This window comes from Dipteris shenzhenensis, chromosome 29 (assembly GCF_047967505.1).
Source record: "Dipteris shenzhenensis isolate YYH24624 ecotype China chromosome 29, Dip_SZ_1.0, whole genome shotgun sequence".
Lineage (NCBI taxonomy): Eukaryota > Viridiplantae > Streptophyta > Polypodiopsida > Gleicheniales > Dipteridaceae > Dipteris > Dipteris shenzhenensis.
Genome location: NC_141624.1, coordinates 43,358,837 through 43,503,015, shown reverse-complemented (window position 1 = coordinate 43,503,015; position 144,179 = coordinate 43,358,837). Strand labels below are relative to the sequence as shown.

The following is a 144,179-nucleotide window of genomic DNA, read 5'->3' as shown; positions in this document are numbered from 1 at the left end:
TCTTCAGGAAGTATATCCATATCCTTCTACTATAGTCATCGATCAGCGTCATGAAGTAGAAGGAACCACCCAAAGCTTCCATCTCCATCTTTCCACAGAGGTTCATGTGAATGAGCTCTAGAGGAGCCTTTGCTCTACTGGCCTCTTTAGGAAAGGGCTGCGCATGCTGCTTGCCCATCATGCAAGCTTCACATACATTGGGCAGATTTGAAATTTCTGGTAGGTCTGTAATCATTCCACTTTTATACATCTCCTTCAAAGAACTAAGGTTTAGATGACCAAACCTCTCATGCCACAGCTTAGTGTTTTTCACATCCACTCAAGCACTGAAAGCTAAGATTTCATAAATGTTGTTGCACTGTGTACCTTTACCAATGACCTTTCCTTGAAGATCCAAGATTTATGCACCATTCTTATCGAATTGAACTTTGAGGTCCTGATCCGTGATCGCAGAAAGGGACATAAAGGACATCGGACAACTGTTTTACAACTCCATCTGACTTGAGAGCAATCATACCTTTTCCTTTTGCTGGACATTTTACATCATTGCTGAGTGCTACCATGATGTCATTCCCTACTGGTCATGTGGCACGATGCACCACTGTCAATGATCCAAGGTTCATCCATAGGTACATGAACTGCCTCCGTGCAAATCTCCTCAATTGCGACGAACAGCTCTATTGGTATTGTCTGCGTGTTATTGTTAGACTCTTTCTTCACTATTTTCTTCTCATCTGCAATCTTCTTTTAGCACTCATTCTGCTTGTGCCCTGCCTTGTTGCAATAGAAGCAGAAGAAGATGGGTTACCAGAGTCCTTACCCTTACCTTTCTTTGATCTGGTCCAGAAAGCCGAATCTTCTCTAGTCCTCATCTTTTGACGCATCTCCTCCTCCGGAAGCATCGCGCTGAAATCCTCAAAGTTGAGGGGTGGATTTTTGTTCTATGTATTTAGCACCGTAACAAGAACATTGTACTTTGGTGGGAGAATCCGTATGCACCTTTATGCTAGATTCTCGTTGGTGATGGTGATGCCAATCGCAGTCATCTGCTCACACAGATTCTTCACCCTGGTGATGAACTTCTCTACCGCTTCAGACTCAGACAACTTTTAATTCGCAAGTTGAGTCTCCAGATTCTGAATCTGCGTCTGATTCATGGTCTCGAACTGATTTTTCAAGACCATCCATGTCTCCTCTGTTGTGGTGACATGTTGAATTAACGCCATGACAGAATCACTAACACTACAGACAATAGAACACAGTGCATCTGCATTTCTTCTTGTCCATGCGAGAATCTCATCCGCAGTTGGTACTATCTGTTGTCCTACATTGGTTGGATCCGGCCTCATGTCCACCCCAGTAGCAGTGTCCCAAAGCTCATATGCGCTTAGGATGGTCTTCATCTTGAACTTCCAGAGAGGATAATGAGAGCCATCCAACTTTTCACTTTCACCGAATAGTGGGATTCGCAGTCTTGCGGGCTGGGACATCTCTCACAATCTGCTCGCAAATAGAAACACACTACCAAATCTTTTTGCTAGAGTCCAGGCTCTGATACCATGTAAGAAAATAATACAACGTCTGTGCTCAACAGATAACAGGATCTCGTACACAAGAGAGAAAACAAGATAGTATGGAGAATCAAAAATTTGATTACTGTAGAACTAATACAATAGATGGCGCTGCCTCCCAGCCGTGCGCTCCTGTGAAAGAAGCTTTGATGGTGTGCTAGAAACAGTAGAAGACGGAGGCTGAATGCTAAGGAATCAAGGTTGCTGTAGCCAGTGATGAAATGGGCTTCACGAGCTTGCTGTTATATAGCCACCAGTCATAGTTGATTAGGCTCAATTGGGTGGCCGACCCAGTTCACCCAAAATGGTCGACTGAGGGTCAGTCTCGAAATAGGCCACCAACCATACGATAGAACCAATGCGCAAAATAGAGCGACTAACCCACGGTCTTCATTCGGCCCACAGCCATCCGGGATCATTTGAGGCTCCAAACGGCGGGTCCCGCAACTCGAGAGTGGGCTACCTTGGGAAATGCTCTATCTACCCTCAGTGCGGTCAATCAAGGGATGCCTTCCCGCACTTGCATGTAGCCTAGTTGGCAGTGTGCCAACTCTATCTGAAGCCGTCCAGCCATCAGGCCACACATGGCCCCCATCTGGTGTCCAAACTAGGACCTACTGGATCACCGAGCTACTCAAATGCCTTGTCCTCATATGGGGGGCTTATAAGTAGAGTTAGTTGGTTCTCGTGTAGTTACACGAGAGTGGAGCATTGATATCTAACATGTAATGCCAGCTAGCTGTGCAATAGCTATAATACTATGAAGCAGACCAGATCGTGTATCTGAGAACAAAAATAAACCTACACTACACCTAATCAGAATAGCACGATCGGCAGTAGGATGGATGGGCCTCATCTTCACCATCCGACTGAGGACCCTGAACTTCATGATGTTTATCTTTCCATCTGGTGATAATTGTCAATGGAACACCAAAATGTGTTGAGCCACTCTATTGATGTAGTGGCCGATCGATGCCATCCCCCCACTAGAAGACCCTTTGGTTCCACCCTTGTGTCCGGCATACTCATCAACCCATAAAATATCCTGCAACCAACATATTACATCAAAATCTAAAGATTATATGAATTAATAAAATATCAATTTTCAAGAATTAATAATAATAAGGGTTTTTTTCCAAGTAAAAATCATATTTTTAAGAAATCTTATTTGGGAGGCCACTGGGACCCTAGCAACCATGCCCATAAATTTTATGCCCAAAAAACCCTTGCAAGCACAAAATCCAACATCATGCGACCAAAGCCCAGTTTTTGCATTTGGGCATAAAATTTATGGGCATGGTTGTTGCTAGGGTCCCAGTGGCCTTCCAAAAAATATTTCTTAAAGATATGATTTAATATGTGAAAAAACCATAAAATTGTTTACACAAATGGTATGGGAGGCGCAAGTGGCAGGGGCATGTGTAAGGGGCAAGTGGCAGGGCAAGTATGACAGTGGCAGGATGTCCTAGGTTCAAAATCATAACATTTGGTTGGGTTTTGTAACCTAAACCCTCAATCTTATTTTTCATTCCCTAAATCAAATTTGGGAGGCCTCTGACACCCTAGAAACCATGTCCATCATTTTCAAGTCAAAACCCCAATTGTAAACCCTAAATCTGACATCATGCAACCAAAGCCCTGTTTCTACTACTCTGGCCACATGATGTTGGATTTAGAGTTTACAGCTAGGGTTTTGGCTTGAAAATGATGGACATGGTTTCTAGGGTGTGAGAGGCCTCCCAAATTTGATTTAGGGAATGAAAAATAAGATGTGGATGTCGGGTTTAAAAGTCATAAAATTTTCTTGGGTTTTCTACTTTAAACCCTAAACCCTATTTTTTATTCCCTACCGGTTGAAGAAAAAGCAATGATTTTTGTTCCTAAAATGGAACCTAGAATTATACTGATGATTTTGAATCACATGATGAAGCTGGCAAAGCTACATACCTTTTCTGCCTCATCGCGGAGTGCGTTAGCTACAGTGTCCAACTAGAATCCCTTTTGTGGTTGATCTTGAACTTCATGTTGGCCTGAGGTGCCAGCTTCTTCATCTCTATCCCCGAACAACTATCTCCGAACAATTCCCTCTTCAAATTCATGAACTACTCATCGGACATGTCGTACTTTGGTGTGGCATCCTCGATTGCCTTTTGTGTTAGTTGGATTGCCTCTAGATCAGTGAGGCTCGAGTCATCAAAGCGTGCAATCTCATCGATTGCTGGATTCACTAGAGCATCAAAGACAATGACATCATCAAAAGTGTCATTCGAGAGCCGATAGAGCACCTCGTCCCCTCGGAGACCAGTTTCTTCCATCACTTCCAATAGGGTAAGGTATTCCTCACCCTCAATCCTGATTGGATCCAATCGAAGCAAGGTGTGGCTTGCTTGTTGCCTCATCTAGATTATAGGTAGAGGATGGATATGCACGAGTCGGATATGAAGATAAGATGACCTCGCTTTCAACTTGCTCCTCAGCTAGGCTAATAGTATGCTCCTCAGGCTCCAAGACTAGGTTTAGCTCATCTCCTCCACCACTTATTGATGGACCTGCTCCACCACTTGTGGATGCAAGACCCTCAGGCTATTTGCCAACATCCTCATCAAACTTGCTAGTCGCAAGGAGAACAGTAAGGTCTACATCTCTCTCGATCAAATGAATTGGGGAAAATGAATCATCCCCAATGGGAATAGTGTACTCATGGAGAGAGAGGGATATTATCCATGGCCCTACTTAGTGTCTTCTTGAAGTTAGCACTCTAGTCAAAAGAGCTCAAAATATCCAATGAAAGCCATTGGTGAGGGGAGTTAGCAATCGCGACAAATTGCCCATGGATAACTTATCAAAAAATTGAAGAGAGGGATTATTAGCAGGAAGGAGAGCTCTCAAGTGTGACTCAAGATGGAATGCTTTGCAGAAGATAGGATAAACGTGATCTGCAGAGGCATGGGAATCAGTGGATGAAATCCACTAGTCAAAAGCCTCTCTAGGGGAAGCCATGACTGTAGGAGGATGCTCGGGAAGATGAAAGAGGAGGCTATGGAATGCAAGGCTACTCAAGAGTGGGAAACTGAAAATGTGAAAATGACCTTAGAAGTGTACTTTATAAATGGACATTATAAATGGACATTGGCCTTAAAATGCTCTTAATTACAATATTTTTATATTTATTGTTTTTTCTTTGGAAAATCTCTCTCTCTCTCTCTCTCTCTCTCTCTCTCTCTCTCTCTCTCTCTCTCTCTCTCTCTCTCTCTCTCTCTCCCCTTAGCTATCTCCCTCTCCTCTCTCTCACTCTCTCCCTCTCTCTCTCTCTCTCTCTCTCTCTCTCTCTCTCTCTCTCTCTCATAGACCCACAAGGTCTTCCGAGGATGTTAATATATCTTTCTTTCTTTCCCTTCCTTTATGTCCTTCATTGCTCTCTCTCTCTCTCTCTCTCTCTCTCTCTCTTTCTCTCTCTCTCTCTCTCCCCCCTCCTCTCCCTTGCTCTCTCTCTGTCTCTCTATCTCTTTTCCTACCTTTGTGTCCCTATTTGCTCTCTCTCTCTCTCTCTCTCTCTCTCTCTCTCTCTCTCTCTCTCTCTCTCTCTCTCTCTGAGACACCTGATGATGATCTTGTTGCCATGTTGCCCTAAGCTATCTATGTCATGGACATTGATTTTACATATACACTTTTTGGCTCCACCCTTTGGATCAGTTGTATATGGGTTTTTTTTCAATCTCATAGTCTCTCAAAGACCTTAATTAGCTTTGTTATTTTTCTCTTTCTTAACTTAGAGGTGCAAATGGATAGATGCAATCTTAACTCTCTCTCTCTCTCTTCCCATTCTCTACCTCTCTCTCTCTATCCCACTCTCCATCTCTCTCTTTCTGTCCTCGTCTCCATTGTCATGGACATTAATTTCATGTATACACTTTTTGTATTTTGTTAGCGGATCCACCCTTTGGATCAGTTGTATCTGGGGTTTTTTTTTTCAATCTCTTAGTCTCTCAAAGACCTTAATTAACTTCATATTTTTCTCTTTCTCAACTTAGAGGTGCAAATGAATAAATGCAATCTTAACTCTCTCTGTCTCCCTTTGTATCCCTCCCCCTCCCTCTATCTCTAAGAGGCCCTTTGTGTCCTTGAATGCTCTCTCTCTCCCTCTCTCTATTCATACATCTAACTCTGTCTCATGGCCAGGTGCATTATTTGTGTCGCTTATTGTACTCTCAACTTCTCTCTCTCTCTCTCTCTCTCTCTCTCTCTCTCTCTCTCTCTCTCTCAATCTCTCTTGCACACTCTATTTGCTATCTATCTTGAGATCACACACTCTCTGTCTTGCATAATACAGATAGTTACTTTAATGTAAAATTACAAATATTTATCGCTTTATCATCCATAGACCATAGAGAGCCATCAATCTTGAGGTACATACTTAATTTAAAAAATCTTAACAATAAATGAAACAACACTTTGTATCATATATGATTTCTGTTCATACATGTAACAATGCCTCATTGCTAAATGCATTGTTAAAGCACTAAGGATCCAAGAAATTGGATATCATATGAAATACTTGCCATCATGTCTCTATTATCTCTAGAGTATGGGGGGGCAACAATTCTTAAAAAGGATACTTGTCTCGTCCCTATATCTAACTTTGCGATTATCAAGTCTAAAATAATAGTCTTGGGGAGGGCTTGCTATTGTTAACTGCAATTCTTCCCTGATAATCGCATGGTCCACTCCTCTTCCAATTCCAACATTAGATCAGGATGTCCTTGCTGATGAATTGATACCTTGACGATAGGACTGTGAGTCCCATCGCGCAGATCATTATCCATTGCTTCCCATTGAAGGTTTCTTCATTTAAACCTTCTATATGTGAAAGTCATGCAGATATTTTGCCTTCCAATGAAATACCTGCAAAATTTGGAATCTATTAATACATAGTATCCTGATCATTTTTTATACAAACAAGAATTGTAAGATTTGCTAACCAAAATGTCACATCTGAGTGTTCAATCGACATTGTACTAAATCTTCCACGTGATATGCTCTTGTTGTCCATCCATTGTCAAATAGCTCAGATAGCCAGTCCATTTCTAAGCTCTTGCAAGTGTAAGTAATCTTTGTTTTCCTTAATTGCCTACAACTTGGAAAGACATCAACAAAGCATGGAAATGGAAGAAACCAACTCAACCTAGCATTTCTTCCACCAATAGTTGGCTTCATAGCATTTCTCACATCATTAAACATTCTATTTCTATATGATTCACTCATGTCCATGCTTGGAAGCGGCCATTCTAGACTATCAAAAGAGGGCAAGGGAAGAGATTCTAATCTATCTACCATACTGTCCTTCTTCATCTGGCACAATGAAAATTGAGTCATAGAAGAAGATCCCATCCTTTTTAAATTCTGATGGTGTGCGACCTTCATACTAAAGACTCCCGATCTCAACATGGAGGACATGCAACACCCCTGTTATGCTTGCTGCAGGCTCCCACTCTTTGTAAGTAGATGGATATAAGTCTGTAAAACAAATACAAGGCATAAGATAGTAGTGTCAACGTCCCCAAATAAATGCAAATACTCTAAAAAGCAAATGAAGTACTAGTACACTTTGAAAAACTCACAATTGTGCTTACGATATGGAAGTTCTTTATTCGGATGCACATATATGTTTGCATGGGTAAAGACATGCTGAATTTATGCTTGTGTCACTGTGTTACTTCCAGGAGAAATTTCAAAATCTAAGATCCTTCCCTTCCAATGTTTGGAGATGTCCATTGCATCCTTCTAACCCACTTTGTAGCACCCACGATTAGTGCGTTGCATTGTGATCCAAGAATATTTCCTATAGAGCTGAGGAATCCATTCCCCATGCTCATCCTTAACATTCTTCAATACAACAGACTGTAAACTACTTCTGTATCTCTCATTTTCTACTTTCATAGTTTCTGTCCTTGTACCATATGATTAAAATTAGCCCTTTCTACTTCCAAAGACCCTCCAAATTTATGTCTTCTATTCTGTATTTGGACTTTTTTAATGGTTGTATAGTAGTTAAGATAGCCTATAGTTAATTGGTCTTAAGAGATGCTACCATACGTGCTTCGCCCTTCCTTTAAAAAAATGGTACCATACATGTTTTGACCTTCCTTTTAAAATCTTTGATGAGGTTTCTAGGTATAAGTACTCACAAGAATTTATCAAAAAATGTAAGCATTACAAATAATACCAGTGACTTTATAATATGGCTGAAATTTAATTTTCACAAATAATGACCTGCCTTCTCTTTGCAATTATTGGAGGTATTTATGCAAAGAGTCATAAAAGCGTGTATTAATCAAAATGGATATCATTCACGAAATTCTTCACGAGTGAAGTTCCTTATTGAAAATATGATTTTCTAAGATTTAAGGAATAAAAAAGATTTCAACAACTTGATGGATACATCTTGATGGAAGGAATTTAATTCTCATGAAGGTCTCCCCCATCTCCGGTCTTTAGATGTCCTAAACCAACTGATCAATTATGAGAGTCCTACCATCTACCATTAATTTTATGTTAAGGTTTCAATCATGACATATCCCATAGTCAAATATTTAGCAATCATGGGTTGGTTTACAGTATGTAGAAAGTACATGGTGATTTTGAACCGTAGACTTGTGATTGTTGAAAGTACAGATATGACATGTTTAGTCATTTTGGGCATTACAAAAATTTTGGACTCAAAAAGGGGCCCTTTGGAGAATTACTAAAATATTAGAGGCTTGGATAAGGAAATATGGTATCCATGAAGGAGATTATGCCATGTGGACTTCTCTGTAACAGAGACTCCCCAAATCTAGGGGAAATTTCAGATTTTTTTCAAAATACCCCAAAAAACATCATTGGTAGTTCACAATAAAAAATTATCTTTGTCAAGCCTCCTTGTTTTCCTCCTAGGGCAAACTATCCCCTAGCTAAAGCTATGCTAACATTTTCCATTTGGTTCAACCATTTGGCCCAAACTTTGACTTCCTAACCAGCTCTCCCCCTATTCTCTCTCTTCCAAAATGTTTCAAACATTCATTCCCGCCACTTCCTAGCAACTAGTTTCAAAATATCTTCTTTCCACTCTTGCTTAGTCATTCTCTCTCCTCTTTGCTCACGTTTTTCTTCCACATTCAAAAATCTCTCAGAGAAACTTATGTCAAAGCTCTGTTCATCCCTCTTCTCTTCTATTCATTCTCTACTTATTTTACTCTCTCTTAGAAACCAAAGTTGCGACCTAAATGTTAAAGAGCCAACATGTGATCGCCACTAAGCCTAGTGCACACAAGATTAGAGGAAGAACCAAGGAGGCTCAAAGCACACTAAATAAGACATGAGAGGGAAATCGCAAATCTATATCTCTTGCAATGTGCTTGTGTTCTCAACAATACACGATAGGCCTCTTATAGAGAGAGCCGTTTGAATAGTCAACACATGTGGGATCCTTTCATCCACATCTCTCCTTGTGAATATCCTCAATCCACATCTCCACATCATGTAGTCCACATCCTAGGGTGGCTACTTTAATTCTTTCCTATACCATACCTTAGCCCTTTAATCTATGTGCTCATGGCACCATATCTCTCAACACCTCCCCTTGGTGCCATGATCCTTTGGCTATTGCAAGGTGGTCAGATGTGAGTTACATTCCATCACCTCCCCTTAGTGCTTGCATTGCTACTTAAGGTGGTCAAGTGAGGTTTTTACATGTCAATACCTCCGCTGGGTGCTTTCATAGCTACTCTCAGCAGGTGGTCAGGCTTGATTTACAAAATATAGGCAAGGTTGGCAAGGTTTTTGCTTTTCAATACATGTTGTCGATGTCGTTGTCTTCATCACTTGATGTAGCTTGATGCATGATGCTTTGTTCTTCCATGTGCCTTAATGCTTTCTGTGTGGATTCCATGCTTTTTGCTATGGTCATCTCATGCTTGTGCTTTTGGCATGCTTTTTGCATTCATGCGTTGCTTTTCCATTTGTTGCAAAGGTCTTACCAATTCATTTCATTGGCAGTGTCTAATTGCATACAATGATTCTTATCTGACAAGCGTGTAGAGCTTGAAAAGACGATCACTTTTCCTTTTTGGAGTGTGTCCAAATTCTTCTTGGATTGGAAGTTACAGCTTGTCAAAGTTCTATGAAGAAGAGGGGCCTTTGATGATGTGTCACATGCTGTTCACATGCAGCTTACAAATCGTGCTTGGCAAAGGTTTACTATGCTAAGGTAGCCCTATGCCACATGGCATACTTTTAACTAAATTGAATTAACCTAGAGTTCAAACAAACCTAACTATGTTCCAAGTAACTGAACCTAACCCCATTAACTGAACCACCCCTAGCTGTGGTTGAGTTTTATCTTTGCCATGTGTCAATTGTGGAGACCTTAGGACTTTGTAAAGAGATAATTCAGTAGAGATCTCGTCTACAATGTAATGAGGATGGCGTCGCGGCCGGTGAGATCGATTGGATTAGCTCGTTGATATGGAACTACCGCTATGGTCATCGAAAGCTTGATCGCAGAGGTTCGTCGAGGAGGCGCTCATTGGTTGGAGAGGTTTGTGGCAACCCGTGAGATTTTCGTTCATGGAGCAGGAGCTATATGCTGGCCCGTGAGCTATAAGAGCTGTGAATGGGTGCTAGGTGCCTACAGTTTAGGCTGGTTGCTTCATTGCTGTGGAGGAGGTTGGACGTTGATGGTAGCTGAGCATTGTTGGGCCTCAGGAGATGCGGTGTGCAGGAGCTGTTGGAGGTTGTTGGGTTGAAGAGTTGCTTTGTTTCAGAGCTCTGCTATTTTGTGCTTCTTCACTCTAGATCATCTGAGGCCAGTAGCTCTTGTATAGTTTCTGCATCACCTACAGCAAGCAAGCCAGCCAGAAGGATCAAACAAAAAACTAAGTCGGATTTGAGCGGCCATGCCCAATTTTGTTGCCTCTCTCTTCTAACTCACAAACCTCCCAGAATGCCGACTTAAAAGCCATCGAGGTGGGGCACTGAAGCTAAGGACTGTTGTAGCATGGGAGCCTATTTGCCTTGGTGTTGCTGAAAAACGTGGGCACTTAGAGATGGCAACAGCTTTAGTCGGCGGCTGACGTCGATGGAAGGCCTTAGAGCCTTAGTTTTGCTTTTGCTCTTTGTATAGGCTCTCACATAGAGTCTCATTTACTTCTCCTAAGCCCTCCATTAATTCTCTCCCTCAAAACTCACGAGTCCTCAGAGAAATGCTCTCTTTCTTTCTTTCTCAAATATAGAACTCATATCTCTCTCTCAGCTAATTGAGTGAACACTCAAAAGAACCTCAATATCTCAAAGCTCTTAATGAACACTCAAGAATCCACCATGAACTGAAACTACCTCATGGACATAATCTCACAAACTCTCCCTAACATCAAGATAAGAGTGTGCCACTCACTCTAAACTACCTAGGCTTGTGGGCAACCTATGCTCTGATATAATGTTAAAGAGCCAACATGTGATTGCCACTAAGCCTAGTGCACACAAGATCAGCGGAAGAACTAAGGAGGCTCAAAGCACACTAAATAAGACATGAGGGGGAAATAGCAAATCTATATCTCTTGCAATGTGCTTGTGTTCTCAACAATACATGATAGGCCTCTTATAGAGAGAGCCCTTTGAATAGTCAACACATGTAGGATCCTTTCATCCACATCTCTCCTTGTGGATATCCTCAATCCACATCTCCACATCATGTAGTCCACATCCTAGGGTGGCTACTTTAATTCTTTCCTATACCATACCTTAGCCCTTTAATCTATGTGCTCATGGCACCATATCTCTCAACACTAAATCTGCTTGGAACGAGAGAAAAATGGGTGTTCTCTCATTTTTGTTTCTTTCCTCACCTTTTTGGAGTATAGAGAGTTACCTCCTAAAGTTATGACCTAAATCTGCTTGGAAGGAGTAAGAAAAGCGAGTGTTCTATCATTTTCGTCTCTTTCTCTACCTTTTTGGAGTATATAGAGTCAACTCCAAAAGAAGAAACACATATATTTTCGGGTAATGAAGTGATTTCATCTTGAAAGTTTTGTTTGTATTAAGTAGATATGTTTTTGTATCACACTTTGTCTATATGTTTGTTACAAGAGACAGGGAAGAGGGAGAGATTGAGGTAGATGATATATAAAACTATAAGACGATTTTTGATATTTTTTTCTTCACTGGTATAGGAGGGATAGATAGAGGAAGGGAAAGAGAGAGAGAGAGAGAGAGAGAGAGAGAGAGAGATTATTTTGAACTGCTATGTTGTTTTCTATTTGAGGGGATGAGTGAGGGAGAGAGAGACATAAAATAGTCATTTTTTTCTTCAGTGGTATAGGAGGGATAGATATAGGAAGGGAAAGAGAGAGAGAGAGAGAGAGAGAGAGAGATTATCTTTAAAACTACTGTGTTTTTTTATCTGTTTGAGGGGATGAGTGAGGGAGAGAGATAGAAAATAGTCGTTTTCTTCTTTGCTAGTATAGGAGGGGTAGATAGAGGAAGGGAAAAGAGAGACAAAGATTATATTTTGAATTGCAATGTTTTCTTTTGTTAAGGGGATGATTGAGGGAGAGAGACAGAGATTCTATTTCAAACTGTTAGGTTTCAAAAGTATTTGAGAAAGAAGGAAGAAAAAGAGATTCTAATCAAAGAGTTTTGGAAGGCAAAGAGAGAATGATATGATATTGATAATGTAAGGCTTATCAAAATCTGGTAAAACTAACACAAGGCTAGTCATTAAAGCAACCTTCAAATTCTCAAAGACACTCGAATGTCTATCACTCCAGCGATACATTGATTGCTTCTTAAGTAAATCAATAAGTGGTGATGCAATCTTAGAGAAATTCAAAATGAATCTCCTATAATAGCTACATAAACCAAGAAAGATCTTAGCTCATGTACATTCGTAGGGACAGGCCATTCTTTTATAGCTTTCACCTTGGTTGGATCAACTTGAATCCCATGTTCGTTGATGACATGGCCTAAATATTCTCTTAAAGAACTCACTCTTTTTAATATTTAGAAAGAGTTGGTTCTCTCGAAGTAATTCCATCACTTGTGCAAGATGTTGCTTGTGTTCTTCTTCATTTTGGCTAAAAATTAGAATATCATCAAATAACACAACTACAAAGTTGCCTATGTATGGTCGAAGAACTCTTCTCATTAGCCTACAAAAGGTAGCAGGCGCATTAGTCGACCCAAAGGACATAACTACAAATTCATAATGTCCTATTTGTGTCCTAAATGCATTCTTATACACATCTTCTTCCCTCATCCTAACTTGATGATATCCCGACTTTAAATCCAATTTGCTAAATACCGTGGCACCTTTCAAGGAGTCTAACAAGTCATCAACTCTAGGTGTAGGAAACCTATTCTTAATTGTCAACTTGTTAAGGGCTCTATAATCAATACACATCCTAAAGGTTCCATCCTTCTTTTTCACTAGAAGGACTAGAGCCCCAAATGGCGAACTACTTGGCCTAATTAGACCTTTTTCTAGCAAGTCTGCAACTTGGTTTTCCACCTCCTCTAGCTCTACCTTATTCATTAGATAGAGAGCTCTACATGGAGGAGAGGACCCTGGGATCAACTCAATAGTATGATCTTCAGGTCTAGAGATAGGCAACTCATGCTGATTATCACTGGCAAATCGATCATCAAATTGCTTAAGTAACTCTAAATGTTGACGTTCTTGATTACTATGTTCGGGCTTTACTTCCTTAACATATATCACATTGCAACTCACTCCCTTACGTAATTCTCCTTTAGCTCTAGTATGAGATATGAGTGGAATATGGAAAATATCTCGCTCACCTTTTAAAGTAGTCCTCATACCTTGGTGCTCAAAGGTACAAGTATGTTTCCTTACATCCATAGATGGTTATCATGTCAGATGATGTTGGGTCTAAGACTCGAGAGATACTTATATAATTTATCCTATTCCATCTCCATTGTGAACTCTAGAGATAAACGCCAAAATTTTGTAGTGTATTTGCTCATTGTCTCCCTATCAAATCCTCGTAGTTTCTCCCATTTAAACATTTGGTCCTCCTTATACTTAAGCGGGAGAAACGTCTTTATTTCTTCCAAGAATTTAGACCACTCCTTGATTGGATTACTTTCTGATTGGCATACGGACCACCAAAGTAACACATCCTTCTCCAAATGTAGAGTAGCTAGTGCTAACTTCTCGTCTTCCGTATGATCAAATTGTACAAAGTACAATTGAAAATGTCTAATCTAATCGAGGAGTTTCTCTGGATTCCTAGCCCCATCATACTTTGGAAATCAAGCCGCTCCTTATGATCAAACCTTCTTTTCTTAGTCTTTTCTAAAGGGTCTGCCTGATCCTCAAATAATTTCCTTTTTAAGGGCATTTCCCTTTGAATTGTGTCACTTATGATTGCGAACAATCCTTGAAGGAATTCTTGGATTGCATTGTCTGAGTAGTGTGGTGGTGATGGTGTCCTTGGTGGAGGTTTGATAGGTGGCTAAGGGTTATCGGATGATGGATCAAATAAATTTTGGTAGATAGGGGTATAAGGTGTTGTTCCCATGAGGTTTAATGTGAGTTCAAGAACGTTGTCAGGTGTGAATTCTTGATTATCTTCCATATTTGGAAATACAAAGTGGAATTAATCAAGTTTTCAACTAAGCTTCGTGATGAGCTAAGAGTGTGTGAAATGAATTTTCCTGTTCGATGAAGCGCCCACTCTACGATCTTGCCACGACTCTTCGGTGCCTCTACGACCCTCGAAATGTACAAGGGTCCCTTCCCTTTCTCTTTCTCTTATTATTATTTTTTTGTTAAATGATAAATTTAAGAATGACCATGTAAGGGGGAAAAAGGGTGACAAAGGGTGGGATGAGAGTAAAAATAAAGAGGGAAATTTCAGCAATACTAGAGGAGGGAGTGTTGCAAGGGGGGGGGGTAGTTTCGAATTGCAAGGGGAGGGGGGGGTTTCTTTTCGAAATGTAAGGGGGAAATAATTACAAAATGTAATAATGAGGGAGGGTTTAATTAAGTAATGATGAAGGGGGGTTTTAATGCGGACTACAGCAAGGGGGGGCAAAGGCGGCTAGCAGCAGAGGCTGCACCGTGGTGGAGGCAGTGGCGGTGGGTCGTCACGTGGTAGCGGGGCAACGGGTCAGAGGCGACAACTGAATGAGGTACAAAGGGTCGAGGGGTGATTTCCAAGGATGCTACCATGCAGCAGAGCAGTGCACCATGTAGCTAAGGCTGCCAAGGCTACAAGGCAGCTCCGAGCATGGGCCAAGGTGGAGATTGTGGTGCCGCACGCCACGCGGGCACTTGGCCGAGCCTTACACAAGGCACACAAGGCCTTACATAAGAGTCCTTGAGTCGAGGACTACGCCATGATGGGGGGGGTAATTAATGAGGTGTGCAGGCTCCTTAAAAGCCTGAGATTGGTGGTGTGGGGCCCGTCGCCCCTTTTCTTCCAATAGACTGATCGTCTCGTCTCGTGCAGAAAGAAGGTAAGGATTTAATTTTAACCGAATTTCAGAGGGGAAAAAGAAAATGAAGCCCCTTGGTAATTTCTTCAATGATGACTTCATGCCGATGTCAGTGACTATTGCAACTTCCACATGGCAAGCTATCACAGTCAGAGGATCTTTGCTCTGATACCACTTGTCACATTCTTCAATGCAAAAATGCACATGTGTAGATGATGCATAAATTGAGAAGTATTGGCCCTCCAAATTGGGTGGAAGGAGTGCCCACGTGAGTATTTTTGCTAGACTCTTCTCTACATGCTCCACACAAGCCACTAACCATATGCCCATACACACACACCATGAATGACACGAGAGGGTACAACCCTCATGCCTCTTGGAATCACATCCCTTGGGCATACCCCATTATTCTACCCTTAGCCTATGACTCTTTGTGCCTACCATTGATTAATTCAATACCCATGCACAATGCTACCCTTTCCTAACCATACTAGGACCTAATGCATACGTGCATATTTTATTATATTTAATTGGCCAATTTACAATGTTACAACCATAGGGTAATCACCAGATTCCCTAGAATGATCCACAAGGATCTAATACAAATAAACATATTGTGGCAAAGGGTGGTGGAGGAGTGTTGTCAGTGCCCCAACACAATGGGCTCGATCTTCAAAGGCACCTTGGCAAGCGCTTTCTCTCTTGACCATTTCTCCACCATCCTTTATACTTTAGGTTTGTTTCCTTTAATTTCTTGCCTTATCCGCTTTTATATTCGGAGCTTGGTTCACCACCATTCTTTTTCCTCTCCTTCTCTCTTTTGGGTTGCCTTGTTTTTTGCTATTGTTGGCACACACTCTACTGCCTCCTTCACTTTTGTCCTGGTCATCCTTTCTCTGTTTTATCTTTTTGAGGTCCTAGGGTTGGTTCAGAAGTTGCAACAATTCCTCAATGTGCCCTTGGAGTTGGTCTCACTACATCTGAATCCTCTCAAAACCTTTTTACCCATGCCATATTATCTTTGCCTTCATCATGGCCATTTGTTGTGACTTTGACCTTGTCCTTAGCTAGGGAAACTCTTGCTTCCAATATTTGAATTGGATTCTCAATTTTATATTTTCTCTATCTACCCATTCCTTTTACTTAGTGTTTTGGGCTTTGGATTTGAAACTTTAATCTCTTGATCTTGTCATGACACATCAATTATGCATTATTGGCTTTGTTGGTCTCATTGTAGGCCTTCACTTTTTGTTTCCGAGCCCTCTTTGTTTAGTCTAGTTGGTTAGCCTTGAATGACAAATCGTTTTCTTCTTTCAATTTTTGAGAGTTGTATAAAATTGGCAAACTTTGTGGGGATGAAATTTTGCCTATGTAATACAGCATGGTGGTAGTAGCATGCTGCACCCTCTAGATGACCTCCTCTTTATGTAATAGTGGTTCATTCAAGATACGATTCGCTTTGTCTAAATGTGGTGGGGCAAACATTGGCACATCAAATGGGAATTGTATAAAAGAAGCTAAATAAGAAATGAAAAGTAAATAGATGCAAGAAAGGGCAAGGAGGATTAAATGTAGAGCATTACAATGGTAATAGTGCAAAATAATGGCTCATTTGTTTAGTGGTGATGTTGTTGACTCTAGGGACTCAATAGCTTCCTATTGAATGCTAAATGGGCCTCTCTCCCTTTTGCTAAAAATGCTCTGAAAATGTATCCCCGTGTGTCTTGAGATTGAGCAAACTTCATCTTGAAACTACCATTGATTCTACAAGTTTGATGAGAGAGATGAGCCTTCATTGAGAGAGCAACCTTCATGGAGACTAACAGTGCAAATCAATGAATCTCCCAATCTACCACATGAAATTCATGGATGTTGGGCTAGAGGTGCAATGCTAGCTTTGAATGCTCTACTTAGCCCTTGCCCTGCATGGGGCAATCTATAAGAAAATTAATTGATTAGTGATAAAAGCTTAAGCATGTTCATGTCCTTTGGACTGAATTTTCAAAAGTAACACTCATGTATCTCATATTTGAAAATTCAATTCTTTGGCTTGAATTTTCAAAAGTAACACTCATGTGTCTTATATTTTAAAACACAATAGCACATCTAATATTGGTATAGGCAAGAGTTGGATAGGTTATAGGGGGGCTTAGGCCTTTCTCAGTATCTAGGTACCATTCCCTTTTCTAGATTTTACAAAGAGTGGTGTATCATAGCATTATAGGCCACCTGAGTGGCTCTTTAACTAGCATAATATACAAGGGATCACTCCATAGAACAACTTGTCGAGGGAAATCTCCTCTCTCCTACTGAGCTCCTACCTTTGTCCCCATTCTAGGGGAGTTGGTTTTTAGCTTGGTATCTTTGTAGCAATATGCTATTTTCATTAAAGAGACACCAATATACGTGGTTCATCTAATGTGGGCTACGTCCGTCAAGAAACAACCAACAGTCCTATGTCTTTCTTATCCAGTAAGTGAAAAGATACAAGTAGTATAGCCACTACTTTTCTACTATGTGTAGATATAAGCAGTATATCCACTGCTTTTCTGCTATGTGAGCCACACCCTTTTATTATAATTTTGACCACACAACTCATAAACAAACTCATGCACCAATTTTCATGTATTTTTGGCTTCGGGGGTGCTGCCCCTGAATCCTCACCAAGGGGGGCCTAATGCATGTTGTCAACCCCACTTGGAACCCCCTGGCAATGTCCTAGGGGGTTTCATTGCTCCCCTACCCCTCCTTCATAGAATGGGTATAAGTACACTTGGGTCCAAAGCACGGCCAAAAACAATCCGTGAAAAAAGATCAAGCTCCACATACAACAATCTCCCACTTGGAGACCGATCATAGTAACTCCACTATTACTACATTCACTGAAACTCTTTGGATTTGGCTGTCCCTCATATCGTTCCTCATTCTTGAAGACCAATTGAAATTGTACAAGAGCTCAACTTCTTCCAGGTTACCACCTTAGTCACCATGTTGCAAAATTCTGGCTAGTGTGTATCTTTTCCAACTTCAACTGTCCATCCTCCAAAACGGATTGGATGAAATGATATCTGAGCTATATATGTTTGGTTCTTGAATGGAAATCTGAATTCTTTACAAGATGAATAGCACTCTGGCTATCACGATACAAGCTACAATTTTTTGCTTCTTTTCAAGCTCCTCCATAAACCTCTGTAACCAAATCATCTTCTACTAGTCTCTGTAACTGCAACATATTCTGCTTCTGTTATTCTGCTTCTGTTGTAGAAAGTGCGACAACCTTTAGGAGCTTTGAAACCTAGCTTATTGTTGTTCCACCTATAGTGAAAACATACACGGTGGTGATTCTTCTTCCATCTTTATCACCTGCCATATCTGAATCAACATATCCTTATTCCAGTAATGTTTGAACTTTTAAAGTATAATGCATGAGCAGTCGTATCTCTCAAATATCTGAGAATCCACCTTAAAATCATCCAATGTTCTTTACCTGGATTATTCATAAATCTTCTCACAACTCCCACTGCATGTGCAATATTTGGCCTTGTGCATACCATTGCATACATCAAGCTACCAATTGTTGATGCATATGGGACCCTTGACAATGGACATATACTCAATCTCCTCCTGTGTCTTGGGACACATATCCTTGCATAATCTAAAATGATTAGCCAAAGGTGTGTAAACATGTTTTTTATTTTGCATTTCAAACCTGTTTGGGCCGATACCTTTTCAATGTACTCACTCTGAGACAATGCCAACTTGCGAATTTTTCTATCTCTCGTTATTCTCATGCCAAGGATTTCCTTTGCATCATCCAAATTCTTCATTGCAAAAGTATTTTCCAACTTCCTCTTGAGCACATTTATATCCTACATGTTAGATCCTGCAATCAGCATGTCATCAACATATAATAACAAGATCACATATATGCCATTGTCTAGTTTTTGAGAATAAACACAGTGGCCTGAATGACATCTACTAAAGCCCTATTTTTCCATAAACCTGTCAAAGTTCAAATACCACTACCTTGGAGACTTATAATAGTTCTAATTGAAGTCATTTTAACAATAGGAGAGAATATTTAATCAAAATCTATACCTTTCTTTTATGCAAACCGCTTTACAACAATCCTTACCTTGTACATCTTCTTCCTTTAGCTTGTAAACCCATTTATTTCGCAATGTTGTTTTTCCCATATGCAAGCAGGCCAAATCCCAAGTTTGTTTTTGTAATAGAGAGTCCATTCCTTCTTCCATACCTTGCTCCCACTCCTTTTTGGATTCTACCTGTATTGCTTCTTCATTTGTTTCTAGTTCACCTGAATCAGTCACAACAAAACATAATTGAAAGAAGGAGAAAATAGCTCAGCTGGTCTACTTACCCTCGTAGCGCTTGGAGAAATTTGAGGTTCTTACTGCTGTCTATTGCACATTCTCATTTTTTGCAACCTTTGGAATGTCATCTCTTGTGATTTCATCAAGAGTTGTGTATTCTGTGTCTACATTTTCATTCTTCCTTTTCTACAAGTGATATTTATATATAGTAGTCTCATTGAATCCGAGTTTTTTTTTTAACATTTTTTTTCAAAAAATTCTTTTAAATTGTATTTAAATCCATAAATCCCAAATGAATTCTTTAAAAACGTTATTTCTTATCAGGTCAAAGAAAACCTGAAAACCTACTACCTTCCACAAGGGACTTTACAAATCCCTCATGGGATATGACCTAATCATGTAAGGGACCTCTAAACTCCTCTATGGGACTTCAAATCCCTTGTAGGACATGGATCAAATCTCATAAGGGACCCAAAAACTCCTATGTGGGAATTCAAATCACATGAGGGACCTGGAGCTCCTATATGTGACGTTAAATCCCTTGTAGGACATGGATCAAACCTTATAAGAGACTTTGAAATTCCTATGTGGGACTTGAAATCTTGTAAGGGACCCAAAATCTCCTATGTGGGACTTCAAATTCCATAAGGAACCTCCAAACTCCTATACAGGACTTTAAATATCCCATTTGGAAATTCGAATATTCTGTGTGGGATATTGATTCGCTCCCAAAGTGGACTTTTAAACTTGTATGTGGGACTTTAAATATGATGTTTAAGACTTCAAACATTCCATGTGGGATATTGATCCACTCTTACATGGGAGTACTAAACTCATATATGGGACATCAAATGTCATGTTCAACAAGATTTCAAATAACTTTAAATATCCCTTTTGAAAAATCAAATATTCCATGTACGATATTGATTCGCTCAGGGGGCTTGTTTGTATTATCCCCCCACTCCTCCCTCTTATTCCCCCACCTTATCCCCATCACCCTCTTCCCTCGTGCCACCCCCCCTACTGCCTCTTCCCTATTGAGTCCCAACATTTCTTTTTACTATTGTTTAATCCAAGTTATGGATGTGAATGCGACCATATCTTTAGAGGCTCAATTGGTGACATTTTATAGGTCTAGTCATGGTGGTGCCTTTGAGATAGTTGTGTCGAGTATTTTGAGTAGTAGATTATTGCTTTTCACGGCTTCACCATCCAAGTGAGATGAGGCCAATTTTGTGTCACATGTGAGCATCTCGACTAGCAATAGCATAGATTGGTGTGCATATATCATGGCTTTTGGCTCGACCGAATGCCTACAAACTCTTGGGAACATGTCCTACTCAACTTTTGAGATTTTGTAGATGTGGAGAAAAACATTTGGGGGGAAAATGAATTTTTGTTTGATCTTCTTCATGGATCTCAAGTTTCCCCCTTCTTCCATGATCCTTTACACCTTCTTGGGAGCTTTCATGGCAAACTTCCTCCCCCTTGATCTCCTCCCCTCCCTCCCCTACTCCTTTGTGCTTGTCCTCCATCTCTTTTTAGAAACCCCCCTCCTAGGATATTTGGATATCCCAAGCATGGATCAGGGATGATATCAAGCTCATGCTATGATGACTTTGGAGATGTCTACATGTGCAAGGACATGGTTGGGCCTCATAAACAAACAAATACCCAAAGTTGAGCAACTGTCCAGCAGAGCTAAAGCTCGTAAGTAGAACTTTGTGAGATCCCAAGAGTCACCTCCTGAAGGCACTTCTGCATACGCATTTACCCAAACTTGTCTCCAATTTTTGACATTGTTTCATTCGATTTAAGAGGCATTTCGTTCTCATTTTTATTCTCTTTGCTTGTTCTTCCATGTTTGCTTTGTTCAGGTTTCTTTCCCACCTTTCCTGACTTGCTTTTTTTCTTCCTGCTACAAGATGACTCAGCTCAGGAAACAACGAGGTTGGTGAACATAGCCCTACTCCACCACACATTTCCACTCACTACACACTGCGCACAAGCCACTCCTATCCTTCCATGTCAAGAAGGAGCTTTCCTTTTTCCATGCATCCACCAAAACCATGATCAAGACTGAACCAACTACATCAACAACAAAAAAATTAAATTTTATCATATCCGAAAAGGTGTCACTAGGCCCCGACATGTGACCTCTTGCTTTTGCCTTTGAATCATTTAATGATTTATACCCATGGAGTATTACATTCAAATAGCTAAGGAAACCATTTTGACAAGGGAGGTGTACTATATAAACCAACATACACTAGATCCAAGACATCTTTAGCCTTAGGAGCCTTCGTATCCTCCTAGGGGATGTAATCATTCTAGTTAGTACTCATTCTTTGGAAATTGGATTGCACCATGACTAGATTGGTTATTCTTATCTTACCACTAGTTAATCTTAGGGATGCATAGTGCGACTTAGTAGGTACCCCTGATGATGTTATTAATTGGTGCTATTTATTAATTGGCGTGAGCATAGGTTATGAAAAAAATTATGTGTGTTTCCAGAAGCTTCGTGGGTCGGGAAACTCCCATCCCAAGCAACTATATAGAAGGAAAGGGAGAGATCAAGGAGAGAAAAGCAGAGAGGAGTGAGAGGAGTAGGGAGAGCAAAGCAAGAGAGGGGATGTCTCAGCAGTGGTATTGAGTGGGATGAGAGGCAAGGTAGAGGAATGGAGGAGGGAGCGTGGGAGGAGAGGCGAGGGAGATAAATAATTAGGTACATAAGCCTAGTTTAATTGGGCTTCCTACTTCAACTATTTGAACTTGTCTCGCCTTGCTCTCCCACCCAAATCGTTCAATCACCCTACCTCTTGATCATCCAGGAATTTTGTAAACACAATTAGGAATAGGATGCAAGTGATTCCATACGAGAATCCTTGTCACAATAGGAATTAGGAATTTTATGCAAAGTTCACATTCAATAAGGTTGACAGCGGATGGCAAAAGGACTCTGCCATGCTATAATGTTTAGTCACCTTGGGCATTCATGGCTCTTCCCTCTCTGATACAACCGTTAGTTCATGGCCTTGGCTTTAACCTTGTGGCATCTCCTCCATATAGCCATTCTTTCAGCAGCAAGCTGATGGCACCTCATCTGTGAGCCTGTGCTTGTTGCATGCTACTGCCTCTCCCTCATTCGACTCAGGATTCTCATCTCTCCACCATTCAACCTTTCACATGCTCAAAGAAGTTGTCGAAGTGCATGACCATCCTCAAGTCTTTGTATCCAGGTGCTTGCCTTTACTTCATGAATGTATTATCTGGTTCCCTTTGATAGACGTGTTTTCTTCATGGCTCTTTTCCTGGCTTGTAGGGGAGCTTCATCATTTACTACGTGTCTTGCATGCTGAAGCATTTGGGATAAAAGGTGCTACGCCAATGTTCTACGCAAACCTTCAGGTGAGTTCAATCCTCTCCTCGATTTATCGGTTGGTTTACTAAGCAAGTAGATGTGTGATGGTTGGGTGCTGTGGAGATACAAAAGAGTTGTGCCGAATGCACTTCTCTCTACCTTGTGCTGAGAGACTTTATGCTACTGCTTTGAGTCTTTTGTCTCATCAGACGAATGGAGAGACTTTACATTGCTGCTTTGAGTCTTTTCTAATCACGCCTTGATTTCTTGAATCACTGCATCTAACTTTCATCTGCTATAGCACCTTCATATGCTAGCACTTTTAAGACCAAGAACATTGATGAAGCAAGTTCGGGTAGCGTATGAAGGATTTTTCACTCTACTAGCTTCGAGTTGTTCCCCCTTCTTCCCTTCGTCTGCGGTGGAGCTTGGCTATGAATGTCCTGGGCTTTTCCAGCTGCAAGAACTCTCTGGACAATTGGCGAAGGCTTTGCAGATGGCTCTTCACACAATAGCTCCTCGCACTTAACTAGATCACACTCTTCATAGGACGACTCCTCGCACTCTAATTCACATGACTTAGCTCGATAACACTCTAATTCACACACTATCACTATGTCCCTCCTCCCTAGCCATTCTTTCCCCTTGTCTGTAGCTACAGATATATACCCGATCCAATTGGATTCTCGACTCCAGGCTTCTCTGGAATGGGATTTCAACAAGAAGGCTCCAAGAATATGCGAGCTGGCTGTTGCAAACAAGTTACTCACTCTGTTGAGGTTGTGCATCTGTGCTTTAGATCGCACAAGATTGCATTTAGTGCTTTTATCTCCTAGGAAGGAACAAAGAGCTAGCGATTGTGCATGGAGGCAAGATTCTCCACTACAGATAAAAGTTTGCAAAATGCACAATTTTTTTGATGTAGGACTACTCAATTGCCTTTCCAATCAAGAGTGCAAAGTGCAAGAACTCTCTTGCGAGGGCTGGGCTGGAAACCACAATAGTAGGCGTAGAGCTGAGGCAGAGACCCATGATGTGCCCATTGTGGAAGAAGGCTATGAAGGAGAGATTGCTTATCTGAGAGTATGAGCCACAAAAGAGAATCTTGAGTTCACGCTTACACCATTGAGTGATAGAGGAGAACTTGGAGTCCACGAAAGGAAGGTGAGAGATTGGAGGTGTAGGGTTGACACTGGATTTTCGTTCAAATCCAAGGGAGGCTGGCGCTGATTCATTGTTTGAGTTGGAGATGTCAAGGAGGAGGGGCAATGGAAAAAATCAACATTGAAAAATTAATTTAAAGGCCATTTGGAACTCCATCAATGATGGGAGGGTGCCATGCAGAGCTGCAAGGTTCACAGTGTAACGTAAGAGGAAGCAAAAAAGGGAGAACAACCAACTCTAGTCGCTCCAAACAAGAGCATAACACAGAGTTACGTCTCTCTCTTCCTACAAAACATCTGTGTCTAGATTAGCATAACAACAGCATATCCAAAAAGTCCCAAATGCCATGGGAGGTAGGGGAACACAAAAGTTGGAGAACCAATAGGTTCAGAAGTCGAAACTAAGAAGTAGTGTGCCCAAGGCAATCCTCAGGATAAGTTGTTGCAAAAATGGCCATGGAGACATAGCCTCTTAGTTGCTAATAGCAAGTTGGATCTTCTCATCACACCAAGAATTTGTAGAGCAATTTTTCATGGCCTATGATCAGCAGTTTGAACCGATCCATGTTCGTGTGTTTCTTGTTTGAACTGTAACGCATTATGCCAACGCTCGCCTGTAATGCATTGTCTCCACGGCATCCTCCTGTTGATCCCCTCGTTGAGCCACATGTTGTCAAAAAGCTCACCGTAAGCCTTTATAAGTCGGGCCTCGTCGGGTTGGTACTTCAAGATTACATCCGCCTTGTCATCCTATATATATATATATACTTCCTATCTTTTCCCTTAATGCTTTATACATTTCCCTTTGTCCCTTTAAAAGGGTGCTATTTATATATTACCTTTGTTATATATATAGTCAACCATATGATTTACCATATATATATATGGTTTTTGGTGACGTGTATCATATTCTTTTGTATGTAATATTTATCTAAACTTTTGTAATGTAAGGGTTTAATTATTATTTTTCATAAAATTCAATCTTTCCATTATGCTTAACCCTAATGGTTGAAGTATTTTTTGTCTCTTTTATGCTCTTATGGGTGTAATTGGTGTGGCCTTTTTTTTTTTCTTACACCTATATTAGATAAAAATATCATAACACCATAGAAATCCATTGGATGGCTCATGTTCAATTACATGATTGGCATTTAAGCTTGACATGCTCTCTCTCTCTCTCTCTCTCTCTCTCTCTCTCTCTCTCACACACACACACACACACCACACACACACATGCCCCTTCATTTGATTGTTCTACACACAATTTATAATCTCTGAGAATATTTGGAAGAGAAAATGTCTTGGTTTTCAGTTTTGTTTTATGGGAATGAAATATGTCTTCCCAACCGGCCGAGTTGAGAGAGGCAGCAATTCTAGCCTATCCCTGAGCTAAGATGGTAGTTTGAGTTCTTAGTTTAACCGCTTTAATTTCAAACAGTATGGTTGTGGAATCTCTTAAGATAGTACCTTATGAAACTTAAAGTACCCCAAGGTACTATCCAAATTACCCTGGGGTATGGCATTAGCCAGTCAACCGGTCATTCAAACTAAATTCTCGAATTTTATACAGAATTTTATTCAAAAAAAACGTTTTTATAGTTTTTAATTCCCGAATTAATTCCCAATGATTTAATTCCCCGGCCAATCCCTACATTGAATACAACATCTCTGCTTCTAATGATTCTGTTACTTTCATAATCCCATAGACGATAACCAAACTCACTACCTCAAGCTTTGTTCTCAATTCCTTATCAAGATGGGCAAATGCTTCATAACCAAAAACCTTTAGAAAAGAATAGTTAACCTTTTTACATGTCCATGCCTCTTTTGGAATGCCACCATCTAAGGAACTTGAAGGCAATCTATTAAGCTGCTACATTCACTGGTTCAGCCCAAATCTATAAGGGCAGCCCTACATGTAGTCTCATGCTCCTTGCATGCTCCATGATTGTTTTGTTCATCCTCTCTGACACAAGATTTTCTTGTGGCATTGTTGGAGTTGTTTGCTCTCTATGAATTCCATTATATGAATAGTAACTATCAAACTCTTTGCTACAGTACTCACTTCCATTATCAGATCTAAGAGCCTTCAACTTCTTTCATGCCTCATTCTGAGCCAAAGCTTTCCATTTCTTAAAAGTTTCAAAGACATTGTATTTTATTTGAATGCAATAAACCCAAGTTTTCTAGTTGCAACATCAATAAAAGTAACATAATAGTGAGAACCACCAAGAGATGATACATCAGTAGAACCCCATACATCTTTATGCACAAGGTCTAACTTTTCTCTCTTCTTTTCTTTACCAACTCTGAGAAAACTGACTCGCTTCTTTTCTTTCCCAACTCTGATAAATCTAACTCTCTTTTGTTTTCCATAAACATAGTTCTCACAAAAATCCAAATCAACTTGCTACAAACCTAGCAATAGCTTTCTTGAGACTTGAAGAATATGCATCCCCTTCTCACTCATGTGTTCAAGCCTATGATGCCAAAGAGTCGTATTTTCTCTTGTAGAATCTAAAGCAATAGAGGAGTAAGCATTACCGGTAAATAGATACAATATACCTACCTTGGGTCCTTTTGATATTACCATTGACCCTTTTGTGACCTTCCACAAATTTCCTCCAAATGTGGTTGTGCAATAATTCAAGCCTAACCACCTGAGAGTAGCTATGAAAGCACCCAGGGGAGGTATTGACATGTAAACTCACATCTAACCACTTCATCATCCAATTGTCCTACTAATATTAAGTTTCTTTTTAAATCAAGAACATGTCATACCTCCTTCAGCATAACCATTGGTTTCCATTTTATCAACACCTTGCCCTTTCCAACAACCTTCAACGCTTCATCATCACCTAAATGAACAACTCCAAAATTACCTTCAACATAATCTTGAAAGTATTTCCTATGAGGATGTAGCATGAAATGAGTCCACTACCCATTCATTAGTGACGGTATCCAATGAAAGAATTAAGGCATCTTGCAACACACTACCTAATACATTTGCTTCCTATGTATTCTTTTGTTGTCCATCTCCTTCCTTTTTCTTTCATGACAAACAGTCTTTCTTCAGGTGTCCTTTCTTCCAACAATGCCAGCACTCCATGTTCTCTTTGGATTTGGATTTGCTTCTTCTTTACTTGTCATGATGTCCTAGAATCTTTCCTCTCTCCCTTTGTCTTCCCCCATAACCTGATGTTTCACCCATGCTTTTCCATCACATTTCCTCGATAAGGAGAACACCAACAACATCATCAAACTTTAAAGTGCTTGACCCAAAGACAGAGTTACTCACAGCCATGACCAAGCTATCCCAACTTTCTGGCAATGAGAACAAAATCAAGAGACCTCGAACCTCCTCATCAAATTTTACTCCTACATACCTTAGTTAGCTTATATTTGTATTGAACTAACTCAAATGATCATCTATAGACCCACCTTCTGACATCTTCATATTGAATAGATGCTTCATAAGAAATACCTTGTTAGAAGCTGATGGTTGTTCATAGCTTGTTATTGCAGAAGGAGCTTTTAACCAATCTCTATATAGTATTTAAAGTGCTTCCAAACTAGGAAATTCATGCATATTTGCTGGATAGAACTAACCATTTTCTCTTTGTTTAGAGAATTGTATTTGCTATATAGCTATCAAGTAAATGTGAGCCTTTATATGGAGAATCAAGTGGATTTGCCTTTCTTATATAGGAAATTTGATTACCTATATTGTGCTGTCTAGTAAATGTGAGTTTGTATATGGAGGATAAATTGGATTTTAATTTTGTTATATAGTGAATTGTATTTCCCATAAATTGATCCACACCATGTGAGTGTGGTAATTCCCATCTAGATCCCTCAATGCCTTGAATGCATGCTTTTCTAAAAACAAACACCTCAAATATAGATCCCTGAACTACTTGAACATTTGCATCCATACAATCTATATCCTTTGAATAGTGTGCAAGTTCTTTATGTGTTTAATTTATTACCTCATACATTATTGGCATTTCCATGTATACAAACACATTCTTTAGCACAGTAATTAAGGAGTTTAATGAAGGAAGTGTCGTGCAAAATAGTAAGGGAATATCTACATTAAACATTATATGACGAGTCATCATGCCATGAGGTATGATAATATGGTGGTTGTAATGTGTATGGATTTCTTTAAATAAAAAGTATTAACCTTTATTTCTAGCACCCCCTATCTTATGTGACACAAGATCATGTTTAAAGCATAATTACATTTACATTTGTGTCTCAAGTACTAGACGATGGTGCACATCTTTACAATTTATCTTGATAAGGGTATATGATGTCAAATGATAAAGGAATATGATGTCATATTTTGTTCTTAATATTCCAATGGACTCTTTGACCATGAAACATCACTAAAGTGTTATGATTTTGTATAATGTGCAGTCATCATAATCTTTTTAATGTCTTGTCTCATAGGAGCCATTAAGGGTTTGACTACTCTAAAGCATGAATTTACACTTGTAAAGACTATTTTCATGCATATGAAAAGTTTAGCATTGCAAACAATCTTAGCATGAATCATACATTTACACACATGCGCACAAAGACATTATGGTTAGATTCCTCCACAAGTTCAAAAACATATGCAAAACATTTAAAAAGCAATCCCATCTACGCTGATAGGCTAAGGGTGGGAGGCCCATGTTGTCAACCAAATTTTGTATGCTTTTTTGGTATTGGTCCTCTTCTTACGGAGCTGACCACCCCCTTTATATAATCGACATGTTTTATTTTATTTTATTTTATTATTTTAAAAAGCAATCCCATCATTTCTTCATTGGAAAACGGCCTAAAGTAAAATGGTTGGACTCCCAAGGTATTTTTACAAGGTCTTAAGATGCATGAATTTTGGAGATACACGCATCAATACCTCCCATGTGCTTAGAAATTACCATCAATGAAAGAAAACCAATATGTTTTTTGACTCTTTCTCTATATATAAGCCCATGTTACTTTTCCATATGTACAAGTTTTTATGTGGTACAAATACTTCTTTTACATGTACAATTGATAAAGCCTACAATACTCCTTTTTTGGACACTTTGGCTTTTGACAAATAGAACTAGTGCAAAGCATTGTCATGCTTAAATGGGAGATAAGGTTTTCCACCTGCTCTGTTGATCATCAATTCAAAATGTGAATTTTTTTGAAAACCTATCGGTGATTTAAATTTTCTTTAAATTACATGGTTGAAAAATATTGATGATTGATTCAAAATTTTAAAATTTTACGTGGCTGTATGCTAAAATATTCCATTGAAAATTTTGAGGTCGATTGTGTATGGCCTTGTAGAAGCCCTTGAACAAGTGAGAAATATAGTTTTTGGAATATGGGATGATTATATTTAAGAAGAAGCATAGCCATAATATGATTTCAAGACATGACATGATCTTCCAAACTAAATGGAGAGGATTCCTTTGACTTTAAGTATAGCCACATTGTGATGATATTCTTGCCACCATTTCTAAAACATCAATTAAACCTCATATCAATTTCTAACTCATTTAATCACACTATGGTAAAATTGTATTCTGTGTGTGTGTGTGTGTGTGTATCCGTGGATCTCATTCACAATTGTAAAGTTGAAGCAGATACAAAAAATAAGGAAGTGATACTTCGAACAAGAGAGAAAAATAAAGGAGTGATTCAAAAAAGCTTTTTGAAGAATCCTATTGATGGATACTCCATGGTGTGATAGTAAAACTTCACACACCATAAATTCTCTATGATAACATATTTCCTCGTGAAAATGTGACTAGCTTGCAATGTAGTTTTTTCAGCTTGTAGGAGAAAAATTTCATGGAAGTTTATAAAAGGTGTGGCGAAGTGGAAGTTAGAGAAAATTTGTCTAAAACAATCCACATTGATGAATGGGATTGTTAGGTTAAAAGAGAAAAATGCATTATTGACCTCTACATTAGTGCTTTGCTCATTCATTGAAATCATTTGGCTACTTTATGAAAAGTGAACGTACCCAAGATCCCTCCCTAGATAGTGTTCCCTTGTCACATGCTAGAAGAGACCCAAAAGTTTATTTGTTAGACAATTTGCAATATCTATGGTATAGTTTTAGAAGCAAGAGTACTCTTCAAGCCTCTCACACCTTTGGACCAGGTACCAATAAATCTTAACAGACTTCTTCTCTTGGGAAGCTTATATTGTATTAACACTATAATGGCAAGAACCTTGTGATGATAAAAGCTATAGGGTAGCGTGAGGGAACATCGTACTATAATTTTTTTCCTGGAGATCTTGAAGCTATAAGGTTTGAATGGATGGTTTTTGAAAGGTCAAAGGTATTTAATATTGAAGCTGCAAGATTTTGAATGGATGGTTTTTTAAAGGTATTTATGAAAGCCCCTCTTAAACACAAGGGGTCACAAATGGATGGTTTTTTGACAGTATTTATGAAAGCCCCTCTTCACAAGGGATCGCAAAGACTGGCGTTTTCATAAGGCCAAAAGGCACAACGTTCCTCTCTCTTTTTTCTTAGATGTAGCATGCTTAGGCACACATTTTAATCAAGGGAGGAACATTACCAAAGAGAACCAAAATGTGGGCAACCAAATTGCATCTTTCATTTTCCATTAAATACTCAATAGGACTCATCTCTCCAATATGTTAGTTGAAAAGGCAAGGAGCCAGGCCAAAATGGCAATTATTGGTCTTTTTAAGTATACAAGGACTGAGAGGTTGATTCAAATGAGAGACAGGTGGCATTGATTGCATAGAGGAAGAAAGAGTGGCCACAAAGAATGGAGCATTATAGTGAAAAATCCGAAGGCATAAAGGGACAATGCCATCCGTCTGAGATTTAGTGTTTGTGGTTGGAACTTGGTGCCCCAAGTTTTCGGAAAACGCCAAGATTTGCAATGGGCAAGTGGAATCACCAATAACAAAGGTTCTGTGAAATTCAAATGGCGTTATGGAGGGGCATGGGCGGCTGGAAAGCCAAGGTCAAAAACGGCGGCATTACAAAGGGCCAGGTGGTGTGACGGCAACTTTGATACGCACAAATCCGATCTCGGAATTTGACTGAGGGGACAGGCCGCCGCTTACGAAGCGGCACGTCAACCGAGTGCGGCAAGCCGGCTTTGATTACGGAGCGCGTGAACGACGGCCTCTGGGACCTCGGGATTCGGTTTGGCGACGGTGACCTCAGCGCTGGCGTGGACCTGCCAGAGACCGGCACGTGGCGCTGGGCTGAATAACGAGGCTACGTTAACCGAGGTTGGATATTGATGCTGGAGTACGTAACCCGAGCTGGGCTTTTTGGACAGTGGCTCACGGTTCTTTGCAGAGCGCAATAAAATAACCACCGTCTCCAGTCGCTTCTGGAGCAGGGAGTACCTGGTGGGTGGATCCGATCTGGATCAGATCTGTACGCCCATTCGTTCGTACTTGTTGGGCCCACAATTATCTGTCAGTTGATGGCTGATCTGGCGATGGCTACCCGCCAGCCTGGCCGGACGGACCAATGAAAATAACACCTGCTTTACCTTCATCCTAACCTTTTTCGTAAATTACATCATCGTGCTTATCGTCGATCTTGGCAAGTCTAAATTGGTGGCTAAGGGGCTTCCCTCATCGATATTCTCAAAGGCACACATGTGACACTGCAGATGGGATAGGTAAGAGGTGGTTCACATGATGCCCAAAATGCTTCACTAGTGGTGGTTTTTAAAGGCTACACACAATGTCACCAAATCGTAGTTTCTAGCCTTTATAGGGAGCTTAAAATAGCAAATTTTACCCTTCATTCCATCAATTAAGGAGCTCAAATGAGTTTTGGCAGGACTAGGTGTAGTAAATGGGTCTCTCTTATTGCCATATTGCTGTGAGATGACAAAGGGATCTCATTGCAGATGTTGCAATGGAAGCAACACGGTTGCCATGCTCAACCCCTCTCCCAAGCTGAGGATGGTGACAATGCCACTATTAGAGCCAATTTCCATGTTCACAATGTTGCACAATTGAGTTTGTAATTATAGTCCCTGTTGTTCTTGTTCATGCATGTATTTAAGATTTAAAATACACAAGAGTACCCAGTATCGCAAAGAGCCTCTCTCAAGCCTTAGTTGGCATTTATAGATTGGTTCATGAGTAGCCTTGTGCAGCTTGTGGAAGCTCATATACGACATTAAAAGCTATGCAGAGGGAGATGCTAAAATGGTGCACTGAGAAACGGTACCTCATATTTGAAGGTGTCATTTTTTGCATTAGTGTGCTTATGTAGTTGCTAACAAAGGCAATAACCTGATCTAACAAAGTGAACCCTTATCACCTCAAATCTGATTGTGACTCGAGGGTGATGGTCATCACAACATGTCGAAGCATGATATGGCATTGATGAAGTCTTTGCAAAAGCACAGAGGAATATGGATTGTTAAGAGCAAGTGCACATTACCAACTCTCTCTCGAGTCCAAACACACATACAAAAATAGCAACAACCCAATCCATTAAGTGCTCTCTAAGCCTCATTAAGGACCGTTGCTCTAACTTTAGTTTTTCTATGTTTTGTGTAAGGTAGGGACCGCCATTAAGTCACGGCTTCTTACAATGAGACCACTCACACTTGCTTGACAAAGTCAAACAACCATCGTTTTGTGCAGTCACCAATAAAGTGGGGACAATAATCGACATGTGCCTACAATTGATGCAAAGGTTTGAGCAAGATGCGGGAACCTCCTCTTAGAGCGCTATCCCACGAGGGCATATTTACCTCAACATGCCACTTGCTGCTTCGGCCAAAGCCCTTCCCTAGTGATCAAATATGCCAGAAATGACCTAGGGCTCTACCATCCCCAGCTTGTCTTTGGCAAATCCATTGGTTGTTATAGACTAAATGTGCACTAGAACACATGCCTCTGGGTCTCGGACTTGCTGAAACGGCTAGGCGTGGAGCGAGGGAACGTTTGCTTGCTTGGGCTCCAATATGCTCGTGACCCTGGCTGCTTCTTTTTTTTGGGCATTGTAAGTGCCAAGAGAGCACCCTCACGAAATAAAATCTTGAGCTGCAGCGAGGCTTAAACTCATGGCACCCACACAGTTTTGGCGCTTGGTGTAAAAGCTATTGGTGAGACTGTGGCATAATTTTCACCTTCTCTTTTGCAACCTACCACCATGCTCCAAGAGCGGCGTGTGCACAAGGACTAATCCGTCACTTTAATCTTGTCATTTTCTTGTATTCATAAGCATCTTGATTGCAGCCTTTTAAGGCCTGCACAGGCCGTTTCATCATCTTCCTCATCACTACAGCTCTTTTTGGTCTCCTCTCTCTCTCTCTTGTTGCCTCTTGCGCTTTCGTCTGCTACCTTACTATGTCTGCTCTACTCTTGTGAGCTTGCCCCCCTCGTAGCTCTTGGGTTTGCCTCACCTTGCTCCCATGGTGGAGGTCCCCCTCCCCCCCCGGGATTACCCCCCACACCCTCGCCATGATCCCTCATCCCTCCATGGCCACCTCGACCTCTTCTCTCGCTCCTCATCCCGCTTCCCTGCCTCGCAGCAACACTTTGGCTTAGCTGCAGCAGAAGCAGTTGCAGAAGGTGCAAGATCGAGAGCGAGAGCCGAGGCAGAGGCAGCAGATGCAAGATCGAGAGCAAGGTCAGGAGCGCGAGGAGAAGATGGAGGCTCAAGAGAACGAGCAAGAGCACGCGCCGAAGCAGAAGATGCAGGAGCAAGAAGAGCGAGAGCGGGAGCTGCTGGTGATGGCGCTGTAACAGAAGTAGAAGCAGAAGAGGAGCCCCTCTCTCCTTCTCCCCGCCTCAGGCGCCAACGATCCTTTGCTTCCTCCTTCTCCTCTCTCGGAGGCTGCCTTTGCTCCACCGACGGCCTCTGCGAGCTAGACCTGCGTTTCTCCTATCCCAAGGACTACATTCTCTGCCGTGCCACCTCTGTCGTTAAGAACGCACCCTCCCAGCAGACAGGCCAGGCGGCCTGGTGGCAGGATAGCTGGAGGCTGCTGGGCAGCAGAAGAAAGGCGAACTATCGTGATAACAGCGATTGGGCGGATGACGCTCTGGGCAACGACGAGCTCTACTACAGACCTCCGAGGTGGAAGCTGTTCTTGAGGAAACTGAGGGCGAAGACGAGGAAGATGAACTGCTCCAAGCCGGCATCGCCAGGATTTCAATACGATGCGTTGAGCTATGCTATGAATTTCGACGAGGGGTGCTGGCATCAAACTGATCAGCAAGTCCAACATGCGTCGAGGTTCTCAGGACCCATTTTAATGCAGAGTGCTTCTTACAGAGGCAACAATTCAGTGTCCTGGGAGGATGATCGAGCTTGATACTCTGCAACCTTCTCAAAGGCTTCAATCTGCTTCAACAATTCAGTGTCGTGCGAGGATGATCGTGCTTGATATACTGCAACCTTCTTCCTCAGGCTCCAATCTGCTTAGTATTTTTCACTACATTTATCATCTTATAGTCTGCTTCTGGCTCCCTTTTGTTGGCCTTGTAGCTTGAAGCAGCCAGCTTAATCGCCAAGAATGTGGCAAAGCCTACCCCATATCTAAGGGCCTCAACATTGTTGTGTCGCATGAGGGGTACTTATAGTAGCTCCATAACATAGTAATAATCGTCAATTCTCTGTAAAGTTCTTGCCTCAAGCCTCTCGCTGTGGATGATGGAGATTTCTCCTTCCCGACGGTTGGGAGCTTGTCTTCAAGCATTTTGTTTTTCTTATTGGAAGGTGAGTGCAATGGAAGCTGGGCAATGCAGCCATTCTCTTTGTTAATATGTCAAATTCTTCATTTGTCTTTGCATGTCAGGGTGCCCTTCTAGACAAGGGTTAGTTGTAACCAAATTGTAGGTGATTTCTGTCGTTCCTTGTTTCAATAGTTGATACTATATCGCTTTCAAAATGTACCTTGGCAGTTAGAGGTTACTTGTGTGGGGATTAAGTTCTCCGAAATAGACACCAAGGGAAGAAATTTGAAACTTTTGCTTAAATGCTATACTTGGGAGTGTGCTCTAGAACATGATCGCATAATATGGCCTATCCTTATGCAATGTTTATTCAATTAATGGAAGCCATATAAAAGATCTGAAAGTGGTAAGGTAGCTTGAACCTACAGGAGCATCAACCACTCTTCAAATAATTTCCAAGACACTAAAGGGTGGTTACTTTAAAAAAGGGGGTAGTGTTACTTTAAAAAAGGGGGTAGTCTTCTCTCATAGGAGCCTCAATGATTGCCTTTGAGTCCATGTCATAATGCTCCATCAAAGAACTACCTCTTTTTCACCATTCTCAAATCTCTCAATTACTTTATTTTTTAGTTAAAGCTGTTCAAAAATTGTGAATGTGAAAGCTAGAATATATGTTGGCTTTTATTCCACGAATTATTCATTCAAAGTATGGATACAAATTGTTGAAGTAGGGTCCCATTTTGATGTAAAGTACCTTGGAAGGACAACATAAATCATCCACTTCATCCATATGAGGCATTGTCATCTTTTATGAGGTTATCAAAAGTGGTGTTTTGACACCTCCTTTCCTTCCAAATGGCATGATCTATCAAGTTGCTAGTGGAGCGACTGAATAGCTTTGTTACAAAAGAATAATTGTGCATCTCTTCACTTCTCTTTTACTTGGTGCACAAGAGACCATAGTAGGGTGAGGTTTGGGGTAATCTTCCTAACAAATTCTTATTAAGTTTTGATGGAACCTTTGAAAACTCTAAATATCACTCTAAAAAATTCTTATTAAGTTTTGATGAATCGATTGGCGAGAGGCAAGCACAATACACTCCCAAAATCTTATCACACTCCCCTTGGCTATTTGGAAGACTCGCATACCATTGTTGTAAAGATGCCTATTGAAGCTGACCGAGCATATGACTAGCATTATCCATGAGCCGTTCATTACATAAATTGATTGATTGATTTGATAATGCTCTTTTTAATGAGGAAATAGGGAGCTCAAGTTTAGTTGGAACGACCCTCATTTTTATAATTGTACTATAACAAGCAGTGGCATTAATCAACTTAAGGACAACAAAATATCTCACAACTCTATATTCAAAACTCAAGGCATTTGTTAATGTAGTTAGAGTGATATTTAGAGTTTTCAAATGTTCAATTCATCAAAACTTAATAAGAATTTTTTAGAGTGATATTTAGAGTTTTCAAAGGTTTTCCCAATGTTACGTTTGATTTGTATATCAATCTTGTTAGCAATTCGAGCAATGAGGAGATACAATTTTTAAAAATAGTGAAGTGTCATTTTAAGCATCATTCTTCAAAACATGCTCCTTTACATATTGATGCCACTTTTGGGGCAACTTTAGAAAAGGGGAATTTTCTTTTTTTTAATGAGAAAGAGTAAGGACAAAGAGACAAGAAAGCAACACCTAATTCATATTTCCATTGAGACACTCTATCCTTTATTCTTCTTTAATTAATTTTAAAGTTACAAGCCTTGTGTATTGCATGTGTGCATGCACCATATGCAATAACACGTGTGTGTGTGTGTGTGTGTGTGTGTGTGTGTGTGTGTGTGTGTGTGTGTGTGTGTGTGTGTGTGTGTGTGTGTGTGTGTGTGTGTGTGTGTTTCGATTAAAAAGTCCCATCAATAATTAAGCCATACAATTAATTCCATCGATTGCATGAAAAGTAAAAAAAGGAAAACATATAAGGAAAAAATGTTTGAGACATCTAAGTTGAAAAATGCAACAACTAGATTTTGCAAATCAAAATTAAGAATTTTTAATAAAATTGAGTTTGATAAACATTTTATTAAAAAAAGATGTCGAATCCTCAGGCAATCCAAGTTCTAAGGTGGGGGTTCACTTACCTGCCACCATCCAAACAAACTAGGTGTTAAAACATTGTAGTTACATTTGGGTAGACTGGTAATGTCTATTTTCCCCGGCTTGTTATCGTTGTACCTAGGAATATAGACAACCATATGGATTCTTAGATTATTATTAAAAAAATTATGCCACAAGTGAAGTTTAAGTCGAGGTATGGACGATTAGTGGGCTTGGTGTGTGGGGTGGTTAAAAAGAGTGTAAAGGGGAGATTTCATGGTGGTACATGAAAGAATAATTCATACTTGTGGAAGTATACATGTGTGTGTGTGTGTGTGTGTGTGTGTAAAGAAATAAGTGTTTGTGTGTGCGAGATACATTTACTTATCAAAATTTGTGTGTGTGTGTGTGTGTGTGTGTGTGTGTGTGTGTGAGAGAGAGAGAGAGAGAGAGAGATTTTTAAGCATAAATTAAATGTAAGTAATGTAGTCTCTTGTTGTATTTTAGTTAATTAAGGCTCTTTAACAAGGAGCATTGAGCATTAGCAGGCTTTGAAGTTAACTCCACATAGAGAAAATTGATTATCTTTATAGTCATTTTGATAATCAAATTAGAGAGAGGCTCCATGTAGAGAGAGATTTGATGATCATCCCCATGTAAAGAGCGATGGATAGTTTTCAATTTCATTCATGGCCAAATTAGAAATTAACTTTTAAATAAGGTGGGAAATTTATGCAACCACAGAAATATTATAAATTTGGTGAATAAAATTTTGAAACTGTAGTGTACACATGTTGGAGAGGATGAATACTTCGACTTCCCTTCAAAACCTACATTAAGTTCTTTGATTGTTTACCCCTTGATTATTTGAGAACTTTTGTTGATTCTGGTGGTCTGATGAGTGGTTTTCTCTTAAACATTCCTCTACCCTTGATTGTTAGTGAATGCCTCTAAAAAGACCATTTTCAGCTCCTCTTCTTCCACTAGCATCTGTCTTGCCAATCTCATGGCAACAATTGTAGCTATTGACACAATATCCATTACAAACTTTTCTTCTATATCTATAGTATATGCTTCCTCCACTTTGAGGCATTCCACCTTGCATTCCTTTGTGACTCTACTTGATACCAATGCTATCTACACATCCTTGCCTTCACTCTCAATCAATTTTATTGTGCGTAACTTTGGCTCCTTTCAACCATGGCTTGCTTGACACAGCCTTGGTCAATTTTCATTTTGACCACAAAATTATGAAGTAATCCCCATTTATCTTGATGCTTATGTTTCTCATACCTTTTGGCATCACTAACCTTTCATCCTATCATATAATCTTGAAACGTGATAGTTTAAAATTTTCCAACTTGAGCCAATTTTTGAACTTCCTTAAAGATTATGTTGACACTTGACCTCCACCAATGAGGAATCCCTTGATTGTGTAGTTCCAAGCCTTAACATTTATCATTGGCACTTCTTCATTCCAAATCATCACCTCAGTCACTCCGCTCTAATGGTCAATGACTCTACCACCAATTGCTTGCTTGGTAATCGATTTCAAAAGAATTTCATGCAATGAGGAGCAATTCTTTTTTTTTGGGCAAAAACAATGAGGAGCAATTCTCAACAATGAATCTATTGACATCACAACATTTAGCTTGCTATTTTTTCCCATGATTCATTTGGGCTTGCTTCCATTTATTGTCACCATCTAGCTCTTGTTTACTTGGTCCTTTGTCTTATTGCATTTTGGCTCTTTCATAATTTGATTCTTCATCTGCCTATATTCTGACCCTTCTATTAGTACTACCAAGGCTTTTTTTGCTTCAACATAATTGTTATTTCAATGGTAAGATTCTTTCTAGCAAATCTCTAGCTCCTCATCACATGCTCTATACAGCATATCTAGTTGCTTTTTCCACAACCTGTAGCTCCTCTTTTGGTGATCCTACTTCCCCTAAAAGAAACATAGAGTTTTGAAATCCTTTAGTCTATCTATTTGATAGTGCCTTCTCCCTCCTCTCTACTTGGTTGACCTCTATGGCCCTTTGCTTTTGCTGAATCAACATTCCTCAGTTGTATGGCCCAAATGATTTCACATGTTGTAGTACCATCCTGACATGTATTTTGTTTTAATAAGCCCATCATCTTTGCACTTTGTGTACCATACTTCTTTTGATTCTATAGTTCCTCTTATTCTCATTTCTTTGAGATGACTCTTTGGCTCCTCCCTATCTATCTTTGTTGATCCCCTCTTCACAATAAGCTCTTCTTCTTCCTTATCTTTGTTGTCAATGAAGACTATCTTTTTCTTCCTTTTAGGCTCACTACTACTAGTCCCCTTCTCAATAGCAATGGCTTTGTGCATCATTATGTCATATGCTCTTGTAGGATTAGTGATTCCATATTCTTAACTTTGCACCATTAATGAAGCACCGACTTTTTTTGGGACATGGTCAGCTGACTGGTCAACATCTTGATTTGGGCTACAAAGTTGTACACCATCTCCCCTAATATTTGCTTGATTTGGTTGAACTTTATCATCAAATCTTCTTTGTTAAAATATTGTTCAAAACTATGCTTCCCTTAACTCATTCTTTGTGTTGACATGATGATTCAGATACGAGTCAAAGCATTTGATAGCTCTATCTAGGAAAGTCGTGGACAATACTTGAATTACTCCCCCTTTGTATTGCATCACAATATGTCCACCATTCATAGAAAGATCGACAAATGGAACAAGTATTTTCACCCCCTCTTCCCATATATTTTTGAAGTTTGACCTTAGCATTTTATCTTGCCATAACTGGAGGATTCGCCAGTGGAGATCTAGTAGTCTCCCTAGTGAATCTTTCATTCTCGTGCAGTGCCTTGATGGACTTGGATCATAAAGATGGAAAGGGCGGAGATGCCAACACACAATGCTGACGAACTCTTCTATTGCATTATGGGGGAGAGGAGAGTGTATTACACTTACATTCTCCTTTACATAAGCCTCACTTCCAAGAAAATGCATAAGGTTCTTCACACACATACTTTAATCATCTTTCTTAGACTCCTCTATATCCAACCATCATCCATATACTCATGCATACATATCATTTATATATTAACAATCTCCCCCTCAAGCTCAACATGAGCTTGTACATCATATAAACCCAAAACATCTCTAAAAATACAAAACTTATCTTTACCTAAAGACTTGGTAAACTGGGCATCCGTCCTCACATATCTCAAGTCAATTTCTCCACTTATCACTTTCTCCCTGATGTAGTGATAGTGGACCTCTATATTTTTATTCCTTGCATGGTAAATGGGATTCCCGGAAAGCATAATAGTACTTATGTTGTCAAAATAGATCCCTACTAGACCATCAATGCATACATCCATATCATAAAGAAGCAATCTCATCCAAGTTTCTTCACATGTTGCTTTGGCAGCCCCTCTATACTCAGCTTCCGAGCTAGACAATGCAACTATGGGTTGCTTTTTGTTGCTCCAATAATCACAGTACTTTCAAGAGAGAATGCATACATCTAACTAATCACACTACATCCAAGAGAGAATGCATACCCACTAATTTACCTTCTATCATCAATGCTACTACATCAGTGTAACCATGCAAGCATATTCCTCCTTCCTTGGCATAAAACAAGTGAACATTGATTGTGGCTTTCACATATGGAAGTATCCTTCCCACTGCATCAAGGTGACTCTTGCAAGGCTTTTGCATTGACTCACCACACCTAGGTCATAACTCAAGTCCAGTTTAGTGATGGTGAGATATATGAGACTTCCAACCATGTTCTGAAACATAGTCACATCCTACAAGTAGTAACCATCATCAACCATCTTAGCATTTTGCTCAAGTGGAGTTTCAATTTGTTCGCATGCTATCATACCATATTTTTCCAGCATATCCAAAGCATTTTGTCTTTGTATCATCCAAATACCATAAGGTGAATGGATTACCTCAATCCCAAGAAAGTACCTTAGCTGTCCAAGATCCTTCATGTTAAATTCACTTGACAATCTCTTCTTAGTTTTTGTAATTTCTGCATCAAGGCTCCCCGTGATAATCAAAACGTCCACATATATGATCACAATCACCTTTTTTGTACCCTCTTACTTCACGTATAGTGAGCTATTAGCTTTAGATTGCTTGAAGTGCATATTAAGCAAGATTTTATTTATTCTCTCACACCAAGCTCTTGGAGCTTGCTCCAGCCCATACAAGGCTTTCTTTAACTTGCACACATGCATAGGGTATTTGGGTGTATAGCTAATGCATATAAACTTCCTCATGAAGTGTACGATAAAATAAATAATTTTTTATACCATTTGATGTAGTTTCCATCCATGCATGCTTGCCAAAGCAATCACAATCTGTATGGTGGTCATCTTTGCCACTGGGCTGAATGTTTTATCATAGTCCAAATTATATGTCTAGGCATACCCTTTTGCCACTAACCTTTCCTTGTATCCCTCCACACTTCCATCCTATTTGCAATTCACTTTATAAGCCCATTTGCAACCTATATCTTTCTTAGTTTGACAAGTTTCCAAGTGTTCTTCTTATCCAAAGCATCCATTTCTTGATCCATGGCATCCATCCAATCTTAATTTTTTATAGCCTCTTCAAAACTTGAAGGCTCAACATGTTGCACTTTGCTAACCATGTATGCATAGTGCTTCCTCATGTATCCATTGTAAGTCAATATGTCCATCGGGTGTCTCACCCTTCCCGATCTTCTTAAGTACTATGTACTTGGCATTTTCTTTCTAGCTTTGTCTCTTGAGCTATAAAAAGATGTAAATCACTCCCTTCATCACTAGCATACTCAACATTCTCTTCAACTTCAACTTTTTTATTTCCTTTGTCCACATGCTTGCTCCCCCTTAATCTACCACTCCATGGGCTCACACTATCAATACTTTCCTCATGTTGTGATGGCCCTAACATCACTTTACTTGAGAATCTAGCTTTCTATATTTTAACTTTTCACCCTTTGACACATACTCATCCTCAACAACAATTGGATTGGTTGTCTACTGATGGGATCATAGCATTTATATCCCTTTCTCTCATATGGGTATCCCATTTTATAGGCCTTAGCTTCATTTTCTTCCTTATCTCATTTGGCACATGCAAGCCACATAGTCCATGATACTTCTATTTCCTCTCCACATTCCTTGAAGCCTCTGCTTGAGGTGAATCTTTGTTGCCTCAGTGCTAGTACCATATAATTTTTGAATGATGTCCCAAGATTTTTAAGCATACTAGCTCTCTTAATGTAAGGGATGAGTGTATAAAAAATGCAAAGAGTTATTGAATGTAATACTTTTCTTGATTTTCCAACCATGTATTGTACTCCAATTTTTGCTTATCCATTAGTTCATCCCATGGCAACTCTAGGCATTCATCTTCACCCATAATTAGAGGACCTCCTCTCTAAGGAGGAAATTTTGAGAAACCTGTTTGCTTTGATGCTATAATAGCATTATATTCTAGCTTGTCAGGATGCCCCATTTAAGAAATGAACAATCCTGTATGAGTAGGCCTTAAAGGCTTTACTTGAAAGTTACAAACTGTGGTATGCATATCTCACTATCACGACTCTATCTTTTGGCCTTGATTCTACATCCATGCTAGCTACACTTCTCAGAACAAAGTCACTCCCTGCCAGTCCAACAATACTCTCCAATGGCTCCTTGTTATAGTTATTTGGGACCTATCTACCAGCATTGGTGAATGGTTCTTATGCCTTTAGTGTGCCTCTACTTCCAATCATCTACTTGGACAAGTTGCGCTTTAGTGGATTGCAGAAACTGGTTGTTTCACTTCTAACTCCTCTCTCTACTTTAGCAACTAGCAACACCTGGCTTACACGCTACACTGGGATGTTCACGGGTTTCCTGGCTCCTCCAAGCTCTCTGATACCAAAATAAAGATGGAAAGGGGGGAGATTACAACACACAATGCTCATAAACTCTTCTCTTGCATTACGGGGGAGAGGATAATGTATTACATTTACATTCTCCTTTACATAATCCTCACTTCCAAGAAAATATATAATGTTCTTCTTCTTCACACACATACTTTAAACATGTCATGTCATCTTTCTTACACTCCTCTATATCCAACCATCATCCATATACTCATGCATCCATATCATCAACAAATCACTCCCTTGCCTATGTGGATATGATGAAGTATTGATTCCTAGTTCTCTATGCTATGATGTACCTAGTTTCATTGGTGGAACCTTGACTCTCTTAGCTTCTTTCAATCCTCCCTCTCTACTATCATGTTTTTCTCCTCCCTCTTCATTGCCTTGGCATTGTATCTAGTCTCAAACTACTCAACCTTTCCATTCTTTTCCTTGGCTTGGATTTCCTCATGGTTCTGCACAACAAGATGTGTTCGCTCATCCAATGTCCTCTTTTTTGTGGATATCTTTTATTGTTAATGAGCTCTTGCATACTTTACTATAACTAACACTCATTTTTTACAGATTCATGTTGGCTCTTTGACCACCTTCTTGTCTTATCCTTAGCATATATGGTACCAAGGTGTCAAGATGATAACTTCATTGAAATGCAAGTAGCATTGTTTCCACATTTGGATATGTGCCATGAACTCAATGTTTCTAGAGTATAAGGTGTAGTACAATAGTACCAATGATAGACTTTCTAGTTATATTTCCACTTGGTCTGTATTGAATTTGTAAGAATTATATACTCCTGATGTTTCTTCACTACTTTGACACATCTTCTAGCTCGGCAACATTGATTTGGGCTTGCACCTCTTCTAGGAGTTGCTAGTATTTTTTTCTTACTTCCTCCCATTGTTAACATACAAGAAAAATTGTGTTAACACTAAAGACAAAGGATCCCAAAGACAAAGGAGGCCAAACACAAAGGAAATCCAAAGACCCAAAGAACAAAGGGCAAGCTAAGGGATGAACAATAAGCTCTACAACTGAAAGGACAAATGGCAAACCAGAGGGTGTCTCACAGGGAAAAGAGAAAATGATGAAGGGTGAAGACTCAAGGGAGGTCAAAAGATGAAGTTGCAAGGCCAAAATGGGTGGGCCCCTAATGTGACTATTGCCTAGTAGTGGCCATGGTACTCCACAATAGTCGAGATCTACAACCATGTCAGGAATTGGTGAGAATGTCAAGATAAGGATGGTTGCATGGGGAGCCATGAGAGCAACTGGCTGACAAAATTTTGACAAAAGCAGTGGGAAAATATATATATGCATGTCTTTCTTATCATGAGGTGTCTCCTTCCTCATGTGAGGATATAGACTGTAGATATTGAAGCCGATGTAAAGATCACAATGTCATCTCTACATGGGTATAGATATGTTTGTTGTTGATGCTCTCTCTCTCTCTCTCTCTCTCTCGCTCTCTCTCTCTCTCTCTTTCTCTCTCTCTCTCTCTCTCTCTCTCTCTCTCTCTCTCTCTCTCTCTTGCAGGCCTATATCCCAAGTTGTAAAGCCTTTTGACCCAAATTTGGGAAATAGAATAGATAAGACAACTGATGTGCATATCTATGGCATCTCTCGGTGCATGTAGCTTAGAAGGACAATGCTATTAAGTTGATGCTTCTCTTGTTTTCTATTTCATTTCTACCTTAGCAATCATGATATCTATCTAGCATCTAGAATCTAGGGCAAAGTAGGATAATCTTGTTAATATTTGGTGATCCTAATGGGGAAAGGTAGGCAGATGCTTTGTTTTGGTATAGAGAGAGAGTGACCTCAAAGAGAATTAGCACAGACAGGATGAATAGCAAGGGTAGGAATAGATAGTTTGGAGTGAGAGGAAAGGTGAATGAGGGCCCTAACACAACCAAGGAAACACAAAAGAGTTGAAGTAGTTCTAGGGCAATCCAAAGGGTGTAAATCATTCATAGAGCAGCACAAATGGAGCACAGACACCAAGAAGGCTAGCATGGAAACTCAAAGGTAAAGCCTTCAAAGATGTCAAAAAAGCAAGCAAGTAATGGAGCCAACCAAAAGAGACAAGAGATGGCCAATTATTAATTAGTTGTTATGCTACTTGATTAACCTAAGCTAGAAGCCAATTAATCTAAATTGATCTTCTCCCTCCTTGCCTACCTTCCTCCCTTTGTCCTCCTTGCCTAGCCTTGTTGCCACCCTTCGTCTCCTCCCTCCCCATGCTCACCCTCCGCCTTCTCCCTCCCTTTACATCTCCACACCTCTCTCTTCTCTCCTAAAGCCCCCCCTTCTACCCCCTCTCCTCTCTCATGCTCCCCTCTCCTACCCTTCGAATCAACCCTACCTTTTCTCTATCGGCTCCCCCACATGTCTCTCGACTCAGCCCCCCCTCCCATTCCCACTCCCTCCCTTTAGCTCATAGCACCCCCCCCCCCTCTTTTTTCACTCTCTCTTATTTCTCAACTTGGCCCTCCCTCACTCCACTCCCTCCATCTAAACCACATGTAAATTCGAAGCTCACAGGGATGCTAAGCCATAGCATGTAGGACTATGGAGGATTGAGATAGACCACTCCCTCCCCCTCTATATAGCACATCGTAACATCTCAAATCTGCAACCTCTGGAAGCTTCTTAAAATCAACACACCTCCATGCGACTTATATTTTATTAATGCCCTCTTACCTACTTGTTTCTTAGGTTAATTATCTCGATGCGCAAGGCAACTAATACTAATTACAGAATAAAAGCCATCGTGGGGGCCTATTGACACACCATCTAGTCATTCTAAGAGAGCCAAGGTGGCAAATCAAAGAAGAAGAAGTCTTGGAAAAGATGAAAGATGTTGTAAGCTACATATAAAGAAATAGGAGCAATAAACTAAAGGATATGACAAGAGTGAAGTGTAGGGGCTAAACTTCCCGATATGTATTTGCAAAATCAAATATGATTTCAGCAACAAAAGAGGAAAACAAAGAACCACACAGAAGAATGAGAAATGAGGATGAAGGTCAAAGATCAAAATGAATAAAGGCGAAAGGGGAAGGGAAAAATACCACAGACCCAAAAAAGGGAAAGCAAATAAAAGAAAAATAAGACCAAGCAAGCATGAAAGGGATCTTGACAGCATGAGACAAGAAGAAGACAACATCAAGAAAGCTCTGAGGGGTGTGGCCTCATAAGAAGAGAAACAAAGAGGGGTGTGGCCTCATAAGAAGAGAAACAAAGAGGCTGAGAAATCATGAAGGGGCAATTGGTTGTGCAATACTAAAAGAAGGCTGACAAGAACAAGGAGCTTTGAGGGATGCAGCCTCAATGAACAAACAAAGACTAAAAAAAGGCTGACAAGAACAAGGAGCTTTGAGAGATGTAACCTCAATGAAGAAAAGAAGAAGAGGTACTTGGCATGAAGAAGACGTGATCTTTGAAGGTATCAACCTCTGAAAAACCATGAAGCATGGGAGTGCCGACACGGCCTACTTTGCATATGTAGGACCAAATGAAGGCTAGCAAGCAAGGGGTTAATCAAAGGTGAATTCATGAATGCATATTCATGGAAATCAATGACAAAAAGGGATTTCTTTCATTGCTTAGTCATCTATGAGATGGAGTAAAAGTGAGCACCACCACACTTGAGACACCCATTGGTTGATCTTCCTCCCATGCAAACATCTTTCCTACCTTCATCATTAACATCTACGTATGCACATTTGCTCATGAATAACATTGCACACCATTCTACAAGCAAGGGGTTAATTAAAGGTGAATTCATGAATGCATATTTATGGAAATCAATGATAGAAAGGGATTTCTTTCATTGCTTAGTCATCTATGAGATGGAGTAAAAGGAAGCACCACCACACTTGACACACCCATTGGTTCATCTTCCTCCCATGCAAACATCTTTCCTACCTTCATCGTTAACATCTACGTATGTACATTTGCTCATGAATAACATTGCACATCATTCTACAACCACTATTACTATGAAAACACTCTTGCACAACAACGCCCTCCTCTAATTAACTATTGAATACCATTGATAATCTCCCTCTATCAAGTTTAGCATATTCCCCTTGCCAAGAGTCTTGCCTTAAATTTTTTCACCAACAAAATCCCAAGAGATGCATTCAAAAAATTTGGACAAAGTGCTTGCTAAACCTATTGGAAGAATCTCTCCATGACTTTTGGACACCCTCATCTATGGCCGCTCAATGGACTTTATCACTAGATCCTTCAATCTCTAGCCTTGTTGGTGCTCCCTGATCCGACAGATGCTCCATCTCCCTCCTACCATGCCATGTCGCTTGCCTACAAATCGCCGCCCGCTCCACGTTTTGCCTACCACCTCCCCTCCCCTTACGTTACCACCCCACTCCCCTACCACCTGCTGCCTACCCCCTCCCCTTCCTTCACCACCCCCCTCCCCTCACATCCTCCCCCGTCAACACCCCCGCCTACTCCTCCCTCCTCCCAACTGCCCAGCCATCGGTGGCAGTAGGCACCCCACCCCCTTGTTTATTATTATTTTTTTAATTTAAAAAATCAACCCTAACCTAACCCATCTCTAACCCTAGGTTAGGTTAGTTGACCCGTGCTAGATTAGGTTAGCCTTGGATTACATTAGAATTAACTATAGTTAAGTTTAGTAAACTAACTACAGTTAGTTCAGCTAACTATAATTAGTACGGTCCACAGTTAGGTTAAGTTAGACTAGGCTAGGTTACAATAACTGTTAGTCACTATAACTGCTAGTTACTCTAACTAACAATTAAAGTAATTGGACAGCTAGGGTAACTGGCTAGTTAGACTAACTAGGAGTTCCCTAGTTCAGTTACCTCCCACTCAAGTCCATTCTCACCAATAGGCTTAAGGCCAAGGGACCCCCTTTCATTCCACACTCTCAAAGCATGTGTAAAAATAAGATCTCTCACAACACACACACAATTGTCATACCTACATACCAACTAATCTAATGTTCAATGGTACACCATATGAACATAGATGCAGGTTTAGAAACAATGTTGCCACTAAAGAGGATGCGAAGAAAGAGCCCATCGCCTCAGCCACGAGACCCCCCCAGAGTTCGCAGCCATCTACCTCCTCTCAACCAAGGCAACCACATGCATTTGTTTTTCAGAGTGATAGCTCTAATGAGGATTCTATGCATGACATGGAAACACACGAAGCAAATGCCACTCCAATCACGAGTGGCCTACACAACCATTGGCGAGGCCCAATCCTCGGAGCTTGTGTGGCCATGTACATCAACTTATGCTCTTTCCAATGCAACAACATCTTTCTTAGAGCAAAGGGGTCTTGGCAGTTTGTATGAGAGCCTAAAATCCTTGGAGGACAGTCCTATAATGACCACATACATCAGGGACTTTACATCAGGAACTTTCTCCATTCTTGCCACTCCAGGGATGCACAGGTTGGCAAGTACAGCACCATCACTATACATCAGAGCCAAGTCAACATTGGGTGTGATTTTTTGGTGAGCTTTTTGTCATGAGCTTTTTTTCAATTTTCATGAATATTGCGAGCTTTTCATTCACCTGAGAGAGAGAGAGGGGGGGGTTTCATGGAGTGGGGTGGGTTGAAAGTTTGGGTTGTGGTTGCAGTTAAGAGGAGAGAGGGGGGGGAGGGGAGATAAAGGAAAGGGAGAGGGACGGGCGCATGGGTAAGGTGGCATGGAGAAGGGAGGGGAGGGGAGTTAGAACATATATTCATTATCATAGTGGAGAACGTAGAGGGGGAACTTATAAGGTATGCAAAGAGGAGTGCAAGGAGGAGAGAGAGGATGAGGAATGTGAAAGTTATGTTCATCTACTAAATGTAAAGGGGAAGGGAGAGCATGTGGGAAATTTGTTTATTTTCAAAGTGTATAATTTGATAGATTTGACCTCATATTTGGATTCCTCGTCAAATTCCGGTCATTTTGAGTACCAACATGACCATATTCCGATAAAAATTGGAAAAATGGTGTTTTTGTCATTTTGGCCTGTTTTGGGCCTATTTTGAGTCAGGCCAAAATGACAAAAACACCATTTTTCCAATTTTTATCGGAATATGGTCATGTTGGTACTCAAAATGACCAGAATTCGATGAGGAATCCAAATATGAGGTCAAAAGTTTCAAATTATATACTTTTACAATGTACATATCTCCCATAGTTCCTCCCTTCTACTTTGAATATGGACATATCTTCCATAATTTTTTGCCTCCTACTGCTACTCATATCCGCCCCCCCCTTGTGCATAGTATACACTCTTCCACCCCTCCCACATGCTATGAAAATGAACATATCCTATATTCTCTCCCCCTCTTTCTAACCTCCCCATCTTTCTTATAACAAAAACATGTATGGATTTCTAAAAAAAGCTCGCAAAAACAAAGGAAATGGTAAAAAAGCTCACATTAAAAAGCTCGCCAAAAGATTTCCCCCGTCAACATTATACTTGATAGTACAGTGATTTAGAGGGCCTTCTCACTCCCAACTCAAGGTGGCAAATCTCCCACAAGGCCTGTCGATGCTACATTTCTCGAAATATAGCCTCTCCTCACCAAGGGCACCAAGTTCCATAGGGATGGGATATTATTTTGCACCATCATTAACCCTCGACTCAAAGAAGCAGCAACATTCCTATCCAGAATCCTAAGGGTTACATGTAGCAAGAATCAATCCCTCCCACTCTGCACATTTGTTTTGCTGAGTAGGCAACTAAAGCAAGACTGGATCCAGCACTGTCATCTTCTTCACAAAGAAACTTGATGGTTCATGAGGCCAAAAATGTAAAATTCCACACTTCTTGGCTGTAATCATCAATAAAGAGATACATGAATGAGAAATGACTCTGCCCCAGTTGCCAAAACCTATTGAGGATTTGGACATCCCCTTCTCATCAACATGGAAGCTGTCACCACTTTCTCCTACTATCACATTGGCAAATGTGGATACCTAGGAAGAAATGCCTATTATGGAGGTAGGAAATGAGGAATCACCCCACGAGATGCTGTAGCTTGGTGCACGGTTGCAACCATTAGATCTACATCAATAGTAGTAGCCAAAGCCTGAGGCTACATTGGCACTAGCACCACCCATCAATATCATGCCAATCAATGAGCCACAAGGAGAGCTAGTGCCAAATCAGAAATATGACTACTCTACCAAGTGACTGACTTACCATTCATTGGAACAACTCTGAGCAAGTACTATAGAATCATCAAAATGGCTACATGGCTCCTATATGGGCACCAATTGTATTAGCAGTATTACCAATCCTTGTCACCGTCTATCATTCTCCATCATCAAGCTAGCCAAATGCTTCAAATGTCAGAACTATTCACTAGCTTGGCCAAGGAGGAGCATGCATGAGAATTGGAAAGATAGACTATAGTAGCCATCGAAGACCAATTCTATGGAATCACCATAGAGGTCAAGGCACTTCGGGTGCAAATAGATGAGAAAGAGGTTGAAGAAGTGTGCATGAACCAAGCGCTCCAAGCTCAAGAGAAGGCAGTGTGGGATGTGACCTCCAACCTCCACCAAAGCCAAATACAACTAACCGCAATAGTACAAGCTACAGCAATCCTATAGACCTCCTATGACTACTTGACCTCAGCACATGATCAGCAGTAGACAGAGGCACTGGCACAAGCTCGATTCACTCTAATCCAAAAAGAAGAAGAGCTTCAGGATTGCTAAGAAAAGCTTGAAGACATGCAACAATCTTTGGCAACACATACATTCAGCATTGAAGAGCTTACAAGGGACTGCCAAATCTTAAAGGACCTACTTGCCACCGCTAGAGAGGCCAGCACTTCTTAAGCACAAGTCTTGGACCAATGGTCCAATACTACTGAAGTCATTTCTCAACAAACGCAGGTCACCTTGCAAATGAAAAAGCTTAAGGAGGCATATACATCCATCTACCCTAAGTATAAGGAAAAAACAGATGAGATGCAATCTCAAAAGATAGTCATCTCAAATCTTGAACTCCAATTGCTAGTGTAAAACAATGAGGCAATGGAAGACATCACCAATGGATTCCCACTACAATGCACAATGGTGTAATACCAAGAGCTTGTGGTTGTTCTACAAGTGGAAGATCACCTAAAAGCATGGGTGCTTATCCAATGGAAGCACCTCCAACTTAGGATCATATCTGCTCATCCAAACTTCAAATGGGAACATTCCATAGCGGCAAAAACTCTGGCAAAAATTGCCAAGACTTGTCTGAAGATGAAAAAAATATATTCTTCCTATCTACACATGCCAGGTTTATAGCACTCAAGACAAATGCTTTCATCGCATATGTATGCCTCATGGGCGGTCCTCCCCTTAGGGTTATTGCTGGTTTGTTGCCATTGCTACAAAAGCCATCACTATTATCTATAGGGCATGACATAACCAACATCCCACCCTTGTAGCAGCTAATGATCCCATTGCACTAACAAAAGAAGTTTGGAGGATGACATGGTTATCTCACCTCTAACTTCCCATATCTAACCATTTTCTATGCCAATCTCATAACCTCACGTACCCTTGTTAGCCTTCCCTGAGCTCCAGCCTAACATCTACTCCCTTCATTGTCTCTTTGCTCATGCCTCTCACCACTTTCAACTAACCCAATAGTTGCAAACTTACTAGTCCCTCACACATAACTTCTTCCGTTCCCTTGCTAATCCTACCCTTAAGGATTACCAAGCTGCTCAAACCATTTGCCCAATTCTTCCCTCCCTCCCCTCTGATTCCCCTCCCACAACTAACACTCGCTATATCTGGTTGTTAAACAAACAACCAATTGTTTCTTTGTCTTCAACTGAAGCAAAATATAGAGCACTCACAACAGGTACATGTGAAGCTATATGGCTCAGAGGACTATTTTCAAAAATAGATTACTTTGATGAATCAAAGCCAGGTTCATCTCGAGATCTTTTATTTGTACAACCTTAAGTCTTGAGTTTATCTCTATACAGATTCTACTTGGTACAACGGAGTGTTTCTTTGTACTGGTAATACTACTTTTACCAATAGCAGATCTTTTTGCAATAGGCAAAAGCTCATTGTCATGTTCTCTTTTTTGAGTGCCCAACGATTGCTTTTTCGTTTCCATATTTTAAAGCATGCTTACCTACCAAACCAATAAAAAAGTTATTGAGATTAGTATACACTTTTTCATTGTGAAACGTAAATTTCAATATATTAAAATATGTTATCGTACTTACACATGTATGAATACATGTACATGCACACGTGGACATATACATACACATGTGCATACAATGCCATCTCCATTGCCACATTGTTAAAGAAGAAGAACGGTCTAATTCTTCCCATGCCACCTTGGCCACCCATCTCCTTTTTTCTATGGAAAATAAGCACAAGAGAAAAGAACAAGCGAACAACTACACTGTACATGGCTATTGTAAATAAAAATTACAAATTGTAGAACAAATTAATAGCCTTCTAATATTGTCTATTTATTGTCATATCGAAGTCCTGAGTTCATGGAGGCCACTATTCCAAGATTACAAGCACTAGTCATTGTTTTAGACAGGTCACCAATGGTAGGATGATGGACAGCACCAATAGAAAATGCTCTTGTACATACATCATGAAGCTTGTTCAATATATATCTTTCCTTGGGTGCACTAGTACATTTTATCCCTTTCACTAATTTGCTAATGTTAAAGCAAAGTGAATAGATATCATGTGCTTTGCAATATCAGGGAGGATTAATGCTAGAGCTGGAAATGTTTTCAATGTATTAGTCTTAGTGCTCAAGCTCCATCCCACTAAACCAACAAAAACGTCATCTGTTTCCTGTGAGAAATGAACCATTATATTTCTACAGTGCAAGTTGTTGTGTAGAATGCCTTTACTATGTATGTATTTGATAGTTTCAATTAAGCCTTGAATGATGTCAAATATGTGGCATTTAAAGCATTCTAAAGTGCCCACTTCTTCATATATATATCTAAAAAAACTTTAGGTACAGATCTAGAAGTATATGCACTCATCAAGTATAGCCACCTATCCAAATGGCTACTGTTCCAATACCTGTATATGTTCATTGGTTCATTTTTGTCTCTAACCAACCCTATTGCATTGACATTACCTGGATGAGTCACATGTACACATGTAGCCTCCAATAGTGCAAGCACTTCTTTTTTGTTCTGACTATTGCTTCGTACAAAGCATTTTGAAGCGAATATACCATTCTTAAAAGTCTCCTTTGAAATCCTAACCTTGCTGACTTGTGTATATGTGCCATTCCCTATATGTGCTTCGGGTAAAAATATGACTTGCCTACAGTGTAATAACTTGAAAAAAGGTGAATTTTATCTTACCTACAGTGTAATAACTTGACAGAAGGTGAATTAATTGATGTTGATGGATATACAATGTTGCGAACTTGTTGTATATTCACTTTTTCTTTTGAGCAACTACCCTTGCCTTTGTAAGCCTTTGTAATTGTTCAATTAAAGTAATCTTACTCTGAAAACGAGGATCCCTTAGACAATAACCAAGCTTGACTGTCAAACTTTGGCCATTTGGTATATAGCTCATTAAATGCAGTGTTAGCTAAGTGTTCCACTAAAACAAGAAAAGCTTTACTATTTATAGTAAAGGCATCTCTGAGTTTCTTTTCTTGCATATTAACCAGCGTCACAACCACACACTGTGAATAGTGTTGGCGTTCCATCTTTGTTAGGTCCATTCTTTTTCTTTTTTCTCCAAGGTGTTTCATGAGCTGCAACATTTCACACAATAAGTACCTGTACAAAATGGTATAACGAATACTAGAAAAGATATAAACACTATTTAAATACAAAGAGATAATTCCATTATTAAATAAACTTAGAATAGTTACAATGTTCTAATACACAATAAAATGCATACACTATTAAAAGTATGATCAAATTGAAGCTGTATTTATGCACTCCTTTTTTTTTTTAAACTACTATAACAATATATTGTAGACGTAAATTTTTTACAGTATTTATACTATCCTATTATGAAATAAAATGTGTAGTCTATGTACACCAAGATATATTAGTACACGTAGTGAGGCATAATATAGTTGGAAAGTGTATATATTGTTCATTGTAAAATGTGGTATATACATCAGTTGATAATAGTATATATGTATGTATAAATGGAATCGGTTTTAGAATATTCATACTATTTCATTATAAAATAAAATGTGTGCATATACCAAGCGCAATGGATCTTAGAGTGTTTGCATCATTTCATTATGAAATAGAGTAAACACACTAAGCTATTTTTTATATATTAAGCAGAACTATGGTAAAGAGTATAAATATTATGTTTAGGAAAGATATATTATACATATGGTATTTACACAAACGAAATAAGTCTTGGAATGTTCACATCGTTCCAATCTAGAACAAAATGTAGGCAGCAAGTATATAACTCTTAGAATGTTCACACTATCCTATTCTAAGATAGAATGCACACACTAAGTTTGCACATAAATTATTACACACTTAGTGTTCATATAAACAAAACACTAAGTACAACAACTCTTAGAATGTTCACACTATCCCATTCTAGTATAGAATGTATACACTAAGTAACAATACATATGTATTTGTATATCGGACCAGTTTTAGAATGTTCATACTATTTCACTATGAAATAAAATATGTGCATACACCAAATGCAAAGAAAGTTAAAGCGTATATATTATGTTTAGAAAAGATACATTACACAACTGATATTTATACAAATGAAACAAGTCTTAGAATGTTCACATTGTTCCAGCCCAGAACAAAATGTACACACTAAGTACAATAACTCTTAGAATGTTCACACTATCCCATTCTAGGATAGAATGTACACACTAAGTTTGCACATAAATTATTACACACTTAGTATTCATATGAACGAAACAAGTCTTAGAATGTTCACATTGTTCTAGTACATAACAAAATGTACACACTAAGCACAATAACTCTTAGAATGTTCACACTATCCCATTCTGGGATAGAATTTACACACTACGTTCCCACATAAACGAAACAAGTCTAGCAGCATTTACTATTTTTGTATATATAAACAAATATGATGAAATGTACATGCCAAGTCTCCATATAAACAAACAAGTCTTATAATGCTCACAGAGTTCTAATACAGAACAAAATGTGCACACTAAGTACAATACATGTACAACAACTCTTAGAATGTTCACACTATTCCATGAAGGAATAGATTGCACACACTAAGTTATGTTAACATGTTAATTGGAGATTGCACACACTAAGTTATGTTAACATGTTAATTGGAGCCAAAGTAAACCCTAAAGTATATACATTCACTTTAAAAGATACAAGACATGTGTAATATCTACGAAAAGGAAAAACAATTATAGAATGCTTCCACTATTCCATCAGAAAACAAAATATGTATACTAAGTATAACAAGTCGTTGAATGTTTACATCATTTTATTTTAGAATAGAGTGTATGTACTAAGACATATCAATATACAAGGAATAATAACATTAAAAATAAAAATAAAAATCAGAAATATAAAGTTTCAAGCATAAATATTATCATTTTAATAGATACTACTCCTGTATAGTATTGCCTAAGGAAAATTTTATGTTTTAAAATTATATTATATTATTGCTTTCAAGCTTCTCGATAATATTTGAGATAATATCAGCTTCTGTGCCAACCAGCTGGTGATCTTGAAAATATAGAAAGAATGGGAATCATTATTGGGTTCTCATGAATCTCTAGTTAGCTAGATTAAACCGCTCGTGTTTGAAAGTAGTCTGCAAACTGTTACTATCCTTTGGATTGTTTTCTACTCATGGTGAGCAAACTGCTCATGAGCATGAGCAACCAGCCGACTATCAGCCTAGCATCATGTGAGCTGAGACTCTTCCAGGCTTCGAGTATTAGTCCCATGTCAATTCATGCGAAGCCCGTCGCAAACTCCCTCGGAGAATATTTTTGAAGCTGAGCAAATTTTGAATGGATAGGATGTCCTTCCTGTGGGCTGTCTCGGTGCCTAATTCCTTATGACAAGTACCTAAACACGTGAAATAAACAAGGAAAAAGTTATACTTTTGTACTTTAAGCTAAATCAAATTGCTTGAATCAGAGTATGACTCTTGTCTCGTAGGTATCATGGAAGATGTTCGATTGGTATAGTCTCCCTGAATTCAATGCTGAGCTGACTCTTGCACTGAGTTCTCTCACATTATGCTTTTTTTTCAGTTATGGGCTCACTTCTTAGACTGCCTCCATGTAGTCCTTCCTTTGTTGATCAAGATGCTATCCGCAAGAGATTACCTCGATTGAAGGAAGGTAGCAATATGCTTACCCTCACTAGTGAGCTTTTCACTGTGCTTCCAGTATTAAAGACAAACAATTTGTTGCATATGTATATGAAACGTGGCACTATGCTAGATGTTCACCATATCTTTGACAGCATGTCAAAGCGCAATGTGGTCTCATAGAATATTATGATCCTTGGGTATGCCAGACAGCAAGAGGGTGCATCTGCTTTGGAAGAAATGGTGAATCCCACCGAGTCTTTATGCTATACGCTAAGGTAAAAAGACCAGTCAACTAATAACAAGCGAAGAAAGTAGAATGAAGTAAGAAAAAAGAGGCAACATGTAAAGCTATGGGAAGCAAATGAACAAAAGACAAAACTTGATTACGGGCAATGCTAAAAGTAACAGGACAGGTTGGCGGAAGACCTGTGAGATAAGGGTGATCTACTAAGAGGTTTGTTCAAGTTAGCTAAGGATCAAGCAACCAAAGAAGGTTGAAGTCGCTTGGAGATCTGAGAAAGGGTTCCCTCAAAGGAAAAAGCCAACACCCATGGGCAAGAAGCGCCTGAGGATAATCTTCATCTTGGTGCATTTGTTATTTTTGAAGCAAGCCCACCTCTCAGCTAACTGGGATCTGCAAGATGGGACCTCATGGAGTCCCAACAGAGCCCACAAAATGGAGCAACCAAAGCACAAATGAAAGTTTCACCACATCCCAACATGAAAAAGTTTCACCACATTCGAGTCACTTGAGGCATTTATTGCACCATCCTTTCAAATTTGGAGCAGCATCGCATGTTACCCAACCACATCTCGAGCGAAAGGCCTGACGATAATGTCCACCAGCACTACATAAGAGAAGCCATTGGTTCACTTCATCATTTCCCTCAAGCTCGAGCCCATTAGTTTCTTTGTTCCCTCCACCTTTCCTCTTCTACATGTCTTACTCAAGCTCTAGCTCGTTTAAGTTACTTGCAAATTTGCATTTGATTCTTGGATTCCAAGCACATTTATAAGAGCTCTTAGGGATTTGAGCCGTCCGTCAAGTGAAAAAAGGCATTGCTACAAAGATAGTCTAGCAAGTTTCATCCTCAACCAAGCCTAGGTCGCAATCTTTCAATAGCAACTCTTCATCACATGGGAGTGCCAACTCTTCTTTGGAACCTCCTTTAATCTCTTGTTTGTTTTCATACATAAGCAGCTCCAATTCAGCTGCGGACAAAAAATTTGGTGGTCGCCAAAGCAATGTTTATGGCCAAAGTGCTAGAGCACTAGGTTCAAAGAAAAACTTTCGTTGCATGTGTCTAGATGGTCTCTATGAATACTTTTCTATCCTTTTCAGCAATTAAACATATATCATTGATAGAGGAAGAGGTTTAGGCCCTTACTACGCTTTGTATAGCATGGGAGCATCAACGCCTCTTCAACTGCAGAAGACTGATTTAATGGGTGCCAAACTAATGTCTATGGCCAATGTGCTGGAACAAAGGTTTCACAGAAAATCTTTGTTACGTAAGCATCTAGATGTAATCTGTAGATACTAGAGGTTTATGAACCTTTTTATTGCAGCTTCTCTCACTATCATAAAGAGATTAGCTGGGAATAGTTTGATGTTCAGTCTCTAGCTGATGTATAGCAGCCTTAGTCCAGCTGAGCTGACGGGTGGTAAGGGTGAAGTTAGCATGGCGAAGAGAACTCTAGGGTTTGCGTGTGTATGAAGAAAGCCTAAAACTTGGGAACATAAAAGACGACTATAATTACAAACAACAAGGTCGACTGGGATGTTCGAATGTGGCAAACTCTTGTGTCAAAATCTATCATACATGTAGATGGGGAGCCAGAAAAGAAGAGGGAAGCCAGTGAGGAAGTTTCGTTTAGTGGAATACATGATCGTGGGTAGAGAAGGTAGAGATAGTGCTTGATTAAGCTGAGCAGAAAGGTAGCAAGGGTGGAGTTGCGATGGCTCCTTGCACTATGCAAAGGAGAAGTTGGAGAAATTTCACCATGTCAGGAAATGATACACTACTGCCAAAATAGGTGTAGGTTCTACCAAGGTTTTTCATAATGCATGTCAGAGACTTTCAAAATCCATGACAAGTGAGGCAGGGTCATTCGCTAATTCACGTTCATCATCAGGTGAATGATTCAATTTGCTACTCTATTTGTGTAAGCCCCATGGAGAGAGGGAGGGTCCCATGAGGTCGACCCCATGTCCTTGTCCAACTCGTCGGACTTTCAAAAACGACAAATGCAGCAGGGTGAAGATTATCCTGAGGCGCAAGAAGCAAGTGAAAATGAGCAACAACAAAACCAAAAGCTTGGTTGTCTAGTTGAGAGTGAGGAGGCACTCACATACATAGGTGCTGAGAACTTAGAGCGTCCACAAAAGGTAACTGCATCAAAGCGGGATGGGGAAGCAAGCAAGAGAACAAGTAGCTGGCAGTGTAGAGTAAGTAGCTCGAGGAAGGGAGGAGTACAAATCTGAGAAGGCCATGCAAGCCTATAAGAAGAAACCGCTCGTAAAGTAACAGTTTAATGGCAAAAGGGAATACACAAATGACTATACGTGAATATCAGGAACTAGGCAGCAGTAAGTGCCGAGGTGAACAGAAGAAAAGGCATATGGTGATTTGGAGGCGAAGGAGGAGGGGAAGAATCCGGACAGGGAATTGGGTGATCGTAGTTCTGAGAAGGTAGAGCTTTCCTCAGAAGTGCTAGATGAAATTAGGCTGGGGCGTTTATCCTTACAGTCTTTGAAAGGAGAAGCTCAAGAGTTTTTGCACAACATCTCTACACAAGCAGCAACATCGAATCGCCTCCACACTTCCTTCACTCTAGATGGAATGAATCGTCCATCTGTTTCAAATGCATTTTTATTTTTTGCACAATAGAAATTCGAGGAACAACGATAAGCAACTCGACATATTGTGTGCGTATTGTATGTGCTAATCGTCACTTGGCTAAGAAACTCGTGGATATTGAGATTCCCCAATCTGTTCTTCCTAATAATGTGTCCGAAGCAGTTGTTAAGATATCAGATCTTCTAGATGGACTGAAAGCCCTAACGACTTCCACAATCAACCAGCTTCTCTGAATGGGTATTGCCTTTCCACCTCACTCATATCCTCCCCTCGCTCCATCAAGATAAAGAATTTGGATCCCAATGCTCGTGAATTTAAACCGTGTTTGCCTGCCTCTGTTCAACACTGTTTCCATACTTGTTCTTATGAAAACTGTTCCTTGCATCCCCAACCTTGATTCAAAATTATACACAGTTTTCATGACATAATTTTTGTATCTCCGCCTACGCAAATAGATGACATATTTCTCGAAAGCAATCGCAATCTCAGGCATCAAATTGTTGAAGCTAATCGTGCTTGCACACTTGATCTTTACTAAGTGATATAATTTCAAATGGACAAACACAAATAATCAAAATATGAAGATGTAATGTAAATTCTTCGACAAAACTTTTGTGACTCCTCAAAGCTTCCTCTCGCATAAGCCTCAGCATCAAATTTTTGCAACTCCTCAAAGCCTCTTCTTGCTCAATAAATCCGACTTGCCATGGATGCCAGCAATTTTCCACAAAACGAACGTTCCACAAACACCACCAAAAACACTCGAAAACCAAAAGAGAAACCCAAGCCACCCATGAACCAACAAAAAAAGAAACATGCCACGTGGCAACAAATGGTGAGGGACCCTTTTTTGGCCTGCCACGAGGAGGCCTAAGTGAAGGCAATGCTCAATAGAAGCGAAAATACCCATTTATTTATTTTATTTTGTGAGACTCTATTTTTCTGTTTGCGTTTGGATTTGAATTTGCATTTGCATTTTTCCCCTTTTTCCCCTTTCCACACCCCTTTCTGGCCATCATGTTTCACTTTTTGGCTTGCCACAAGGAGGCCTAAGTGAAGGTGAATTCAAAAGCGAAAATGGCCATTTATTTATTTTTTTAAATCACGATTTTTACTTGCTATTTTTCTCCTCTACATTTTCGAGCCTCTCTCTCTCTCTCTCTCTCTCTCTTTGTCCCCTCATCCCTTTTAATTCATTATCTCCGCCCTCTTTTGCTATTTGGATCTCCAGCAGGCCTTACGAATGATTTATTATCATTCACCTTGTTTGGGCATGCATTGATTAGAGGAGCATATGAGAATCCCATGAAATTCTCCACCTTTTTGGCCTGCCCTTTAGGGAAGGTCTTAGTGAAGGTTTTAGTTCTTTCAAAAGGTAAAATAGGGGTTTTTGGATTTCAAAAAATTCTTCAATTTCATTGGCTATTGTAGGGGGCTTTCAATGCATGCATTTGATGCAGGTGGGAGCTGCGCCGTGATAAGCTGCAAATTTGCAGGTCCCATGCCACCCATTTTCTTCTTCCCCTTCCAATTAGGCTTCCTTCCCATCTTCGCCAACATCATCCTCCCCCTCCCCAACCTTCTTCTTTTTGTTTTATCCCCCTTTCTCTCTCTCCTCCTATTCTTCTTTTCTTCTTGTTCTCTCTTTCAGCTTCCAAGGCAGGCCTTTTGAATGTATTCAACTTGTTCTCTCTCTTCATCCCTTCAAATCTTTTCTCCCCCCCCCCCCCCTCTCTCTCTCTCTCTCTCTCAGATTGCAATTCACCCCCTTTTCCGTACCCAAGTGTTTTCCATTCATAAAGGCATTGTAATGGGCACTCTGAAGGACACTCATTGCAAGATCTGCTGCACAAGCATCATACAATGTTGTGTGTTTTGCATATCCATGTGCTGCTCTCATGCTAGAATGTTTTGTCTCTGAAAGGTTCACTGTAGGAACAAATCCAGAGTGCTCTTCTTGCCGTAAGAACATTCCCCCCCACTGGTTAACTCTAACATACCACCAAGCTAGCCACGTATGCAATGTTGGTAGCTCACCCTCCTTCACATGAATGGGGGACCAATACAAATTCAATGTTTGTTTGCGCTGGTCTGCAAAAGTTGAAGTTGTTGCCTTTCTCCACTTCCAACATAGAACTCTATGCTCCTCTTAAAATTGTGGCTTAATGCATCGTTTGGTGTGCTCGTACACCATCTAACATGAATGAAATTCATCTTGTTATAAAAAGTATTACTAGAGCACTCCTGAAGGCAGTGCTAACAAATATTCAAATAGACAACTTAACGTCCAAAACCCAGAACCCTGCAACCCCTGGCCAGCTACCCGAGCTTCGAAATGGCCAGCCTTGGCGCCCTTCCGTTCATCCCGCGCTCATTTTTCGAGCTTGAGACTGTTGCCTCCGCTTCACTTGTAGATTTAACGTTTGGTAGTAAGACGTTGTCCATGCGGGCGAAGGAGAGGACTACTCGAGCTATGTCCTTTGCTGATCATGTTACGATGGGAATCAGCGCTGGAATGACGGCCATCCCTATAATGGTAAGAAAGAGAGCGAAAAAACATTAACGAAAATGAGAGAGAGAGAGAGAGAGAGAGAGAGAGAGAGAGAGAGAGATTGATTGGCTCACCAAAATTTCAGTTGATAGGAGCAGCAATGGTTGACCGTCCCTGCTAACTAAAAGACTGCGAGAGAGACAGAGAGAGAGAGAGAGAGAGAGAGAGAGAGAGAGAGAGGCTGCCTCTGTCGGAAGAGGGCTAATAAAGTCCTCTTAATGGTTCGAAGATGACCTGGCAGATTTGCACATGGAACGACAGAGCTCTGCATCAGCCGTTGCGCTGTCCAACTTATGGAAAGTGGCTCACTGCTTCCTCACCCTCATTTATTTGAGTCTGAGTTTTATTTATAGAGAGAGAGAGAGAGAGAGAGAGAGAGAGAGAGGGATTAAGGTCCGCGGGATGCCTCACGGGCCTATGGGACAAAGTACATTAAATCGAAATGGAAGCCTCACAGGGTCAGCTGAAGCAAAGGGTGCGCTAGGGCCCTTGCTGAATGCTACGCTATGCTAATATGAGATATAGCTATAGATCTCAAAAAATGGAGAAGCTCAAACAAAAACTGGAGCTTGGATCAGAAACCGAAACCTGGCACTGTAGTAGCTCTCCGGTGGGCTGCAAATATCTCTCGGATCTGTAGAGTTGTCTCACGTTGTGGCGGAGGGCGTGGTCTCCTCGACCTCGGTATCCGATGGGCTATGTCAAGAGTGACTCCTTGTCTCGGGCTACGCCTCTGAGGAGGGCAGAGATAGATCGAACCTCTATGGTGCGTGCCTTGGTCACTCTCAGTGTCGTGTGTGGACTCTATGTCTATCGATTGGCAATATCATGTCGTCTCTCTCCACCAATCCATAGTGCTGGTAGGTCAGCTTGTCGCTGCCTCCTCCACTCCACTGTGTCTTGAAGCCGACTCAAAGGCATGGAAGTCTGTAACACGTCGCTGTGCTTGGTCTGCCTTCATGTGATGCTGTACTTGCTTGCTGCTGTCTGATCGTTTTAATGTCCTTGAGAGGTCGAATGCGACCTATAGGACAAATATGCTTTTTGCTTCTGGTGCAACAAATGCTTTTTTGCTTTTGAATCGACCAATTCATTGTATGTTTATGGAGCTCCCCCAATTGAAACAATGAGAGCTGTAACAAGTACAGAGGACAATGGAGCCAAGTTAAGAGTGAGGAAGATCAATTGGGTACTCCTTAATGCTCTGACCAACGCTAGCTAATATTTTACATTTAAGTCCTCATTTTTCAGAGGGTACATTTGTGACAATCTCTTCCAAGCTTCCTCTGCACAATGCAAGATTCATTATTTTTCATGATGGACCTTGCCCGTTGAAGTGATATTGCAATAAGGGAAAGCTTGTGCATTCTTTCTATCAACTTCTCTTCCTCTTCAAATTGATGAGTACTTGCTGTAGTACATTCCTAGCTACTTGCTGTCCTGACCACGACCATAGTATCATTGGGAGGTCTCCTACCTTTCCGCAGGTCTTGAGGTCATCACTTGTACAAGGTGTCTTCTGGTCATCCTTGTACAAGAGGTCTTCAGGTCATCTCTTGCACAAGAAGAAGCAATGCCCCATATCTGCATCCAGCTTATTGTCAATGTACATAGAACCAAAGCTTTCACTAAGAGATGCCATGTTGACAAACAACCAAAATGAAATCGCGAATACATTATAGAGATACTAACCGTGCATGAATTGCCCAAGTGTAGCTGCTTCTATCCAAATTAAAGTATCAACAAAAACTGTAGCAAAAGCATGTACTCAGCAGGAAATGACCGAATCACAGCATTGTAAGTATAAAATATTACCTGGTATCCATGTCCACATTAAATGCTAGCTGTAATTGTCTATTTTCTTTATTTACATAATTTCATGCTGACATGGGAATGGAGTTATCCAGTTGCATTTGGATATGTGCCAAAGTGAAATTTGCTGTAAAAGCATTGCTGAATCTCAGCAATGTCTATGCAATGCATACACTTTGAAGAGTCCTGGAGTGTGCGCTCATTGTTCACTAAAAATGCGTGCCACGTTCAAGAAAATCAGCAAATAACTTGAAATTTGTAGAATATGCAGTTCAATGTGTAGAAATCCTCAACAACGTGGTTCAGCATGAAGCATATTGGCTAATAATAGTCACAGAAACAGCTACAAATGCTGGTTCTACTAATTGTGACTTAAAAACTGCACAAGTTACAGCAAAGGAAGATGAATTTGCTGCGTATCATTGTTGTTACAGAAAATGAAGATGAATTTCCTGTGTATCATTGGAGTATTGTTGTTGCAATGCACATGGTGCGAACCCTAGAGCTCCAGATCACACAAATTACACAAAGTTTACCAAACTGCGTAGAGCTATGACATGATTCAAGTTTGACTGAAATTCTAGTCGAATTGTGTGCCCATCTTCCAAATTGCATCCACAAACTGAAAGTAGGCACAGCTACGTGTGATTGTGGGTTGTTTGTATAGTGTTAAATATAGTTGCTCGGCACTTGAACATTGTACAATCTGTACAGTTGTATAATGAGGTTGTGGCTTGTGAGTTCAATTGTAGCTTTACAGGCAGCATGGATTGTAATGTTTGAGATGCTCCTGTCACTGCATGGGGGAGTGTTCTCCAGCCCTCCTGCCAACACAATGAACGCATTACCAGACCTAAACCAGGGTCTACTGCCAGCCCTAAATGCTGGACTGTATAGCAGCCCCGTGGCAGCCTACAGTGCTGCCCACATGGCTGTCCTGTGGATATTCCTTTCCACCCATATCTGCCCGTGTGGCATCTTCTTTTCATGCCCACATGATAGCTCCTCTGATCCCCCATCCTATGCAGGTACCATGTCCCAATGTTGTCCTCCTATGGGGCTTATACGTGGGACAATGGACTATCTTATCCTGATGCTCTCCTCATAATTGGGCTTATAAGTGGGACAATGGACCATCTTCTGCAACACGTCCCTCAGTGTCACACTGTTGGCCACAATGATTTGAAAGGTATATCCACTCCATCTGCTTTCTTGTAGATGCTTTCAGAAAGAGATTGAGAAGGATGTTGAAATCTGGCCCAAATATTGCACGTCCCATGTCCAGCTCCATGTCATCCTTGATCGTCAAGAACCAAGCAGGTAGGTACAACCAGTAGGTTCATCTAGTTATCCCCTTCTGAAGCTGGGGACGAACTAGATGAACCAGTAGGTTGGGGACCAACTAGACCCTGAAAAGCACAAAGTATCATTGAGCTCACAAAGGTACCAAAATACTGCGGATCATATGGCTTCTCTGACTTTGCTCAAGTCACCAAACTTCTCCAACACGATGTCTCTAGTCCTCCTGTCAACATCAATTCGGAAGCTATTTACACGAACAAGGTGCACCTACCAGCATAAGGCTCCAAATGCCTCTGTCAAGGAAACTCCTCTTGGCATTTTGGAAGCTTTTCACCCTCATCCTAGTAGAACATTCAGTACTAGACATGCTACTGTAATCAACATATAAACAAAGGCAGATTACATATCCATGGTGACTCTTGAAATTGTTGCTTGCTGTCAAAAAAGCCAGGTATCTTCCTTTATTACTCCCGTCAGCATACCTTTGAGTTTCAGAGCTAATACTTCAGTTAGTGGCAATCACAAACTCATATTCTGTACCACAACCACACCTTACTTGTGCACTCTCGTCACCATCATCGTATCTTCCATGTTTGGATATAGACTCGGCCTTAGTGTAATTTGGTCAACATGTGCTGTCCTCTTCACCTACCAAGGAACCTAGATTTTCTGACCATTGCTCACTATTGGACATGAGCATTGTCACACCTAGATCTATGCTACCAATCAAGGCACTACCGGATGTAGTCACTAAGAATGACTTCCTTTGTACAATATTAGCTGATTCCTTGGTAGAACCAGCTGCCTTGGACTGGTCTATGTTGGGATAAGTATGATCAAGGGCTTGCTCTATGGTGCATGTGTGCATCTAGGGGAGTCACATGTGTGTTTGTGTGTGTTGTAAAGGCACATCAAGTGCTATGATGTGTCTAGTGTGTGACCTAAGTGATGTTGTAAGCCAAAGGCCCCCACATGAGAGGTTCCTTTGATTTAGGCCAGTCCCACTGATGTAGGGACTGATTCCCACTGATGTAGGGGTTGATTGCCACTTATGTAGGGAAGGTATTACCTTCTCCCCCTTTCTATAAGAGAGAGTCCTCTCTCTCACAATCCATAATAGAGAACTACATTTTGGTTTCATTGTGCTCTCACTCCTCTTCCAAGATGCATCTATTCTATCCTACGGGATTCTACACTTGGTATCAGAGCTTTAGGTTCTAGATCTAGCCTAGCCTAGCATTAGATGCTCTCTCTAGCATAAACTACTAGTTTTCTCAAAGCTTCATCATCATCTCCATTTTCCTCTTTCTTCCCCAAATTTTGTGAGAGCCTGTTCTCTACCTACAAGCGACTGTTGTTCAAACCCTTTGAGCTGTAGACTCCTCGTGTACGGGCGACCTTCTAACTACAAGCAATTAGGGAGATTTCTTCTATACGCGCAACGCCAACACGAAGACTGCTCGCCGATCTATCGCGTAATGTCGCCTCTGTGCTTACCCGTTTGCTGATTCCTCTGAGCCCGAGCTGGACGACACTGCAGGCAAGTTGTTGATAAAATCTGAGCCCGTTTGGTCAAGATTTGGAGGAGAAAACACCAAAAAACCAGTCGATTTCCTTAAGGTTGGCTATGGCGACCTGGCGCAACATTGCGCTCTTCCTTGGTGGAGGACCTTCTTTGGTATAAGGCCTCTCTTCCTGCATAAAAATCCCCTTGAATAGAGCTATGAGCTATGAGAATTGCACCCTCCAAGTTCAGGCCTCTGTTTTGGACAGTTTTGACAATATTGTGAGTTTGATGCTACATTAGATGCTACTTTAGCATTTTTGATGTTTTAAAGTGTTGAATAGCATCAGTACAACTGTGGCTACAGCTTTCCTTTAAGTTGCTATACTTGGATTTGCTTGGAATACTTTCATTTAGCCACCTCTATGAAGCATGCAAGTTGAAGCATCATTTCCATTATGATTTGTAGTATGGAATTTGGTTACAAGTCTTTGCTATACTAAATGCTTGTACTTTGAAGTTTTTCAACTCTTTCTAGCCTTGTAAGAGAGTAGACACTGCCCATTTTGGGTTAGGCCCTCTCATGGCTACCTTCTTGAATATGGATAAGTTCAATGGTAAAGGCTTTCACACATGGCAGATGAAAGTTAAGTTTGCATTGATGAGGGAAAACCTCTGGGGGCTTGTCAAACCTGCTTCAACTTCTTCTTTAACAGCCTCTAATGCTGGAGAATCCTCAGCTCCGACACGCCCGGCACGAGATCCTGCTAGAGAGGAGAAAGCCTATGGCATTATTGCTCTTGGCTTAGGAGATGACTATATTCATCACATTTTTGATTTGGAGTCTCCTTCTGAAGCTTGGCAGAAGCTTGATATTATTTTTGGTGCTAGCTCTCACATCTCAAAATTGTCACTTAAGGTTGCTTTCTTTGAATTGAAGATGGCTAGTGGCACCCCCTTGGCTGCCCATGTCAATCACATGCGGAGTCTCATGACTCAACTTGCTTCTATCAACTCTCCAATCACTACAGATGATGCAATGGCAGTATTGCTTTGTAAATCACCTCTGGTCACCATATGATGTAGACCATGTGATATGTTCCATTTTTGTGAACCTCACACCCTTGGGAACCCTTGCTAGCATGAGATCCTAGCCATAGATTTATCCTTGACCATCGTGAGATGGCATGAGAAACTATGAGACTAGATGTATCCTTGACACTGCAAGAGGCAACCCCTTGAGGGGGGGTATGTTGGGATAAGTATGATCAAGGGCTTGCTCTATGGTGCATGTGTGCATCTAGGGGAGTCACATGTGTGTTTGTGTGTGTTGTGAAGGCACACATCAAGTGCTATGATGTGTCTAGTGTGTGACCTAAGTGATGATGTAAGCCAAAGGCCCCCACATGAGAGATTCCTTTGATTTAGGCTAGTCCCACTGATGTTTTTAGAGGATGAGTTTGGGAATGTTCCTGGATTCATCTAGGTATATAGTCCCACTGATGTAGGGACTGATTCCCACTGATGTAGGGGCTGATTGCTACTTATGTAGGGAAGGTATTACTTTCTTCCCCTTTCTAAAAGAGAGAGTCCTCTCTCTCACAATCCATAATAGAGAACTACATTTTGGTTTCATTGTGCTCTCACTCCTCTTCCAAGATGCATCTATTCTATCCTGCGGGATTCTACAGTCTAGGCATAGTAGCATTCCTTCTTCTTTTTCTTGCTCTCCTTGTTAGAAGAGTCTCCATTCTTTGAAGTATGCTTGCCTTTCTCTTGCTTGCCCTTACTTTTATCTTCCGTAGTGACATTTAATGCCTTCTTGTTTTTGTCTTGCTTCCTTGTGGAGCAACAAGGGACCTGCTTTTCAAAGGTAAATGGCTTCAATTGCTCTCTAGCTTTTAGGGTTGTCACTAAAGCATTTGAAGCTCTTAGGCAATTTACTGAGCATGAGAGTGGCCAACTGGTTGCTGGCCGCCTTTTGACCTATGATGGCTAGTGGATCTTTCAAAACTCTACCTTTGACCAGACGCTTACTTACCAAGTCACCTTCCTACATCTCTATGACAATGTTACCCGTATTCGTGGTCTTGACAAGTAGAATTGTCCAGGCCTCAGACGCAATCCAAATGTGGCTCCAATGGTAGGGAGAAGTGGATGGTACACCTAAGGGAGGCTAGGAAATCTAGTGAAGAGAGAAGTAATCTGATTGTCCTCCACAACAGTGTCGAAACCCAAGGTGGAAGGTGAGAGAAAGATCCTCCTAGAGCCCGAGCGCCAAGGGGTTACTTTGAAGCACTGTGGCCGCAAACTCTAGAGTATCAAAAACTACCTAAAAAAAGCCTCATCCTAGTAGGTGAGTGCCTGTAAGTTGTGGTGCAAGGTCTTTCGGTAAAGCTGCGAGCATCCAGTCCGTGGCTTGTAACCTGGAAGGGTGGGACCCAAGGGGCAGGTATAGGAGGAGAGAGCGAGAGAGCCTGAGGGGAGGCGGGGAGGGGCAGAGGAGTCAGAGGGGAAAGGAGTAGAGGGGAGAGGAGGCAAGGAGGCGGAGAGGAGGCGAGGAGGGACGGGGTAGAAGAGGCGGGATGGGGGAGAGGAGGTGAGGAGGGGGAGGGGAGAGGAGGGGAAGAGGAGGTGGGATGGGGTAGAGGAGGTGGAGGAGGTGGCGAGGGAGAGGAGATGGGATGGGAGAGAGGAGGCGGAGGACGTGGGGGGTAGAGGAGGGAGGGAGAGCGAGAGGGGGTGGGGTAGAGAAGGCCGGGAGAGGGGGCTGGGTAGAGGAGGCGGGGAGAGGGAGAGGGGCCGGGGGGCGGTGGAGGGGAGGCAGAGGAGAGGGGGCAGTGGAGGGGGAAGGGAGAGGCGGGGGAAGGGGGTGGGAGAGGCAGGCTGAGAGGGTGAGGGAGGGGGCGGGCTGAGCAGGCGGGAGATGGGGACTGAGGGAGAGGGAGGGGGAGGGGCTGAGGGAGAGGGAAGGGCACAAGGAGGTCGGGGAGGAGCAGCAGATCCTGGAATCTGAATTTCGAGATGATGTTGATTTGAGAGCCTTCATCTTTTTAGTCCAATTTGAGTTAAGGGGCGGTATTAGATTGTTAATCACACTTGTACTAACTAGGGATTACACTAGACTACGTCCTAGGTTAAGTCTAGGTTAGGATTCAATAACGTGATCTTTCAGATCACACCTGTCAGTCAGTTACGTTGTTAGTTTCGACAATCGTCAATTGTGACCTATGGTCTTGTACATACCTTGATGATGCAAGCTTTTTTTCTAGTCTCCACACATGTTTTCTTTTGCATGCACCCTGTTCTATCTCAACATGTATTTATGCATATGTGCACATGTGCGGACGCTTGCACACAACATACATACACACATACACACAGAGGTCTTGCTCCATGCGTGTGTGCACCAGATTTGGGTGGCCTTGCAGGCTTGCTGTTCATTGTGGTTGGCTCAGAATGACCTAGCTAAAATGGGCTTGCTGGCTTATTTGTCACCCTCCTTACATGGCAGTTTACTTTTTAAGTGGCTCATGTTAACGTTTGTCCCTTTGGTTACAATAGATGACAGGTTTGTGACTTCCTTTTGCTACTTTTGGGGGCTCTTTCTCTAATTGTTGGTCCATTCTGGTCTTTTGAATAAAGAGTCTTATCATTTCGAGCTTTGTTGAAGATGGTACCTTCTTGCATACTGGCATGGCTCTTACAGTGTCTTCCTAGATCCTTGTTTTTAAGGGATTTAGTGGTCGGTGCTCGGAAGATGCTCTCCCTTTTTTGAATGGAAAGATGAATGGTTTCTAGATGCTTGCTATGCCACTTGTTTTAAAGTGTGGATGGTGGTCTGTCATAAACCTGGGCAGGTGAATGATTGTACAGGAAAGATGGGGTCTGCAGTGGCAGAAGCAGCAATTGATGCAGGTTTGCAGTTGGTGCCTTTCTCCCTCACGGCTCCTGGCACTCAAGGACGCGTTATAAATATCAGGAATGTTGAGGTGGATGTACGCGATGCATTGGAAAAAGATACTGTTCTTGATAAAGTTTTAGAGAGGTATCCCAGTGTGATAATTGCGGATTATACCCTCCCCTCTGCTGTAAATGGTAAGCAGGAGATTGACTGTGTCTTGAAAACTTGGCTTGCAATCTATACTTCACCTTTGTATGAAGTAATTTATGTGGTTAAGTTTGCTTGTTTCCAGATGTGTGCACATGTGTCTGTGCATGCGTGTGGGGGCACACACAACACATGTCCACACCTGCACAATGCACATGTATGACTGCACATGTACATACACATATATCCATGTATATGCATCATCTCGCACATGTACACACATGATTTTTTTGGGGGGGGGGTCACGTACATGCACATGCATGCATACACACTTACATACACACGTGCGCTTGCGCACGCGCGCACACACATGTTGGGATATCTCAAGGTGTATGCCTTAGGCACACCTTGGTTTCTATGTGTGTGTGCTAGAGGCACAGTTAGGTGCCCATAAGCACAGTTAGGTGGTGGTAGAAGCCACATAGGATGATTGAGAGAATCTAGGAGCAGATTGAGGAGATGATTGTGGAGCTCAGAGGTCATCAGTGATGTTAGTGATCATGTAAGAGGTGCCTACTTAAGGACCTCATCTTTCTTCATTCCATAAGCAAGATTTCTGAGTTTGTGTTCACTCCTTGCTTTCTTTTCAGTTTACCAACATGGTATCAAAGCCCTTTGATCCCCCTTGAGCCCATTTCTGCCACATCATCTTCTTCTTCTTCTTCATCATCTTCACCATTTCTCCTCTTTCTTCCCAAATCTTGCTAAAGCCTGTTCTTCCTCAGTTCTCCGCCTTTCTCCAAGCCCTTCCTGCTGGAGATACCTCTCAAAGGGGCGAACCTTTGGCTGCAAGGAATTGAAGCATCTCCATCTTTGCTGGTTGCCATTTCACGCAGATCGTGGAATCTTTGTTCTACGTTTTCTCTGTGCCTGCTCCTTCTTTCTCTAATTCCTTCCAGGGGAAGCTTCTCCATACCTTGGGCTATCTTGTGCTGAAATCTGAGCAGCAATGGCTGCATATTCAAGGAGAAAACAGAGAAAAACCAGTCGACTTTGAAGAAGCGAGCTATGGCGACTTGACGGGGAATTGCGCCTCTCCTCCTCAGTGGATCTTCTCTGGTATAAGAGCTTTCTTTTGCTTTAGAAAGCCTCTTTTTCTTTGCTTTGGAGAGTAAGATACAAGCCCTCCAAGTTCAGGCCTCTGTTTTTGACAGTTTTGACAAGGTTGTGAAAGTGATGCTACATTAGATGCTACTTTAGCATTTCTGAGTTTTTGAAGTTTTGAAAAGCATCAGTACAACTGTGGCTACAGCTTTGCTTTGAGTTGCTACACCTGGATTTGCTTGGAAAGCTTTCATTTAGCCACCTCTGTGAAGCATATAAGTGAAGGCATCATTGATTGAAATTTGGTCACAAGACTTTGCTGCATTAATTGCTTATATTTTGAAGCTTTTCAGTTGTTATTCTAGCCTTGTAAGAGAGAAGACACTGCCCAATACCTGGGTTAGACCCTCTCATGGCTACCATATTGAATATAGAAACCTTAGTTCTTTGAAGGAGATGCATAAAAGTGGAATGATTGCAAACCTACCAGAAATTTATGATCTGCCCGATGTATGTGAAGCTTGCATGATGGGCAAGCAGCATCGGCATCCTTTTCCCAAAGAGGCCAGCAAGGCAAAGGCTCCTCTAGAGCTCGTTCACACGGACCTCTGCGGAAAGATGGAGACGGAAGCTTTGGGTGGTTCCTACTACTTCATGACGCTGATCGATGACTACAGTAGAAGGATATGGATATACTTCCTGAAGACAAAAGACGAGGCTTTCAGTAGGTTCAAGGAATGGCATGTAATGGTCGAGAAACAAACGGCGAGGAAGGTGAAGAAGTTGAGATTAGACAGAGGTGGAGAGTTCACATTGACTGAATTCAAGAGTTACTGCAAAAGTCACAGGATCAAGAGGCAGAAGCCCCCACCACATACATCACAGCAAAATGGAGTAGCAGAATGCAAGATGCATGTCATCTGTGAAATGGGCCGGAGTAAGATGAAAGGGAAAGATTTGCCAAAGACTTTCTGGGCTAAAGCATGTAACACTGCAGTTTACATCTTCAATCGTAGCTACACGAAGGCTGTGAATGGGATGACTCCACTATAGGCCTTTTCTGGTAAGAAACCTTCAGTTGCACATTTTAGAGTTTTTGGATGTGACTGTTTTGTGCATGTCCCTGATGCTACCAGGAACGAGCGGAAAATGTATTTTCTTGGGTTACAGTGAAGAGGCAATGGGTTACCATCTCTATAACCCTATTACCAAGAAAGTAATTGTAAGTCACAATGTGGTCTTCTCAGAACAACCGCATCAATTGGAGGATGCTTCCTTCCCAGACAACCAGGACCAGGATATCCATCCAGTACCACCACCAACAGCAAACCGAACTCCCCCAACGGTGCTTGGGAGGATTCAAGACAAAGAAGGTGAAGAACAGCCTGCAAAACCCTGCAAAACCACAACGGCAATGGCCATTTCCGAAGTGGGTAAAGCAACTTTTAGATGGTAGAGAACCTCCAACCATTGAGGAGGAACCATCCGAACACGTCGGTCCAAGAGATTAGAGGAGCAAAGAAGGGCGCATGAACACTTGGTCAATTACACTTTGATGACAGAGGTGATCCGTGCAGATGAACCCAAGTGTCTTGAAGAGGCATCAGGTGATGATAGGTAGATGGAGGCTATGCAGTCGGAGTATGGCTCCATAATGAAGAACAACACTTGGGACCTTGTGGATCGACCACCAAAACGCAAGGTAATCGAAACCAAGTGGGTGTATAAGACCAAGTACAAGTTCGATGGCACGTTGGATAAGTACAAGGCTCGGCTCGTGGCAAAAGGATTTGCACAGGTACATGGTTTTGATTATCAAGATACTTTTGCTCCCACAGCTCGACTAACCACAATTCGCAGTGTTTTGGCTTTAGCTGCCTAGGGAATTTGGCTTGTGTTTCAGATGGACGTGAAATCCACCTTTCTGAATGGAGATCTCAAGGAGGAGGTATACGTAGAACAACCACCGGGTTTTAAGATCCCCAGTTCAGAAAGTAAAGTCTGCAAACTGAAGAAGGCACTTTATGGGTTGAAACAGGCCCCACGAGCGTGGTACCAGCGAATTGATGCCTACTTTCTACAAAACGGGTTCAGGAGGAGCCCATCTGATGCAAATTTGTATATCTTCAGAGAAGGAGGCAGGTGTATGATCGTGGTCCTTTATGTGGACGAACTTGTCATAATAGGGAACCATGAAGAGAAGATCGCGCGGACGAAGCATTTGCTAGGAAGAGAGTTTGAAATGACAGACCTCAGACTGATGCATTTCTGTTTGGGGATTGAAGTTTGGCAGGAGCCGCGAAATAGATCTTCATTTCACAGCTGAAGTATGCTGGAGAGATACTGAAGGCATTTGGCATGGCTTAGTGCAAGATAGTTGGTACCCCTATGGAGGTTGACGTGAAGTTGTCAAACGAGGATTCATCACCACCGGTGGACGAAGCGAAGTACATAAGACTTGTGGGCAGCTTGATTTACCTATGCAACACACAGCCGAACATCAGTTTTGCGATTGGTGTACTAAGCAGGTTTTCCAATAAGCCCCAGGAGAACCATTGGAGGGCAGGCATGCAGGTGCCGAAATACATCAAAGGCACACTTGATTATGGCATCACCTATACCAAGGGCAACATCTTGATCGGATTCTATGACTCGGATTGGGCAGGAGACATGGAGAGCAGGAGATCAATGACAGGTTATTGTTTCTCACTTGGATCTGGAGTTGTGTCATGGGTCAGCAAGAAGCAACCCACAGTTGCTCTTTCTTCTACCGAGGTCAAGTACAAATCTTCATGCTTTGCTTCTTGCGAGGCAGTGTGGTTGAGGAGGATTTTGGGGAAACCGGCTTCAACTTCTTCAACAGCCTCCAATGTTGGAGAATCCTCAGCTCCGACACGCTCGGCAAGGGATCCCGCTAGAGAGGAGAAAGCATATGGCATCATTGCTCTTGCTTTAGGAGATGATTATATTCATCACATCTCTGACTTAGAGTCTCCTTCAAAAGCTTGGCAGAAGCTTGACATTATTTTTGGTGCTAGCTCTCACATCTCAAAATTATCACTCAAAATTTCTTTCTTTGAATTGAAGATGGTTAGTGGCACTCCTTTGGCTGCCCATGTCAATTACATGCGGAGTCTTATGACTCAACTTGCTTCTATCAACTCTCCTATCATTACAGATGATGCAATGGCAGTGTTGCTCAAGAGTATGCCTGAAGATTATGATCATATTGTTACCACTTTGAAAAATCTTCCTAATCCTAATCTTGAAGGTCTTATCTCTGCTCTCCAAGAAGAAGAAAGGCACATGGAGCTCCGGAAAGGCAATGACACAGCGTATGCCATAAAAATCCAGAAGGGCAAGTTTTCATCTTGCAATCATTGTGGGAAGACAAATCACCTCTCAAAGGATTGCTTCAAAATCAATCCATGCAAACACTGTGGCAAAAACAATCATCATGAAAGGTTTTGTAGAGCCAAAAAGGAAGCAACTTCAAAGACAGAAAATGCCAATCTACTTTCAGTTGATGTGCCTCCACAAGATGAGGCATCCTTTGAAGATTATGCTTTTTGAAATCCTCTTTATGTATGCTCCAGATCTCTCTTTTGTTGAGTCAAGGTACTCAGCCTGGATAGTCCTCCAAAATGAATGAAATAAACTATTGTGTTTTGTGTGTTTTGTAAACACCTCTGGTCACCATATGATGTAGGCCATGTGTATGTGTTTTCTCCATGGTACCTCCTGCAGACATTGTGTGCATGTACATGCAGGGGAGATAACCATTGGAAGATCTTTTGTATCCCTTTTGTTTACCTTACACCCATGGGAACCCTTGCTAGCTTGAGATCCTAGCCATTGATAGATCCATGACCACCATGAGATGGCATGTGACACCTTGTGCTAGATGTATCCTTGACATAGCCTGAGGCATTCCCTTGAGGGGGGGTTTGTTAGGATATCTCAAGGTGTATGCCTCAGGCACACCTTGGTTTCTATGTGTGTGTGCTAGAGGCACAGTTAGGTGCCCATAAGCACAGTTAGGTGGTGGTAGAAGCCACATAGGATGATTGAGAGAATTTAGGACCAGATTGAGGAGATGATTGTGGAGCTCAGAGGTCATCAGTGATGTCAGTGATCATGTAAGAGGTGCCTACTTAAGGACCTCATCTTTCTTCATTCCATAAGCAAGATTTCTGAGTTTGTGTTCACTCCTTGCTTTCTTTTCAGTTTACCAACAACACACACGTATAAAATTGATAGATAGATAGGTAAATTAATAAAGATACACATACACATTTGTACATATGTGAGAGTGAGAGAGAGAGAGAGAGAGAGAGAGAGAGAGAGAGATGCATTACCGTCTTCGGGAGGCCTTGTGGGCCTATGAGACAAAGTAAAATAAAAAAAGGGGAACCCATACAAGCCACTGTGGGCTGAGGCAAAGGGCTTGCTAAGGCCCTTCCTGAGTGCTATGCTAGTAATCTCAAAACAGAACTCAAAACTAGTCACAAAGAGAGCCAATCTCCTTTGGTCGAAGATCCAACTGAGCTGCAAGTTCAGGAGTTATAAAATTTGCTTTGGCCCCCGAGTCAAAGACGTACAAACAATGCTGATCCCGTAGCTTTCCCCATGCTGTGCACATCTCGGTCTTCTTCTCATCATGTTTACCCCCAATGATATCAGGAATGTGGCCAGCACTTGGCTTGGGTTTCTTGCCTCTGGGGCCCTCTTTTGTGCCCTGATTAGACTCAGCCTGAGTTGTTGCAGGTTCTTTTCTCTTCTTGTTAGGACAATCTGTTGCCCTATGACCAGTCTCTTTGCAGAGGAAACACTTCCCTTCAGCAAACAATTTATTCCTCTCTTTAGAGGTGAGGGAAGAGGGCTGCTGTTATCTTTTTGACCTGCCACAAACTTAGGTACTTTTCCAGCTTGCTGTGGTTTCTTGTGCTCCTCTTTAAAGTTCCTTTTAAAGCTTGAGACTCTGCCCTCTGTATGAGTGAGTAAGCTGTGTTTGCATTCTCTATCAATTGTGACATGCTGGAAATGTGACATGCTGGAAATGTGTGTCTTTGTGCAATAGTCCCTCAACTCTTTAGGAAGACCATAACAATACTTTTCAACCTGCTCTGAAAAGGGGATTGTTCTGTAGGAGCTCAATGCATCCCAAAACTTCTTATTGTAGTCTTCTATATTCTTGCATTCCCTAGCATTCAGGTTATGCCACTGAGTCATGACATCCACTTCAAATGTAGTGGTGAGCCATGTGGCTGAGAATACCTGCTTGAAATCAACCCATGTAGCAGGTGTCTGCCCCTGAAGAAGAAGGTTAGACCACCACTGCATCGCATTACCTTTGGATGCCTTCCTGATTTTCGAGACTTTGTGAAATAACCTCCAGCATAAGCCAAGTCAAATTGCTGCAAAAAGGTAAAGAGCCTTCATCCTATCTGCATGTCCATTGAAGGTCTCAAATTTCAGTGCTGCCCCTCCCTCCTTGTAATCCTTCATCTTAAGCCTAGGTTCCAGATGATCATAGCCAGGGGGCTGCAAATGAGGAGGCTGCTGTCCTTGGGGTCCTTCTGGAGCTTGTATAGCACTCCCCACGGCTAGATTTGGTGGCACAGGTGATACTGCTTGATTGTGAGACACCATGGGACTGCCTCCTTGCATTCCAGGCTGTATCCCCACATTAGCATACAAAGGATTTAGGGCTGGCTGTGTGGTCATGGCCTGAAATATAGATCCTCCTCCAAAGTGAGTTGGCTGAACCACATGCTGTGGTTGGGCTTGCTGCCCTTGCTGCAAGTTTTGAGCATTGCTACCATGCTCATTCCCATTTGGTCCTTGCCTAGGTGGCACTGCAAGTGGCTGTACCATTGGTGTATGTGGCTCTGGTAGTGGCTGTCCCACATGCATTTGTGGTACTTGTATGGGTTGGGCCTCTACCCTCGGCAATAGAGCTGGATTATGTACAATCTCAGCAAAGCTCTGATTGAGCTCAGTTAAAACTTGCAACACATAAGCCATTTGAGTTTGCATCCCGGCCATAGCATTTGGCTGTACACTTGGGTCTGCACCCAATGCAACTGTACTAGCAGGGTTATGTACTTGTGGAGCTGGCTGCCCCAACGCATGAACCTGAGTATTCTGCCCTTCATGGGCTGCATCTTGCACTCTTATTCCAGGGTGTGCTCCCCTTATCTGCTGCTTTGGCTCAGACTCTGAGTCTACATCATAACCAAGCCTTATATGCTCCATATTAAAGAGCCAGGAGAGAGGTGTCCAAGAATATGGCTTCAGACGAAGAAAAGGAGGACTTTTGTTGCGAAGAAAGTCTAGAAGAGGCCCAAAATGAGGACGCCTAGGTCCAGGGAGCATGTTCGCAGCGGGAAACACCTAGGGGAGAAGATCTGTTGCGGAGAAAGCTTCAAAAACGACTTCAGCCAGCCAAGAGAGAGCTGCAAAAATCTGCCATCTTCTTCAGAAGACTCCTTTGGTAGGGGAGAAGACTCAGAACAGCAGGGTAGACTAGGGAAGGGCGCCAAGGCCTTCCGAGTGCTTCCAGATGTGACACACAGGTGCCACAAGTTAAGCAGAGAGGCCACACATGCTCACACTTAGACACATGGCAAATAGGGCGTGAGATTTTAATGCCCCTAGGGGGTCACTTTGTAAATCATGACCCTAGTGCTTGGAACCAGTGACTCTAGTATATAGGACCTCTAGTGGGTCAATTTTTAAAGCATGACCCTAGTGCCCTAGCCTGGCACCCCTAGGCCAAATTCAGTGACAGTTAGTTTAATCACTTTGCCATCACGTCCCCCCGTGACAGGTGTCATAGCGAACTCTGCCTGTACAATCTAGTGAGGGACCCAGGGTTTCCTCTGAAGCATCGTGATCCCATAATCACTTGTTGCCTCTTGAATCGCCACCAATTAGTTGCCGATAGGTCACTCTCCTAGAGGGGTGCTGCATACATGGCTATCAACCTCACAAGTGTATGAAATAGCCATCCCTTTGTTGGAGGGTTTTGGAAGTGTGCCTGAAAGCACTGTCACTCTAGTTGATCGGTATCTCCTTGCCCTCATGTGAGTGTGTGCCCTGGCTGCATGAATCATCGTGAAAACTAGCCCCGTGAAGACTGCCCCTAGATAGGTGTATGACTACACGATCTCAAACTAGCTCTCCTTGGTAATCGAAGCTGTGTGGATGAAGTACTCCTCGTGAGGTGTTAAAGATCATAACCTTGGTCTTGCCAAGGTTGATTGTTAGATCTCTCTCCCTGCAAAACATGTCTAGGGCCTCTGCAGGCCTGCTGCCGAAGAGGAAATGAGGATTATGTGATTTGCGTATAACAATATATGTATCCTTAGATCAGCAAGCAAGGATACCTCCCCTCCTAGGCAATCAATGAAAGTTGTGATCTCATCAAGGTAGAGCCCGAAGAGTATCAATGATATATATATATATATATATATAGAGAGAGAGAGAGAGAGAGAGTTGGGCCTATGAGATGAAGTACAATCAGAGAGTAACTCAGACAAGCCACTATGAGAGAGAGAAAGTTGTATTAACGTCTTTGGGAGGCCTCCTGGGCCTATGAGAAAGAAAGAAAGAAAGAAAGTTTATTAAAGTCTTCGAAAGACTGATGGGTCTATGAGATTGTGAAAATTTTGATACAAACGAACTATGAGGGTGGAGCTACTAAAACGAGCATCCACACCAATGCAGAATGCAAAAATTGCAAAATGGTAGTACTAAGTACTAGTACAACATAGTCATGTCAATGGTTGACTACATATCAATCTCATCATCATCGTCATCACCAACATCGTCAACATCATTAGGGCATCAGGATAGATGAGACAAAGGAGGCATGAATGCGGCAATAGAGTGCTGTCAACTGCTTGCACTGTGACGTCTCCTGGTCATAACTTTGTGCCTAACAAGGGCTACAGTAACCCTTGTCGGCTCTCTGACTCTGAACAGGGAGGGGATATCCCCAAGTGTAATTTGCGCGTCCACCCTCTATCTGAGCTGTGGAGTCGATGGCTCTCGGTCACGATCATGCCGAGGTCTCGTCCCGTGGGGGTCCATGTAATCCATGTGATCTAGCAGGAAGAACTCTGTGATGGAGCTCTGAGAGGTATCTGCCAAGAAAGAAGTCTGCTTTTGTCTCCATGATCGAAGTAGTCTCTCGCGGTGCCTGATTGCCTCATGAATGAAAGCCGCGAAGCATCTCTCATCTGGATAGAGAGGAACCGGGACAAAACCCCATAGCTATCTCTGAAGAGGTAGTGGAAACGCCCTTGGATCTCATAAGTAAACTTGACACCTGAAGATGAAATGCTCCTTCGTCTCAACCTCCTGTACGTCACACAATGTGCATATGCGCCTCTCCCTGGGTAGGCCCTTTGCTCTGCCCCTCTCGATTCGAAGTCTATGTGAAGAGACCCACAACTGCCCAATAGAGATCCTCAATGAGTGGGGTAAGTGGAGTTGTGTGTCTCCTGGTGCGTCAATGAACCCCTTCTTTGTGATATGCAAGCAGTGATCCCTGTAAAAGCTGAGCTTCACTGGAAGCTCGCTCGGTCCTAGTCAGGTCTGGAATGTGTGTAGCTGTAAGAGATCCTCGCGGATGACCTGGTTGACCTCATGTGACAGGAGGGGAGAGAACGCTCCCGTTCATACTCTATTGGAAGGGAGGGAGTCTATCCATGTGGAGCCCTAGTTGCTCAAACCATCTTTGTGCATGCATACCAGCATCTCTGGTCCCCTCTTGCTGAGAGAGCCATAGAGGAGGACAATGCTAACCATGGTAGCCTCTTGTGCCTAGAAGTGCAATCCCCATACTCTGTGACTCTGTACAGATATGTGATGACCTGAAATGCAGCATCTAGCTGTAATGGGGATGACCCGAACTCAGCCTGAATGATCTGGTGAGGGACAGATGGCTTACCTCGGATCATCCGTGATAGCATGATAACCTTAAGCCGCTCTGCACGAGCCCACTCTGTATCCGACAAGTCTGGCCCCCAGCAAGGGCTGCCATACATATCTGCTGGGCAAACCAAGGAGTCAAAAAGAAGCCCCTTAGTCCGCGGATCTTGAAAGTGCGGGTAAAAGCACTGCCTCTCTAGTCAGGCCAATGAAGCGTATCCTCTGCCCAATCAAGCATGCATCACGGGTCTCATAGTGAAGATGGGTCCGAAGAAGACAACCCCAAGATATGTGTATGATGAAACTATCTCAACAGGAGACCCATCAAACATGAACTGCTCCTGGCGCATGATGGCACGAGATTTGTTGAAGATCATAACCTTGGTTTTACCCAGGTTAACCTTCAAATCATGAGACTCACAAAAGGATTGTAATGCATCAAGGTGTCTTTGGAGCCCCTCTGTTGAGGAAGACAAAAGAGCCACATCATCTGCATATAGCAATATTCGGATCAACGTGCCAGCAAGAGAACATCCATCCCCCCTGTGTCTGCCCCACTTTTTTGTGCCCCCCCCTTCTTCTTCTTTGTATCATCTGGGGGTAGACACATATTTTTTTGTATCAGGACTAGACACATAGTCCTTCATAACCTCTTTTTTGTAGAAACGGTTGGTTGGCCCGTTTTGAGACCACCACCGTTATGCTCATTGTATCAGTTATCTTTAGTCTCATAGACCTTCACGGTCTCCCGAAGACTTTAATAAACTTTCTTTCTTTCTTTCTTTCTGCATCAGTGTCTCGAGCTCGTCTATGTAGAGGCCAAACAGGGTAGGTGATAAGGGACACCCTTGTTTGATCCCAATAGTGCTCATGATCTCGTCTTTCCACCCAATCCCTGTCCGTACTCTGCTTGAGACTCTCTCGTAAAGTGCCATGACAGCCCAAATGATATGTTGGTCATAACCCAAATCCTGTAGGCGTCGGATGAGGCGGGCTCTTGGAACCGTATCAAATGCTTTGCAGAAATCCACAAAGCAACAATAAACCCTCTGCTTTCGTGCCCTCACCTCTTCTATGATATATCTGAGCATGAGAATGTGATCCACGGTTCCATGATCACGCCGAAACCTAGCTTGTCCTGTTGCTCTAAGTTCTTGTCACTCCGCAAATCGGTTGACCTCGGAATCAAGCATTGATGCATAAATCTTGGACATGATATGTCCAATCATAATTGTGCTGTAATTCTTCGGGCTCATGGGATCCCCTGCCTTGTGGATGGGTGAAATAGTGTTAACAGTCTAGATGCGTGGAAACCCCAAACAAACGGCTTCATTGAAAAGCTTTGCTAAGATCGGGGCTAGGAGGTTAATCCCATATGCAATGAACTCAGTGTATTGTCCCTCATAATGTGAGGTTAGGGATTAGCTGATTTGGTATGTCATATAGTGTGCGTGCGTACTTATACCAGACTTGAGTGTCAGTGAGTGGTGAGGGAGACTGTCCCTCAAGAAATCTCCGCAAAAAGTCCTTAGAGTTGTTACTCAACAAAATGTTTAGTAGTTCCTCCTCGTTTTGGTGAATGAAATCTAGTTTCTTTCTACGTACCAGTCGACGATACTCGTGCAGCGTCTTTGGTTCGCTCGAAAGACTGTTTTTGGTTTCGAATCTGAGCTGGCGGCGTAAAGCCTTACACTCATCATCATACTAACTATTATAGGGTACAGTCCCAGGTGGTGGTGGGCGGGTGGAGCGATTGGTTTGAGGGAAAGCGTGGAGGGCAGCTTCGTGTAGTGAGCGGTGATCAGGGCAACGCGGTCCTCTAATAGAGGTATGAAGTCAATATAAGTGAGAAGTATGTATAGATGGCCTGAATAAATAGGTGAGTGATCGCGGTTGAAGCTTATATCATGATAGGTGGAGTAAGAAATCATTGGGTTGGAGGGTGCTATGCGATGGGGAGTGGAAATGCTAAAGAATAGGTAGGTATGGTCAGCCCCTGGAGGAAGAGGTGCTACAGTAAAATCAGTGTGTGAGATGTGAAGGCAGGGAATCCCATGATGTAATCAACCACGCTAGAACCTCCTCCATGTGGAAAGCATGTGAGACCACCTGAGGCGGGCCATCTGTCAAGACCAATAAACAGAATGAGATCATGCATCCTACCAAGGTCCAATAGGGCTTGCCCATATGATGCGACTGGACCTCGTCTGTCAGTCGAAACCCGTAGTATACCTGCATCCTCAAGGTCAATGTCTGGCAGTAGAATCCATGAAGTTGAGGAGTGGTACCTGACGGACCCCTGTTCTCGCATTGAAGTCCCCAACTAGGAGGACTTCTCCGCGGCTCGAGAAGTCAACAATTGACTGATATAGGGCTGCAAATGGAGATGTCTCAGCCTCATCTTGAATATCTCTAGCAAAGTGGGATGTCTCGAGAGGGAAGTAGCATATTGCGACAAACAGATCCCGTCTTTTCACGTGTCGGATCTGGATCCAGAGAAACTTGGAATGTGTATCCCTCTGCTCTACTGAAATGGTCCCCAAAAGGGTGGATCTGTAGAGAACTGCTACTCCTCTTGAACCTCGTACTCCCCTTGTGTCTCTGGTCTCATCTCTGTAAGCAGACTCCCATGTGTACCCGCTGAACTGGTAGTGGGCGCTTTGGACTCTGATGTGTCTCTGTGTAAAAAACTATGTCGCGACTTGTGTAGGATTCCGAGAAGTTTCCTGGTTCTGACCTTAAGGTACCATTACAGTCCCAAATGGTGCAGGATAGGGTCTCGGAGATCTGAGTCTCATAGACCTTGCCTCCCTATGTGGAAGGGAAGGTGGATGCCCGACGAAGGCCTGTAAGGAGGCAACCATCTTGTACTACTGTCCACTTCCCCTCCTTGCGGGCGTGATCACGCTGTTGCAACAGGGAGTGCCTCTCCTCAACTTGTAGTGGGGTGAGGTCCTCATCCATGGAGATCGCTGGCTGGTGTCATAGGGCTGACTTGCGTCGTAAAGCCGAGAGTCGTGCTTGAGTGTCATGGAACCGTATGATCAGGAGTTGCTCTCGGTTGGGGTCTCTCCCCATCTGCCATGCCCTCTCGATCCTATGCTTAGCTACCCCCAGAGTAGTGGTCACGAAGGCCTTCGCATTTGTCATCGGTGTAGCCTCAGTGCGCGGGATCCCACATACTCTGATGTTGAGAGCCTTACCGACTCTCTGCTGCTGCTCCATGAGGGTAGCCGAAATAGTTTCCCTTGTAGGTTCCCGTTTGGCCACGTCTACCCATCTGGACGTCTCTGCAATTGCAGATTGCATGCTCGCAATCTGTGCCACAACAACTGGAGTGCTCGATGGGACTGTGCTATGGCGGTGACCTCCTGTCGGAGCTGTGAGATGTCTTGTCTGAGTCCTTGAATGAGATCAGCTTGGTCTCGAATAGCTCAAGCTTGCTCCGATGCGCCCCTGCTCCTGTGCGAAGTGTGTCAGCTCCATCTCATGCTCACGGAGATTGTGTACCTCCATCAGTAAGTTCTCCCAAGCCTCTGATGGGTCAGCTCGTCTATGTCCTAGCTGAAACTGGAAGGGTTGTGGCATAAAAGTGTGAGGATGAGGCTGGAGGTTGGGTGGTGACTGGGTGAGTTGGGTACGATATAGAGATGATAGTGGCATGGATGAGGCGATCCCCATAGGGTGTGGGAGCGTAGGCTGATTGAGAGGCAGAGGGGAAAGAAAGGTCGAGGCATAATGCGGAGCAGTGTATGACACCTCTGAAGTAGGTGTCATAAGCGGTGAGAGAGCTGTAATGGGAGAGGGAGGGAGGGAAGCAGCCGATGTCTTGGGAATGGGTATGTCACTGGCTGTGGCTGTAGCTGTAGCTGTAACTGGGGATGTAGAGGCTATAGCTGGACTTGAAGCTGAAACTAAGGCTGAAGTGGAAGCTGAAGCTGAAGGTGAGGATGTAGCAGGGGCTGAAACTGAAACTGAAACTAAAGCGGGGGCTCAAGTCGAAATAGAAGCAGAGACAGAGGTTGAAGCTGAGGCTGAAGTGGGCACCGCCTTTGCTTTGCTGTCAACCCCAAGTCCACTTCGGTTGTAGCGCGTGTTCACATCCTCAAGTTTCAGTTGTGTTGTTTGCTTTTTTTTGTTATTGTCGTCTTTCTTGGCTTTGTCCTTCTCTTTTTCGCCTTTTCTTATATTCACTCTAGGCCAGTCCCCTACGGCCAAACTATGTTCAGGTTTGTCCACAGGGTTATTTGCACATGAACTTCACGTCCCCGTGACAGCTCTTCTTCCCTTGCTGTGGTCATGTGTCATGCGTTGGACTCTGTTGAGCTTTCTCACAATCGATTGGCTCCTCTGGGTCATTTTGGATATGCACAAATAAATGCCTATCATTGTATCTTTCAGCCCTCATAGCTGTACTCTCCCGCAGGCTTCTCACAGTCAAAACCTCAAATTAGCTGCATGCTTGCCATTCGGTTTTGGCATTTGCATGCTCAAGGCATCAGTGCCATAGATCCACGTGCTTGCAATGACTCTATATGCCTGATTTTGTGGTCTCTTGAAGGAGTTTATGAGGCCTTCCTTGTAGTTAGCTAGTTGCAGAAGCAACCCCCCCAACTGTGAAAGGTGCAGCGGATTTGTGAACAACAAACTGAGAGTAAAAACAGCAAAATTCACAAAAGTAGGAAAAATGCGATGGAGGGAGAGACACTTTGACACCTCGGATCAGTAGAAAATCTCTGCTCTGAAGCTGAGAAAAAACCACGGGTACAAGATGATCAACGAGGGTAGGGGAGGGGCCTTTGAATAGGGCCCCCAACCCTACAATTGGCCTGCTTGTGCAAGCTTTTTGGGGGCGACCCACAGGTCAGCCTAACCCTACCCAACAGGGTCTCATTTGTCGAGTTAACTCGGCTAGCCTGGCTGCCTAACCCATCCAGGTTGGGGACTTGGTTGGCCCCCAACCCAGCCCAGTCCTGACCGGCTCTTGGCACAGTCTGATCATGGGCAAGACGGACCTCTGTGGCACCCCCAAACTTGGCTGTCTACTGGCCGAGCTCCTTCATAGTACCCTGCTGAGGCAGTTGCCCTTGTATGAGTCCACCCCCCTCCCGTCCTACATGATCTATCCTCTCGTTGGACAGGTATACCTACAAAGAAGCTCTCACTCCACTATACATTAGGAGATGTCAAACTCTAGCTCTCCCTCTCAACTCTTGGATGTTGAATCAACCCAAGGGATCTTGTGTGCTGTCGGAACATCTGTAGGAATCTGTCGCGTGAACCACCGTCGCTGAAAGCTGCCATAAGTAGAAGCCCCCTCTTCCCATGAAATCGCTTGAGTGAGATCACCTCGGATCTTGAACCGCCATGCTCGCAGGCCAAGGGTACAACTAGGTGATATCAAGCTCCTTGTGTCTAGCTCCTCCCCACTCTGCGTCACTCCATCGGCATAAATTGGCTCTGCCACGATCCCTGTTATGCTGCCCGCTGTCGCAAGAACCACAATCTTGCATGCCAAGGCATCTGTACAAATGAGCTGAACACCCCCTCTTGAAGCGTAAGGGCCAATTTGGTATGCCACAACCAAATTGATGAACTTGCATGTGTCTAGAACAATGGGGAAATAATATGCTCACAAGGACCATCCATGGTACAACCAATGCTCGAATCCCCTCACCGGCAATTTGCAGACCCAAAAGCGTCCAATGGCTCTTGTACAAACCGCTGTTGCAGAACAAGACACTCCCTCTGGATCTACCGGATCTCTACTCTTGAGCTGGTGGTTTGCATAAGTCTACTCAAGTAAGTGGGGATTAATGTATGTGGTCGAGAAGTCTGCCTCGTATTGAAGTCCATATATCTTTGACCACATGTGTAGTAGAACATTGTCCCCGCGTATTGCCATCAACTAGCAAGCTGGCCACCACCTGGTACCGAATAGTCATTGCGGCGTATTCACAGCCAACTCCCAATCACATCGCCTTACTGTCCCATTGCTCCTCTTAAATTTCTTAAGCAGTGGAGATTGTTTTAGTGGTGAACTAACAAGTCATCTATGATGAACATGGACCCTATTGTTTTGGAAATTGTATAATGTTGTAAAACCTTATTGGTCTTATTTTCAAGATGATGATTTAGTTAATCACTGTATCCGTTTACTTGCGATGCATTTCTTGAAATTATGGGGACAGTAGGGATGAAGATATGTGCACTCACTCACATACTCTGAGTATTGAGGTCATGGAAATGATTAAGAAAATTTGACCAAGTCTTGGAACCTCTATTGCGAAGATTGATGACTTGCTTAAAGAGTTGTTACTACACTGCCCAGCTTTGTAAAACTGATATTTTTCGATTGACTACTCAGAGAATGCAGAGTTTTATTGCAGAAGAGGACTGCCTTTTGTAATGGGGACCACAGGAGGAGACAGAGACAAATTGCTTAAAGCTGTACATGATTCTGGGGTTTATGCTGTTATTGCTCCACAAATGGGAAAGCAGGTGCATATTCCATGCCTATGCAGGGTCCTTTTATGTTCTTGGTTGTCATGGTATTGCACCCGAGAAACAATATTTGGGTTGTTAAGATGTAGATTTAGGCTAGTGCAACTACAAACCATTGTTTGACCATGATTCTTGTGAAACGTCAAGTAAAACTCGATTGAAGAATTAAACAGTTGTGGATATTTTCCACTAAGCTAACTTTCCTATGCAGTTTTGCATAGATCTCTTTGTTTGGAAAAGGCCACAAATCATGAAGTGTCTTCACAAGCATGTTTCAAGAAGGGAAGACGCCAAAATGACAGTCTTTTATTTAAAGCTTACCCAGCATTTATGAAGCACACATGCACTATATGTGTGAAAGATTATGTTGATGCTACGGAACTACAGCCAACCTTGGGTGCTGGTAGTAGCTAGTTGCTATTATTCATGCGGGAGTGGTTGTTTTTGGGCATTTTTGTTTTTCTTTTACATCATGGGTTTGAAATGTTCTGAGATTCTTCCAGGTGTAGATTCTTGACCACTAAATATAAGATATTGGATCCAAACAAAGGCTTTCCCAATTGAACAATTTGAATTGAGAAACAGGAATTCCAATCTCAGAGATCCCCTCATTGTGCATTGTCGCCTTATTTTTCTAGGATCTGTTATTGTAACCAATCCCTTGTATTGACGATTGCCTTGTGTTGGAGAAGTCACCTCCCCATTTTTAAGCCCCCATATTAGGAGAGCGTGGGGAGGTGGACTTAGGGTTAGGGTTGCCACATGGGCAGCGTTGTGGTTGTCGTGTGGGCGGCATACCCACAGGGAAACTCTGAAGAGTTTGCTGCAACATGGGCAGCACCTCACAGCAAGAAAACAAAGAAATATGGGGCTGCCATGTGGGCAGCACAAAGGACTTTCCTGGCAGTGTGGAGCCAGCAAGGTGGACTGTAACAGTCCGGAAGGAACATGTGGCAGTACGGCTCAGTTTGGAGCAGGTATGCACAGGTTTGGAGGGATGGAACAGCATGCCTATGTGGCAGGACACGTCAGCAACTGGCGGTGACTTGGAGCTGATGTCCGCAGGCTGTATGGAGCCGTTTGGAGAGGCTCTGGGGGCTGGAAACAGTCTCCTCCGGCAAAAATACCTCTAGTAAGAGTCATTTGCCATCTTTAGCAGTCACTACACTAAAGAAACAACAGAAGTAATAATCACATGTTTTGGATTCAAGCTGAAATAAGCTTTAACATATGTAAGTTGTTCACATATGTAATGTTTTTGGCATTAGTATACATGGGTTCTTAGATGTTTATAATGTTTTACCAAACACGAGCCCATTGTTACTGAGACAATACATTAGATTTCAAGGGAAGAAAATCAATTCAGGCATCCAAGATTTGTTAGGATGATTCTTGCACATATAAGATACCATGGTGTTGGAAAGAACAAACAGGTAAAAGGACACAATACGAAAAGTGCAAAAGCCACTAAGGTGATTGCTTCACAAAAGAGAGAGATGAATCGACATGATCATACAAACAAGACAAAGTAAAGATCGTGTAAATTTGAGTACATAGAGTTTAATAATGTTTTGTTGGATATACATAAGCTAGTATGTAAGGTCCAAGCTACAATAATGCAATTTTATGATATGCAAGATTGGAAAAGTAAAATTTTATTTATTTTCTTGAGCTAAATTTTTTTAAAGGTCATTCTTGAATGGTTTAGTTTTTACAATTTTCAAATTGTAGGGACGAGCTTGTGTTTGTCATAAAGTTAGATGAGTGCAAAGTTGTGAAAGGTCACAAGTTGGAGAGAATGAGAATTAGAGTTATGAACAAAACCATTGAGAATGCAAATGATTATTGAAATCTGATAAGAGTTTTGTGTCTAATCAAAGAAATTTATTTGTTGGCTGTGTTGAAGCATAAAACACAACCAAGTATGCTATCAACAACAGAATTCCCTTGGTTTGACAGCAAAATTTTTTTTTGCCTATATGTAGTGCAATGTGCATGTATAACTTATAAGCCACACAAGGTATCGTTCAACTATGTACCAAATTGTGCCTCATCCTCAGATACAAGGTAACACATGCCATAGTTGTCCTGAGTATCAACCTTTAACCATGACTGTATAACATAATACATATGACATTCTTAGATTTAAGTTTTAAATGCTACCTAGCCATTTCATAAGGATCGTCATTTCCAATTTAAAACCATGATCCAATCATCTATTGTCCATTCAAATGGTTCATCATATCATAAAGAATCATAGGAATGTGCATCATGCATGAATAGGTACGAAATTTAAAGCAAAGAGTCACGACTAAAAGATGTCGCATCATGTCATCTGCAATGTCCAACAGAAAAAATAAATTCAAACACAAAGTAATAAAAGAGTTAGACTGGTTTTAGGGCTTTTGTTTTTTTTCCCTGTGAATTTGATATAAGTACCTTAAAAGTGCTGTATATACGGAATATACGGAATGTTCCATACGGCTCATGACATCAGGTACTATATTTATGCAATCATGAATGGATTGAATGCCATGACTCTCAGGTCTACATGTAACGGCAATGAAGCACCTACCTACCTGAAGTGATTTACGGAATTGGGAGCAAAGCAATGGAAACTTTGGCCAGGAATCACTGCCACTGTCTATCTTACTGCAAGGGACATGCATGGGTGGAGAGTTATAATGACAGCTGATGGGTATTACTTTTTAAAAAATCAAATGAAGTGGGTTCATGGACTGACAGGCAGTTAGGTGATTTCACGTGCAGAAAATGGTTCTATTTGGACAGTTCCACATAAGATTTGAGGCGAAAAACAATGTGAAACATGCTTAAACTTAGAATCCTTCTGATTACTTTTAGGCTACTCCCTTTGACACGCCAGATATAGCACTGCTTTGTGTACTAAGTGTAAGTGTCAGCAGGAGAGGACTCTCTTGGTGGTTGGCATTCCACCCCATGAAGTGCAGTATTTGGAGGGTGAGTTTTCCCCCAAAGTATGGAATATATAATATATAGCCAGAGTGTTTTGTTTTCAAGAATAAGTGAATGATAGATTTCCATCAGCCGTGTAGGAAGTTCATTACTGTTTGAAGCGAATTGGCATATCAATCCATGGAGAATTTAAACTTGTGCAGGTCAGGCATTTGGGGTGTCATAAATATAGGTTTACAAACTTAATGTTTTTCTTTTAGAAAAGAAGAGTAAGCATCAGATGGGAGCATATTCTGGTGGGGGAGCCCGCAAATTGGCTGGAAAAATTGGGGAGCATTTAGCCTCACCCTATGCTTTTATGAGGGGCATTCTTTTAGATCATACCTTTTTTTTTGGGTTTTGTTGAAAAAATTTACGCAATTTCCTCTCTTATCAACAAGTCTTAACAAAAAGCTGGTATTTGCGGTGGAGTATTTAATTGACAGGTAGTAGCTTTCCAAGCAGCAATGGAGATAATGGCAGAGCAGTTTCCAGGGGCCTTTGCGGGTTACACACTTGAGGTATGGAAGCTAATATTTGCTTTGTTCCACGTAAGCAATTGTTTGTAACTTAAAAATTTGATATATATATATTTTCCCCATTTGTTGGCTGGTCTAAATCACAGTTGATTTTTCTGTTCTTTGTGGATGAGGATACTGTTTGCTTTGGCTGTCGTTTGAGCAGAGGGTCTGGTAATTTCTGGCATGCAAACCCAGGTTCCTTGAGCATAGCTTATGTAAACCATGAAAATTTTGACCCAGAACAATGGCTGTCCATTCCTGAAGGCAATAGACTTACAAGCAATTGGACATAAGGTATTTGACCAAAGCAAAGCACCCTTGCAAAGGATATGCTTTAGAGGCAATAGGACACTCATTGCGGTCCTAATAGTGTCCACAGGTACTGCTGGCACATGACCGGACAACTCAAGGGTCGACACACTTTCTGTGGTTGACCTTCAGTTTCAGTTGATTAGATGTTTAGGCACTTCATAGTTTCCTGACAAGGGGAGTTTCGCTTACATGATGTATCTACCTTTTGGTCTTATGTTTCTTTGGCCTTTTGTAGACATTAATAAAAATCTCTCTTTCTATGCATGAGTGCATGTGCATGCTTAATGGTATTGTGAAATCCAATGATGCATGCTGCCACATGTGTGGGACAGGTGGACTGACCTGCCAGCTCATGCCACATGTGTGGGACAGGTGGACTGACCTGCCAGCTCAGATTCCATGTGGCAGTCTGCCACGTGTCAGCTGCCACGTCACTCCCGAAAAACCCTAAAATTTCAAAGTTTTCAGAATTTAATTCTGATCGCACCCACGGGTTCCTAACAGCTTAGACTATCTATTGACGTACTCTAAGGTCATAATTGAGCCATACCGAGCTCATTTGTTTGTCGTCTTATCTTGTATCTCCATTACTCTTGGCATGCTGCCAGGCCCACACCCAAAGCTCAGGGAACATTCTCTTGAATGGTTCCTAGGTCGGTATGCAATCTGTGCATTTGATTGGTCCCATGTTTGGGTACTCAGGTGGGGTGTGGTTTCGAGATGTCCCTCTCAAAGAGAGGCCATCACTCTTGTGGGTCACTAATGCCCATAACCCCAAGCAAGGGGGTCCACCCTCAAATGCTAGACCTAGTCCCCATTGTCCGTAACTGAACAGTAGGAAAACATTTCATTTCTTAATAAGCATACTATTGAAAAACAAAAAGTAATAGTACCAAGCAAGTGGATACATGTTGAAGCAGGATGACAGCTTATGCACTCTCTAGGAGTTGCCTTGTGCACTCCCCCTCCCCTTTAAGATGAAGTAGTTCTTTTTCCATGTCTCATAGGCCCGTAAGGCCTTCTGTAGACGTTAATAGATCTCTCTCTCTCTCTCTCTCTCTCTCTCTCTATCTATCTATCTATGTGTGTGTGTGTGTGTGTGTGTGTGTGTGTATGCATGAGTGCATGTGCATGCTTGATGGTATCGTGAAATCCTAAGGGAAATCTTTCTCGCCTGGAGGCTATAGGTCATAATGCTCACCCCTCATCTGAGGCAAGTCATGCACTCTATACAGTATCATGCCCACAGGGTTTGCAATGAGAGCCCTGCTTATGGCTGCCTCCTTTGAAATTATGACCCGTCTCGATTGAGCTAGATAGGATTGCCAAACACAAGTGGACATACACAGTTTACCTTGGAGGGCACTTTCCTTGTATATACAATGAGCAGCAAAGGGAGATGAGGTTTGTTCTTATGTGAGTTGACATATGATTTCATTCTGATGGCATGTCCATAGAACACCTCCCCCTATAAAGTAATCTGAGCATTCCCATACACTATGCTTGACACACCAAGAGTTCCATTAGGCCTGGGCTTTCCTACCATGACATTGTATAGAAAGCCTTTTCTCCATTTGACTGAGGATAGTTTCATCTAGGCACCAGAATATTCATCTCTTGCATGCTGTGCGAATCGCTACAGGCCAGCTTTGAACCTCAACACATTGGTTTCAAATGAGGCAAGCCATGAGATCCCAGCTAAAAAACCCCATCAAGACATGGGATTGTGCACCCACGGTAATATGGAAGTGGAGACTTGAGGATTGTGTGTTGATGAAACACCCCAATTACTATGAGATCCAAGCCAAGCACCATCGTCGGTTTGCCCAAGGAACTTGACATTAGCCAAATCATTGACTGTCAAGATCTACACTATATGACCCTCTTTGTTTGGGAGATCATGAGACATAGAGATAGAATTGTCAAATGGGTGAATCATCCTAAAAGTAGTATGAAAGATTCTAGGTGGCTATTGCAAGAAAGAATAACTCAAAGCATGTGAATTGTGCATTGATGGTCATTGTTCAGAATAATGCTGAACACCATACATTTGAAGAAACCTCTGATCAGTCTGGAAGGAAGGATGTGATGTCCAAAGAGTAAACATCTATAATAGGGTGCAAGTGGATAGTATTTTTGAGGAAAGCAAAGAACAGCTTGCTGCAAAGGATTATGTTCAAAGAGGAGTTGACGTTGAAGAAACCTTTCATCTACTTGCTAAATATGTACTTTCCTAATAGTTCTTGAATTTAATCGATTGCTGTTTTCGTTAGTGTGACTCATCAATTGGTCCAAACTTGGAACAATAAAAACAGTTTATCACTAGAAGCTGACATGAACACTTTGCTACAATCGGTTTTCTTTTAATCCTTTTCCTTTTTCCCGGTGGCAAAGGGGGGCTGAGTTGGGAGGTCGGGAGGACGAAACAACCTGGTCCCGGGGTAGGTTGGTAGGATACATGGGCATGCTTTGACACACTATGAATCTTGCTATTCTCCTTACTTATTCTTGCGAACCGCCACTTGCTGAGTTTGCAAAGATGCCACCTTAGTCAAAGGGCATTGTCTGATTGTGATCTACTAGAGACAGAAACCAAGGGAAGGCATCAAGACAAATCTCCAAAGAGTGAGCTTGGACAACCTAGAATGGTTTAATGCAGGATGTAACTAAATTTCATATCTACAAAATATATGCTTCATGTGGTTCATTGCTACCTTGAGGAAGAAGCGGGACTCCTACAGGGAGTGCTTTCATTGCATGACTACATATGGATTTATTAAGCATCCACCTACTTGACTGCTAGCCTTTATACACCTTGTGCATTGCCTTGAAATAGTTTTGTCTATTATCCCAGTGGCCTTTTCTACAAGACAAAAAGATCTATAGACAACCCTAGAAAGGATGAGACCCTAAATCTTGGCAACTTATTATGCAGGCTGTAACTAAATTTCATATCTACAACACATATGCATCATGTGGTTCATTGCTACCTTGAGGAAGAAGCGGGACTCGTATAGGGAGCACTTTTCATTGCATGACTGCATATGGATTTATTAAGCATCCACCTACATGACTATTGGTCTTTATGCACCTTGTGCATTGCCTTGGAATAGTTTTGTCTATTATCCCACTTCCTTTTCTCCAAGACAAAAACATCTATAGACAACCCTAGAAAGGATGAGATCCTCAATCTTGACAACTAATATGAAGATGCCCAATGATACTATTTAGTCTTTAAGGACTTTAGGTGCCATATTTATGTAACATACAAGGGAGGACAAAAATATCTAGACAACCCCAGAAAGGATGAGATCCTCAATCTTGGCTAATGATATGAAGACACCTAATGATACTATTTAAACTTTTAGGAAATTAGGTGTCATATTTTATGTACTTAGTAAGTACTTTATGTATGTACTATTTAGTCTTTTAGGACATAAGGTACCATATTGTATGTACTAGTAAGTACTGTACTTCAGAAGGAGCCCTTTGGCATTTCACTAACTAAATATCTCATAGGCGATTTTGTCCTTCTACAAATTGCAGGAAATTATTTCTTCTTTTGTTTCCACCCGCTTTATTGTTAACATGGATTTTATAGCTTAGTTAGCACGGGGCGTAGCCAAATTTTTTAAATCTCATGGCTAAAAGGGAGGGGAGAGCACAAAATGGTGGAGAATGAAAGATGGAGGTGTGTTCCAAAAATTACAAGGAGATGGGGGTTCATATAGGAACCCTAACCTAATTTTATGATGATTGTGCTCTCAAAGAATATGTTCTCAAGTTCCACTTGCTTAAGTCTATTTGCCAAACCTTGTAAGGCATTAGACAGTGCCCCTGTGGTAAGACCTTGCCTAGAAGGAAAGCTTTACTTCATCGACACCAAGTACAATGCAATGGACAATCAAGTTTATGAGTCTGATACAATGGTGGCTTGTAAACGACATAAAAAAAAGATTGCCATCAAGGGGGGGAATTTCCCCACATCTTCAACTTAGAATTTTTTGTGTGTGGTCAATAAGGGATGGGATGTCCCCCTTAAATGATTATTAGTCTTGTGTGAGTTTTTTCCTTGTCAGACCTATGGTTACTTCCCATGCATAGTCATTGTCCAGTCTCCCAATTGTAAACCAAGAGACCAAAGTTAGAGTGAGATCATGTTGGGGTAAGGATGCCCAAATGAGTCTACTGCTGATGCAACTAGAGTGAGTGCTAGGTTGGGATCATGAGTGTTGTCACTAGAGGTGGGCAAGCCATGAAGTTTTCCATGGACTATTGCTAGGGTTGAGGTCATCAATTTGTGGGGGGGGTATGATGGGACAAATTGATGTACTGGGGTCAATACGAAGGATTACAAGGTCTGTGGTTGTGAGTGCGATCACATGAGTGAGTGTGTGAACACGTGTGTGTGTGTAGGTGTGCATGAGCAAGGTATGCCCAATGATGTGAATAGGTGTGAATGAGTGAATCTTGGAGTGTGATGTGTGATTGAGAGATTCATGGAGATGATTGTGGATCTAGATGCTCACTATTGAGCTCACATATGATGTAATGTATGGATTTACCCAATGTCTATATAATGACACCCTCTCAATGAATAAACAAGCTTCATTGTATCTTGTTGCCTCTACCTTGTCACCATGTATTTCCAACATGTGATATCAGAGCCACTTCACCCTCCTTGAGCCCTCTTTTTAGTGCCATGTCATCTTCTTCCAAAATGAAGGATTTCTTCCCTCTCTTCCCACGTTTTTTCCTTAGGCTTGTTCTCCTCATTCTCTGAGCCATTTCCCACGCCCTGTGATCCCAAGGACCCTCATGATGGGGCAAACCTCTGGCTAGGAGGAATTGACAAATACTCGCTTCATCTGCCCGTGCCGACACAATATTTATTAGTCCGCGCCATTTCGCCAAATGCGACCTGTTGGAGAGAGATAGCTTGTTTGGCAGTAGCCCTTCTCCCTCTCCCCACATTTGTGAAAAGAGTTGAAGAGCATTTGACCTTGGTAAAGGCATTTGTCAATAAGAGTTTAATGGAGGAACCATATTTTGCAATGATTGCACCAAAAAATGACTCCATTGATATAAAGATTCTAACAAAGACTATTGATGGTTGAATTAGAGGTGCAAGTGGAATATGAGAGCAAAGGAAGTGGATAGAAAATGATAGTCTAAAAGTTAGATTTAAACTCAATAGATTCGACCTAGAGAGAGAGAGAGAGAGAGAGAAGAAGAAGAAGAAGAAGAAGAAGAATATATTATCGTCCTCTGAAGACCAAAACCGGCCTATGGGACCTGAGCAATACAATATCACAAGTACATGAAAGCTCCTCCCGAAGATGGGAGGGTGGAAAGAGAAACCACCTTCTAGGATTCAGGTGGATTCCTATGCTTGAAGAGCTTATACACAAATGTTCCTAAAGCTGAAGGTGACCCTTTATGCAGCAAATCAGCCAGTTTGTTATGTCCCTCAAGGAGGTGATTGAACTCTTCCCTAATGTGTGCATAGTGAGGGCATATCATTACCATGTGTTCTTCTGTTTCAACCATACCTTGATCACATAGTTGGCATATTCTACTCTCCCTTGGCATCTTTTTCCATCCCCCTGTTTCTATTTGCAGCTGGTGTGATCGGGTGCGAAGTGAGGCTAAAGCCCTCCGTTTATGCACTGCTATAGGTGTACATATGTACTTCTGCGTTGTTGTCTCCCTTCCTGTATAAATTGACCAATATTCGGGGTTGATATATGTGCGATAGTACTCAAATTTATCTTTGTTTTCTGTTGTTTGCCATTTCCTGTGTAGTGCATTCAGCAGGTCATAATGAAAAGCCTCTTCATCAATCTCCTCTGAAGAGTAGTTTAAATACTCTTCTACTTCCCACTTCTTGAACCATTTTTTTAGGTCCTGTGCCCATCCGGATGTCAAAATCTTGCCCTTGTTTGTCTTTTGAAGCTTCTGACTTTCTTTCCATGCTCTCTTTGGTAGCCTTTCATTATCCATGCCCTTGACCTTTGTGATGTATCTGAGTACTCTCTTCAGAGCATGTAGCTCTATGGGTATACATCCTGTCTCTAGGAGTAACAAAGAGTATGGTGTAGTAGCCTTGATGCCCAGGTGCCTCCTAATGAAAGACTTTTGCATTTTCTCTATCTCATTCCACGTTGATGGAGATATACTCCCACCCCATACCTCTACTCCGTAGAGTACTGTCTGTATCACATATGCCCCAAAGATCATATTTCGTACTTGCCACCTTCTCGTATTGCTATTGTTGCACTCATTTTCAAATTGGAAGTATTTTGCCCATCCTGCATCAAGTCTCCGTTGCACACAGCTGTTCCATCTATTATTGGCGGGGATTTCAATACCCAAGTATTTGAATGAGTGCACTGTCTCAATGGGTTGTCCTTTATATAAGATTTGGAGGGGGCTGCTTGGCTGTATAGTCTTGACTATCATGAGTTTAGTTTTGTTGACATTAATAGCCATCCCACTCTCTGCACAAAATATGCTGAAGATATCCATCATTTTTTGCATCTTACTTTCACTATCAGTGAAAACAACCACATCATCTGCGTAAAGAAGCAACCAAATCACGAGACCTGCTAGATGAGGGCTGTATAACTCATCTTTACATGTTTCTTCATTCACCAACTCCTCAAGTCTATCAATGCATAGGCCGAACAAAGTGGGTGAGAGCGGACATCCTTGTTTTACCCCCATATTACTATAGAACTCTTGTGACATCCCATCCTTACATTTTAGTTGACATTTTACTTTCTCATAAAGTCTAAAGACAGCAAACCTTATTTCCTCGGGCACCCCTATGCATTCCATTCTCTCCCATAGCACATCCCTAGGCACTGTATCAAATGCCTTCTTAAAGTCAATGAAACAACAGAAGAGTGGCTTCCCCTTGAGGCGGCTTTCCTCCATCAAAACTCGAAGAGTGACTAGGTGATCCACTGTACAGTGTTTTGGTCTGAAACCAGCTTGTCCCATTGCTCTTTTATTTTCTTTCTCTGCCCAAGCACTCAATTTTGCCTCTACTATTGTGCTATATAGTTTGGCTAGAGTGGAACATACCATAATTGTTCTGTAATTTGTTAATTGATTGCGGTCACCCCCTTTGTAGATTGGTTTGATCCAATTCTCTTGCCATTCTGTTGGGAAACCATGCATCAAAGCCTGATTTAGTGCCATTGCTATGTGCCTTTGCGTGTGCTCATTGGTCCACTTAATGAGTTCAGCCACTAGGTGTAGAGTGTCTGCTGCCTTTCCATTTACCATTTTCTTGAGGCCATCTTGTACATCTTTCAATGAGAAAAGACCCTGAGTATTACTGCTGAGAGGTATGCTCACCATGGGCCGAGCCTTGGGATGTGTGTAGAGCTGTTGAGCATATTCCAGCATCTGTGTTTCTGTAAAATCTCCCATAATGTCATTTGACCTTTGTTTAATTCCTTTCCATGCTCTTCTAGGATGCTTGATAAAATCAATTGCATCAGTCCATTCCTTGTTCACAATATGTGCACGTCTTTTTTTACGTGTAAGTGCATGGAGCTGTTTCTCAGCTGTTCTTTTCTCATCCCCCATTGGGATTCCCTTTAGTGCATTCCTAGCTGCCTTGCACTCAGCATCAAACCAAACATTGTATGGTAGCCCTTTCTTGCATTCTTTATTGCTCTTTTTGTACCCCAAAACTGACTTGGCTGTAGTGAGAATAGCATTTTTCAATTCTGTCCACCCAGTTTTCTGTTTTCCCAGCAGACACGTCTCTAGAGTTTCAGCGTACTCCACCTTCTTTGCCTCATTTATATGATAGTTGCATTCAACTGTTTTGCGCTCTTCTAAAGTTGCCTTGGCAAGTAATATATTAAGCTCCACATATAGTGGTGTGTGATCTGAATCAGGGGACTTTGAGCCAAGTGAGAAATTGTGAATGAGATGGCAAGCTTCCAAACCAATCAATGCATAGTCGATCACACTAGCCCCTCCACTGGCAGGGAAACAAGTAGGGGTATTTGATTTTGGGAAAAGGGCTGTGCCATTCACCACCAACATGTGCATTCCATTCATCAATTGCTCCAATGCCCTACCATGTGCATTCACTTCCTTATCCTTCGAGCATCTACACCAAATGGGGTCAATGTCTATCTCATGTTCCTTGATGTATTCTTGCTGAGTGGGATAGTGAAACTGTAGATCTCCTATCCGTGCATTGAAATCACCAATGAGCAAAACATTTCCTTTTTTGTTGAACATAGCTATATCCAAGCACAGGTCTCCAAGTGGCTGGGTTGGGTCAACCTCATGTCTTTGGTAGAAGGGAGATTCTCTATGAGGAATGTAGCACCCTGCAATGTAAAGTGGTGAGTGCATTCCTTTTACCATGATCCATATGAAGCGTTTGTGGATGTCATCTTTGGCTATGGAAATCATGTCTTGTATATGCTCCTTGTATATGCATGCTACCCCTCCTTGCCCTCGTAGGCCAACTTGCTTTTGCCAGATGGAGTGCACCACGTATCCATTAATTTTAGGAATTCTGCATATGTCCCTTTCCCAAGTCTCTGCGAGAAAAATAATGTCTGCATCATGCATAACTTCATTCAATCCAGCCCCTTTATGCCAAGGGAAACCTCTACAATTCCAAAACATGATCTTCAACTTCTTTTGGGTTCCATAGGCCGCGTGTTCCTAGAGGGCCTGTTCAGCTCCTTGCTCTTTTTTTTTAATTCGGGCCTCATACATACGTCTCCTTTCTTCTTGCTGCTTGGGGGTGCGGTCTTCTGTCACGTAGAAAGATGTTCCCTTTAAGTAAATCTTGCTGCTGTCCAAAATGATTTCTCTCTTGCGCGGGTCAAGCATGGTGCAAACAATTGCTCGCTGACTCGAATTTTCATCTCTCTTTCTCCCTACTCTGTGTGCCCCAAAGACCACAACTTCTTGCATGGCAAAGTGCTCCACAAAAAAGTCCCCTACATCCTTTGCAAGTGAGAGGGGTGTTTCCTTTTCTTTTTCTACTAGACCTCGTATGACAATGTTCTGTGATCTTTTTTCTCTCTCTCTATACTCATCAACATCTATCTTACCTTCTGATTTTTCCCCCTTGTCTAGATGTGCATCTGGCGAGGCATGTCCATTTACTATATTTGCCCATGTCACTGAAGTGTTTGTCTGTGGCTTGCATTCTATTTGAGGCTGTGGTGCCGTATTTTCTTTCATCTTTTCCAAAGTCTGTTCCAGCTCACATAATTTTTCCTCTTGACTGATATTTTTTTCCTCCAAACTGTTTATGGAGCTCTCTTGTATGGCCACCTTTTGCTCCAAATCTTTATTTCTGTACTGTAAGTGTTGGCACTTCAAAGAGAGTGCATGTATCTCTTGCTGTTGGCGATCCAATGTGCTTTGCAGAGCTGTTAGAAACACCCAAATTCCAGATTCATTAGGAAAATTGTCTATTGTAGCTCCTTGCACTGACATGAGCGGGGCTGCTAAAATGTTTCCTTGAACAGGAATAAAAGGGACTGCTTGTCCATCTAAAATGGTGGGGGGTGGCTCATCTCCGACTGTCATTTGCAGAGTACCTGTTTTAGTTGGTGTTAGAGAAAAAGAGTTTTTCATACTTGTACTTCCTGCAGAGCTCTTCGTCATTGGAGTGGAGGCTGCTGCCAAACCACTCCTGTTGACTCTTTTGTTGAGAGTGTTGGACGCCAGGATGAAGACTGGCGACGCGCGCGATAGAAAACAGGTGCACCTGATATCACAACAGCATGCTATGTGCTGACGGGCAACCGCGTTGGAGTTTTACCCCCCTTTCGGAGCTGATGGTGGCCTCAGATTTTTGATCTGAATTGAGCAACTACCTGGAACTTCTTTCGCGATCGCCGCGCGCGGCAAATAACAGGAGCCACCGGGTACACAGCAGGGCTAGAGATGGGGGACGCAGAAGGATCCTGACGGTCAACCGCGTTGGGGTTTTACCCCCATTCGGAGCTGTTGGTGCAGTCCAAATCGCCATCAGAGAGAGAGAGGGCTAGCGGGAGAGGCTAAGGGAGCGGAGGGGCTAGCGGGAGAGAGGCATAAGGGGAGGGGCGGGGAGAGGCAGAGAGAGAGAGAGAGAGAGAGAGAGAGAGAGGCCGAAGGGTGTATGAGGCTGAAAGAAACTTGATACGATGAGCATCATCACCCACAATGAATACAAAATAATTAAATCACATTACAGCTAATATATGAGAAAGAAAGAAAGTTTATTAAAGTCTTTGGAAGACCGATGGCTCCTTGAGACTGCTAGAAACCTAATACAAAACAAGCTGAAACGGTGGAGCGACATGTTATATGCTACATACTCATAAAGAACCAATACAGAGTTGTGACCCTGCCATTAACTCCCTCTCATATCATCAAAGTACAAAGTAGAATCCGGCCCCAATATCATGGAGGACCTAGCGACGATTGGTGGGACAATGGTAGAATAAAATCAGAGATAGGGTGCTGCGGACTATCCGTGGGTGTTGTGGGGCGTAATCTCTTGGAAGTTGGCATAGGCTCTAAGTCGGACCAAGGCTAAGGTGGCCCCTGTGGGACACCACCCCCACCCTGAACATGGAGGGGATGTCTCGAAGTGTAATCTCCGTGTTTGTCCTCTGTCAGATTCATCGTGTCACTGGCTTCAGATCCCGTCCGTGTTGGAGGCATGCGGGGTGATAACTTGTGCGGTTTGGAAAAACTCTGTAATCAGGCTCTGAGAAGATTTTGCCAGTGTGTGCCATCCCTTTCTCTGTGATATGAGTAAGCGCTCCCAACGTCTAATTATTTCATGGATGAAGGTAGCCAAACATCTCTGGTCTGGGAAGTCGAGATAGCTGGAGAGGAGCCTGAAGCTATCTCTAAAGAGACGATAAAAGCGGCCTCGGATCTTGTAGTATATTGGACATCTGAAGATGAAATGCTCCTCTAACTCAATCTCCTGTAAATCACACAACGTGCGTATGTGCCTCTCCCTAGGTACTCGCTTAGCTCGTCCACACTCAATACGAAGTCGATGCGTAGAAACGTGGATAGTGGTCCTCAATGAATGGGGGAGGTGAATTTGCGTATATCCAGGAAGATCAATAAAACCCTTGTCAGAGATACGTAGGCAATGGTCTTTGTAGAAGCTAAGCGGTTCCAAGGGGTGGTGCATCAATGGAGAGAAATCTGGTTCCGTGGCTAGGGTGGAAGCTCAAGAGGGTCTTGGCGAGGATTGAGGCTCTGATGACATGAAATCTATTATAGGGTGTTGATAATGTTTTTTTTTCTAGAAATGGCATTGATAATAGTCTGTGTGTGTGGTCCACTGTGGGCTCCTAGCAGTAGTCCTACGTTTGACGAGCCACTATGACCCCTTTCGGTCATGTCCCCGAGTTGTGAACATGGAGGGAAGAACCCCTAGCATAACCCGTGCGTTAACTCGTTGTCAAGTTTGTTGTTTTTTAGGCTCTGGATCACGGCCTCACCGACTATCTGTGATCTACTGATCCATATAATATGACTGGAAAAACTCCGAGATCGTGCTCTGGGTAGAGTCTGGCTGTGTGCTCTGACCTCACTTGTGTATCGTGAGCAAATGCACGATCTCATGGATGAAGGTAGCGATGCATCTTTGATTTGAGTAAGAGAGGAAGCTTGAGAGGGGCCTATAACCATCTCTGAATAGACAATGATAGTGACTTGGGATCTCATAACACACAAGACACCTGAAAGAGAAATGCTTCTCTGACTCAATTTCATGGCCATCACAAAGGGTGCATATGCGCGGCTCTTTTGAGGTATGCCCTCAGTTCGTCCACCCTCAATACGGAGTTAGTGCGATGAGACTCGGAAGTGTCTGATAGATATCCTCAATAAGTGTGGGAGGTGGATCGGGGTATATCTTGGTGGATCAATGAAGCCCTCCTCTGAAATCCTAAATAGTGATCCTTGTAGAAGCTGAGATTGACTAGAAGCTTCCCAGTGCCAACTAGGTCCTGAATGCGCGCAATTGTAAGAGGTCCTCTCGAATGACCTGGTTGATCTCGCTAGGTGCAAACCAGGTCTTGAATGTGTGCTGCTGTAGGAGGTCCTCTTGAGTGACTTGGTTGACATTGTGATACGTGAGTGGGACTAAAGGAGTGTCAATGTGTTAGAATTATTATTATATTCTAGGCAGTGGCCAATGTAATGTAATAAGTGGGTTAGGGGCACTTTTTCCTCTTAGAGGTTTTTTCCCCTTACCACGGTCTAATCTAACTACGGTTCGTGATTACATAGGGTTTTGTCACTTAGACAAAACCCTCATCTCTTTCATTGTACTATACTTTAGTTTAGTACTTTTTGGGGAGTGAACTATGTCCAGCTCACTCTCTCCATTTTGCTCACTCTCACTCTTGCTTCCTTTCTTTCTCACATTTGGTATCAGAGTAGCTCTCCTTCCCAGACCTGCTCCTTGCTCCCGCACTCTAGCTCAACCTCTTCTGTTCGTACAGCCCGTACGAATGTATGGATTCCGTATATGCGTGTCAGTTTCGTATGTCCGTACGGCTCACATTCTGTACAGATGCGCCATCAGAGTCTGTACAACGCCGTCCGTACCACCGTACATTTCTTGCCAGCACCGACCGTACACCCGTACGGACTGATGCTCTGTACAGTTCCTGCGCCGTACAGATCTGTAACATTTCATACTTACACGCGTGGCGTCTTCGTCTGTACTCCGTACAGCTCCAGTCGTTCGTACTCCGTACTTTCGTACAGTCATCCGTACAATGTACGAATTTCGTACAAGACCGTACACTGATAGTTCTGTATTGTCAGCTCAATGAAGATAGAAAGTGTCCGTACACTTCTGTTGCAAGCCTTCTGTGCAGGTTTTATTTCTGCAGGTACTCTAGCAGTTGGTTTTTTGGCAGGCATTCTCGTTTAGTAGCTCCACAGTTTATGCTTGTTGCATCAGTTTTCTATCAATCTCATTGTTTGGCTTAGATCTTGCAGAGAACTTGGGGCATTCTGTATTTGTGGGCAGACATTGCAGTTGGTTTGCAGGTTGTCCAAAAATTTGGGGCTTTTGCATGCAGAGTGCAATTTGTGCAACATTTAGGGCTTTCAAAGCATTTGCCCTCTTTTGTATGTAATTTCCCACAAGAAATTGGGGCTTTTGCATTTGGTTTGCAATTTTGCAGGTAAAAGAGCATTTTGGAAGTTTGCAAGCAGTTCTGGACTTGGTACGAGTCAATTTGCAGACTTTTGCCACTTTTTCCAAGATTCTATTTGCAGATTTCTGGGCATTCAGCAGAATATTCTGGTGCATTTCGAGCCTTTGATAGGCTGTGACAGTATTTGTCACTGTGGGCAGATTTTCTTTGCAGATTTTACTTGCGCATTTGACATCCCAGAATGGGATTTTACTTGGTCAGTTTGCTGTGTTTTTTGAGTTTATTAGGCAAAAATGGCTCAGAACAACCCCAATGAGGTGTTCGGAGTTCTCACACAGGAGATAAGTTGGATGGCACCAACTACCTGTGGAGTTTCATGGTTTGCAATATCTTGCAGACATCTTTGGGATTATGTCAATGGAGATGAAGCAAGACCAGATACAGTGGCTACACCTGTCACTCCTACAGCTGGAGGAAGGGGTATAGGTCAAAATGCAGCACAAGTAGTTGGAGCTGCCGCTCCAGGCGCTCCCACAGCAGAGCAGAAAAGATGGGACTCTAGAGATGCACAAGCTCTTTCAGTGATTTCTCTCTCTGTTAGGAGGTTCATTATACCTCACATTCGGTCATGCAAGACATCAAAGGCAGCTTGGGAGATACTAGAGAGTATGTTTGCAGCAAGAAATGATGCCAGAGTTTCCTTTCTAAAGCGAGAGCTTTCTCATACGCATATGGATGAGAGAGATTCCATGAATTCTCACCTCACAAAGCTTCAGGACTTGAGGGAACAATTGCTGAATATTGATGAAGTCATTCAGAGATGATAACCACGGCTCTGAATTTTCTTCCTGAGTCCTATCTTGGTTTCCACACCTCGTTGAATTTGTCATTGAGGGGGGGCAGTAATCCTCTCTCTTTTCATGAGTTGGTAGGACTTCTATTGCAAGAGGAGCAGACAAGAGGAAATATGGCAACCTGGGCTGGCGAGCATGCCATGCTTTCCAAGTTCAAGCCCAAGGGAAAAGGGCAACAAAAGCAACATGCCAATCAGCCCTCACATCAGCATAAAGCTGATTCAGGACAGCCCTCTTATAAGGCTAAGGGTAATGCAGATAAGCAGAAAAAGAAGGGCATTTGTCACTATTGCAAGAAGCCAGGTCATTATATTGGAGAATGCAAGAAGCGCATAGCTAAAGAGAAGAAAGGGGATTCGAGTAAGGCTGTGTCAGATGCATCAGCTCCTCATTCTCATGATGGGGGAGATGTTGTAGCCAACTTTGTGGTGGAAGAGCACTATGCCTTTTTGTCTTGTACTTCAGATTTTTCAGTGGATAGTTTAGATACTACAGCCACTAATGATGATGACCCTTATGCTTTTTTGACTTGCAGCTATGATCCTTCAAAGGATGCATGCTCTCTCAGTGTCAATGAGACACTGAATACTTGGTATTTTGATAGCGGTGCTTCAAAGCACCTCACTTCCAAGAAGAGTCTTTTTATATGTCTGCATCCTCCAATCACCAAAAGGAAGGTGACTTGTGCAAATAATTCTTCTTATTCAGTGTGTGGAGTGGGAGACATTATTCTCACATCCACTGATGGCACAGATTTCAGAATTTCAGATGTTCTCTATGTGCCAGGCATAAAGAAGAATTTGCTTTGAGTGTCCTCTGTTAATAGAGGAGGATTTCAGGTTGTATTCGATGATGATAAGTGCGCAATAAGAGACAAAGAGAATGACTATGCTTTGATATTGTATGACACTTTGTATCGGGGTCTTTTTCAGTTTGATTTATATGAAAGAAAGATCCGATCTTGCATCACTCCCACTGCTGCGATGCAAAATGTGGAGTTATGGCATGCCAGGTATGGGCACATGAGCTATGGCACCTTAATGTTTCTTCAGAGGCATGATATGGTTAATGCATTGCCTCCTTTAGAGTCACCTCCCCCTCATGCATGTGAACGTTGCATCCTTGGCAAGATGCATAGACTTTCTTTCAAGAAGGATGGTACTCAAGGTGCAGATACTTCGCACAGATCAAGGGGGAGAGTATATGTCTCATGAATTTGAGGCATTTTTGAAGGAGAAAGGTTTCACGCATTAGCTTACAGTGAGGCTTACATCTCAACAGAATGGCAAAGCTGAGCAGAAGAATCTCATTGCTATGGAGATGGATAGATGCATGCTTACAAGTAAGAAGTTGCCTCATAGGTTTTGGCTTGAAGGCCTCATGTGTGCAAACTATATTTTGAATTGGGCTCCATAAAGGCTTTAAAGACAATCACTCCCTATGAGGCATGGCATGGGAGAAAGCCTTCAATGGACCATTTCAGAGTTTTTGGTTGTGTTGCATATGCCCACGTGCTTGTGGAGTTTCGACACAAGTTGTCAGATAAGGCACTTGCATTTTTGTGGGGTATAGTTCACATAGCAAAGGCTATCGTCTCTACAATCTTGCTTCACGCAAGATTTTTGTTAGTAGAGATATTATATTCTCTGAAAATTTAGCGCATAGACATGCTGAATTTCAGATTCTAGCTTCTTCAGATAATGTGTTGAGGGGATGCTTCCTATAGCATTTGGTTTCCCTGTTGAGGTTCATGCTGAAAATCAGAATTTACAGCAACCTCCTCTTGATCCACATGCCCCGATTCAGCCACCGGCTGATTTTGTACCTCCACAGGGTGTGGATGACGTTGTCAGGCCAGAGATTCAAGAGATCCATGCATTGGTTGATTCAAACTCTCAAGGAGAGTAGGCTTGAGGCCCCATTGCCTGGCAGGACTCCTAGTGCAGTAAGGCACGCAGGGGGGGCTCTTTCAGTTGAGACAGCTTATGCAGGGACTCTTCTTGATGAAGAGGAGCTTGACTCTTTTGAAGAAGCAAAGGATAACGTGCATTGGATGTATGCCATGCACAATGAATTGCAGTCCATTGAGAAAAATCAGACTTGGGATGTTGTGGATTTGCCACCAGGTAAGCATGCCATTGGTACGAAGTGGGTTTTCAAGGTGAAAAGGAAGTCAAATGGGTCCATTGGCAGGTACAAGGCAAGACTGGTTGCCAAAGGCTATGCACAGAAGAAGGGCATAGATTATTTGAGACTTTTGCTCCTACATCCCGAATGACCACCATACAGTAAGTTATTGCCATGGTTGCAAATTTTGTTTGGAATGTCCATCAATTGGACATAAAAACAGCTTTCCTTAATGGGGACTCGCAGGAAGAGGTTTATGTAAAACAACCTCCTGGATTTGAACTTTCTGGCAATGCACTTCAGATTTGCAAGCTTAACAAAGCTTTATATGGGCTGAAACAAGCCCCACGTGCATGGTATGCCAAGATAGATGCATTCATGGCAAGTAAGGGATTACACAATAGTCAAGATCATTGGTGAAAAGGGTCTGTACTGACTCATCATGCGCAAAGAAACCACTCAGGGGATGTGGGCCTACACCTCCTTCCTGGATTCCCTCACTTGAAGTGTCTCCTCCTCTGCTTAGAAGACTTGGCAATAGATGGTGACGGAATCTCTAGGATCTATTTGGGATAAGATTGGAGCTGTCCTCCCCATCTCTCAACCTTTGAAGCCGTGTTCTAGCCGAACAGAGATCTATAGTCTATGTATCCTTGCTATGCCCAATGAGCCACAACGAGTACCTTGCCTGTCTAGCCTCTATCTCCTATAGTTCAAGCAAGCGCACTCATATATGTCAGCTAGCCTAGGGAGTCCGGCTCTTGCTTCCTCAGCCTCTCATTGATGCCAAATCTTGCCGGAGGGACTTCTCTCGTGATTGGAGAGCCTACTTGTGTCTCAAAGCTTGGGCTTGCAGCTTTTACTACCTCTCTGGATGGCCTTGGCTATCCAAAGAGCCATCCTCTGTGGCTAGAGCTGGGCTATAACATGCTAGACCTCCTCCTCTTGATAGAACACATCTTGGATTCTCACTCCTTGTTGGGGGAGCCCTTGGCATGGCTGCTCCAAGTGTAGCACAATAGGGAGTGATCGGAAATCGTTGTGCCCGCTAGAATGTGTAAAGAATAAGGGAGAGAGATAGGAGACTCAAGTTCAGCTTTCTTCACAACACACAAAAGAGAGAGGACACAAGGTTGGAGGGTGAAGCCTTTCTTCACTTTTGCACACAACAATAATACAATAGAAGAGGGAAATACCCTATATGTCAAAACCTAGAATACGTGGTTCATATGTGAACCCAAACCAAAAACATACGTGGTAGTCTAACTACACCACGAGTACAACTATCATAGGCGGTGACATAAATGATAGTCATCCAGGAGATATATCGGGGGTAGAGCTTGATATCTCAACACTCCCCCTCAAGCTCAAATCCATCTCACGTACACCAAGCAAGCTCCTAAATCTGCGAAGCTTCTCGGTACCCATTGCCTTCGTAAAAATATCAGCCACTTGCTCCTCAGTGCTGACATAGACAAGATCAATCTCACCAGCTAGAACCTTCTCTCTCACAAAGTGATAATGCACCTCAATGTGCTTCGTTCTAGCATGATAAACTGGGTTATTAGCAAGCATGATGATGCTAATGTTGTCACAATGAATGACAACTGTTGCATGAATTGACTGTCCCATATCTGCAAGTAGCTTCCGTAACCAAGCTACCTCACATGCAGCCATTGCTGCACCCCTGTACTCAGCCTCTGTACTCGACAAGGCAACTGTTGGCTGCTTCTTGCTGCTCCAACTGATGGCACCACTCCCAAGGGAAAACATAAAACCACTAGTAGATCTCCTGTCTGAGACACTACCAGCCCAATCAGCATCTGTGTATCCATGTACCTGTAATGCACACCCAGCTTCATAAAACAGTCCATAATGCAATGTGGACTTCACATACCGCAGTATGCGCCTAGCCGCATCCAAATGTGGCTTCCTCGGTGCCTGCATAAACTGACTGACCAGCCTCACAGCATAGCTCAAAGCTGGTCTGGTTATAGTCATGTAAATCAAGCTACCTACTATGCGCCTGTGCATAGTAATATCTTCAAGAAGCTCACCTGCCTTGAAATGGCTGAACACTTCACTTTTGTGCTTCATAAAACCTTCCTAGTGTAGTCATCAATAAACGTCACATAATAATGGCATCCACCAATAGAAGCAGCTTTGGTTGTCCAAACATCTGAATGGATCACTTCCAAAGGTCTTCTGCTCACCTTAGCATTTTTGGGAAATGCATGTCTGGCCTGCTTACCCATTTGGCATGCTTCACATACCTTTTGCATTCCCTCAACTCTGAATTTAGGCAAACCTGCAACAATGTTTTTCGTTTGCATAGATTTCAGCCTTTGTATATTCACGTGCCCAATGCGCTTGTGCCATATCTCAATATCTGCAATGACACCTCTCCCATGCGCAAACATAGCAGCTTTCACCTCAGGCATATCAACATCCAAGGTGAACATTCTGCCATTTTTGTTGCCTTTCGCAACCAAGCGGCACTTATTTTTCAAGTCCTCCACAAAGCATCTATCAGGATTAAATCTAACCTGCAGACCTTGCTCAACCATCTGGCCAACTGAAACCAGGTTCTTAGTGATTTTTGGAACATGAAGTACATCTGCCAAGTACTTCGTTTTGCCATCCTGCATAGCCAATGGCACTTTACCAACCTGCGTAATTGGGTGCGCAGTATCATCACCTGTTTCAACATAACCTGGCTCATCCAAATTTCTAACATCATGAAACCACTCACCATGACTGGTCATGTGGTTAGAGGCACCTGAATCAACATACCAAACATCATTGCAAGCTGTAGCATCTCCTGACATGGAGTTAACCATATGCTGCATCACAAAAAGGTGCTCATTTCTGTCGTCACCATGCCCACTTGATGATGCATAGTTGCTTTGCTGCAACTTCCCACTTTTGATGTCATTCTGCTTTTTATAGCATGTATTCTCCTTGTGTCCAGGCTTTCCACAATAATAGCATTCTGTGCTGCTATTTACTTGCTGGTTCCTTTGCCATGAACCACGGCCTCTTTGGCTCCCCCTGCCTCTAGAACTACCACGTCCTCCTCCATAGGACTGGTTTTCCTGTTGTTGCTGTTGGTTCTGATTTCCTGCACGGCCACCAAAACGGCCTCTTCCTCTACCCCTGCCTCTACCTGTATTCGAGTAGAAAGCAGTCTCTTGAGAAGTTGAGGTGGCTGAACCACCATTCCTTTGCTCTTCACTCAGCAAGAGAGCAATAAGTTCCTGAAAATCAGGAAATGTTTCACGGACTCCAATGGATGTCCGAAACTGTGCATAATCTTTCCCAAGACCATTCAAGGTTACGGACACTAAGTCCTCATCATCAACAGGTGCTCCAATGGAGGCAAGAGAATCTGCAAGGCCTTTCACTTTCAAGGAATACTCATTTATATTCAGATTTTTCCTTTGCACATTGTGCAACTCCTGCTTTAGCTGCATCTTTCGTGCTTTGGTATTTGTGCTATACAGCTTCACCAATGTATCCCATGCCTCCTTAGGCGTCTCTACATCCTGTATATGCACAATCATAGAATCTGAAATGCTAACAGACAGCCAATACAGGCATTTTCTGGCTTTTTCATGCCATTCTTTAAAGGCCTTCAATTCAGCAGGAGTGGGAGCAGCACCCAAAACTGGTTCTGCAGTTTCACCACTGATGTACTCCCAAACTCCCTTTCCCATAAGGAAGTTTGTCATCCTGAACTTCCATGCTTGGAAGTTGTTCTTGTCAAGCTTCTCACTGACAATGGTAGACAGATTCTCAGACATTTTACAAATCACGAATTGCAACAGCAACCTGTAAACACAGCAAATGCCTCACAAGGGCAAATAGCAAAACTTCTGCAAAAAGCCTTACAGGGGCAGATCTGCAACACTGACGAAAGTGTTATTTCACCACACAGTCACTTCCTAGTGACGATTTTGCATCAACAGGCAACAGGCATGAATCTGCAACTCCCAATATCTCTGCACACAGGCATACGATGCAATTTCTGTGGCACCTTTTCACCGACTAGCCGCGCAGTGGTCGCACAGCGAAAAACAGGGCCTTTTTCTGAGTACCTGCGAGGAACTTCCGCCTTCAAAACAGACCCCGAAACGGCCTCAAATCAAAAAAATAAAGTCACCGAGGGCTTCGCCCTCACCCGCAGCATATACTGCGCTCTCGCCACACCGTGAAGGGCCTCTCAATTTGAAACAGTGCACTCCTGCACTTCTGGCTGTGCTACCTGCAGAGATTTGCTCCCAAACTCGAAATAGGAAAGCAACACTGGTCCTCTTACCAGGACACCACAAACTTGGCTTGCTTTCTTGAGCTCCTTACCACGAACAAGGCTCTGATACCATGTAAAGAATAAGGGAGAGAGATAGGAGACTCAAGGTCAGCTTTCTTCACAACACACAAAAGAGAGAGGACACAAGGTTGGAGGGTGAAGCCTTTCTTCACTTTTGCACACAACAATAATACAATAGAAGAGGGAAATACCCTATATGTCAAAACCTAGAATACGTGGTTCATATGTGAACCCAAACCAAAAACATACGTGGTAGTCTAACTACACCACGAGTACAACTATCATAGGCGGTGACATAAATGATAGTCATCCAGGAGATATATCGGGGGTAGAGCTTGATATCTCAACAGAATGCGCCTGGAGCCCTCTTTGTGCAAGACCCAATCCCCAATAAGAACCTATCGAGTCTCTCCAAGAGACCATCCTGGTGTGGCTGATTGAAAGAGGAGAGATTGTGTGGGAGTCGATGAGCTCTAGCTCTTGACAATAAGGAGATACCCTAGTCAAACACCATTGCTCGGCATAGTTACCAGGGAACGGGAACATTTCGGGAATGTGGGGGGTTGGAATGGGAACATATTGAGAAGAGGGAACGGGGGAATGGGAACAAGAACGCCAAGTCATATGACACGTCATCAAATCATATCGAAACATACCAAAATATTCAAATAAAATTGGGGCTTGCAAGGGGACTGAGTGGGTGAGAGGAGGGGCTTAGTGGTTGGAGCAGCAAACTACGGCCAAAATCATGGCCAAAAACAGTAATTAAGTGACTTTTACCACTCTTGTGACATGTCAGAAAAGCCGGAAGGTGATTTGGGAATGCCGGAACGCCATTTTGGGAAGGCTGGAACGCGATTTGGGAACGTTCCCATGGAGTTCCCACATCTAGGAACGTTCTTGGACGTTCCCATGTAGTATGCCTTCTAGGAACGGCGTTCCCTGGTAACTATGTTGCTCGGCCCCCATCATCTCTCCCTAATCAAAGACCTTCAAGGCCAGGCTTCTACCAGCGGACACCATATCTCAAGGCCTTGACCTGGGAGCAGCTTCTGCCTCTCTTGGTATCTCCTGCTAACAACATATGCTCCTGAAGCACTAAAACATCTACAAACTTCCCAACCGGGGCTTGCTGCAACTATTTTCTCATAATCAGCTTCTGCTACTGCTGACGTACACGGTCATGAAAGCATGCATATTCCAACTCATGGGGAGGGAGGAGGGGGGGGCGGTGGGAGAATAGAGTCCTCGTGGAGCTAAAGCCTGCGCCAAATGCTTTCAGCCACCCACTTTGGCAGGTGGTTTTGAGGATGAATACCGTCTGCCACCTTGAAAGAGGCATTAGAGGCACCACACCAAACTTGTGGGCCCAAATACACAGATCTGTATATTGAACCCAAGGTGAGAAGCCACTCCCTGAAGAGGTCATGGCCGGAAGAGTAGAAGCTCAGACCATGCTCACAGGCTAAGTAGAATGATTACGAGGAAGCAGGAGAGGAAGGAGTGGAGGAGGCTAAGGATGAGGAAGGGCAAGGGATGGCAGGAGAGCTGGAGCATCTGATCGAAGCAGGGAATTGACCTCTTGTTCCTAGTTTTAGTTCATTGATAGTTTCTTGGCATGATTTTCCTCACCATTTGTTGTTTCTTTACATGGCTCAGAATTGGGATCTACCATTCTTCACTCTCTCAGCTTGATATACTTCATTGGTTTCTTATGATTGGATTGACTGCTACCTCCCCCATGTCAAGTTTTGAGACAAGCTGTTTGAAACTTGCACATTTTTTCCTTTAAGCGTAATATCTTTTCACATGAAGATCATCAAATGCCTTAGAAAAATCCATCAAATGCCTTTTAAATGCTACATGGTGAAAATGTTTTTATCTTCTTTTGCTATCCTTTGCTGGATTGCTTTATACTCGGTGTGTTTCCAATTTATCATTTCCACACTTAGTGAAAGAGATTCACAATGAATTTCTGAAAACCTCTGTAAACTTTTTTTTGCCGAAAAAACAGTGCTAATTATATTACTTCGAGAACAAGATACAAGAGGTCAGCTTATAGCTGACGGGCTGCGTTCACAAATCGGACACAGCCCTAAAAGGTAGCATAATAAATCATACTCTCACGGAGGGATATGACGAGTGTGAATGAACAGCCATCGGGGTGGTGAGTAGTGCCACCGAAGGCCCTGCGTAGTTTGCTCGAAGAAGAGGCCCTGTGTGTCCCAAGCCCGGAGGAAGTGTCTCCGCTTCTCCTGACCGGCCCGGGAGTCTCCCTGAATCTGGTCCCACTGGCCTCTGAGGGTATGAATAATCTCACTCCAAATCTCCGCCATGATCTGGGCAGTCGATAAGGAGGTGCCACCGAGGATCTGCGCGCAGCGCGAGGTCCAGATGTGCCACCCTGTAATGCTGCTAATAATCTCCCAGACTGGCTGCCTCTCCCGAACTCCTGTATCAGCCTCTGCTAGGTGCTGCGGGATACCCTCGAGCGGCCCCCACGTCCCCTGTTTGATAAGGAAAGTGGGGTCCTGCTGGCATGCCTCGAATAAGTGATGAAGACCAGGTGCGGTGCTGCACCAACAGAACGCGCCCCAAGTGATCAATCCTAGCTCTGGTGCTGCGCGAGTAAGAAGCCCGAAAGTCCACCTCCACACTTCCTGGGCGCGAGTGCAGCTCCACAGGCAGTGTTTTGGTGACTCCTCATCCGCATGGCAAATCTGGCAGCATCCGTCCTGGCCTATCTGCCTCAACCAACTCCCCACTGGAAGACCTTTGTGGGCAAGAAGCCACAGGAAGTATGAGATCTTCCGCGGCCGCCAGCTCTCCCACAAGGCCTTCCAGAATGCCTGCAAAAAGAACCTGGAAATACCCTGTGCGTACCAGCTGGGTCGCTGGGTTGGGGGGGCGGCTCTGCATCCTCCCGAGAACTCGCCTGCCCAGAGTCGTGCTGTAGGCAAAGAAGGAAGTCGGCCCCTGTCCTGTCACAATCTCTGGCCACCACCACTCTCCTGGGTCCCAATCAAGCTCTGACAAGGCCCGCCCCTCCCAGAGCCAAAGATGCCAAAGCTGGTCTTGCTCGATGCTAGGGTCGGTACGCCAGACCTTCCCCAAAAGGCCTACGACCCGAACCCTCTGCCACGGGAGTAGGGGGTCGATGAGCGCATCCTCTCTCCTGAGTCGTCCATCCCCAGAAACCGCGAAGAAGGAGATAGAGGAGTCATCCATACGTCCTGCGATCACCAGTGGGATGCCACGGGGGGTGAACTGTCCCAGCCAGCGGGTGTCACCAGGCATGAGGACCTGAGGCTCAGGTGGAACCAACCAAGCAGCTGGGATCGCACCGTCGATCTCCGTGCGTCTCGCCTAGACTCCACGTGCACCTCCAGCTGCGTCTGCAAGATCAGCCATCTCCAGTACGTATCCCTCCAAACTCGAAGGGACCGGGCTGGCCCCCTCATCCAGCCGTCCCACCTGATATGTGATCTCTCCCCCAACTGAAGGCCCTCGGCATCTCTGACCTGACCGTTCCAGATAAGCGGCTGGCGATCGATCTCCTCCTGACAGCTAGGAGGGGACTGAATGAGACTGAGGCGGAGCCGCCTCCAAACCATGAGGAGGCTACGAATGAGTGGGGAACGGGGCTGAGTGAGCGGGGCGGAAGTGAAGATCCACCTGAGGGACGGTAGCCACTCTCCACCTCGGTGCGGGACACAAGAGCCGACTCCCTGCTGAAGTAACATCTTCCACGTCTGCCCCCCCGGGGTCAAACCGCGGATGACAAGCTTGCCTAACAAGGCCTGACTCTGAAGCTCTAGATCGATAACCCCCAGGCCACCCTCAGCCTGCGGAAGAATGACTGTCTGCCAAGCAACCCTGGCTCTGGTATCTCTAAGACCATCCTCCCCAGACCAAAGGAAGTTCCGAACCAACCTCCTGAGCTGTGCCACGCTGGATCTCGAGAAGCACCAGCAGGAAGCCACATACCAAGCCGTGGCTAGGAGGACCTGGTTAACTACCAGGGTACGACCTGCAAGAGACAGCTTAGCAGTGCTCCAGAAAGCCAGCTTCCGTCGGATGGAGTCTAGCACCGGGAGAAACTGCTGAGCTGGCGTGATGTCTAGGCCAACCTGAAAGCCAAGGTATCTAGCTGTCTGTCCCCGTGGAATCCATCTGAAACCCAGAAATCGCCCCCACTGAGAACACGCCCCAGGGTCTGTGAGAAAACCAACTGATTTGTTCCAGTTGATTTTCGCACCAGCGGCCGAGCAGAAGACCTCCAGGGCCATCCGCACCCTCTCTAGCATCCTCTCATCGTCCTGGACATAAAGGGCTGTATCATCTGCGTAGTCCAAAAGCTCCGTGTCCTCCCGGAGTGGAAGGCGAACACCCCTGATCCCGGTGGACCTCGCCCGAAGGTAGTAAGTCATGGCCTCGGCGAAGAAAAGAAACAGGTAAGGAGCAAGGGGGCAGCCCTGACGCACTGATCTCTCCAAGCTAAAGCGCTCACCCATCCTGCCTCCAATGATGACCCTGCTAGACGCTGTCCTGTACAAAGCTGAGATACCCTGAATCCAACCCGCCGGGAAACCTAGCCACTCCAGAGTCCCCTCCAAAAAGGACCAGTCCACGCGATCGTAGGCCTTCTTGAAGTCGAGAAGTAGAATGGCAAGGTGTGATCCGCTGTGCTGAGCCCACTCCGCCGCCTCTGAAAAGGTGAAGACATTATCCAGGATACTGCGATCCTGGACAAAGCCTGTCTGAGTGTCATGAATGAGGTCTGGGAGTAGAGGCCGAACTCTGGCACTGATCATCTTGGCGAGGATTTTGTAGGCAGTGGTAAGGAGAGTGATCGGAGGCCACTGGCGGAACTCCTGTCTATCTCCTCCCTTCGGGATGAGGCAAATCAGTCCCGAAGAAAGGCTCTCTGGCATCTGACCGCTACTGAAAATCCCCTGCAGAGCTGCAAGGAGGGGCTGATGGATCTGGTCCCAGAAGGAGGTGAAGAATGCTCGGGATAGCCCATCCTCACCTGGGCATTTCTGTCCGTCGATAGCCATCAAGGCCTCCAACATCTCATCCAAGGTGAACGGCGCCAACAACGTCGCCTGCATGCTAGGCTGGACCAGGGATGGAATGTGCCTCCACACCTCCTCACGGGCACGACTAGCACGAGGGGCAAGCGGCTCCTGCTTGAAGAGGGTCCTATAGAAGTCAGTGGCCAACCCCAGGACCTCCCCCGGATCCGTAACGATGTGACCATCCGCTGTCCTGAGACTCCGAAGCTGATCACCTGCAGCTCTCTGGCCATGCGTCCTGAAGAACTCCCTGCACATCCGGTCACCCTTCCGGGCCCAGAAGGAGAGAGAGGCGTGATAGGAAAACTCTGAGCGACGCTGGAGTGTCTCCTCCAGGAGGGCTCTGGCTCGAAGGGCCTGGATCCGAAGCTCCTCCGAGCCCGGGGAAGCCTGCTGGAGTCGTTGAATGGAGGCGAGGTCCCTCCGAAGAGCTCTGTCTCTACTCCACCAGTCCTGTCGAACCTGTAGGGCTGCTAGCTGGCAGATCTGGCTGGACTCCTGCAGAGCCTGCGCAACTGTGTCCACCAGATCCACGCACTCCCCCCAGTCTCTGTCCCAAAGACTGCAAATACTGCTGCGCACGTCCACCCTCGAGAAAATGGAGTCGGGAATCCTGCATGACCGGGGGGAAGGGTCTGGGCTGCCGAATCTAATGAAAGGAGCACCGGCGCATGGTCGGAAAGTGTCGTCCCTGGAACTATACCCGCCTGACCGCCTCTACTGATGGCCCAATCACTGACATAAAATCTATCAAGCCTCTCCAGGAGTCTGCCTCCTTCCCTGCGGAAGCCCCAAGAGAAGTCCAGGCTCCCGTGCCAACGCCGGAAGGACGGGTCTCTCCAACTGTCCCTCCCTCCTGTCGCGAAGATGAAAGAGTCCCAAGCTGACTGCTCTGCCTGAGCCATACCTGTGAACTCCGGACCTCTGCCCTGCTGGTCCTCCAAGGTCTCCAGATTGTTGAAGTCACCTCCAACAATCCAGGAATCCATGTCTGGAAGAATCCCTGTAAGTGTCCTCCAGAAGGTGGCTCTGCATCGGAGGTCTGTAGGAGCATAAATGTTGAGGATTCCGATTTTGGATCCCTCCAAATCCAGGCCTACCCAAAGGGCTCGGCCTGGGATCAATGTGCCATGACCGAAAACTCCCTGGGCTAACTGCTCGCACACGGAGGTACAGACACCCCCACTCCTCCCCTGTGCGCCGATCGAGGGCTCCCAGTAAGTGTAGGAACGTCCAGGGAGAACCTTCCCGCAGCTACGGGAATGAGCCGCAGAGAGCTTGTGCTCCTGGAGCAGAAGTACATCCAAACGACCAATCACTGCAGGCTGAAGTTCCTGTCGCAAAATGAGCTTCCTGGGACCACGGGTGCCAGAAGAGTGAAACCCGTTCACATTCCAGGATACGAGGTGTAGGCTCATGGAGAGGGATGGGGGGCTGCGAACAACTGTCTGCTCGCGGTCGAAGTCGATGAAGAATCAGACATGTCGGAATGGAGGCGCTGCCGCTTATGAGAAGGTTTGGAGGGGGAGACGGGGTCGTCCTGCCCGTTCTTCAACACCTTCAGCAAAGGCGAGAGGCCTTTGGTGCCATGAACAAATGCTTTCTCGAGCCAGCTCGAGATCTCTGAAGTGGTCATCCCATAGAAGGTTCGGAGTTTCTGATGGGACCAAGCTCTGACATCCTGGGGGAGAGGCCATGACAGGGGAGGTCTGAGGATCACAATCAGTCGGAAGCGTTTGGCGGCGCAACGCCACCGCAGGCGCACATCGCCCTCGGACCACTGAGTCTCGAGAAGCTGCCCACCGGACGGGCCTATCCAGGAGCAAACCTGGGCGTGTGTCTGCTCTTTGAGAGCCTCCCAAACCGAGTCGTCTGTCCAGGTCTCGGTGCCATCGTTGAGGAACGTGAAGGCGAAGCTAGGGCCATCCCTAGGGGCCAAGGCGACAATCTTCCCATCCGCCCCTTTGCGGAGCAGGAAGATACTGATGTCGAGACAAGCCGGGAAGGTCCCAAGGTCGGCCACATCCAAGTAGTCCCAGGGGCCAGATCTGTAAAAGTCTCGAGGAAGCTCTCTCTCCTGAAGCTGAGACCCATCAGAGTCTGCCACTGAGGGGCTAGCGGCCAGGGAAGCCTGCTCCAGTGGTGGTGTAGACTCCGGGTGTCCTGCCAGCGGGGGGGGAGGGGGAGGAGGCTGAGGGGTAGGCGACTCGGACTCTACGGAGGCGACTGGCGGAGAAGGTGGAGGAGACGGAGCGGGGGCTGCCCTCGGCTGGGAAGCCGACGGTGCAGCTAACTCTGTAGGAGAGTCGAGGGGGACGGAGGGAGGGGGGGGATGGGGATGCATCTGGAACTGGGGCTGAGAGGGAGGAGGAGGAGACTGAGGAAGAAGAGGCGGGGGCTGAAGCTGCGGGTCGGGCGAAGGGAGGGGAAACTGGGGAAGGGGCTGGGACTGAGTGGAAAGGGGCGGGGGAGCGGGAGAGAGGGGGATCTGAGGCTGTGAAGGGCGGGCTGCCGTCGAAGAAGAAGCTCTCCCAGGTCCCTGGGGCGGCTGCCTGTCAGGTCTCTGGGGTGCTGCTGCAGGAAGGGTAACCTCTGCCTCCTTGCCTTTATCCGAAATCTTCTTGTTCTTTCCTCTTTTCCTTCTAACCTTGGTCCAACCACCCACTAACTCTGGACCGGGCTCCGACTACCGGGGGGGGCGGGGGCGGGGGCGGAGGGGGCGGGGGCGGGGGGGGTCGAGATGAGCTGGCGAAGCGTGGACAAGCAGCCGCCAAGTGCCCAAAGCCGTGGCACCTCAGGCACAGACTTGGCTGTCCGGTGACTATCAGGCTCTGGGTGATGCTGCCGGCATCTGTCACAATCTCGATCACTGCAGGGAGAGTCGCAGGATCTGCCACAGCCACACGGACTCGGGGGGCTCCTGCCGTGGTCACCGCGTCGGCGAAAGTGTCGTGCATAACCCAGCCAAAGTGGGAGCCCAAGTCCCTGACAATCGGCCGCAGCTCAGCAGCAAGACCTGGAAAAACTAGTGTCACTGGGTGGCGAGGTATACGGAACCGAACATCAAAATCTGCTGCGCTGAATCCACGGTACCACGGGACTATCATGATAATCTTTCCATCCACCGATGTGGGGGAACCGGCAATCAGGTTGCTCGCAGCTTTCTCATTGGAGAGTTTGAGCCAGAAGATGCCCCTTCCCATAAGGGCCACCTCCTCAATATGGCCATCCTCTAGCAGGAGAGTGGACTGGAGCCAGTCCCTGATGGCTGATCTGGAGGGAGAGTGTCCAATGACTCTACCGTAAACAGAGGTACGGGCAAAGTCAATGGCAACCTCCTGAACACGAGATGATTGTTGCTCTGTCAGGATAACGCGGTAGGCATCTGGAGAGGGAGGGTCCGAGGGAGGGTCCGACTGGGCCTCCGGATCCGGGCAGGGGGCCGCCATACCGCCAAGACTAACTGCAAGCTTCCGATGAGGAACAGGCTGCCACCCAAAAAAGGGGGGGCGAAGCGGGAGGGTGGAGCCTGGGTGTGGAGAGGCGGAGGGTGGAGGCGGGGTGGAGGAGTGGAGCGGAAGGGCGGGCGAGGCGAAGTGAGGGGGCGGGGGGGTCGGGACGGGGGCGGGGTGAAGGGTGCGGGGAAGGCAGGGGGCGCGGAAGGGCGGGGGGGGCGGGGTTGGTGTGGCGGGGGCGGAGGGGTGAAGCGGGGGGCGGGGGAGCGGAATGGAGGCGGGGGGGCGGAATGGGGGCGGGTGAAGCGAGGGGGGTCGGGCGGAGGGGCGGGGGGAGCGGAATGGGGGGCGGGTGAAGCGAGGGGGTCGGGCGGGAGAGGCGGAGCGGCGAGAGGGGGGGGGTGAGGTGAAGCGAGGGGGGGGTGGGGTGAGACGAGGGAAGGGGAAGGGGAGTGGAGGCGAGGGGGGCGGCGATGGAGAGGTGAGGTGGAGAGGCGAGATGGAGAGGCGAGGGCGGCGATGGAGAGGCGGCGGGTGAGGGGGAGGGCGGGCGGGGGGCGAGGGCGGAGAGGCAGTGGGCGGGGGTGGTCGAGGGGGGGAGCTAGGGAGGGGAGGTAGAGCTAAAGGTGGGGGGGGAGGGAAGCTCGCAGGAGCTTGATGAGTACCAGATGGGTTTTCACCACAAAACCTCTGTAAACTACTTGGTGCTTTCTATCAATTCAGACAACGGATTTTGCAGAGGCATTTGAATGAGATGATTGCGAGTTACCAAACACATATACTTGAACTTAAGAGTTTGCAATTAAGCTGGAATTAAGACTTATACAGCTTAAACACAAAGTGACATCATTGGAAAATGCAATATGATTGAGGGGCCAAGACGGGCCCCCCCCTTTTTCCAGGCTCACTTTATTCTTGAAAATGGAGATACAAGACCAAGGTGTAATGCACCTTCCAAACTGATGAACTCAGTGAAAGCCTAGGACCTAGATACAAGACTCAAGAGCATATGTGCAAGGTAGACAACAAAAAGGAGGACTCCAAGCTCAGGTTTCAACTCTTGGCTTGCCCAATCCACAAGGAAGAAGCCTGCAACAATCACCACTTAACATCCAACATTAGAGACAAGCACCAGTGTCTAGAAAGATAGTAGAAACAACATGAAATAGTGCTGTAAATGAGATAAACTTGACAATACAGGCTCCCTTCGTGACTTGACCCTTTTGTAGATGAAGTCCTTGATGCCTCTGAAGCTACCTTGGGTGAGGAGAGTGTGGAAATGGGGTTGGAATGAGAACAGCTTAGAAAAACAGCCTGTAGGCTAGAGAGAGAAGGCTTTTATGGAGTGATAGCTATAGAGAGAGTGCCAATGCTGATCCCAGGGGAGGGGATGTAAGAGAGGAGCTGCTGCTGTTCCAGAGGTGCACAGAAAGGCAGATTTCTGCAAGGGGTATGGGCTGGAACAGTAGAGAGAGAAATTCTGCAGTAGAGCGAGAAAGACTTCAGCAGGAGAGAGAAAGGGGCTGTGGCTGCTCCAGGCTAGGAGAAGGAGAGAGGATGCTGCTGCTGTTCCAGAAGAGCTGAGAGGTGGCAGATTTTTGGAGAGGAGGGGCTGGAACTGTAGAGAGAGAATTTGCTGTGGTAGAGAGAGAAAGTGCTGCTGAGGTGAGAGAATGGCATGGGGAGAAGCTGGCTGCACCCAAGGAGCTGGAGAGGTTCTGCTGCATCATCCAAAAGGAGGGAGAAGAAAAGTGACGAATTTTTCATGTAGAGAATGAAGGGGAGAGGCCTTCTTTTATAGGCTCAGCCCCCCCCCCCCCCCCCAAGCCCTGGAGTGGAAGGTGGACACTTGTCCCAGATTTTTGGTGGGCTGCAGTCCCAAAGAGGACAGCCCACAACCTGCCCCAAATCTACCAGATTTGGGACCAAACACTTGGCCTGCATGCCCTGCCACTTGCCATGCATGTTGCCACATGTGTGAGACAGGTGGACTGACCTGCCAGCTCAGATTCCATGTGGCAGTCTGCCACGTGTCAGCTGCCACGTGTCACTCCAACAAACCCTAAAATTTCAAAGTTGTCAGAATTTAATTTTGATCGCACCCACGGGTTCCTAACAGCTTAGACTATCTATTGACGTACTAAGGTCAAAATTGAGCCATACTGAGCTCATTTGTTTGTCGTCTTATCTTGTATCTCCATTACTCTTGGCATGCTGCGAGGCCCACACCCAAAGCTCAGGGAACATTCTCTTGAATGGTTCCTAGGCCGGTATGCAATTTGTGCATTTAATTTGTCCCATGTTTGGGTACTGAGGTGGGGTGTGGTTTCCAGATGTCCCTCTCAAAGAGAGGCCATCACTCTTGTGGGTCACTAATGCCCATAACCCCAATCAAGGGGGTCCACCCTCAAATGCTAGACCTAGTCCCCATTGTCCATTCTGAACAGTAGGAAAACATTTCATTTCTTAATAAGCATACTATTGAAAAACAAAAAGAAATAGTACCAAGCAAGTGGATACATGTTGAAGCAGGATGACAACCTCAATCTAATTATGGTAATCTTGCCGGACTTGTATCAATTCTGTGATGTCAATGTTTCATTTTCCACACTTCAATCTAATTCTGTACTTTGAGCTACTTTTGGTGGTCTTTCCTAGGGCAATATCTGGTAAGTGCCCAGCCAGTTCAGTGTAAGTATGCTCAGGTTTGAATGGTATTCCCGATGACAGTGGGTTTGTTTGGGTGTGGAACTAAGCTAAAGCTTCCTCTTTTCCTGGACAATTTGTCTTATTATCCGCATGTGGTTTCAGCAAGCAATGCTTTTCAACAAGATGGACCTGTTTTATCTGCATTTTTTTTTTGTATGGATGTCCTCTCAGTTGCAGGTCACAGAGTCCCATCAATCTACAAAAGTGGACACTTCAGGAACAGCAAGGGCAGTTGTCACTACTTTCAGAAAGTTGGGCATCAATTTTTCAGATGATCAGGCATGGGGAGAAGCTGGCTGCACCCAAGGAGCTGGAGAGGTTCTGCTGCATCATCCAAAAGGAGGGAGAAGAAAAGTGACGAATTTTTCATGTAGAGAATGAAGGGGAGAGGCCTTCTTTTCTAGGCTCAGCCCCCGCGCCCCCCCCCCCCCCCCTCCCCCCCCCCCAAGGCCTAGAGTGGAAGGTGGACACTTGTTCCAGATTTTTGGTGGGCTGCAGTCCCAAAGAGGACAGCCCACAACCTGCCCGAAATCTACCAGATTTGGGACCAAACACTTGGCCTGCATGCCCTGCCACTTGCCATGCATGCTGCCACATGTGTGGGACAGGTGGACTGACCTGCCAGCTCAGATTCCATGTGGCAGTCTGCCACGTGTCAGCTGCCACGTGTCACTCCCAAAAATTCTAAAATTTCAAAGTTGTCAGAGTTCAATTCTGATCGCACCCACGGGTTCCTAACAGCTTAGACTATCTATTGACGTACTCTAAGGTCATAATTGAGCCATACTGAGTTCATTTGTTTGTCGTCTTATCTTGTATCTCCATTACTCTTGGCATGCTGCGAGGCCCACACCCAAAGCTCAGGGAACATTCTCTTGAATGGTTCCTAGGTCGGTATGCAATCTGTGCATTTGATTGGTCCCATGTCTGGGTACTCAGGTGGGGTGTGGTTTCGAGATGTTCCTCTCAAAGAGAGGCCATCACTCTTGTGGGTCACTAATGCCGATAACCCCAAGCAAGGGGGTCCACCCTCAAATGCTAGACCTAGTCCCCATTGTCCGTAACTGAAGAGTAGGAAAACATTTCATTTCTTAATAAGCATACTATTGAAAAACAAAAAGAAATAGTACCAAGCAAGTGGATATATGTTGAAGCAGGATGACATTCCCTCCGTCTTTCATTCGGTTGTCCGCAACTGAAATGCTTCCTCATAAGCATTCAGGATTTCAGGACACTCCTGAAATGTAGCTCTGTCCACCCATTGGGCATCTGTGGATGGGAGCCCTTTGAACTTCAAAAGGTACATTTTGCGAGTCGTGCCTCGATGTCCTGTAGTGAAGTTATGCAAAATAATTTGCTCTGGGATCAACAAGATCTCAGTGTCCTCTACTTCAGGTGCATCGTCCAGTGTGGGCTCTTGAGGTGGTTTCCCAATGAAGGGTTTCACCAAGCTTACGTGGAAGACATCGTGGATCTTCCAATGGTTTGGAAGTCTCAATCGGACTGAGACATCATTTATTACCTGCAACACCTAAAAAGGACCATAATATCGAAAGGATAGCTTGAAGTAGATGCGCTTTTTGCCCACTTTGGTTTTTAACCGGGCTTTCTCAAATTTCAATAAGACCCATTGGCCTTCTTTCACTGCAAACGCCCTCCGTCTTTTATTTGCAGCTACTCTTTGTTTCTCTTGTTTTTGGCAGCTTGAGGGCATTCGTAGAAGTTGTGGCCTCGATCGCCACACTTGAAACACCGTCCTTCAGAGTAATACTTTTGCTTCTGTTGTGGAGACAATGAGCTGAAAGTGCGGGCTGCTTTCTTCGAAGGAGGCTGGCTGGCCGACTTTTGCTCTTTTGGTGCGTCCTTTGCTGTCTCCTTACCCTTTTGTTCCTTGGAAGAGGTTCCCTGGGACTTCCGCTTGTTGTTGCTGCCATTCCGCTTGTTAGAGAAAGATTGTTTCTTCTCCACCTTCAAGGCGATGTTGATGGTGTCTTCGAGAGAAGTAGGAGTGGCAATGTCCACCTCATGCTGAACGATATACCGTAGGCCAGCAAAGAACTTCCTTTGCTGCTCTTTTTAATCCTTCCTACTGAATGCTTGAACTTGTAACAAAGTATCCCAAAAACGATCAACATACTCACTGACTTTCTCTTCTTGGCGTTGGCGGAGGTTGTCCCACTGCACCATTGTATCTCTCTTAAACTCCTTAGGCAGGAAGTGCCTCATTAAGTTCTTCTTGAAGTGCTTCCAGGTGTGGGCTTGCTGTCCAGTGTTGACCATAGCTGCCCACCAGAGTGAAGCACGGTCTTGCATGTGCAGGACGGCAAACCGGATCTTCGCCTTGTCTTCGTACTCGTCCCCCTCAAAGAAATACTCTCGGATCGAGGCCAGCAAGACCTCGGGCTTGTCCTCTCCCTTGTACTTGGTAAACTTGAAGAGCTTATCTCCAAGAGGTACCTTATGCTTTGCATACCTTCGTCTCCGTGGACGTCTCTCGAAGGAGATGGACTCCGATGACGCCGTCTACCTCGAGGAGGGGAAGAAGAGGATGATCTTCCCTCCTTGTTGGAGTTGGTGTTGTTTGCACGACCTCTTCCTTGGGATTGGGGCCCTATGTCATGAGTTACTGCTTGGCTGCTTTCCAGCACTTGAACCTGTTGAGCAATGTTTGACAAGAGAGCACTCAACGCATGCAGGTTAGGAGGAGGGTCAGGTCCATTGGCTGCCATGATGACAAGATGACTCAATGAAGGAGAGACTCAACAAGAGAAAGCAAAGAGTACAGGACCATTGCCTAAGCTCTGATACCAATGTAAACTACTCGGTGCTTTCTATCAATTCAGACAATGGATTTTGCAGAGGCGTTTGAATGAGATGATTGCGAGTTGCCAAACACATATACTTGAACTTAAGAGTTTGCAATTAAGCTGGAATTAAGACTTATACAGCTTAAACACAAAGTGACATCATTGGAAAATGCAATATGATTGAGGGGCCAAGACGGCCCCCCCCCCCCCCCCCCCCCTTACCCAGGCTCACTTTATTCTTGAAAATGGAGATACAAGACCAAGGTGTAATGCACCTTCCAAACTGATGAACTCAGTGAAAGCCTAGGACCTAGATACAAGACTCGAGCATATGTGCAAGGTAGACAACAAAAAGGAGGACTCCAAGCTCAGGTTTCAACTCTTGGCTTGCCCAATCCACAAGGAAGAAGCCTGCAACAATTACCACTTACATCCAACATTAGAGACAAGCACTAGTTTCTAGAAAGATAGTAGAAACAACATGAAATAGTGCTGTAAATGAGATAAACTTGACAATACAGGCTCCCTTCGTGACTTGACTCTTTTGTAGATGAAGTCCTTGATGCCTCTGACGCTACCTTGGGTGAGGAGAGTGTGGAAATGGGGCTGGAATGAGAACAGCTTAGAAAAACAGCCTGTAGGCTAGAGAGAGAAAGATTTTATGAGTGATAGCTGTAGAGAGAGAGTGCCAATGCTGATCCCAAGGGAGGGGATGTAAGAGAGGAGCTGCTGCTGTTCCAGAGGTGCACAGAAAGGCAGATTTCTGCAAGGGGAATGGGCTGGAACAGCAGAGAGAGAAATTCTGCAGTAGAGAGAGAAAGACTTTAGCAGGAGAGAGAAAGGGGCTGTGGCTGCTTCAGGCTAGGTGAAGGAGAGAGGATGCTGCTGCTGTTCCAGAAGAGCTGAGAGGTGGCAGATTTCTGGAGAGGAGGGGTTGGAACTATAGAGAGAGAATGTGCTGTTGTAGAGAGAGAAAGTGCTGCTGAGGTGAGAGAATGGCATGGGGAGAAGCTGGCTGCACCCAAGGAGCTGGAGAGGTTCTGCTGCATCATCCAAAAGGAGGGAGAAGAAAAGTGACGAATTTTTCATGTAGAGAATGAAGGGGAGAGGCCTTCTTTTCTAGGCTCAGCCCCCTCCCCCCCCCAAGGCCTAGAGTGGAAGGTGGACACTTGTCCCATATTTTTGGTGGGCAGCAGTCCCAAAGAGGACAGCCCACAACCTGCCCCAAATCTACCAGATTTGGGACCAAACACTTGGCCTGCATGCCCTGCCACTTGCCATGCATGTTGCCACATGTGTGAGACAGGTGGACTGACCTGCCAGCTCAGATTCCACATGGCAGTCTGCCACGTGTCAGCTGCCACGTGTCACTCCCAAAAACCCTAAAATTTCAAAGTTGTCAGAATTCAATTTTGATCGCACCCACGGGTTCCTAACAGCTTAGACTATCTATTGACATACTCTAAGGTCAAAATTGAGCCATACTGAGCTCATTTGTTTGTCGTCTTATCTTGTATCTCCATTACTCTTGGCATGCTGCGAGGCCCACACCCAAAGCTCAGGGAACATTCTCTTGAATGGTTCCTAGGTCGGTATGCAATCTGTGCATTTGATTGGTCCCATGTTTGGATACTCGGGTGGGGTGTGGTTTCTAGATGTCCCTCTCAAAGAGAGGCCATCACTCTTGTGGGTCACTAATGCCCATAACCCCAATCAAGGGGGTCCACCCTCAAATGCTAGACCTAGTCCCCATTGTCCGTAACTGAACAGTAGGAAAACATTTCATTTCTTAATAAGCATACTATTGAAAAACAAAAAGAAATAGTACCAAGCAAGTGGATACATGTTGAAGCAGGATGACAACCTCAATCTAATTATGGTAATCTTGCCGGACTTGTATCAATTCTGTGATGTCAATGTTTCATTTTCCACACTTCAATCTAATTCTGTACTTTGAGCTACTTTTGGTGGCAATATCTGGTAAGTGCCCAGCCAGTTCAGTGTAAGTATGCTCAGGTTTGAATGGTATTCCGAGATGACAGTTGGTTTGTTTGGGTGTGGAACTAAGCTAAAGCTTCCTCTTTTCCTAGACAATTTGTCTTATTATCCGCATGTGGTTTCAGCAAGCAATGCTTTTCAACAAGATGGACCTGTTTTATCTGCATTTCTTTTTTGTATGGATGTCCTCTCATTTGCAGGTCACAGAGTCCCATCAATCTACAAAAGTGGACACTTCGGGAACAGCAAGGGCAGTTGTCACTACTTTCAGAAAGTTGGGCATCAATTTTTCAGATGATCAGGTATGCCTAGATCTATAACTCACATGTTGTCATAGATTCTAATTTTTCAGATGATCAGGCATGTCCAGATCTTATAAGTCATGATTCTAATATAACAGTGTTTTTGAAAGAGCAAAGTGACATAGATCTTCAGTTTTGTGTTGAATAAATGAACTCTAGTTCTTAGAAGATTTTCTGCCTTTGACAGATTCAAATGATCAGAAATCCCCAAGAGCAAATAAGTAAAATGGGTGTGCCAAAGGAGCATTTGAAAGGTCATGCCTATCATACTTATACCTTGACTTCACCTGATGGAATGTATGTCACTTCTCTATTAAAGCCATTGTATTTTTTCAATTCTCATATTTGGGAAGGTTTCGTTTTGTCAGAATGGAAATCAAATTGCAATGGTTTCAAGAGTTGATGTGGATACTGGCTTGGCAACATGTTTTGCAGATTAGTTTTTATTGTCATGCTTGACTGCACTTTATAAGATAGATGACATTCAGAAGCCAGCTCTTTTTCCTTCACACAGTCAGGATAAAACCTTATTTGAAATAACCATGTATCTTGATAGATTGGTTTTGCTCAGGCATCCAATAACGTCTTCAGGCTGAATTATGCCTACATTGTATTGCGTGCCCAACTTTGTGCATAGCTTGAGATTGATGCATGGAAAGGTCAAATTATTGTCCTTTTTTGCACAATCAGAGTTTTCTCCATATATAGCAGACGCTACACAGACTTCAATGATGAAGCTACCGTGACCTGAAGTCCTGCATTGGTTGGAGGTTTCCACAAGCTTCTAGGAGCATGTAGAGGAGAGAGCAAGGCAAGTCATAGCGGGTCAATTGCTGCCAATTAGATCACAAACTTACCAGACTGTCTTATTGGCTGAAACAAAGGAGGGGTCTTACTCGAATGAATGCTTTGAACAGATAAGGGCTTGAGAGCCCATCTTTGTGCATACTTGGATCAATTCGAGGAGAACAAGTCTGCTTGTGGATTGTGACCAACAGAAAACGAGATCTTGTATTCGAGATGCCACGATAAGCTTTCACAGGCTGATTTGGGCACTTTCAAGAGGTACCATCGACAGATTAAGCTGCTAATTTCTTAGCAGCATGCAAGCTTCTCGTGTAGTGATTTCTTGACATTTTCTTGTTGTATTTTCCTAACACCCGAAGATGCCTGATGTGCTGTGCAGAGTGAGAAGAGAAAGAGAAATAGAGAGATTGTGAGAGAAGCTGAGAGAGAGAGTGTGTGTGTGTGCTGTAATAATCAGTCAGCGTGTTAAATATCTCAAAGATTTTCAGTTGGGTTGTATTGAGAGAAGCTGAGAGAGAGAGTGTGCTGTAATCGTCAGCCAGCATGTTAAATATCTCGAAGATTTTCAATTGGGTTGTATTAGTATCAGAGTCGAATCTCCCTGTTGTCTCTGGTGGGAGCGATCCGGGAAAGGAGAGATCAAGATGACCTGTGTCGCGTGTTACTCTGTGACGAAGAGCCAGGAGACATCACCGAAACCATGCAGCAAGGCCTATAAATTCCAATAGGCTCAGTTGCATGTGTGCAAAACAGGGATATTTCTTTCGAGAGAATGGATATGCAAGTTTGCAGCGATTTGAATGGGAGCAGGATGATCAGTGCACGGCAACGTGCGATGCTGTAGACATGTTGGAGAAGCCCGTGATGACTGCTAAGTGTAAGTAAGCGTTCCTTTGGGGAATCTCGGACCATCAATTCTTTTGGCTGGCAATAACGGCTTTATTGGCATTGTGGGAAGGAAGCCTAGGTTGCATGATGTCATGACCTCACCTTACCCTCCTGTGACGAAAGTCAATTGGGATTTGACGCTCCATGAATGCGAGCTGCTCCAATTGTCCGCCAGGAGCAAGGGGAAATGATTGCACTACGCCCTTGAGGCCAGATCCGTTGATGAAAACGGCCAATGTACGATCTTACGTTCAGCAAATCTGTCTAACACAGACGTTGATGAAAACGGCACAGCACACAGCCAGCTAACATGGCAGACAACTAGGCCCCCTAGGCACCTAACGAGACCAGAGCAAGCCAGTCTGGTTGGCCTAACGAGACTGCAGTTACCTAGTTAGCTCTTCAAAAAATTTAAAAAAGAAAAAAAAAGGACAGTTTTTACCTGTCAAAAAAAAAGGTCTGTCAGTGTCTACCTGTTAGAAAACAGAGAAAAATCAGAGATTTCTTCACAAATAAAGGAATATTCTTGCCTTTGAACCAAAAAAGGGGAATCATACGCATTTCTGGCATCAGCTGCAATTGCCAAAAAGGGGCACAGAGCAGGTCTGAGTGATAAGCATTCAGCCAGCAGATCGAAGTCATCAAATGCTTAACAGAAGTTGAGGTTATGCCTTGGCAAAGACTAGTTGGTTGACATCAGTTCGACCTAAGCTGTGCTTGCAATACACCTCTTGTTGAGGGAAATTTCCAGCTTAGACAGAAGGGACTGTGTGCATTATCATTATACCCTTTGAGTGAGGGTTGACGCTAAGTTTGCAGAGATGGCTTCACAAGATTATGCTCATTCACCCCATGAGGGGATTGCAGATCTAAAAAGAGAGTTTTCACAGAGAACTGCTTGCTCAGCTATAGAGGCAAGAAGGGATCCCTTGTTTTGCAGATTGGTACAACCTCTTGCAGAGGAAAGGACTGAGAAAGCTCCCACTGGAGCAACCCAGAAGGAGTTTGGCAGGAAAAGATCCTTGAGTACAGCTCCTACTCTTCCTTCGGATGATGCATCCAGGAAGAGTAAGAAGCCTCGTTATGAGGACAGCAAAAAGAGAAAAGCAGATAGCCAAGAAGAGAGTTCACATCCTAGGAAGAAGGCAGCCAGACATCACCACAGCTCTTCAAGTTCTTCCTCTTCTTCCAGTTCCACCTCTTCATCTTTAGCTTCATCTTCTTCTTTTGGGCCATCGAAGCTTAAGCATAAGAAGAAGTCATTTGAGGAAAAGCGTGCAGCTAAGAAAGCAAAAACTAAGGAATTCAAAGGTGTGAAGTCTATCAGGTTTGCTACATTTAAGGCCAGTATGGTCATACAGAGAAGGCAGTGCAATTTATTAGGTAGTTTGATGCAGCGTTTGGTATACAAAAATTTTTTATCTTTCAAACTAAGCATGATCAGCTTACACTTGACCAGTTTATCCCCAAGCAGTTTCGAGACATGTCCTTTTTGCTTGGGAAAGTTAACATCTGGATGATGGGGACACATTAGAGATTTATAATCAAAAGTTTTGGGATGCATATCTGCAGATTGAACTCTTTAAAAAGCTCCCTAAGAAGACCTAGTTAAGAAAGTATAAGGCTGGTCTTAACGAAAAGATACAAGCTATGGTAAATACCTAGGCATCATAAAGGCATACATAACATTATGCATGCAGCCTTTGTGGCAAGTTTGATGCACATGTAGGATCCCACTACGGTGCCTTCTCTACATGCTGGGACAACAAAGAGGAAAAATACAGCCACTCCTCAGCCTGAGAAAAAGGGGTTTCCCAAGGCTCAAAAGAGATTTCAGCCTCAAAAGTCGAGGGGGAACCAAGCACAAAAAGCCTATAAAGGTAAACCTTGGTTTTCACATGAGCAGATAGCATTCCACAAGGAGGGTAAATGTTTTAGGTGTGGAAAAGAGGGGCATGTGGCTGCCCAGTGCTCTAAGAAACCTTCGGGTGTAAAGGAGCAAAGAAAGACACAAGGACATCCAAAGCCAATGGCGGGAGGAATTCCAGACATTCTGGGTAGAGTGTCAAATCCAGAGGAAAGAGAGTTGTCACTTTCATGGGGCAAGATAAGAGACCAGAAGGCACTCATATTGTTTGATCCAGGGGCTACATACAATTTCATCACAAAAGATTTAGCCTTGAGGCTGGAAATAAAGGCTGAAGAGTTGGGCAAGGCCCTTGATGCCGATCAGATGTTCCATGGGGACCCTGTGCTTGTTACTCCCTTGATTGGGAGGCTCTGTGTCCATGTACAAAGTTACGGAGACCAGGAGGATTTCTTCATTTTCCCACTTAAACATCATGATGTAGTTTTGTAAATGCCTTGGTTTCATCGTAATGCAGTGAAGTTATCCCTTCTTAAAAGAGTGCTTGAGTTTGTACGTAAGGGTGAAAGCGCAATGTGTTGCCAGGAATAGAGGGGAGACCATCCCCATTGTATCTAATGCTTCAGTTGGAAAAGCAATAAAGTTTGCAGTTTCAGCGTACATGGTTTTCATTGAAGATAGAGATGTTGAAATGCATGCTGAAATAGATGATATAGAAAAAGATTTATTTTTTCTTGCAAACTTTAAAGATTGTTTTTTAGATGGTATCCAAGCCATCCAGGAATAGCCAAAGCTGAAAATTGCGCATGAAGTCCGTAGTTTCCAGGGCCTCTGTTCATATTACAGTAGATTTATCAGGAAGTTTACTGATATTGTTGCTCTACTTAATGACTTGATCAAGAAAAATGCAGCTTTCAGATGGGGTATAAAAGAAAGCATTCACTACACTCAAAGAGAAGCTGATTACAAAGCCAATTATGATAGCTCCTAATCTGTATCAGCCTTTTGATGTGATTGTGATGCTTGTGGAGAGTGTGTTGGGCGTGCATTGCATCAGAATGGTCATGTAGTGGCTTATGAAAGTAGGAGACTATAGGATGCTGAGATACTTGGGAATCTATGAAAAAGAATTGTTAATTGTGATTCATGCCATTAATACATGGAAACACTATCTCTTGGGTGCAAACTTTACTGTAAAGATTGATCACTAAAGTTTGAGATATTGATTGACTCAGACTAAGCTCTCAGGCAAATATGCTGTCAATGTATCATTTTCAGATTGTCCATACTCCGAGAGCACAAAATAGAGCGGGAGCATAGAATAGAGTGACTGATGCTTTGTCTCGAAGACCCCAGGTCAATAATGTGATAATTGCTTATCACAAGGATCTTGAAGACATGAGAGCACTATGCCACTGATGCAGACTTTGGTGAAATATTACACCAAATGAAGGAGGGGCAGTCTTCAAGTCAGTATTCCTTGAAAGACAGGTATTTGATGAAGGATGACTGCTTATGCATCACCCGAGATATGAGGCAAAAGATTCTAGAGGAATGCCATGCACCTCCATATGATGGGTATAGAGGAAATGCAGCTATCACTGAGGCTTTAGAGAGGTGTTTTTATTGGCTAGCTATGTGTAAAGATATACACTAGTTTGTTACAGGATGCCTCACTTGTCAAAAGGTCAAATATGACAGGCGGAAGACACTTAGCCTACTTATGCCTCTTCCCGTGCCTCATGCATCAAGGAAAAGTATTGCAATGGACTTCATTTTTGATCTGCCAAGATCAAAATCAGGGTTTGATGGGATATAGACTATCATAGATAGATTCAGCAAGTAGGCCCATTTCATTCTAGTATGCAAAACCATAAAGGTAGATTATACGGGCAAGGTTTTTATGGCACGGATCTTTAAGCATCATTGAATTTGAAAGTCCATTGTTTGTGATCGAGACCCTAGAATGACCAGCCTATTATGGAGAGCCTTATTTGATAAAATGGGGACGAATCTGAAATTTTCTTCTTCTTTTCACCCCCAGATAGATGGCGAAAGTGAAGTAGCGAATTCAATAGTGTTAGATATTTTGAAATGCTATGTGGTTGACCAAAAATCAGATTGGGAAAAGTATCTTCCACTGGTGAAGTTTGGAGATAATAATACTTTTCACAGCCCATAGAGAAAGCCCCGTTTGAGATAATTTATGGAAAGGTGATTTTGCCACCTATCCTGAGGACTAATGATGAGATATTTGCATCTGATCAGTATGTTAGAGACCTTCATACAACTTTCAGCCAAGTTCAGACAGCAATAGAAAGGTCCCAAGAAAAGCATAAGAAGGCTGCAGATAAGCACAAGAGACAGCCAGATCTCAGGCGAGGGGATTGGGTACTTTTGAAGTTCGAAAAAGCTAGGCTCCGCAAGCTTAAAGGAAAAGGAAAAGTGTCTGAAAAGTTATCTCCCAGGTACTATGGTCCTTTCAGGTTACATATGAGATTAATGAAGTTGCATATAGATTGGATTTCACCTCCGGAGTGCCGACAGAAACTCAGTACGAAGACTTTGTATAAATGGATGCTCAAGTATGTGTGGGTGTGTGGATTTGTATGTGTGAGAGCATATTTTTATACTATGGTCTGCCCCCACTGTTGGGCGCTGATCATGTCAGTGGGGATGTCATAGTAGCTAGTCCCTGCTATGTGTGATGGAGTTTATGGTTTTCATCCTTGTGAGTGACTATCATGAGATTCAAACTGCACTATGTTGTGTTTTTAGAGGATGAGTTTGGGAATGTTCCTGGATTCATCTAGGTATATGATCCACCAGCCACTAGCTGAACCACCTCTTTCAATCGAACTGTGGGTTAGAGGCATTGTTTCTCAGCAATTTACAAATGAATAACTAAGTCGTGCTGTCAAATATGTATCCTTCTCCTGCCAGGGTGCTGCATGCAGCTCCAGCTCAAGAGTACAGGTCGATTATCTTCAGTTATTCCTATGCATTATCTTCCCTTCTCTTAGAGTGTGTACCTGCCCAATTCTAGCTGCTTATACTCCTGGGTCGGGTGATTTGTACCAGGTTTCGTAGGATATTAATGCCCTTTTGGATAGGCTCAGCTTTCCCTCAATTTTTTGAGAGAACACTCTGCCGATGGCCCAGAGCAGAAGACAACTGATGTCGCTGCAGATAGACACGGCAGATTGCATGAAGCAGTTTGCCTCAGATTACTCTGACCAGGTGAAGCGATCAGTAGTTTTAGTTCTTAGTAGGCGGCAATTGGCAGGGTTCTCAGTGGCAATGGCAGCAGCCAAGCTGGATGATTAGAAGAAGCAGTTTTCCAGGCAGCAAGCGGCAGATTGGCAGGTGCAAAAGCAGAAGGGACAAGTCGATAGAAATCATCAAGATCCCTCGATTAAATAAGTCCGCGAGAATTTTGGTTGAGGTAAGGTCTAAATTTAGCTTTCCAAGCGATGAGTAGACTTTGCATGTGTAAACTACTCGGTGCTTTCTATCAATTCAGACAACGGATTTTCGAGAGGCGTTTGAATGAAATGATTGCGAGTTGCCAAACACATATACTTGAACTTAAGAGTTTGCAATTAAGCTGGAATTAAGACTTATACAGCTTAAACACAAAGTGACATCATTGGAAATTGCAATATGATTGAGGGGCCAAGACGGTCCCCCCCCCCCTATCTCACTTTATTCTTGAAAATGGAGATACAAGACCAAGGTGCAATGCACCTTCCAAACTGATGAACTCAATGAAAACCTAGGACCTAGATACAAGACTCAAGAGCATATGTGCAAGGTAGACAACAAAAAGACAACTCCAAGCTCAGGTTTCAACTCTTGGCTTGCCCAATCCACAAGGAAGAAGCCTGCAACAATCACCACTTACATCCAACATTAGAGGCAAGCACTAGTTTCTAGAAAGATAGTGGAAACAACATGAAATAGTGTTGTAAATGAGATAAACTTGACAATACAGGCTCCCTTCGTGACTTGACCCTTTTGTAGATGAAGTCTTTGATGCCTCTGAAGCTACCTTGGGTGAGGAGAGTGTGGAAATGGGACTGGAATGAGAACAGCTTAGAAAAACAGCCTGTCGGCTAGAGAGAGAAAGCCTTTATGGAGTGATAGCTGTAGAGAGAGAGTGCCAATGCTGATCCCTAGGGAGGGGATATAAGAGAGGAGCTGCTGCTGTTCCAGAGGTGCACAGAAAGGCAGATTTCTGCAAGGGGAATGGGCTGGAACAGTAGAGAGAGAAATTTTACAGTAGAGAGAGAAAGACTGCAGCAGGACAGAGAAAGGGGCTGTGGTTGCTCCAGGCTAGGAGAAGGAGAAAGGATGGTGCTGCTGTTCCAGAAGAGCTGAGAGGGGGCAGATTTCTGGAGAGGAGGGGTTGGAACTGTAGAGAGAGAATGTGCTGTTCTAGAGAGAGAGTGCTGCTGAGGTGAGAGAATGGCCTGGGGTGAAGCTGGCTGCACCCAAGGAGCTGGAGAGGTTCTGCTGCATCATCCAAAAGGAGGGAGAAAAAAAGTGACGAATTTTCATGTAGGGAATGAAGGGGAGAGGCCTTCTTTTATAGGCTCAGCCGCCCCCCTAGGCTTAGAGTGGAAGGTGGACACTTGTTCCAGATTTTTGGTGGGCTGCAATCCCAAAGAGGACAGCCCACAACCCGCCCCAAATCTACCAGATTTAGGGCCAGACACTTGGCTTGCATGCCTTGCCACTCGCCATGCATGCTGCCACATGTGTGGGACAGGTGGACTGACCTGCCAGCTCAGATTCCATGTGGCAGTCTGCCACGTGTCACTCCCAAAAACCCTAAAATTTCAAAGTTGTCAGAATTCAATTTTGATCGCACCCACGGGTTCCTAACAGCTTGGAGTATCTATTGACGTACTCTAAGGTCATAATTGAGCCATAATGAGCTCATTTATTGTCGTCTTATCTTGTATCTCCATTACTCTTGGCATGCTGCCAGGCGCACACCCAAAGCTCAGGGAACATTCTCTTGAATGGTTCCTAGGTCAGTATGCAATTCGTGCATTTGATTGGTCCCATGTTTGGGTACTCAGGTGGGGTGTGGTTTCCAGATGTCCCTCTCAAAGAGAGGCCATCACTCTTGTGGGTCACTAATGCCCATAACCCCAAGCAAGGGGGTCCACCCTCAAATGCTAGACCTAGTCCCCATTGTCCGTATTTGAACAGTAGGAAAACATTTCATTTCTTAATAAGCATACTATTGAAAAACAAAAAGAAATAGTACCAAGCAAGTGGATACATGTTGAAGTAGGATGACAGCATGAATGTCTTGAGCTGATTGCTAAAGTAATTAGCTTTTCTGAAAAGCTAACTAAAATTAGCTCAAGTAAGATGATCAGAGTCTACAATCAGTCACACAATTGGGACCTGTGCTTTTGAACTGAAATCACGTACCTTCTGCGCTAAAACTTTGGCTGAATTATTGCTGCCTGCACTGTGCAGTCCATGCAATTACCGCATCCTCCTTTGCGTGTCCCAAACTTTAGGTGTCTTACTCCAAATCTGATGCACACACTTATGTTCTTGACATGCAAAGCCACAAACTGGGGCCTTACTGCAGTTTGCATTCACATGTATGTCCAAAATACTACCCAAAACTGGATACTTTACCCGAGTTGCGACACATGCAAAGAGTGAAGTAACAGCAATCTTTGCAGATTTCTCACCACCCACAAAAGAGGCGAAATAGTCCTGGTAGATTCTGCCCAAGCTCTTGCAAGCTTTTGGCCAGGCCCCTTTTTCTATCAAGAATTCATTACCTATTGATGATGCTCCACCTTGAGCCAGCCTCTAGGAACAAAAACAGAGCTATTCCAACCTGCTGAAGGCCTCGATTTAGGCAGCAAACCAAGTCGCCTGCTTATTCTCTACCAGCACCTCAAGCTGGTAATTCACTGATGATAGGTGAGTCTGAAAGCTTCGCACACCTGTTTCCTCAAGTCGATCCAGCCTTACTGAGACTATTGGCTACTGTGTAGCCTTTCTGCAATACTGTTGCAGCCAAACAATATAGCACTAGCAGTAAGAAGTGTTGCAGACCTCTCCGCTACGCTCACCTTCTCTGCAAGTGGTAGCTCAGTCCAAAACGTCCCAAAGCCATGAAATCTGCTTTACCTCAAGCTCAGAGATGCTTTCGCTACTATGCTTGTCCATCCAAGGTTTCTCAATCCTCTTCCTGCTGCATCTACTAGGGAAGCACACCCAAGGGAATTTGCGCTTTCCCTAACAGCAAAAGGAACACAGTTTTAAGGTGGCTGTATCAGGTGGCTGTGATACTGTATGAAACAGTCCCAAACCCTATCAAGTATAAGCACACCTAAGGGAATTCGCGCTTTCGCTAACAGCAAAAGGACTCCACGCAGCTCTAAGGTGGCTCTGATACCAAATGAAACAGTCCCAAACCTTGTCTCGTGTGACTTGCCTCTCGGATGCCGCTTGTGGACTGAGGGGCATTATTTGAACTGGGCTTGCCGAAATGTCAGAGATCTCTCCCTTAGGTGTCTTGGGACGCCTTAAGGAGACTCTCTCTACCTGCTTCCCTTGGGATGTGGGAGCTAGTGGAGGGCTTGTACTTGAGTGCTGTTGACAACGACCACAACGTCTGCGGTTGTTCATGGTTCTCCTACCTGGCTCCTTCTGGTTCACCTTGGTCCAGCCCCCCGCGGAAGGTTCCGCCTAGGGATCTGGGACTTTTGTTGTTGCCTAGCTGGCCATTAGATCTGCCCTTTTGGCCCTCACACTATTGGCCCTAGCAAGGCTGCGGGTGGTAAAACCTGACTTACTCCTCGAGGATAAGTCCTCGGCAGGTGTCCCATTTGCCGGAACGAAGGCACTAACTAGAAAGGGCAAAGGATTTCACCCTTTGCCGAAGGCCTCCCCCATCTAGTGTCTCAAGGAAGGTCTTTTCAGCAGGGCCCCGGGGCACTCTACAATCACCCTAATTCGTGTGACCTCGTCATTTGCAAGAATCGAGGCTGTTGTGGTAGGTGAGAACTCTAGCAATGTGCCATGTAGACTGATACAGCTTGGAGAGCCGTGGGAAGCAAAGCACCACTGGGAGTGTGACACATGGTGCATTGTGTCCATGTTGTCGATTGTGAACTCGTGATACCATGGAATGAAGAACATTGAGGAAAGTGGGACTCTGCTCCAAGGCCTGGGTGGTGATGGGGAGCTCAACTAAAGAAGAAAGACTCCTCCCGTAGTGGTGACCTCCTGGATGTGGTCACTCTCTGGGCCAAGCTTTCTTAGATCCAGTCACGAACCTAGCTCCTTGTGGGCATGAGGCCAACAATTCGGCAGAACAGTGCTCTGTTTTGGAGGGATCAGATGTCATTCTTCACTGTTGCTTGTCCTGTGGGAAAATTGCAATCCGAACAGATGTGGGAGTCTAGGGAGTTGCCATGAGAGCCCCTCTTGCTAGACTAAAAAGGTCACCTCCAATATACTGCCGCCCCCTTGCTAGTAGGGAGGGGAAAGAGAAAAGCATGGTGGTCTGGAAAATAATCAGAAAAGAAAGGAAAAAAGACCAGGCTGTTTGAATCAGTCAGGCCAGAAAAAAAGGGGGGTCTCAGGCCTCGCGACCAGCTTCAAGCCGACCAAGGGTGGCTGGAGCTCCCGCACAGCCGTGCTGTAGGTGCACAGTAGAAAGCCATGCTCGGGGGGTCTGGGCAGCAGGCACAGAACGCATGCTGCCAGGGGCGTGCGAACGCAGGAAGAGGCGGGGCAGGGATGGAGGTGCCACAGCAGAGGGGAAAAGGTTGGGGAGCTATGGATCAGCAAAGGGGGGTGGGGGGTTGGCTAGAGGTGGAGGGGGGACGATGGGCAGCACTGGAGCTGGGGAGGGAGGTATCCTTATGTTGACATGCCCCACAAGATGTGACTGTGTGTGTGTGTGTGAGAGAGAGAGAGAGAGAGAGCGCGAGAGAGAGAGAGAGAGAGAGAGAGAGAGAGAGAGTGCTGCCCTGCTGCAGCCCTCTTCTAGGCTCCCAGCAAAAGTGACGTGTTTTTTGTCATTTCTATAACATTTGAAGATATGTTTGCAATAAGTTGATTTTTATCTCCACACACCTGTGGATGAAATGGGCCAGGGCAGGCTATTTGAATCTGGAAAGATACATTATGAAGCAATTTATACATGAATGCAATACAAACTATAGGGTATCGCTCAAGGGAACTGGAGTTGGAATCAGACGGGACTTCCTGATATTGCTTTTGTGTGTTTGACATAGGGTGAATTTCCAGTTCCAGCATAATGTCTGTGGTAGATCCATCTATGCTCAAGGCACTGTGGATGCTGTCTTATTCTTGGCCAAAAAGGTGAGATGCTTGTCCTTTACTGCATTTGAGAGTTATCAGGACATGCCTATCTTGCTTGAATATCGGAATGAGATCCCTTTGTGGTGTTTTAATGTCCAATGATTTGGTTCAGGTGCATCATAGAGCAAATAAAAAATTGTACAGTATGGTGGACATTCTACATGGGGGAAATATGCGGTAAAATGCAACTCTTAGAGCGTGAAGTTCTGTAAAAGAGTGTACTACGTTTGGGTGAAAAAAGATTCATTTTTGGTGGGGTTTCAATTTTCTTTTGAAAAGAGTCGACATAGATCTGCTGCTTCTCCAGTGGTCATTTTAGATCAATTTAGATTCGAAGGGGTGCACTTGTGCAATGAACCTGAGATGGCACGTAAGTCTTTTCTCTTTCCATTAAAGGCAAATGTACATTTGAGGATTGATGTGAGTTTCTTTTGAGTGGACGAATCATATAAGAGTAACATTTAGACTTTGAAAGTTGTGTAAACCTCTACTTTCTATATCCTTCTGAATTTTGAATTTGAAAGACGGTTCTGTAGTATGATAATAGTTTAATCTACTTAAAAGGATGCTTTAGCAGATCAAAAGCTTACAAAGTAATCAATGGCTTTGTTTCACTACTTCATGTCATACTAGTACAATGCAATTACTTCGATGTTTTGAAAATATTAAAAGATACTGATGCGATAGGAACCATGTAAGATGAGCAATTCTTGGAATTATTTCGCTCAAGCTTGAAGTATGACAATCAAGTCCCGGGATATTGATAGACATTATTGAGAGACGAGTATCCATGGAATGAGCATTTCGTCTAAAAGGAATTCAAAGTTTGAATCTTGAACCAATCTTGCAATAAGTTTTTTTTTGGGCGAAGAAACGACTTCTATTAAGTATGAAACAAACTTCCAGAGCAATGCTCAAGCGAAGAATACATCATGCAATCATGAGAAAACATGATCCATATATGGCAAAAGTAGGCTCTTGTAAAAGAGCTTGAGAAAATTCGAGATTGAGGCTGAAAATGCCATCTCCACTATGTGGGGGATTCCGAGAAGAATGACGAGTTGCTCCATTCTCTAAAGACGATAATCCTCGTGGTAGAGACTGCGTGTGAAGACCCATGCATACTCCTCCAAATGGCCATCAAGGTGTGTACCTTGTTTGTCTAAATACTAGCCAATGTGTCCTAGATGAACCTGGGAACTATCTAAAGCCTATGTGCATCTAAATCCTCGAATATTCCGCACCGTTATGCTTGTCAAGAAGTGCCTATAGAAATACGAAGTGTTCTATAAGAATAGCCAAAAATGTCACACCCCAAGAAGAGTTACCTCTCTCATAAAACACTTGAGATTCGTGAGAGAGAGCCAAGCTATTGAGCTGTAGGTCATTAAGGGGAAACGCATAAAAGTGCTTAATAGTCTAGCGATTCCTTTCAAGATGATTCTCACTTGTCTACAGTCCTACAAGCAATGTTGATTAGACTGTTTAGCAAAGGTAACGAATAAATGTGGAATTTGTCTCGAACTTGGATCTCCATTGTTTAAATGTAATCTCTCTTGAATAGAAAAAAAAAAAAAGAGTGCTTTGCTTATTCTTGAGGAATTTTCAGAGTCTTCTTCTAAAATGAAATGACTTTTGCAAATCATAAAAAATGTGAAGATCTTCCTAATGAGTAGCTCTAGTGGGCCTCTAGACATTGAGGTGAAGTTGAAACTTCTTGGCATTGATTGTGTATTGAAATAAGGGGAGGTTCTTCTCTTGGTGCCTTGCATCAATTCATTTGTAAGCATTTTAGGGGGATAACTCCATAGAGTGAAATCCTTTATGAACCCAATGGAATGTGATTTGGATTGGGGTCTAGGTACCATCTTGAAGTCATGAAGCATTGCTTTACATGACCTACGTCCTTGACATGCTGAATTGGAAAATGCATAAGTATATTTTTAATAGATTTGCACAATCTATCTCTAGAAGTCATGAAGCATTGCTTTACATGACCTACGTCCTTGAAGTCATGAAGCATTGCTTTACATGACCTACGTCCTTGACATGCTGAATTGGAAAATGCATAAGTATATTTTTAATAGATTTGCACAATCTATCTCTAGAATGTACATCAAAGACCAAGGCATCTTTGTTTGATCCTTGAAACTTCACGATTTGAAGTGGGATTCTTGATCTTGTAAACATCCCTAACTAATTAGAGCAAGGAGGAAGCTGTAACGCGGAAGAACCCAATCGAAGGGTATGGTTGCATTAATTTGATGGATTCTTGTTGCATTTCCTTTGAGGTGACTTTTGTTTGGAGTTTGCAATCATTTGAAAATCTGTTAAAGTCCAAGAATCCATCGAGGAGGAGGCACGATCTCTCTGTCTCTCTTATCTAGACCACTGCATATAATGAGATAATCAAGTGGTCTGTCATGCTTATTAAGTATACTATCATTCCACATCACAGGTTGTCTATCAATGTCTTTCTAAGAGATAGGGAAAACTCTTCGAATGGTCGATAGCAGTTATCAAAGGGGAAGCAGGAGCCTTAAGATGGATTGAGGTGAAGATCCATTTGGTACTATCCATCAATCTCCACCTAAGAAAGGAGAACAAGAATGTATAATTTAAACGAAAAAATATTTTCAAGGTTTTTGTCGTGGCAAAAATCGTCTAACAACCACCTTATATAATAATGCTTTGCTTTGCAAGTTTGGCTTATTATGTTGAGGCCTCCTTCCTTCGTGGGGAGGATCAAAGTCCCAAGCCATCCTAGCCCTGGTGTTTGTGGAACCATTTAATCCACTCCATGGAAAATTCCTTATAGGTCTTTTTAGTTGTGTGATGTAATTTCTAGAATGGCACCAACAAGAACTGTACTGTTATGGATAAATTTGACCAAAGTAAAAGACATAAATATGTGTGTGCTCGTATGTGTGGTAATAGTATAATACAATATGGTGTGCATAGGGCCCAGGGTTAAGGTGATAGGGCATGACCATGTGTCACCCTTCCACATAAGAGGACCCATAAGGTGTGTTGTACATAATCCATGGTAGTAATATTATAAAATGTTAAGATGGCATGGTTCCTTCATGTGCCACCCCTTCCCCTAGGCGGCCCCATGTCTGCATTTAGTGAGACATGGCCCAAGGACCATGGAGAAGTAATATAAAATAGCTGGAGCTAGATATTATAAGAGATTATTCCCTCCATATAGGATAGGCTCATGTGGGGGGGTCTAGATAGTCGAAGAGTGCAAGTTAAATAATGGGAAAAGTAGGATGAGGTGGCAAGACTCCTTGTGCCAACCCTCTTGTGCCAACCCTCCACTTGTCCTCCTAGATGTTTGAATGTATTATAAAATTGGGGAGAGACCAAGGGAGTGCAAGTTAAATAATGGGAAAAGTAGGATGAGGTGGCAAGACTCCTTATGCCAATCCTCCACTTATCCTCCTAGACATTTGAATGTATTATAAAATTGGGGAGAGACCAAGGGAGTATCTTAGACTTGGGATATGGGGTTTGATTTATGTGAAAAAATGAGGCAAAGGGTTGTCCAATATAATTGAGAGTGTGTACCCACCTAGCCTACATGGGAGATTCTTCCATACACACAATGCATGTGGGAGGATGCATTTATTGGCAGAGACCTCCTCTCTTGGCTATAAAAGGAGAGGCCTATTCCTTGATGGGACACGCTCATTCTTGTAAAGCCACCTAGCTAGTACTTTGATTTCTCCCCTCCATCCTTCCTTTCAAATAAAGCATGACTCTCTTTCCTTGATGTCTCCATCTCTACATTCCACCTCCCATCATGTACATGCTCCTCTTCCCCCTCTCCCTTTCCCCTTATGGCATAGTCTCTCTCTTCATTCCCACTCCTCTTAATCCTTTTTCCCCACCTATGTTAATGCATCTTCCCTCACGTTCTCTTTTTTCCTATGGCCCTCGAGCGTCGCCATGCCTCGCGTCTAGCATCATGTCTCGAATTCTTTTCTAGTTAATAGAAATGGTGTGGTTGTTGGGATCGAAATCTCCATAGCTAGTGGCATAAAATTCGTTACTTCTATGGCTAGGTGTAGTTCTACAGCACCTTCCGTGTGCGGTTCTCTACTTCTGCGCCTCCAATTTACGTGTCTTCTGCTCGTAGTTCTTCATCTTTGCGGCTGTGAAACTTCTCAGTTTCTGCGCCTTCAGCCTGCGGTTCCTACGCATCTTCTGGGTTCCTGCGCGTCTTCTGTAGGGTGCCACGCGTCTTCTGGTCGATTGTGCATGCAAAACCGCTCCTGCGCACCTTCTGTGCAGCGCCATGCAAAATTGCTCCTGCGTATGTGCAATAGACCTCGCGCCTCACTCCCTCTATCTTCTTCTTCTTCTCTTTCTCTTCTCTTTCTCTTTCTCTTCTATCCTCTCTTTTTATTAAGGAGTGGGAATTGAATCCAAGACCTCCTAATTCACAAAAGGAAGACTTATAGGAAGTGATGAAAGTGTAATGATATTGCTTATATGGTGAAATCTCATGAACTGTAACTCTCTAATTGTAGGGAGTTTCATCTTATTGTAAAAAGCAAAAGTACTTCATTTCATGTGCTCTATTCATATCTCATACTAGATCACAGATTCTAAACTTTTTCAAGTTTACTCCTTGGACGCACGCCACACAAGGAGGATGAATATTTATGTCACTTCTCGACGAGTTCAAGGATTTGGTGCTTGGTCCTCTGCTCATTACAGCTACCAATTGGCGAGATCTCTTTCTTGATCTTCATGTCGAATTTGAATAACTGATTGTACAATGCATTGCTCAAGGAGACAACGGGTGGGATGTTACAGTGTGGATGATTCAAGGTGAAGAATTAGTAATACACTGGGAGGACTTTGATTTCAATTCTACTCATTGTGTGGTGATCGAGCTACTTGCTGCAGAACATTTTGAGTTTTTCACAACTCTACCAAAGAATAATATATTTCAGCCACCT

General features: G+C 43.4%; 2 protein-coding genes across 4 annotated transcripts; both read left to right on the top strand.

Moving 5' to 3' along the window:
- Positions 1 to 33,204: 33,204 nt before the first annotated feature.
- Positions 33,205 to 34,700, top strand: LOC147882894 (uncharacterized). Its single transcript, XM_087401095.1, has one exon. The coding sequence runs from the start codon at positions 33,352 to 33,354 to the stop codon at positions 34,255 to 34,257; it is 906 nt and encodes a 301-aa protein (XP_087257221.1). The 5' UTR covers positions 33,205 to 33,351; the 3' UTR covers positions 34,258 to 34,700.
- Positions 34,701 to 61,034: 26,334 nt separating this feature from the next.
- On the top strand, positions 61,035 to 139,712 carry LOC147882893 (putative 4-hydroxy-tetrahydrodipicolinate reductase 1, chloroplastic). 3 transcript variants are annotated; one of them, XM_087400933.1, is made up of 9 exons: positions 61,035 to 61,395; positions 69,889 to 70,126; positions 86,491 to 86,624; positions 90,047 to 90,121; positions 127,170 to 127,271; positions 127,459 to 127,568; positions 139,119 to 139,206; positions 139,319 to 139,414; positions 139,448 to 139,707. In XM_087400933.1, the coding sequence occupies exons 1-8, from the start codon at positions 61,195 to 61,197 to the stop codon at positions 139,385 to 139,387; spliced, it is 1,017 nt and encodes a 338-aa protein (XP_087257059.1). In that variant the 5' UTR covers positions 61,035 to 61,194; the 3' UTR covers positions 139,388 to 139,414; positions 139,448 to 139,707. The 3 variants fall into 3 exon arrangements, with proteins under 3 accessions (XP_087257059.1, XP_087257058.1, XP_087257060.1); XM_087400932.1 differs by having other exon boundaries at positions 139,319 to 139,706; XM_087400934.1 differs by having other exon boundaries at positions 61,301 to 61,395; positions 69,905 to 70,126; positions 139,319 to 139,712.
- The last annotated feature ends 4,467 nt before the right edge of the window (positions 139,713 to 144,179 follow it).

Excerpts from the sequence above, each read along its gene's own strand:
- LOC147882894 (XM_087401095.1), top strand. The coding sequence starts at position 33,352 with ATGGTGGAGGTCCCCCTCCCCCCCCGGGATTACCCCCCACACCCTCGC.
- LOC147882893 (XM_087400933.1), top strand. The coding sequence starts at position 61,195 with ATGGCCAGCCTTGGCGCCCTTCCGTTCATCCCGCGCTCATTTTTCGAG. Across the intron at positions 70,127-86,490 it reads CCTCCCCTCTGCTGTAAATG|AGAATGCAGAGTTTTATTGC; the intron begins GTAAGCAGGAGA and ends TTGACTACTCAG. Across the intron at positions 127,272-127,458 it reads TCAATTTTTCAGATGATCAG|ATTCAAATGATCAGAAATCC; the intron begins GTATGCCTAGAT and ends TGCCTTTGACAG.